The 118803-nt window shown below is 49.7% G+C and overlaps 2 protein-coding genes and 1 pseudogene across 4 annotated transcripts; 2 read left to right on the top strand and 1 right to left on the bottom strand.

The window, feature by feature from the left end:
- Window positions 1-2320: 2320 nt before the first annotated feature.
- On the top strand, window positions 2321-73828 carry DGCR2 (DiGeorge syndrome critical region gene 2; the record flags this gene model as incomplete). 2 transcript variants are annotated; one of them, XM_079718003.1, is made up of 10 exons in its annotated part: window positions 2321-2399; window positions 35596-35718; window positions 51802-51927; window positions 52644-52854; window positions 55050-55126; window positions 56474-56650; window positions 65489-65692; window positions 70958-71110; window positions 71820-72056; window positions 73311-73828. In XM_079718003.1, 10 exons carry the CDS (start codon window positions 2321-2323, stop codon window positions 73565-73567), a joined length of 1644 nt encoding a protein of 547 aa, XP_079574129.1. In that variant the 3' UTR covers window positions 73568-73828. The 2 variants fall into 2 exon arrangements, with proteins under 2 accessions (XP_079574129.1, XP_079574128.1); XM_079718002.1 differs by having other exon boundaries at window positions 52635-52854.
- Window positions 73829-77081: 3253 nt separating this feature from the next.
- LOC307062442 (carbonic anhydrase 15-like) lies at window positions 77082-80058 on the top strand (annotated as a pseudogene). The gene is made up of 8 exons: window positions 77082-77148; window positions 77404-77439; window positions 77933-78084; window positions 78729-78887; window positions 78988-79096; window positions 79401-79507; window positions 79592-79758; window positions 79846-80058. The product of its transcript is annotated as a carbonic anhydrase 15-like (transcript).
- Window positions 80059-81260: 1202 nt separating this feature from the next.
- Window positions 81261-81999, bottom strand: LOC307061724 (protein FAM246B-like; the record flags this gene model as incomplete). The annotated part of the gene is made up of 1 exon (XM_079716993.1): window positions 81261-81999. The coding sequence occupies exon 1, from the start codon at window positions 81915-81917 to the stop codon at window positions 81261-81263; it is 657 nt and encodes a 218-aa protein (XP_079573119.1). The 5' UTR covers window positions 81918-81999.
- Between the last annotated feature and the right edge of the window lie 36804 nt (window positions 82000-118803).

The following is a 118803-nucleotide window of genomic DNA, read 5'->3' as shown; positions in this document are numbered from 1 at the left end:
GACAGAAGGTCAGCGGAGCATGGCCTCATGCTCGGCTGGGACCCAAGGTAGGAGGGGGCTGTGGAGAGTGCATCGGTCAGCCCAAGCCTCCAAACCAGAGCCGGGCCTGCTGGTGGAGCAGCGGGTTGATTTCTGCAACCCGGGGTATCCCTGGAAATCCAGGGCAGGCAGTCCCATCACTCTGGGTCTCAGCAGGATACAGGAGACACACTCAAGTTAGGACTGTCTGAGGAGGGTTTAATAAGGGGATGATTTACCAACATGGAGCAGAGTGTAGAGAACCCTGAGTAGTAATGGACCGCTGGAAGAAGGGTGGTCACTGGGACCTGGGAAGAGGAGTACAGGGAGGGCCGCCTTGACAGAAGCAGTGATCTCAGGTGGAGGCCACAGGACCCCACGGGGTGGGGTGGGGGAAACGTCCCTGGCCTCTTCTCCCTCCCTGCAGCCCTGAAAGCCCTTGATAATGTCCACGCAGGCAGCCTGCTGGCTGCACAGCAAGGCTGAGAAGGGGGAGGTGGGTCAGGAGGGGCAAGGATCCTGGCCCAGTGGTCAATGCAGTTTAGGAAGCTGGGGCTCTGCCCGCTTGCTGCGTGGTCTGCTGGACTTTTCACTTTCCTGTGCTGCTCTCCTCATCCGAACCTTTGCTGGCTGGCTCTGTGGGGTACAACTGGCAAGGGTTTCTGCTCTTGGCTGTGAGTTCCCTCCCGGGGGTCTGACCATCCATAGCCCTGCTGGGCTCCCAGGGCAGAGCTGGGACTGGGGGGCAGAAGGTGGGCCTGGACTTCTCTCAGTGCAGCAGCTTCTCCCGGGAATGCTCCCTGAGGATGTGCTAACAGGGCAGCGTTGGACAGGGATCGCCGTTTCCACCAGCAGTGAGGCCCCTCTGCTGTGGGCCCTTGTTGTGTGCCACGCCCTGAGGGGACAGGAGTGGGCAGGTCTGGCCTAACCTTGGGGTCGACTTTGGCTATATCCGTCCAGAGGGAGTGGGTGCCTCTCTCAGATGACCCTGAATGTCCCAGGCTGGAATGCTGAGATGCTCGGGAGGACCATGCCCTGAAGGGGCTTGGGGTGACTGCTCCTGGAGAGTGATTTGGTGGGCTGGAGGTGGGCAGGGCTGGGCTGGGTGCCCACCAGCCTTGGCCCTCCCCCTTTTCTCTGCTCCCATCCCCACCCTTTTCCCCACCCTCTTCCCCACCCTGACACCCTGGGCAAGCCCTTGTGTGCGCGGCTGGTGGTCCCTCCTTTGGAGGGCTTGCTCCTCTCTCGTCGGGGACACCCCACCTACTGTGTACCCTCCCACGGTGACAGGTGCGCGGCCAGCGCTCGGAGCGCTGTCCCCGGCGGCTTCCCTCCGTGCAGACGGCCCTGCTGTGGCGGCAGCTGTGCTGCGTTCTCCTGTCCCCGCTGTGCGGGCAGGGCCCTTCCTCCAGAGGGGGGCTTTGCTCCGTCTCTAGGATCTGGGCTTCCCTGTCAGCTCTCCTTGTGTGACCCTCCTTGAGGCTACTCCCTCATCCGTTTGAAACGTTTCAGTTGTATGTGCCGATGAAGCCACACCTGCGTGTTCCTCACGAGGTGGAACCACCTCCGGAACCTCCTCAGGGTTAGGCTGGTCCCTCCAGTTTTCCTCATCCCTCTCCGCAGCGGTTCGGCCTTTAAAAGACGACTTTGGGGCGCACTCTTGGGCCACTGACCGGACCTGGGGCTGCAGGTGCGCGAGGTGTGAAGACGCTAGGTGTCCCAGGGCCCTCTTCACCCGGTGCCCGTCCCCACCCCGCCCACCGGCTCCCGTGCGCCCCGCCCCTCCCTTCAGGCCCCGCCCACGGACCGCCCCGGCCCCTCCACGCCCCGCCCCTTCCGTGTCTGTCATCTAGGCCCCGCCGCCCGGGCTCTGCGGGGCCCTTCGGAGGCCCCACCGCTGAGGCTCCGCCCACGAGCCTCTCCTCTCTGCTCAGCCAATGGCACCTTTGACTCCTCGTAGTTCCGCCCCCGAAGGGCCCACCCCTCAGCCACCGCCCCGCCCTTGGGCCCCGCCCCTTTCGGCCACTGCGCATGGGGAACACGCAGATCCCACCCCCATCCGGCGCTCATTGGCCGGCGCGGGCGGCGCGGACGGGGGCGGGGCGGTGCGGACCGAGCAAGACGGCCGCCATCTTGCGCGGGACCAGAGTCTCGGAGAGCGCGACTGCCCGCGGCCTCTTGACCCTTCTCCCGCAGCGTCCTCGCCTGGCCTGGCCCCGGCCCGGCCCGACCCTCGGCCCGGCCCGGCCCGGCCTCCCCGCGGGGTCGCGCGGCCGCCCCGGGGACGATGAACGGAGGATAAATGGTGCCCAAGGCAGACAGCGGTGCCTTCCTGCTGCTCTTCCTGCTGGTGCTCACGGTCACCGAGCCGCTGCGGCCAGGTGCGCAGTGGTGGGGGCGGGGGCGCGGGCGGGGCGGGGGGGCGGGGGCGCCGGGACCCCCACCTCGCCGGGCCCTCACTTCGCGCTCGGCGGTCGACGGAGCGGGAGCGATGGGGGTCAGGCCGGGGGCCGAGGGGGCGGCTCGGGGCACCTGGAAGCCGCTGGCTGGTCACGGTCGCTCGGCCCGGGAGCCGCTGAGCCGGGCACCGGGGGTGCTCCTGGTCTGTGACCCTCAGATGCTTTTGGAGCCCCCGGGGGCTTGCGTTTTCTGAAGGAAGCCTGTGGTGGGGAATCGGGATCGCGGCAGCAGAAAGTCCTGGACGATCCTTATCTCTGTTTCTGATGTACCTCCTCCTCCAGCGAGAAATCAAGACCCCAAATGCAGGGCCGATTTATCCGTCAGGCACAGGAGGCCGGGGACCCAAGGTGCTTTTGGTGGACTGTAAAAATGTTTTACAGTCAGCAGGAAAAAGCCCTAAACTTTCAGGTTGAAGGAAATACTGTAACCTGCTCATATAAATACATTAGTTTTTATACCGGTGCGGTTGAAAAGTGTGGTTCTTGATTTTTTTTTTTTTTTAATGGAGGAAGGGGCCCATGAAGGCAGAAGTGGCCAGGGCTCCTTGTGTGGGTGCTGTTAAGACCTGGGTGTGTACAGCAGGCAGGGGAGCATAGCGGTGTGCGGGCTCCCCAGTCAGGCTCCTGCCTGGGCACGCTGCACCTCTCGCTGCCTCTGCCATCTGTATGGAGTGCTCTGCCTCCTCCCCAGTGTCCACTTGGTAGCCAGGACCCTGGCCCACACTCAGCTGGCGTGTCCAGCGATGCTTCTCTGGACGGTGGGGTGACTGCTTGGGGGTGGCCTTGGTAGGAACGGAAGCCAGCACTTGTGGAGGATAGTGCTGTATGGGCTCTTGGGGACCAGAGCCAATGGATTTGTGGGCTCTTGTGATTACGTCCTTTAGAAAACATGTTTATACCTGTGGAGAAGTGAGAGTCATCCCGTCTGACTTCTGGGTCCCGATTTTGCGCATTATGTCAGTGGATTCTGAGGGGTGAAGCCACACGTCATACATGTCTTTCTCAGGGTGTCTCTGGTTCCGGGTCCAGCATCTCCTGCCTGGGTGGATGGATGTGACTGATGTCCCCAACTCCTTTTCCATCTGTCCACATATCCTGCCAGCTGGCCAGCAGCAATTCAGAAAGTGTCGTGGCGTGGCTCCCCACCTGCCCATCACTAGGGATGCTCAAATGAAGAGAATATACCCTCCTTGTAGGAGTGCTTTTCAGGTTTGGAAGCAGAGATGAGGTAGTGGCAGAGGTGGCTAACCGTGTGCCCCTGCAAAGCAGGGGTGTGCTTCAGGAGGCCTCACACTCAGGTCTGAGTTGGGGCAGGGGGTGGCTCTGGTTGAGGGAGCAAAGTTATCCTATTCATTCCATGACTCCCCACATCAGAACTTTGCAGCAGCCCCTGGTGGTGTCTTGAGTTGCCCTGCAAAACATGGGGGGCTCCAAATGGCTCCCTGCTTTTGGTTGGGCAGCAAGGTGGGTCTCACTCTGGGTCAGATGTTCTCCTTGGGTACCTGTATGTGCTGTGTCCTTCCAGGCAGGGGTCTGCTGGCTGGCGCCTGGGAGGGGGGCTTTTCTGGTCTTAGTCTGCATGCTTTTTCTCAGAGTCCTGGGTTAGACCCACACTGGGGTGTGAGGAGGGAACCAGGCAGACCTGCTTCCCAGGAGGCTTTCTGCCAGGTGGAGCATTTTTAGCTCCCCTGATGCAGGCTAGGGTGTGAGGCCTTTCACAGAGTGGGGCAACAGGAAAGTGCTGAACTTGACCTTCCGCCACAGTGTCTTTTTATTTTTATTTATTTTTATTTATTTGGCTGTGTTGGGTGTTTGTTGCTGTGCGCGGGCTTTCTCTAGTTGCGGTGAGCAAGGGCTAGTCTTCATTGTGGTGCATGGGCTTCTCATTGTGGTGCCTTCTCTTGTTGTGGAGCACAGGCTCTAGGCACGCGGGCTTCAGTAGTTGTGGCTCGTGGGCTCTAGAGTGCAGGCTCAGTAGTTGTGGCGCACGGGCTTAGTTGCTCCGCGGCATGTGGGATCTTCCTAGACCAGGGCTCGAACCTGTGTCCCCTGCATTGGCAGGCGGATTCTTAACCACTGCGCCACCAGGGAAGTCCCCACAATGTCTTTTAAATGCATGTTTGATCTTGGTTGATTGAGGATGCGTTATATGCCAGGGGCTCTCAGGTGGTCCCTGTGGGTTAGATATTGTTGCTACCTCCATTTTACAGATGGGGGAAATGAAACAGAACTCATGACACCAGGTGGCTGGGATGAGGTTTCAGTCCTAGAAGTCTGGTCTGTCCGCCATCATGCACCCTTGGCTCTCTCCCTTCCAGCTGTCTATGTCCTGCCCTGTCTGTCCTTAACCCCAGCTGTGGACCCCCAGGCCACCTCCGTTCCCCTGATCCACCCAGTGGTTCTCCAGGTGAGGGTGCAGAACTTTTTCCATCTGAATACTCTGATCTGAGGGGTAGAACCAGCCCTCCTCTCAGGTCCCTGCTGTGATCAGGCATCATGAATGACAGTGGTGTTTGTTGTATACTCTGGGGCTGTGGTGAGAAAAAGAGGGTGGGGACCTCTTCGAGGGGTGACAAACATGGAGGGGCATTTGGGGGCCACCAACTGCGATACCATCGCAGTGACCTTTCTCCATCTGCATCCCATTCTCAGGGAATGTAGCATCAAGTGCTGTTTCTAAAACCGTGTTTTTCTGGCTTCAGTTATGAAAGGAAATCCTGCCATGGTTTTGGCCACAGCTCCATCCAGGAGGACCCCACCATGTACTTGCTTTCACTGAGTGAGCTGAGGCTGCAGTTCTGGAAGAGCTTGTTTTCACCTGGTTGGCCTGATAGGGGAGCAGGACTGGACGCTGTCTTCCTTGTGCTTCTGGGAAGCTGGCTGGGAGAGGCCAGTGATGTGCATGAGGTCACACAGCAGAGGAGCAGCAGAGCTGGGGCACAGACAAGGGCGTGTGTGGGGGGCTGGCTCCTAGTTCAGGGTTCTGTCCCCTATGCCACTCGGGACCCCTCCTGCTGGCTGTGCCGAACTGACAAATCCTCAGTGAGCCGGCCAGCGCCTGCGGCCTCTGGAGCGGCACATGGGTTAGTGAACAGGAAGAGGGGGGATATTTCACAAGCAGATGTGGCCAAAGCTCACAGACGGAGCTGGAAAGTGGAGTCTGTTCAGGGCTTGCCAGGCGCCTCCCGAGTTTGGAGCCCCTGCTCAGCCCCAACCCACAGCACTGCCGAGCTTGTCCTGCTGACAGATGGGGCTTTGGACCTAACACTTGGATTCTTTTTACTTGGAAAGTAGCGTAATAGACTTTCCAATCTCACTAGCTAATGAATTGTTCTTTTTTTTTTTTATAAAGAAATATTTTGCTGGGGAATGGTTTCATACTTACAGAAGAGTTGCAGGGAGAAAATTAGTGCAAAGAGCCCTGCGCATCCTCTGCCCAGACCTCCCTGTTAGCATATTGCCTCATCTGCCTTACCCCCACTCTCCCCGCCCTGAGGGCATGTGTGTACGTGTGCACGTGTGTATATATGCAGGTGCACACGTGGTGGTTTTCTGAACCATTTGAGAGTAAGTGGAAGATGTCATGACCCTTCCCCCCCATCACTCTGGCCAGTGCTGAGAGCAGAGATGAGCAGTGATGCCTCCCTGCCTGCTGCCTGCTGTGTGCGGGCACCGTGTCGCCATGGCAAAGGGGAAAGGCAGCACTGCAGCCAAAGCTTGCTTGGCCCTGGAGCCTGAGTCAGGGGTAGAGTTTCAGTTGGTGGTTCTGGTCTCAGGAGTGAGGGGTGCGTGGCTGCTGCACTTTGGCACATGTGTGTGCACCTCTGTGGCTTCTCTGGCCCAGATTGCTGTCGCCGCAGCCCTCCCTGGTCCCTCTCAGGCCTGGCTTCCCCCCACCCATGAGCAGCAGCACTGACTGGGCTGCCCTGCACCGGTGGGGATCCCATAGCTCACGCTGTCCTCTGCCTCCCTGGCACTGGGCACAGGGCAACACCTGGTAGTTGACTCTGAGTGCAGTGTGTCAGTGACAGTGTTTAGGAGCTGGGAGATAGCAGGGGACCCACTAAACGTCTTTTCCTCCAGCTGCTGCTGGGCTGCTCCCTTGTCCCTGTGCTTGGTGTCTGGGTGCTGAGGAGTTGGTGAGCGGCCCCTTCCCCTTCCAGGCTGCGGAGCAGGCCAGTGTGATCCCGAGAGCCCAATTTTGGACCGTTAGTTTGTTTGCCAGTCAGAGTGATGGGTGGGCTTGCAGTGTGGTTATTGACCTCGGATGTTTCGTGAAAGAAGTCACATCTTGTCCTGCCGCTCCAAGCTTGGCCCTGTCGGCCTCTGCAGGGCAAGTCCAGGGGAGGGTGAATGGCCTGTGGGCCGTGGTCGGAGCGTGGTGACCCGGGGTCCCAGAGTGTTCTGGGGCTCCTGGGCATCCATCTGGGAGAGAGGAAAGCCAAGGTCTGGGGTTGCTTCCCTGGAGCACCAGGCGAGTCCGTGGTGGTGGTTTCAGAGCAAGGAGCCTAGTGCTGCACTGTCCGGGGTCTGGCCCCGCTCTGCTGCCCACTGTGTGCCTTCTCGTTGCCTCAGTTTCCTCATCTGTGACATGGACGTAATAACAGAGCGTATGTACTTCGTGGAGATATGAGAGTGAAAGTGGATTGGTATCAAGTTCTAAAAAGGGTAAAGATGTAAAGCAAATGCTCCATAGAAGCTGTGAGCATTATCCATGAATTGCATTCAGGGAGTGTAGGACCCCCTGAGAGCGTGGACGTGCCAGCACATGAGGACATATTTCTCAGGAGAGCCCCCTGACTCCGAGGCAGGGAGTGCAGTGGCTGTGACCAGTGCCTGATGCTTCGTGAGCTCTGAGTCCAGCTGCCGCCGGAGGTGGGGGTGGCTTACCCAGAGCCCCCCAGACAGTCACAGCACTTTGGACAGGGCCAGGATTGTTCACGCTGACATGGTTTGCTCTTTGTCACATGCATGCTGGGTCTCCCGGGCCTGGTCTGGCACAGAGTGGGCGCTCAGAAATCAGTTATTGAACAAATGCACAAATGGCTGTTTATATTTTGACATAAAGAGCAACGGCTCCCTTTGCCAGCGGGCTTCGCAGCTGCCCCGGTGGGGGTGGCGAGGACCAGGGACTCGGGGGGGCCTGCTGCAGAGCCAGCTGGCCCGGGCCTCACGCTGTTGGGGGGAGGATCGTTCCTGCAGGCGTGAGCTGCCCTGAGAGGTGAGGGCAGGTGAGGCTTCTCATCGCTGTGGGTCCTCAATGAAGAAGCTCACCAGCCGCCAGGGGCTGGGGGGCAGCCTGCCCCACCGATGGCCGTGCCCTCTGCCCAAGGACGTGGCCCGCCCTTCCCAGGCTGGCGCACTACACTGGCCTCGCTCGAGAGCCAGTGGGTGTGGGGGCCGCACACGCTCGCCTCTTGCCTTCTCTCCCTCCTCTCCACCTGGCGTGGCCGTCGCTCCAGTCACCGGGGCTGGCTCTTGTCCTTCATGCCCCTGCCCCTTCTGGTCCCTTGCTGTAGGCTGGCTTTTGGGCCCCTGGCAGCGAGCTGTCAGTCCAACCAGCTTGTCGTCTGTCTTTGTGTCCTCAGCTGTTGACAGCTCCTTGTCGGACAGGCGGGGGCTGAGAGCAGAGCCCTGTGTGGATGCTGTACTGCAAGGGCCTCCGGGTCTACCCTGAGCCCCTGCCCTGCTGGGAAGCCGCCTTCCTCCCTGGGGACCCTCCTTTGGAGTTGGTCGCTGTGGGGAGGATTGCCTGGGGCTCCCCGAGGCACTGGACAGGGGGCAGGAGCCACCGTGAGGGCGTCCCGGAGGGTCGGTCTGGAGACGTAAGGCTCCAGGACCCCCTGCGCACGTGCCACCGGGTCTACTGACGTGGAGGCCTTTTCATGTGTCACTGGCGACTTCCTAGGGTCCCTGGGTCGGTCAGTTACCCACAGAGCTTCATGGTCATATGAGATGGGACGGGAGGCCTGGAAGGGCCTGGAAAGGATGCGGCGGGCTCTGCAGCAGCCGTCTGGGGGTCTGTTGGCCACTTCCGGAAGGGAGACGTTCTTCAGATTCTCTCCTCCACCCCATCCGTGCGAAGGATGTGGGTCCAGACCAGTGTGTGAGCTGTGGGAAAGCCCAGCACAGTGGAAATATGATGGCGGGGTTTTTTTCACACTTATAAAAATTCATACATCGATTATTTTATGTAAATGGATTAATACTTTTTTTACAAGTTTTTTTTTACTTTTTCATTTGACAGTGTTTTGGAGGTCTTTGTGGGTAAGTCCATACAGCTTTACTTCATTCTTTTTTTTTTTTTTTTTTTTTAGACAAGCCTTTATAAGAACTTTCCTCAGTCTTGTTTTGCCCGCGGGGCCTTCTTCCAGGCAACCTCTTATCACAACTTTTCCTCAACCCGAAGCTGCAATTTAGAGAGCTGCATGGTTGGAGATGGTGGCAGGTGCTGAGGATCTGATATCGTGGGCTTGTCTCAACCTAAAACCATCAGCAGCAGCTCCAGGTCGACTCCTGGTTTTTACATGTGTTTATGCTATAACTCTAATTCGTGTGCTTATTTACCTAAATGACATAATTTCACCAAGGATAATTTAGACTCAGAGTGACCATTTAGAGGAACTTTGACATGAACAAAATTACTCATTTGTGAGGTGCCTTACTGGCAAAAGCGAAACCAAATCCTAAGATCCAATGATCTGCATGTTTTATTGGCATGAAGAAGCCTTAATTCCAAAAAGAATTAAGATTTCGAAGTATCTTCCTTCAGAGGAAGGCAGAGGGTTACCTCATTCTTTTTCCAAAACTTTTTTTTTTTTTTTTTTTTGTGGTATGCGGGCCTCTCACTGTTGTGGCCTCTCCCGTTGCGGAGCACAGGCTCCGGATGCGCAGGCTCAGCAGCCATGGCTCACGGGCCCAGCCGCTCCGCGGCATATGGGATCCTCCCAGACCGGGGCACGAACCCGTATCCCCTGCATCGGCAGGCGGACTCTCAACCACTGCGCCACCAGGGAGGCCCTCCAAAACTTTTTTAACTTTGAAAACATTTCATGCTTCTAGAAAAGTTGCAAAAATAGTACTGTGAACTCCAACTGTATACAGTTCACTTAAACTTACCGATTGTGACATCTGACTCGTCCCACATCTGCACGCTTTTTGTGTGTGTGTGCGCACATGCGCGCACGTCCAGAGATGAAATGTATCTGCACACACAGACATGACCCTTCATTTCTAAGTTCCTTTCCCCTATTTCCTGAGAACAAGCCATTCTCCCGGAAGCACGTTTAGGACTGCTAACACGGGGGTAGTACCATGAGCCATATCCCCACTTTGCCAGTTGTCCCATTCACCACACATTTTTTTCCCCCCCAATCCAGGATCCAGCCCGGAATCATCTGCTGCATTTAATTGTCATGTGCATTTAATCTTCTGAAATCTGGGACAGTTCCCTAGCTTTCTTTGTCTTTCGTGGTGTGGACTTTTTAAAAAGTACAGGCTGGCCATTTTTTGGAATATTCCTCCTTATGGGTTTATCAGATTGTTTCCTCGTGGTCAGATTCAGTTGCCGCCTCTTTGGCAGGAGTGATCCCCTGAGACATTGAGTCCCCTTCAGCGCATGCATCCTGGGCACAGCTGGCAGCTTGTCCCAGGAATGGCCTTGTTAACTGTGGCCATGTGGTGAGGTGGCTTTGACTGCATTTCTCGACTGGAAAGGTGGCTTTCTTTCCCCCTTTGTGGTCGGCAGGTACTCGTTAGGGAGACAGATCACCTGGCCCGGTGTGGGGTTTTTTTGTGGGTTGTTTTGGCTGCATTGGGTCTTCGTTGCTACGTGCGGGCTTTCTCTAGTTGCAGCGAGTGGGGGCTGCTCTTCATTGTGGTGTGTGGGCTTCTCATTGTGGTGGCTTCTCTTGTTGCAGGGCACAGCCTCTAGGCTCATGGGCTCAGTAGTTGTGGCTCATGGGCTTAGTTGCTCCGCGGCATGTGGGATATTCCCAGACCAGGGCTCGAACCCATGTCCCCTGCATCGGCAGGCTGATTCTTTTTTTTTTTTTTGGCAGGCTGATTCTTAACCATTGCACCACCAGGGAAGCCCTGGCCCAGTGGTTTTAAGCATCTATTGATGATTCTTGCCTGAATCAGTTATTGCTGTGATGATTGCTAAATGATGGTTTTCTCTTATTCCTCTTTCATTTAGTACTAGTCTACTGTAAAAAAGCTTGTTCTTCCTCTAACATCGGTGTGGACTCATGGATTCTTCTTCTTATTCAATGCGTGATAGTCATTATTGTCATTCATTTTGGTGATTATATTGCAGTTGTTTTGGGCAGTGGGAACCCCTTCAGGCTGGCTTCTGTATCCTTCTGACATGCCCCAAGCGCTGTTGAACATTCCTCATTACCAGGCTCATCTTGTATCTTTCCTGCCCCCAGCATTTTTCCACGGAGCACTGGTTCCTTTTAGTGGGAGATGGTATTCTTGGAGAAACCAAGATTTTGGTGCTAGGTGTGTTCATCGCCAAGAGGACCTTGCTGCTGCTAGACCTTTCGGTCCAGCTGGGGCGTGTGTCCCTCTCTGTAGTGTGGGCGTATGGGTGTGTCCGTGTGAGTCTCTTTGTTTATAAGTTCATACTGTATCTTTAGTTCCAACCCAGCATCCCAGGGTCTTGCTTCCTTTCCCTGAGTTCATATTGGTATCACCCTTTTTCTACAGTAGAACTGGGGCTTCCAACAACATCAGTAGATTTACTATTTCCTTATTCCCACAGTGCACAGAGAACCATCTCAGGAGTGCTATACCTGTTACCACTAACAACAGCAGACTGACTGAGTTAGAGTTTGGGAATTTTTTTTTCCCCCAGCTCTTTTTTTGTCTTTAGACGGATGGTATGTACTCAAAGTACTGGGTCCAAAAGCTATTTGGATTAATTCTCTTCTCTAATGTGTGTCTGTTAAACAGTTAGGTTCAAAACTGTATTTATTTGAAACCACATTTATTAAACAAATAATATTGAGAAAAGTATTTACTATAATCTCATTATTATACCAAGCTTCTATTTCATCACAGTAATTGGTAAGGAAACATTTCTTTTTCCAGTAGGTTGTAGTATTTGCCTGGGTAAATTAAAGTCTCATTTTAGGAGTAGATATTTATAGTTTTAACATGTCAGCTCTCATTAGTATATATTGCTATTTGCTTAAAATATTTTTTCCAGTTTTGCTTTTATGGTATGAAGAGAATTATGTATGTTGAGTAGACAACCAGTCAGTATCACTGGAGACAAAGGCCAAGTAAAATTTATTACAATTAAATTATTTAGATTTTAGCATTAATAAATGCTATTAATGAATGTTTTTTATTTGGTTACCTTAAAATCTTCTGATGGAGCATATTAGAAATTACTTTATGGAACTTCCCTGGTGGTCCAGTGGTTAAGAATCCGCCTTGCAATGCAGGGGACGCCGGTTCAGTCCCTGGTCAGGGAACTAAGATTCCACATGCCATGGGGCAACTAAGCCTGCACGCTACAGCTAGAGAGAAGCCCGCGCACTGCCTGCGCACCAAAACGAAGAGCCTGTGTACGGCAGCGAAAGGTCCTGCGTGCCGCAGCTGAGACCCAATGCAGCCAAAAATAAATAAATAAATAAATATTTTTTTAAAGAGAAGAAATTCCTTTGTAATACTAACTGCAATGTGGTGTCCTGGATTGGATCCTGGAATGGAAAAAGGACGTTAGTGGAACAAGTCTTTTTGCCTGTCTTTGAATTGGGTTGTTTGTTTTTAGGCTGTTGAGTTCTAGGAGTTTTCTATATATTCTGGTTACTAACCCCTAATCAGATGCATGATTTGCAAATGTTTTCTCTTATTTTGTAGGTTGCATTTTTAGTTTGTTGTTACTTTAAGTTTGATGTAGTCCCCTTTATCTACTTTTGCCTTTGTTGCCTGTGCTTTTGGTTTCATATCCAAGAAACCATTGCTAAATCCAATGTCATGAAGCTTTTCTCCTATGTTTTCTTCTAGGGGTTTTATAGTTTCAGGTCTTATATTTAAGTCTTTAATCATTGTGAGTTAATTTTTCTATATGGTATAAGGTAAGGGTACAGCTGCATTCTTTTGCATGTAGGTGTCCACTTTTCTCAGCACTATTTGTTGAAGAGACTATCCTTTCCACATTGTGTAACCTTGCTACTCCCTCAAAGATCATTTTACCATATATGTGAGGATTTGTTTCAGGGCTCTCTATTCTGTTCCATTGGCCTATACGTCATTGTTTATGCCAGTCACTGTTTTGTTTACTGTAGTTTTGTAATTTACTATGTTTTGAAATCAGGAATTGTGAGGCCTCCAGCTTTGTTTTTATTTCTTAAGATTGGTTTTGCTGTTCAGGGTCCTTTGAGTTTTCACATTAATTTTGGGATGAATTTTTATCTTTTGGCAAAAAAAAATCATTGGCATTTTGATAAGGATTGTATTGAATCTGTAGATTGGGTAGTATTGACCTCTTTTTTTTAGAAATTTATTTATTTTATTTATTTTTGGCTCTGTTGGGTCTTCGTTGCTGCACGCAGGCTTTCTCTAGTTGCAGCACGTGGGCTTCTCATTGCAGTGGCTTCTCTTGTTGTGGAGCATGGGCTCTAGGCGCGCAGGCTTCAGTAGTTGTGGCTCATGGGCTCTAGGGTGCAGGCTCAGTAGTTGTGGTGCACGGGCTTAGTTGCTCTGCGGCATGTGGGATCTTCCCGGACCAGGGATCAAACCTGTGTCCCCTGAATTGGCAGGCGGATTCTTAACCACTGCACCACCAGGGAAGTCCCAGTATTGACCTCTTAAGTCTTCCAGTCCATGAATATTGGATGTCTTTCTGTTTATTTCTGTCTTTTATTTTTTTTTTTGGCTGCACCACGTAGCATGTGGAATCTTACTTCCCCAACTAGGGATCGAACCCATGCCCCCTGCAGTGGAAGCATGGAGTCTTAACCACTGGACCACCAGGGAAGTCCGTATTTGTGTCTTCTTTATTATATATTTTTAAATAAATTTTATTTATTTATTTATTTATTTATTTTTGGATGCATTGGGTCTTCACTGCCACATGTGGCTTTCTCTAGTTGCATCGAGCGGGGGCTACTCTTTGTTGCGGTGCACGGGTCTCTCATCGCAGTGGCTTCTCTTGTTGCAGAGCACAGGCTCTAGGCACTCAGGCTTCAGTAGTTGTAGCACGTGAGCTCAGTAGTTGTGGCTCGCGGGCTTAGTTGCTCCGCAGTTTGTGGGATCTTCCTGGACCGTGGCTCGAACCTGTGTCCCCTGCATTGGCAGGCGGATTCTTAACCACTGCGCCACCAGAGAAGCCCCTTGTGTCTTTTTTTTTTTTTTTTTTTTTTTTTGGCGGTATGTGGGCCTCTCACTGCTGTGGTCTCCCGTTGCGGAACACAGGCTCTGGACGTGCAGGCTCAGCAGCCATGGCTCACGGGCCCAGCCGCTCCGCGGCATCTGGGATCCTCCCGGACCGGGGCACAAACCTATGTCCCCTACATTGGCAGGTGGACTCTCAACCACTGCACCACCAGGGAAGCCCTCTTGTGTCTTTTTTAATTTCAGCAATCTTTTGTAGTTTGTTTACTAGTGTACTAGTCTTTCACCTCTTTGGTTAAGTTTATTGCTGAATTTTTTTTTGATGCTATTGTAAATGGAGATGTTTTTCTTAATTTTTTTTTCAGGTTGTTCATTGTTAGTGTATAGAAGCACAACTAATTTTTATGTGTTGCAACTTTGCTTTGCAACTTTGCTGAATTTGTTTATTTTGTGATCAACTTTGCTGAATTTGTTTATTAGTTCTATGTGTGTGTGTGTGTGTGTGTGTGTGTGTGTGTGTGTGTGTGTGTGTGTGTAATCTTTAGACATGACCTACAAGATCACGTCAGCTGTGAAGAGAGATAATATTACTTCTTCCTTTCCAATTTGGATGCCTTTTATTTCTTTTTCTTGCCTAATTGCACTAGCTAAGGCTTCTAATACTCTATCAAATAAAACAAGATTTAACTTGATAAGAAACTGCCAGATGTTTTTTCAGAGTGCTTGTGCTATTTTTTTAATTTTATTTTTATTTATTTATTTTTGGCTGTGTTGGGTCTTCGTTGCTGCACGGGGGCTTTTTCTAGTTGCGGTGAGTGGGGGCTACTTTTCATTGCAGTGCGTGGGCTTCTTATTACAGTGGCTTCTCTTGTCGCGGAGCATGAGCTCTAGGTGCGCGGGCTTCAGTAGTTGTGGCACGCAGGCTCAGTAGTTGTGGCTTGTGGGCTCTAGAGCGCCGGCTCAGTAGTTGTGGCGCACGGGCTTAGTTGCTCCGTGGCATGTGGGATCTTCCTGGACCAGGGCTCAAACCTGTGTCGCCTGCACTGGCAGGGGGATTCTTTCTTTCTTTATCTTTCTTTCTTCCTTCCTTCCTTCTTTCCTTCCTTCCTTCATTCCTTCCTCTCCCTCTCCCTCTCCCTCCCACCCTCCCTCTCCCTTTCTTTCTTTTAACATCTTTATTGGAGTATAATTGCTTTGCAATGTTGTGTTAGTTTTTGCTGTATAACAGTGAATCAGCTATATGTATACATATATCCCCGTATCACCTCCCTCTTGCGTCTCCCTCCCACACTCCCTATCGCACCCCTCTAGGTGGACACAAAGCACCGAGCTGATCTCCCTGTGTTATGTAGCTGCTTCCCACTAGCTATCTGTTTTACATTTGGTAGTGTATATATGTCAGTGCTGCTCTCTTACTTCATCCCAGCTTACCCTCCCCCCCCACATCCTCAAGTCCATTCTCAATGTATGCGTCTTTATTCCTGTCCTGCCCCTAGGTTCATCAGTACCTTTTTTTTTTTTAGATTCCATATATGTGTGTTAGCGTACGGTATTTGTTTTTCTCTTTCTGACTTACTTCACTCTGTATGACAGACTGTAGCCATCCACCTCATTACAAATAACTCAGTTTTGTTTCTTCTTACGTCTGAGTAATATTCCATTGTATACATGTGTCATATTTTTTTATCCATTCATCTGTTGATGGACACCTAGGTTCCTTCCGTGTCCTGGCTATTGTAAATAGTGCTGCAATGAACACTGTGGTGCATGACTCTTTTTGAATTATGGTTTTCTCAGGGTATATGCCCAGTAGTGGGATTGCTGGATCATATGGTAGTTCTGTTTTTAGTTTTTTAAGGAACCTCCATACTGTTCTCCATAGTGGCTGTATCAATTTACATTCCCACCAACAGTTGGCAGGCAGATTCTTAACCACTGTGCCACCAGGGAAGTCCCATCAGGTGGTTCTTTTTTTTCCTCTTTTTGCGGTACACAGGCCTCTCACTGTTGTGGCCTCTCCCGTTGCGGAGCACAGGCTTCGGACGCACAGGCTCAGTGGCCATGGCTCACGGGCCCAGCTGCTCCATGGCATGTGGGATCTTCCCGGACCGGGGCACGAACCCGTGTCCCCTGCATCGGCAGGCGGACCCTCAACCACTGTGCCACCAGGGAAGCCCAGGTGGTTCTTTTTAATTGCATTTCCCTGTGAGTGATGATGTTGAGAACTTTTTCATGTCCTTTTTTTTTTTTTTAAATTTGGCCATGCCACACGGCGTGCGGGATCTTAGTTTCCCTGTCAAGAGTTGGATGCATGCTCCCTGCAGTGGAAGCACAGAGTCTTAACCTCTGGACCACCTGGGAAGTCCTTTTTCATGTCCTTTTTAACTGTTCATGTATCTTCTTTGGAGAAGTATTTCTTCAAATATTTTGCTCACTTGTATGAGGTTTTTTGCCTTTTCGTTATTTATGTTTATTGTTGAGTTGTAGAAGTTCTTTTTGTATTCCAGATATACAAAAGTTCTTAGATGTGTTGCAGATATTTTCTGTCAGTGACTTACCCATTCATTTGCTTAACTGTACTTTTAAAAACATATTTGTTTAGTACACTAAAATTCACTCTTTCTGTGTATCATTCTTTGAGCTTTGACAAATGTAACCAGCACCACACTCAGGATGCGGAACACACTTCTATCCCCCCGTAGTTCCCTTGTGCACCTTGTGGTCAGTGCCTCCTCTGCCTTGAGGTCCCACCTGGCAACCACTTGTCTTCTGGTAAAGTCCAGTTTATAATAATTTTTCTTCTTGGTGATGAATGTAAGCACTCTGCCTAACGCAGGTTCACAAAGATTTTCTTATATTTTCTCCTAGAAGTTTTATAGTGTTAGGTTTTATATTTAAGTCCTTGATCTGTTTGGGGTTAATATTAAGGTATGGGTTGAGGTTTGTTTTTCTGGGGTTTTTGTTTTTGTTGTTTTGTTTTTGAGCGGTAGAGCACTGGGATTTTTTATTTTTTGAAGTATAGTTGATTTACACTGTTGTGCTGGTTTCAGGTGTACTGCAAAGTGATTCAGATATATATATGTATATATATATTTAGAAATATGTTTATACATGTATTTATATTACATATATATTCTTTTTCAAGTTCTTTTCCATTGTAGGTTATTACAAGATACTGAATATAGTTTCCTATGCTATATATAGGTCCTTGTTGTTTACCTAGTTTATATATAGTAGTGTGTATCTGTTAATCCCAAACTCCTAATTTATCCCTCCTGCCCCCCACCCCTTTCCCCCTTGGTAACCATAATTTTGTTTTGTATGTCTGTGAGTTGAGCTTCATTTTTTGATATGTGGATTTCCAGTTGTTTCACTACCACTTACTGAGCTATTATTCTTTCTCCATTGAATTGTCTTTGTACCTTTGTCAAAAATCAATTGGCCACATTAGTGTGGGTGTATTTCTGGGCTCTGTGTTCTGTTCCACTGAACTAGGTATCTTTACTGAGCTTTTGATCAAAGAAATTGTGAATTTTGAAGAAGTCCAATTTATCAGTTTTTTCTTTTATGGTAATCTTTGCCTACTCCATGGTTGGGAAGATCTGCCTCCTTACTAGACTTTGAGCTCTGTGAGGGCAGAGACCTTGTACTTCTTCTTCTGTTCTCGCTTGCATCCAGCACAGTACCTGGCCCCCAGGAGGCACAAGGCTCTGTTGTTTGAAGGAGCTAATGGGTTCGTCTTAAGGATTTAAATGTAAAAATGTATTCAAGGCACTTTATACACTGCTTGGCACATGCAAAATGAACTTTCAAGAATCTGATTTTGCTATTGCTGTTGTTTCTCTTGAGGTGTACTGGCTATACTATACCATGGCTGTCATCAGAATATGTTTTGAGTATTGTATGAAATTGCTGATATATGTTACGTAAGATGTGAGATAGCTATCACTCCAGTTCTGCAAACCAGCAAAGCTTTCATCAGATTTCATGGTGAGATCAAAATGTTAACAGGCAAGGGCTTCCCTGGTGGCCTGGTGGTTGAGCGTCTGCCTGCCGATGCAGGGGACGTGGGTTCGTGCCCCGGTCTGGGAGGATCCCGCATACCGCGGAGCAGCCGGACCCGTGAGCCGTGGCCGCTGAGCCTGCGCGTCCGGAGCCTGTGCTCCGCAATGGGAGAGGCCACAACAGTGAGAGGCCTGTGTACTGCAAAAAAAAAAAAACAAAACTGTTAACAGGCAAGCAAAAACTAAGAGTTCGGCACCATCAAACCAGCTTTACAAAAAATGTTAAAGGGACTTCTCTAGTGGAAAATAAAAGACCACAACTAGAAATATGAAAATAATGAAAGGAAAAATCTAATTGATAATAGGAAATATACAGTAAAAGTAGTAAGTCAACCATGTATGAAGCCAGTAGGAAGGTTAAAAGACAAAAGTAGTAAAATCACCTATATCCATCATAAGTAAAGGGATACACAAAACAAAAAGATACAAAATATGATGTCAAACCAGTAAACTTTGTGCAGGGGTGGGCAGTAAAAATGAAGATTAGAGGGGCTTCCCTGGTGGCGCAGTGGTTGAGAGTCCGCCTGCCGATGCAGGGGACGCGGGTTCGTGCCCCGGTCCGGGAGAATCCCACATGCTGTGGAGCGGCTGGGCCCGTGAGCCATGGCCGCTGAGCCTGTGCGTCTGGAGCCTGTGCTCCCCAGCTGGAGAGGCTGCAACAGCGAGAGGCCCGCGTACCACAAAAAAAAAAAAAAAAAAAGATTAGAATGCATTTGAACTCAAGAGATCAGCAATTTACAATAATTGTATCTATCTATCTATGTATCTATCTATATCTATATATAAACCTCATGATAAACACAAACCAAAAACCTGTAATAAATACACAAAAAAAGAGAAAAGAATCCAAATATAACATGAAAGATTCATCAAATCACAAGGGAATAGAGCAAAAGAAGAAGAAAGGAACCAAAAAGGACTACAAAACAACTCAAAAACAGTCAACAAAATGGCAATTAAGTAGGTGCATATGAATAATTACTTTAAATATAAATGGACTAAATACTCCAATCAAAAGACAGAGAAGAGAGTAGCTGAGTGGATGCACAAAATAAGACCCCGTATATATGCTGCCTAAAGGTAACTCACCTCACATGTAAAGCCACACAGACTGAAAGTCAGGGGATAGAAGAAGGTATTTCATGCAAATAGAAATGAAAAAAAACTGGGGTAGCAATACTTACATCAGACAAAATACACTTTAAAACAAAGATTGTAAGAAGTGACAAAAAGGATATTACATAATCAAGGGATCAATCCAAGAATAAAATATAACAGTTGTAAATATACATGTACCCAGGGACTTCCCTGGCGGTCCGGTGGTTAACACTTCGCCTTCCAATGCAGGGGGTGCGGGTTCGATCCCTGGTCAAGGAGGTAAGATCCCACATGCCTCAGGGCCAAAAAACCGAAACATAAAACAGAAGCAATATTGTAACAAATTCAATAAAGACTTTAAAAATTCAGTCCACATTAAAAAAAAAAGTCTTAAACAATATATATATACATGCACCCAACATAGGAACAACCTAAGTACATAAAACAACATAATGGGTGACACTGATAGTAACACAATAATAGTAGGGAATTTTAACATCCCATTTTCATCAATGGACAGATCATCCAGAAGGAAAATCAGGAAGGAAACACTGGTCTTAAACAACATTAAACAACACATTAGACAGATGGACTTAATAGACCTATATAGAACATTCCATCTGAAAGCCGCAGAATACATATTCTTTTCAAGTGCACATGGAACATTCTCCAGCATAGACCATATGCTAGGCCACAAGACAAGTCTCAGTAAATTTAAGAAGACTGAAATCATATCAAGCATCTTTTTCTACCACAAAACTATGAGACTAGAAATCAACTACAAGAAAAAATACAAAAAACACAAACGTGGAGGTTAAACAATATACTGCTAAACAACCAATGGATCATTGAAGAAATAAAATTTTTAAATTCCTGGAGATAAATGAAAGCAAAAACACAGTGATCCAGGGACTTCCCTGGTGGTCCAGTGGTTAAGAATCCACCTTCCAATGCAGGGGACGTGGGTTCGATCCCTGGCTGGGGAACTAAGATCCCACATGCCGTGGGGCAACTAAGCCTGTGCACCACAACTAGAGAGCCTGCCTGCTGCAACTACAGAGGCCATGCGATCTGGAGCCCGCGCGCCACAACTGGAGAGAAGCCCACACACTGCAACAAAAGATCCTGTGTGCTGCAACTAAGACCTGATGCAGCCAAAGATAGATAGATAGATAGATAGATAAATAATAACACAATGATCCAAAATCTATAGGATACAGCAAAAGCAGTTCCGAACGTTTATAATGATATAAGCTACCTCAGGAAATAAGAAAATCTCAAACAACGTAAAGAAACTAGAAAAAGAAGAACAAAACCCAAAGTTAATAGAAAGAAAGAAAGATCAGAGCATAAATAAACAAAATATAGAGACTAAAAAACAATAGAAAATATCAATGAAACTAAGAGCTGTGTTTTTGAAAAGCTAAACAAAATTGATAAACCTTTAGCCAGACTCATCAGTAAGAAAGAGAGGGCCTAAATAAAATCCGAAATGAAAAAGGAGACATTACAATTGATACCACAGAAATACAAAGGATCATAAAAGACTACTATGAACAATTATATGCTAATAAAATGGACAACCTAGAAGAAATGGACAAATTCCTAGAAATGTAAAATCTCCCAAGACTGAACCAGGAAGAAATAGAAAATATGAACAGACCAATTACCAGTAATGAAATTGAGTCAGTAAGTAAAATAAACTCCCAACAAACAAAAGTCCAGGACCAGATGGCTTCACAGGTGAATTCTACCAGCCATTTAGAGAAGAGTTGATATCTTTCTCAAACTATTCAGAAAAATTACAGAGAGGAATGTTTCTGAACTTATTCTGTGAGGCCAGCATCACCCTGATACCAAAACCAGACAAAGATATCACAAAAAAAGAAAATTACATTCCAATATCATTGATGAACATAGATGCCAAAATCCTCAACAAAACATTAGCAAACCGATTTCAACAATACATTAAAATCCTGGACTTCCCTGGTGGCACAGTGGTTAAGAATCCACCTGCCCAATGCAGGGGACACGGATTCAATCCCTGGTCTGGGAAGCAACTAAGCCCATGTGCCACAACTACTGAGCGTGTGCTCTAGAGCCCATGAGCCACAACTACTGAAGCCTGCACGCCCTAGAGCCCGCATGCCACAACTACTGAGTCCACATTGCTGCAAATGCTGAAGCCTGCACGCCTAGAGCCCGTGCTCTGCAACAAGAGAAGCCACCACAGTGAGAAGCCCACACGCCACAACAAAGATTAGCCCCTGCTCACCACAACTAGAGAAAGCCTGTGCGCAGCAATGAAGACCCAACACAGCCAAAAATTTTAAAAAATAAACAAAAAAAAACAATACATTAAAATCCCCACGATCAAGTAGGATTTCTCCCAGTGATGCAAGGATGGTTCGCTATCCACAAATCAATCAATGTGATGCACCACATTAACAAATTAAAGAATAAAAATGTCATCTCAGTAGATGTGGAAAAACTTTTGACAAAATTCAGCATCTGTTTGTAATTTTAAAAAACTCTCAACAAAGTAGGTATAGAAGAGGCATACCTGAACATAATAAAGGCCATATATGACAAGTCCATAGCTAACATCATTCTCAACAGTGAAAAGCTGAAAGCATTTCCTATGAGATCAGGAACAAGACAGGATGCCCACTCTTGCCACTATTTATTCAGCAGAGTAATGGAAGTCCTAGGTACAGCAATCAGACAAGAAAAAGAAATTAAAAAAAAAAAAAGGACTAGGGACTTCCCTGGCAGTCTAGTGGTTAAGACTCTGTGCTCCCAGCGCAGGGGGCCCGGGTTCCATCCTTGGTCAGGGAACTTAGATCCCGCATGCCGCACGACGTGGCCGAAAAAGAAGAAGAAGGAAAAAGAAGAAATGAATCCAAATTGGAAAGGAAGAAGTAAAACTGTCACTGTTTGCAGATGACATGATACTACACATAGAAAATTCTAAGGACGCCACCAAAAAACTGCTGGAGCTCATCAATGAATTTTGTAAAGTTGCAGGGTACAAATTAATATACAGAAATCTGTGGCATTTTTATACACTAACACTGAACTGTCAGAGAAATTAAGAAAACAGTCCCATTTACAGTCACATAAAAAAGAAAAAACATTTAAAAATGGGCAGAGATGTGAATAGATGTATTTCCAAAGAAATCATACAGATGGCTAACAGGCACATGAAAAGATGCTCAACACCACTAATCATCAGTGAAATGCAATTCAAAACCACAATGAGATATCACCTCACAGCTGTTGGAATGGCTGTCATCAAAAAGACAGCAAATAACAAGTGTTGGCAAGGATGTGCAGAAAAGAGAACCTCCGTGCACTGTTGGTGGGAATGTAAATTGGTGCAGCCACTATGGAAAACAGTATGGAGAGTCCTCAAAAAGTTAAAAATAAAACCACCATATACAGTGCAGCAGTTCCACTCCTTGGTATTTATCCAAAGAAAATGAAAATACTAAGTAAAAGAGATATATGCACGCCTTTGTTTATTGCAGCATTGTATACAATAGCCAGGATATGAAAGCAACCTAAGTGTGCCCGTCAATTGATGAGTAGATAAAGAAGATGTGGTATATATATACAGTGGGATATTACTCAGCCATAAAAAGAGTAAAATCTCGCCATTTGTATCAACATGGATGTACCTAGAGGGTCTTATGCTAATTGAAATAAGTCAGAGAAAGACAAATACTGTATGATTTCACTTATATGTTGAATCTAAAAAAAAACAAAACAGGAACTTCCCTGGTGGTCCAGCGGTTAAGACCCTGCCCTCCCAATGCAAGGGGCCCGGGTTCGATCCGTGGTCAGAGAACTAGATCCCGCATGCTGCAATTAAAGATCCCGCGTGCCACAACCAAAGATCCTGCATGCTGCAACTAAAGATCCTGCATGCCACAACAAAGGTGCCACATGCTGCAACTAAGACCCAGCGCAGCCAAATGAATAAATAAAAATTTAAAAAGAGACAAAACAAACAAGTGTAACAAAACAGAGAGAGTTATAGATACAGAGAAGAAGCAGGTGGTTGCAGAGGGGAGGGGTGGGGGAAGGAAAGAAATAGGTGAGGGAGATTAAGAGGTACAAACTTACAGTTGCAATGTAATTGGTTCACAGGTATGAAATATACAACATAAGGAATATGGTCAATAATATTATAATAACTTTGCATGGTGACAGATGGTAGCGGGAGTTGTGATCATTTGAAGTGTATAGAAATATAGAATATGTTATATAGTGGAAACTAACATAGTGTTGTAGGTCAGTTATACTTCAAAAACAAAAAATAAACTCAGAGAAAAGAGATCAGATTTGTGGTTACCAGAGGCGGGGCTTGGGGAGGAGGGGGAATTGGATGAAGGCAGTCGAAAGGTACAAACTTCCAGTTATAAGATAAATAAGTGCTCAGGATGTAATGTACAACATGATAAATAGAATTAACACTGCTGCGTGTTATATAGGAAAGTCGTTAAGAGAATAAACCCTAAGAGTTCTCATCACAAGGAAAAAAATCTCTGCTTTAATTTTGTATCTATATGAGATGATTCATATTCACTAAACTTTTTGTGGTAATCATTTCACGATGTCTGTAAGTCAGATCATTACGGTGCACTCCTTAAACTTATACAGTGCTGTTTGTCATTATATCTCAATAAAACCGGGAGAAAGAAAGAAAAGTGAAAAATGTGTGGCATGAATGTTGGATGAAGCTGCTGGTGGATGTTCCGTCAGAGGCGAATGCTGTTACTCCAGTTCTGCCCACCCCTTTGCCCTGGTCTCCCTCCCAAGTATACCCCTCCCTCCCTCCCCTGCACCCAGCCCTCATAAAGTGTAGACTTGTTGCCGGTTGCTGTTCGTTCCTTGAGGTGCTGTTGGTTCAGTAGAAATGCGTGGCGATCCTGCCTCTCCTCTCTGGTCCCGTCCTTTGCCTGGGGTCTCCCCTCCTCTTCTAGGCTCACTCACTTGCAGCCAGGCCTTCTTTCCCTAACATCCACTGAGGAGACTCACAGGGCAGGGCAGGCAGAGCAGACCAGCCAGTGTCCTGGTTGGGCCGTGTCCGAGGAGAGAAGGTTGCAGGTGATGGTCACTTCACCTCCTGGATGTAGAACGTGCTTGTTATTTATGAGAAATCAACACTGAACTTCGGCCTTGTCACTTTGTGCTGGGGGGGGGGCAATGTCCAGCCTTGTGACTCCTCGGCTGATGGGCGGGAGTGGCTGCCGCTCCCCTGGGGCAGGCAGGTGCTGGGAAGCAGGGGGCGTCTTCTCTCCCTCAGGTGGACTGAGTGAAGGGGAGCCTGGCCCTGGCTCAGTGAAGGGTTTGAAGGTCACAGTGACTGGGGAGCCCCTGGTGGTAGGGAGGCACATCGAAGCATCAGCGGACGTATTTTGAAACCACCACAGGAGCCTTTTCATGTTCACAGTGCTTTGGTGCATCCCTGGCTCTGCAGGTCCCGTTGGCAGACAGGCAGCCCTGGTCCCCTGGGGCTTTGTGGGGCTGACCTCTACGGAGGCGCTGCGTTTCATGAGTCCTCTGACTTCTGTCTTAACAGAGAGAAAATGGGTCAGAATCAGAAAATTTGGACCCAACCCTCTGAAGGACGATGGGTTAGTCACACCCCACATCAGAGTGCGGAGCATCCTGGCGGGGCAGCTGTGATTCCTGCCTGGATTCTGCTTAGCTGTGCTGGCTTTGGGGCTGGGGATCTGGGTCCTATCCTGCTGTGCCAGCCCAACAGGGGACAGGGCAGGTGGGTCAACCCTTCTGCTGAGGGAGCCAGGTGGCCGAGGCGGGGATAGCATAAGCAGCGGGGTGTCTGGCCTGCTTTTATTTTATTTATTTATTTATTTTTTTGGTGTTTTTTTTTTTTTTTCCTGCGGTACGCGGGCCTCTCACTGTTGTGGCTTCTCCCGCTGCGGAGCACAGGCTCCGGACGCACAGGATCAGCGGCCATGGCTCACGGGCCCAGCCGCTCCACAGCATGTGGGATCTTCCTGGACCGGGGCACGAACCCGTGTCCCCTGCATCGGCGGGTGGACTCTCAACCACTGCGCCACCAGGGAAGCCCTGGCCTGCTTTTAAACCCCACTGGTAACACTTCAGTCTATAGTTTGCCCCGAGCCACGCACCTCCAGCTCCCTCTAGAACTCTGGGCCCTCGGGCTTGAGGGTCACAGGCAGCTGGTCTCTGAGCGCCTTGAGGCTTGAAGATCAGATGCCAGTGTCGCTCCTGCTGTGACCCTGGCGTCTGCCTGAGCCTAGGGACACCCAGGCCTTCTGTCCGTGGGGCCTTGACGGGGCGCCGCACCGTTCAGATCCCTGGGCCTGACCCCTTTCCCTGGGCAGGTCCCTCCGAGAGCATGTTCCTCCTCAGAGGGCCCCGGAGTCATTCCAGGGGACGGAGGACACACATGAAGCTGCGCAGCCGGCCACCTCCTTGGGGCCTCGTGTCCACCACCCGCAGGAGGAGATGGAGCCCAGCAAGGTGGAGTAGGGGTCTTGGCTGACAAGGGGCTTCACTGCAGTCCGGGAACTGAGGCCTGTGGTTTGTCTCGGGACAGGTCCCTGGGGCCTCTTTCAAAGCTCATCTCCCTGTATATCATGCCAGGAACCTGCTGGAGCCGTGAAGTGATAGCGACTGGGAACCACTGGGAACGGGCCAGGGGTGCTTCAGGGGGAGCCGTGGGAATAGCCGAGTCAGGGTTCCCAAGAACATGGGAAGAGGGGGTGCCAGAGGAAGGCTGGAGGCAGCCCTTTGCCTCCTGAAAAGGCAAGTGGCACTTGGAACCCGTCGGGAAGGTGGGAGTTGCTGATGTAATCACAGTTGGTTCTAGAACGGCCTCCCAGGCCCTGCTGCCATGGGTGTTCTGGGGCTACTCCTCCGTGGCTCCTCACAGCGTGACCGTGAAGCCACTTGGTCCCTTTGGTTCATGTGTCCCACTGGGCCCTGCCACACAGGGCTCCCTCCAGGGCACATGCCCCACCTTCCCTGATCGTGGCAGGGGTCCAGCCCACGGCCTTCCCTATGGTCACTAGGGGTTCAGACCCCTTATTCTCAGCCTCTGACCTCAGGACTCAGGTGAGCCCTCTGCAGGGGGCCCGCCTTGCAGGGCGACCCGCGGATCTGCATCTGACTTCTCTGCGTTGTCAGCACTTGTTAGCAGGGACCGACAGCCCTCATGCCCAGGCGCCATGCCTTCTAGCCCTGCACAGCACTGCCCAGCACCCACTGGGCCCCACCCTGAGCTCTTTCCGGGGAAGCATGTGCGAACCACGTTGGGGAGGCCGGGTGGCCTAGGGCTGGGCCTGCGGGTCGCTGGGAGCCTGGGCCGTGGTGGCTGGGGAGAGGGGGCCCAACCCGCTCCTGCACTTCTGGGCTGAGTTTTGATTTCCCAAGTGATGGGCTTCTGCTGTATGCCATCTTCCTCTATTTCTCTGTTTTAATAAATTTATATATTTATTTTTGGCTGCGTTGGGTCTTCGTTGCTGTGTGCAGGCTTTTTCTAGTTGCGGCAAGCGGGAGCTACTCTTCATTGTGGTGTGCGGGCCTCTCATTGCAGTGGCTTCTCTTGTTGCGGAGCACGGGCTCTAGGCGCTCGGGCTTCAGTAGTTGTGGCACTCAGGTTCTAGAGCGCAGGCTCAGTAGTTGTAGTGCACAGGCTTAGTCCGCGGCATGTGGGCATCTTCCCGGACCAGGGCTCGAACCCGTGTCCCCTGAATTGGTGGATTCTTTTTTTGTTGTTTGTTTTTGTTTTTGTTTTGCGGTACATGGGCCTCTCACTGTTGTGGCCTCTCCCGTTGCGGAGCACAGGCTCCGGACACGCAGGCTCAGCAGCCATGGCTCACGGGCCCAGCTGCTCCGCGGCATGTGGGATCTTCCCAGACCAGGGCACAAGCCTATGTCCCCTGCATCGGCAGGCAGACTCTCAACCACTGCACCACCAGGGAAGCCCGGCAGGTGGATTCTTAACCACTGGTGCCACCAGGGAAGTCCCCCTCTATTTCTTTCTTTCTTTCTTTCTTTCTTTTTTTTTTTTTTTTTTTGGCTGCGCCATATGGCATGTGAGATCTTAGTTCCCTGACCAGAGATTGAACCCGGGCCCAGGCAGTGAAAGCACAGAGTCCTAACCACTGGTCTGCCATGTAAGTCCCTTCCTCTATTTCTTTGTGGGTAAATGTTGAGAGGAAATCAGTTCTAGACAATTTAGGCCATGTACTAAATTTCACACAGAAACCTGAGACAGCTCACTTTACATAATTTAAGATGAGGCCTAAACTTGCTGACAAGGAAGAAATTGAATCTAGAGAAAGAATCTGTACTGCAGAGACATGACATTTCTACAGGGCACGAGTCCTCCAGGCCCCAGACATCGCGTGGTTAAAGCAGTAGCTCTGGGCTTCCCTGGTGGCGCAGTGGTTGAGAATCTGCCTGCCAATGCGAAGGACATGGGTTCGGGCCCTGGTCTGGGAAGATCCCACATGCTGCGGAGCAACTAAGCCCGTGCACCACAACTACTGAGCCCGCGCTCTAGAGCCCGCGAGCCACAACTACTGAGCCCGCACTCTAGAGCCCGCGAGCCACAACTACTGAGCCCATGCTCCTAGAGCCCATGCTCCACAAGAGAAGCCACCGCAATGAGAAGCCTGTGCACACAACGAAGAGTAGCCCCCATTCGCCGCAACTAGAGAAAAGCCTGTGCACAGCAACGGAGACCCAATGCAGCCAAAGATAAAAATAAATTAATTAATTAAAATTTTTTTAAAAAGCAGTAGCTCTCCCCGTGTGGCTGGGGTTTCTAGGACTCCAAGAGGTCAGATGGTTTTCATGACAGCACCAAGGGGTCCTCTGCCTCTCTCTCCCTCTCTCACAGGTGCAGAGTGCTGTTTCCGGAGGCTACCTGATGTGATGGCCAATGGGATATGTGCTTGGGATTCTCTCTCTTTTTATTTATTTATTTATCTATTTATTCTCTCTCCTTTCTTTTAAAGGGTTTTTAAAAATTGTGGTGAAATTCACATGACATCAGGTTTACCACTTTAACCACTTTAAGTGTACAGGTCAGTGTGAGTACATTGGCAGTGGTGTGCAGCCGTCACTGCCATTCATCTCCAGAACTCTTTCATCTTCCCAAACTGAAACCCATCAGACAAAAGCTCCCCACCACCAACCCCTGGCCCCTGGCAACTCTTCCACTTTCTGTCTCTGTGGATTTGACTGCTCCGGGGACTTCATGTACGTGGAGTCGTACAGTACTTGTCCTCCTGTGTCTGGCTTGTTTCACTGAGTATAATGTCCTCAAGTTTCATCCACATTTTAGCATGTGTCAGAATTTGCTTCCTTTTTATGACCCAATAATATTCCATTGTATGGACAGGCCACAGCTTGTTTATCCATCATCTGTTGCTGGACAACTGGGTTGTTCCTCCTCTTGGCTCTGGTGAGTCATGCTGCTGTGAGCATCAGAGGACAGGTGTCTGTGAGTCCTGGCGTTCAGTTCTCTTGGACACATACCTAGGAGTGGGATTGCTGGCTCCTATAGTAACTCTGTGTTTAAGCTTTTTTTTTTTTTTCTTATATTGGAGTATAGGTGATTTACAATGTAGTGTTAGTTTCAGGTGTAGAGCAAAGTGATTCAGTTATACATATATCCATTCTTTTTTCAGATTATTTTCACATATAGGTTATTACAGAGTACTGAGTAGAGTTCCTTGTGCTATACAGGAGATCCTGGTAGTGTGTATATGTTAATCCAGCCTCTTAATTTATCCTTCCCCCTGACCTTTCCCCTTTGGTAACCATAAGTTTGTTTTCTAAGTCTGTGAGTCTGTTTCTGTTTTGTAAATAAGTTCATTTGTATCATTTTTAGATTCCACATGTAAGTGATATCATATGGCATTTGTTTTTCTTTGTCTGACTTACTTCACTTAGTGTGATAATCTCTAGATCCATCCATGTTGCTGCAAATGGCATTATTTCATTCTTTTTTTATGGCTGAGTAATATTCCATTTTATATATGTACCACATCTTTATCCATTCATCTGTTGATGGACATTTAGGTTGCTTCCATGTCCTGGCTATTATAAATAGTGCTGCAGTGAACACTGGGGTGCATGTATCATTTCAAAGTATGGTTTCCTCCAGATATATGCCCAGGAATGGGATTGCCGGATCATATGGTAGCTCTATTTTTAGTTTTTGAGGAACCTCCGTACTGTTCTCCATAGTGACTGCACCAGTTTACCTCCCACCAATAGTGTGGGAGGGGTCCTTTTTCTCCACACCCTCTCCAGCAGTTATTATGTGTTTAAACCTTTTGAGTAAGTGCTTGGGAAGCTTGTGTTTACACAGTTTCTCAGCTTTAATTTCCAATACAGTAAATGTTGATAGATGTATCCCATATAAACAAAAGATGTTTGGTGTCCTCAGAATTTTTAAGAGTATAAAAAGGTTTTGAGGGCTTCCCTGGTGGTGCAGTGGTTGAGAGTCTGCCTGCCGATGCAGGGGACACGGGTTCGTGCCCCGGTCTGGGAAGATCCCACATGCCGTGGAGCAGCTAGGCCCGTGAGCCATGGCCACTGAGCCTGCGCATCCGGAGCCTGTGCTCCGCAACGGGAGAGGCCACAACAGTGAGGGGCCCGCGTACCGCAAAGAAAAAAAAAAAGGTTTTGAAATGAACAGATTTGAGAACTAGTGTGAAAGAAGTTCGTATTTTGGTGTTGTGGCCTTGCACGTACATGGTGAGGGCATGGATTATTTCAAAAAGCATCAACAATCCATTGGCTAGAATAGCCAGCCAGGAGGTAGTCATCACAAGAGGGGGCTGGGACAGGACCTTGGTGAACCCAGTAGTGGAAAGATGGGGAGACGATTTTTGAGCAGCTTTGTATGTGGCAGAAATTGTGCTGGATGCTTTACAAGGGGACCCGAGAGGATACTGAGGAAGAGAGGAAAGGGAATGTTGATTTACAGCTGGAGTAACACCAGTGAGACCCTCGGGAATCCCCAGCGGACACAGTAAGCAGCTGACTGTGTGTTGGTCCCCGCCTGGCATGCAAGGCAGGCTGTGCCACGTCCTGGCTCTCCCTGCTCCGTTGACCACACTAGCACAATCACCTGGAGGGTTGCCCAGCACAAAGTGGTGCTTAGCAAATATTTTTTGAATGAGCAATTCATATGTGTTAACCAGTGATTCACAGGTTGGATTGCTTTCTGAACAGCCCCTGCACTGTGCAGGTGAGTCAGGAAGGGAAAGAACCTTCCTGGGGATATCAGAACTGAGGACGCTTTGTTAGCGACTTAAAGAACAGAGTAGTTCAGTTCGGCAGACATTCAGTGGGCACCTCCCTGTGTTAGGTGCTGGGTATGGGTAGATTTATTTCGACACTTAACTCTAGAACAGAGTTTGGCAAGCTGTAGCTTGCAGCTGGCTGCTCCTTTTGGTCTTCTTTTGTCTTACACACTGCTGCATCTCAGTGGTTCACTCCTTTTTACTGCTGAGTAGTATTCCATGGTATGGCTCTGCTGCAGTTTGTTTATCCATTCAGTTGTTTGGGGCATTTGGGTTGTTTCCAGCTTTTGGCTATTGCAAATAATATTACTCTGAATATGTCTCTGTATGGTCATATACTTCTCTTGGATAAATCCCTAGGAGTGGAATGACTGTGTCATATGGTAGGTATATGTTCAGCCTTTTAGAAACTGTCAAACTGTTTTCCACAGTAGTTGTACCATTTTTACATTCCCACTAGCACTATAGGAGAGTTCTAGTTACCTCACATACTGTCAGCTCTTGGTATTGTCATTTTTCATTTTAGCAATTCTCTAATATATAATGGTATCTCATTAGGACTTTAATTTGCATTTCCTTAATGAGTAATGATGTTGAGCATCTTTTTATGTGTTTTTGCCATCTGTATCTTCTTTGGTTAATTGTGCATTCTTTTTTTTTTTTTTTTTTTTTTTTTTGGCCATGTCTCAAGGCTTGCGGGATCTTAGGTCTCCAACTAGGGATTGAACCTGGGGCCCTGGCAGCCTGGCAGTGAGCACCGAGTCCTAACTACTGGACCACCAGGGAATTCCCTAGTTAATTGTCCATTGAAATCTTTTGCCCATTTTAAAAATTGTGTGGGTTTTCTTTTTATTGAAATATGAGAGTTCTCTATATATTCTGGATACAAATCCTTTATCAGATGTGTGATTTACAGTTCTTCTCTCCCAGTATGTGACTTTTCTTTTTATTCTCTTAACAATGTCTTTTGAAAAGGAAAAGTTCTCTATTTTAATGAGGTCCAATTTATCAACTTTTTCTTTTATGGATTATACTTCTGGTGTAGGTATCTAAGAAATCTTTGCCTCATCCAAGGTCACAAAGATTTTCTCCTATGTTTTCTTCTAGAAGTTTTATAGTTTTACGTTTTACGTTTAGCTCTATGATTTATTCTGAGTTAATTTTTGGCACAAGGAATGGATCACAGTTTTTCTTTTCTTTTTTTAAATGGCTATCCAGTTGTTGTTTTCTCTGTTTTCTTGTGTCATCAATTTTCTCTCTGATCTTTTTTTTTTTTTTTTTTTTTTTGCGGTACGCTGGCCTCTCACTGTTGTGGCCTCTCCTATTGCGGAGCACAGGCTCCGGACGCGCAGGCTCAGCGGCCATGGCTCACAGGCCCAGCCGCTCTGCGGCATGTGGGATCTCCCCGGACCGGGGCACGAACCCGTGTCCCCTGCATCGGCAGGTGGACTCTCAACCACTGCGCCACCAGGGAAGCCCTCTCTGATCTTTTTTTACTTCTTGGCTGCTGCTTACTTTGGGTTCATTTGTTCTTCTGATTTCTTAAAGTGGCAGCTGAGATCATTGATTTGAGACCTTTCTTCTTTTCTGATATAGGAATTTTAAGCATTTTAAAAAACTTATTTGTTTGTTTGTTTGTTTACAGCTGTGTTGGGTCTTTGTTGCTGCACGCAGGCTTTCTCTAGTTGCCGCGAGCAGGGGCTACTCTTCATTGCGGTGCATGGGCTTCTCATTGCAGTGGCTTCTCGTTGTGGAGCATGGGCTCTAGGCGCTCGGGCTTCAGTAGTTGTGGCACACGGGCTTAGTTGCTCCTCGGCTTGTGGGATGTTCCCAGACCAGGGCTCGAACCCGTGTCCCCTGCATTGGCAGGTGGATTCTTAACCACTGCGCCACCAGGGAGATCCCCTGATATAGACGTTTAATGCAATACATTTGCCTCTGTGAACTGCTTTAGTTGCATTTCACAAATTTTCATTAAATTAAAATGCCTTCTAATCTCCCTTTTCATTTCCTCTTTGACTCAAAGGCTATTTAGAAGTATGTCAGTTGTTTTCCATATAGTTGGGGGATTTCCCAGACATCTTTCTGCTGTTGATTTTTAATTTAATTCCATTGTGATCAAACAACACACTTAAATTTGAACCTTTATGAATGCATTGAGATTTGTTTTATGGCTCATATATTTATCTGTTATGGTCAGTGTTTTGTACGCATGTGAAAAGAATGTGTATTCTGCTGTAGTTGGGCAGAGATTTCTGTGAATGTTGGTTGGGTCCAGCTGGTTGATAGTGTTGTTCAGGTTTTTGTATCCTTGCTGATTTTCTGTCTGCTTGTTCTATCAGTTATTGAGAGAAGGGATTGAAGTTGATTGTGAATTTGTCTATTAGCAATTACAGGAGTTTTTCCTTCATTTGAAGCTCTGCTGTAGATGCAGAGACATTTAACGTTATTATGTCCTTTATCACTATTAAATACCTTCTTCATTCCTCGTAATATTATTTGCCCTGAAGTCTCCTTTGTGTGGTATTAATACAGCCACCCCTGGGACTTCCCTGGTGGTGCAGTGGTTAAGAATCTGCCTGCCAATGCAGGGGACACGGGTTCAAGCCCTGGTCCGGGAAGATACCACATGCCGCGGAGCAGCTAAGCCCATGCACCACAACTACTGAGCCTGCGCTCTAGAGTTCACAAGCCACGACTACTGAGCCCGCATGCCACAACTACTGAAGCCCATGTGCCTAGAGCCCGTGCCCCGCAACAAGAGAAGCCACCGCATCGAGAAGCATGCCCACCACAACAAAGAGTAGTCCCCTCTCACCGCAACTAGAGAAAGCCCCCATGCAGCAACAAAGACCCAATGCAGCCAAAATATATATATATATATATATATATATATATATATATATATATATACAGCCACCTCTGCTTTCTTTTGATCCGTGTTAGCATGCCATATCTTTTTCCATTGTTTCATATTCACCTATTTGTGTCCTTATATAAAGTGGATTTCTTTTAGACACATGTAGTTTCATTGTGCTTTTTTACCTATGTAACAAATTCTGACTTTCAATTAGGGTGTTTAGATCACCCCATATGTTTATTGATCAGGCAAATTTAATTACAGTCTGCCATTTTGTCGTTTGTTTTCTATTTGTGCCAACTGTTGTTTCCTTTTCCCTTTGTTTATTCTTCGTTTGGGTTGAGTATGTTTTGTTCCTTTTGTCTTCCTCGTTGGCTTGTTTGCTGTAGCTCTTGTGTTAGTTTAGTGATATTCAACTTTAATTTATCGCATTCATGGGACAGACCGCTTTACCTGTAGTGTTAGAGCCTTTAAATGGTATGCTTCAGTTTCGCCCTTCCTGGCTTTTGTGCTGCTGTTGTCACAATTTTACTTTCCACTCAGGTTATAAGCCCCACGATGGAGTATGTGTGCATTTGCTTTAAATGCCTCCAGGTTGGCAGTCTTTTCTTTTTTCCTCTCAGAACTGAGAAGTGTTGTTCCACCATCTTCCAGCTTGTGTTGTTTCTAGTGAGAAATCTGCTGTCATCTTTACTTTGTTTTTCTGTGCATCATGTCTTTTTTATCTGCTTTTAAGACTTTTCTCCTTATTGCTGGTTTTAGGCAATTTGATTATGATGTGCCCTGGAGTATTTTTCTCTCTATTTCTTTTCTTTTTTTTTTTTTATTAGTTTCTGCTTTATAGCAAAGTGAATCAGTCATACATATACATCTGTTCCCACATCCCTTCCCTCATGCATCTCCCTCCCTCCCACCCTCTCTCTCTATTTCTTGTGTCCGCGGTTCGTCGAGCTACTTGGATCTGTGGGTTTATAGTTTTCATCAAATTGCGGAATTTTTCTGCCATTGTTTCTTCAAATATTTTTTCTGTTTCCCCTCCATGTACATGTGTGTGGGTGGCTTGAAGTGGTCCCAGAGCCACAATTCATTTTTTTCTAGCCTTCTTTTCTTTCTGTTTAGACTTTCTGTTGTCTTGCAGTGTGTTTCTATCTCTCACAGTAGGTTTCTTTCTTTGTGTCTTCCATATCTCTACTTAACATGTTTAATCTTTCCTCTAACTTCTTCAACATTTGCAATACAGTTATAATAATTCTTAATGTTTTATCTTTTCTGTCATTTCTGGATTGATTTTTTTTTCCTCCTCATTTTGGTCAATTTCTTGTTCACATGTCTGGTAATTTTTTTATTGGATGGCAGACTATGAATTTTTTTTTTTTTTTTTTTTTTTTGCGGTACGCGGGCCTCTCACTGTTATGGCCTCTCCCGTTGCGGAGCACAGGCTCTGGACGCGCAGGCTCAGTGGCCATGGCTCACGGGCCTAGCTGCTCCACAGCATGTGAGATCTTCCCGGATCGGGGCACGAACCAGTGTCCCCTGCATTGGCAGGCAGACTCTCAACCACTGCGCCACCAGGGAAGCCCAGACTATGAATTTTGACTTTCTGAGTTCTGCATATTTCTGCATATTCCTATAAATATTCTTGAGCTTTGTTTTAGGATGTGGCTTGGAAACAGTTTGGTCATTTCATCTCTTCGTTTCAATCTTGCTTAGTCAGGACTAGGGCAGCATTTAGCCTAGAGTTAATTTTTCCCACTAACCAGGCAAGACTCTTCTACATCTTGACCCAGTGCCCCACGAATTAGAAGTTGTTTCCAGTGTGGATCCTGAGGACAGGCGTTTTTGTGGCCCTGATGAGCTTCAGTTATTGTTATTGTTCCCTCTTACCCCAAGGATGGTCTCTCCCCAGCCGTGCCTGCTGACAGCACACCTGAGAGCCAGGGCAGGCGGGTGGCAGGAGCTGGCTGACCCCTGCCTCAGTCAGGCCCTTCGGTACTGAGTTACTCAGTGTTTTGTCTGGTCCCCTATTACAGTTGCTTCCAGAAACCACTGCCCATTGTACCTTCCTTAAAGCACAGGTCTTATCATGTCACTTACTGGCTAAATCACCTTTGCTCCATACAACATGCGACCTGAAGTTTGAAATACCTTCCTCCCACCTGTCCCCGTGGTCTCGGTTTGTGGCGGACTCCCCTATTCCTCCCTTCCTGCGCCATCCTGTGCACCTTGTGAAGCCTCGGGAGCCCCATGCCCCCATCTCATCCAGGCAGTGGCCTGGGGCCCTGGGTGGGGGCGGCCTCTCCCCCTGCATTCACCTAGTGTGCTGGCACCTCTGTCTGGTCAGTGTCTGTGTCGCCCCTGCCCCGTGTGCTCAGAGGTGCAGGTGGCACTGCATCCTCAACGGCCTCTTGCCTTTGGTCCCACAGAGCTGCGGTGCAACCCAGGCCAGTTTGCCTGTCGCAGTGGCACCATCCAGTGCATCCCCCTCCCCTGGCAGTGTGACGGCTTGGTGACCTGTGAGGATGAGAGTGATGAAGCCAACTGTCCAGGTGAGTGTCGGGCCGGGGGACGCGTGTAGTGACCGCCCTCCCCTTCTCCCTCTCTCTTTCTGTGTCTCTTTAAAAAATACATGCCCATTGCCGGCAGGTCCCAGTGTGGCCGGTTGCAGGGCCAGGGCCATGGGGGGCATGAGGGGACCCAAGAGGCCACGTTTGGGGGCACCGCGGCCCACAGCGAGCCCCTGGGTGGCAGCCCTGGTGACCGGCCGTGGCCCTCCTGCCATCCTGCCCACTTGGGCCCTGGAGACAGGGGTGGATGCCACACAAAGTCTGAGTTGCAGCTCCATTGCTCGGTTCTGCCCCTGTCCCCTCGATGAGGGTTGCCCCCAAGAGCAGCGTGTTCGCGGCAGCCCTGGCTCTCAGCTTGGTCCAGGGTGTGTGCGTGTGCCTGTGACACACACACATAACACACTCATCCGCTGAAGACCTGGGTGTCGGCTCGAGGTGTTGGATGGTATCTGCCTGTGAAGGTGACTGTTGAGAGGCGACCCCTCCCGGTTGTCCTGGATCCTGTTCTGGCTTGACTATCTCGTGCGTGTCTCTGGTTGAGGTGTCTGTCTTTCTGGTGACATTGGGGGTGGTGGCGGCCAGGCTGGGAGCCTCCAGGGCAGGCCCGTGTCTGGGAGCCCACCCAGTCATTGAATATCTTTGTGGGTGTGGGCAGGGGCTCAGCTGTGACCTTCCTGATGTGGTGAAGTTTAAGTAAATCCATGGGAAGTCCTAGCCGTGCTAGGTCTGGCTGCTTTTGAACTTGGACTGCAGGACTTCTTGAGTGACCACAAGAGATTACTTCATTGTCCAGCTAAAAGCCTGCTAAAATTATAACAAAAGAGAACAAAAGAGTACAAAAGATGTAAAACCACAGGGACCAAGAAAATGGGAAAAGATGACACAGTAGATCAGTAATTTCAGCAGTATTTTGGGGAGATAGAAAGCAGATGGTGTGCCTGATGGTCTGGGCCTTCAGGACAGTCCCTGCCTTTCAGGGGCTGGAGCTGTCTTACCCAGACCCCCTGCCAGCGGCTTCTGGTGTTGTTTAGCCCCTGAGATGCATTCCTGTGACGTTTGGAAGGTGGAAGGGAGGGGGCCCCTTCTTCCCCTGGCCACAGTGTGGGTGTGTGGGCTCGGATAGTGGGAGCGTGGCAAGGCTGCAGAGTGGCGGTGATCCCGGAAGCATTTTCTGCTCAGCGGTGGGTGGCAGACTGGCCTGCTCGCTCTCAGCTGCAGCACAGAGGGGGCATTGACGGTTAGAGGTGGCCCATTTGTGCACCTCCCAACCTTGTCAGTTGTTTGAAAGCACAAATTCCCTTTGTGTTGGAAATAGCTATGTGGTCCCTGCTCTCCTCAGTGAACCGTGTCTGATACAAATAGGAATGTAAAAGTTTTACTGGAGAAGAATTCACAGCTTTATTAAGACACATTAAAGAAGACTTGAATAAGTAGAGACAGGGTGTTCTTAGCAAGGAAGACTCAGTGTGGTAAAGCTGCCCGTTCTGCTTATATTGATCTGTGGATTCAGTGTTCTGGGAAATATGACAAGTCAATTCTAAAACCCGTGGAAGGATAAAGTCCTAATATCATTTGTCCACTTTGAAGAAGAGAAAGAAGCACGCACCAGCCTTGCCAGTGCTGAGGCTTCCTTCACAGTTGGCTCAGGGATTGGCTGGTGAGACAGAAGAGCTGCCAGAAATGGACCAGAGAAACTTGATTTGAGACAGAAGTGGATTACCCGTCACTAGACAAAGGATGGAGTCCGAAAGGAATGCCGTCAGATCCCTGATGAACAGTGTACGAAAGATCGGTTTCAGGTTAATTGAAGAAAAACTCCTGGAAGACCGTAGAGGAGAATACCTTTATGACCTTGATAGGGAAGGTTTTTTTAAGTCACAAAAAAATGTTAACTCTTAAATAGAAACGACCAGTTTTACCAGATTAAAATTAAGGTCTCCCCTTTATCAAAAAGCCCCAATTAAGAATGTGAACAGACAAGTACAGAGTGGGAAGCCTATAAAGGATTATAATCCAGCGTGTGTAGAGGACTCCTGCGGATGGACAAAAGACGGTCAGGCATGTCAGCAAACAAGAAAAACGAGCAAGAATGGTGGCTAAACACATAAAGAGATGTCCTACCTCATTAGTATTCAGAGGCGACAGTGAGCTCCCACTTTGCAGATACTTAGATTGGCGAAACTGAGGACGTCTGACAAACCTGGGTGTTGGAGGTCTTTGGGCTGCTGGCGAGAGGGGTGCACTGACACACCCACTTTGGAAAACAGGCATTAACCTGCAAAGCTGAACATCCTCATATTCTGTGATCCAGGATTGCCATTTGGGGGAAGCTCTGGAGAAATTTTTGCAGTGCTGTTCATACTAATGTACAGCTTGGAAACAACCCAAATGTGTGTTCACACGATGGAGTATTTGACCCAGCGACAGCAGGTGCCTGTTAGGTTCCTGTAGCAACACGGAAACTCTTGAAGCAGAATGTAGGTGACAGGGCAAGTTGCCCAAAAGTACACACAGCACAGTAAAGACAAGCATAACTGAGCACCATCTCATTTTCAGATACATCCGCGTGTGGTAAACCAAGAGGAAGAAAGGCTGAACAGCCCAGATACACAAAACCCGGGCTTCCGGTTCCTCGCTGGTGGGGAGACAGAGGGGTCAGCCTGGGAGAAGCAGACGTTGGGGTGCAGCCCTGTAGCAGATGACCGACTTAGCGGGGGCTGGGGGTTCATGACGTACTTTATTACTAGGCTTTACTGCGGCCTGCTTGGGGGACAGAACACCAGGAAATGAGCCAGTTTGCCCAGCAGGCCCTAAACGCCCAGGCTGGTGGGCATCTGGCTGGGGGTGGCTGGGCTTCCTCACTTCCTCACTTTCTCCACGGGGCTAGATGACTCTTCCATGGCAGACATGAAGCTTATTTTCCAGACTTTGGCCATCCAGTATGGTAGCCACGAGTCGCATGTGGCTTCTGAGGGCCTGAAATGTGGCCGTTTCCAACTAAGATGCATCACAACTGTAAAGTATACACTGAATGTCAAAGAGTTAGTACAAAAAAGTAAAACACCTCATTAATACTTTTTAATATTTATTACATGTTGAAATTATGGTACTTTGGATATATTGGGTTAAATACAATTATTAAAATTAATTTCGTCTCTTTTGAAATGTGGCTTGCATTATATTTCTGTTAGATAGCACTTGGACTTACAGTCTGCAGAATAGGAGGCACCAGGCCCAGCAGAGGGGAGCCATGGAGGTGGAAAACAGAGGAATTAAGAGAAATTCTCTATGGGGACAGATGAGACCCTTGACCATATCTTCTGCCCTGCTCCCCATGTGGTCTGTTTCCTCAGGCAGGGGGTTGTGGGAGTCTTTTCTGGAGAAATTGGCGCATCACGGGTGAGGTAGAAGCGGTATCAACAAGCTGGAGGGTTCCCACCTTGAACTCACCTGAACCCTACCAGCACCTAGCCCACGAGTGCCCATAGAGCCTCTGGCAAGCTGGACCACCTTCCTCTTAAACATGAAAGACAGCCAGTGCTCTCTAGACTCTGGAAGGAAGCAGTCACAGGATGCTCCCTGGACTCTGGCTAGAGCATCCTAGACCAAAAGGACCAGCACAGAGTGGCTGAGGTAGCTAACTCTGCTGTGTGTAAAACAGCGGTTAAATGTGGGGGCTCAGAACCAAGCTGCCTGGGCTGGTTCCCCGCCTCCGCCTCCTCTGGCTGTAGTCCTGTGGGCAAGATGCTTTTTGAACTTCATTGTCCTCACCTGTGAGATGGGGGATACTAGTACCTACCTTAGGGTTGCCAGAGGATTGATGTACACAAGGTATGCTTAGAGCAGAACACAGCACTCAGCAATCCCTCACTATATGTTAGCTCTTATTAATTCAGGGAGTAAAAGAAAACTTTAGCAATATATTCATCTTCTTCTTTTTTTTTTTTGGCTGCGCTGCATGGCATAACAATATATTCTGATGTCAGCAAAATGGCTGTCTCAGAAACTTCAGACGCCCATTCTGTCATGCATACATTCAAAAAGCAACTAGAGGATGGCTAAAATAACTTAATGGAAGCTCTGGAAAACAGTCAAAGTCTATAGCAACCATGGGAACACCCAATCAGGAAAAAGCCACATTCAAGTGGTAGGAAATATCATGGCATTTTTACTCACCCTTGGCCCACTTCCTCCCCCAGTGGCACAGCACAGTCTAAAAGAAGCAACAACCCAATTCCAAATTCCTTGCCTCCAACCAGTGGGAGCAGAGTGACCTTATTTGCAACATTCTGACCTGTCTGGGGGCTGCCTGAGGGACTGATGTCTGTTTTTTCTGACTTGGAGCTCAGATAGGGAAAAATTACATAGTTTGGATCTCAGCCTGAAAAAACTGTAGAAAGTGTCAAGCAATGCTCACAAAAACTGGATACAGACCTGCAGATGCCTGGGGCAAGGGACTGTGGGTGGAGGAATACAATAGTACGTCCAAGACCCTGAGAAGCAGGTGACTGGCTCTGGGAAATTAAGACATTTTAAAGCAGGCATATATACTTAAGAATCAAAAGAAGTTCACACACAGGACCAGACACAATGCAAGTGCAGAAAAGACCTAAGAAGACCTTAAGCATTCACCCTGAGCTGGTCTCAAGGCTTAGAACAAACCCTGCTAATTAATGAAGGTCTTCCCCAATACAGAACCAGTCTGCAAAGATTGGGAGAGGATTTATTCAAATGCCTAATTTTCAACAACAACAAAATAACAGACATACAAAGAAACAGGAGAACACAGCCCATTTGAAGGAAGAAAATTATGTGGCAGATACTATCCCTCAAGAAACAGTAGGCCTCAGACATACTAAACAAAGGCTTTAAAACTACCATCTTAAATGTGCTCAAAGAGGTGAAGGAAAACATGGACAAAAAACTAAACTGAATTGAAAACTTCACTAGAAAGGTTCAGCAGCAGGCTTCAACAGGCAGAAGAAAGACTAGGTGAGCTTGAAAACTGAACATTTGAAATTACTGAGTGTTTGGAACAGAGAGAACAAAGAAAGGTGAACAGAGCCTTGGGGACTTACAGGATCACCCAACAACAACCAACAGAATGCACATCTTTTTACTCAAATGTCCATTTAACATTCTCTAGGCTAGACCATATGTTAGGCCACAAAATAAGTCTGAACATATTTAAAAGATTGAAATCATATAAATCACAGTGGAATGAAACTATAATAGGTATCAACAGTAGAAGGAAAACTGGAACATTCACAAATACATGGAAATTCAACAATATACTCTTAAACAGTCATGAGTCAAGAAGAAATCACACAGGAAATTAGAAAATATCTTGAGATAAATGAAAATGAAAAGAACAAACCATAGACTTCCCTGGTGATGCAGTGGTTAAGAATCTGCCTGCCAATAAATAAATAAATAAATACATTTATTTTAAAGAAAAGAAAACAACAAACCAAAACTTAGGGGCTGCAGCAAAAACAGTACTAAGAAGGAAATATGTACCTGTAAATACTTAAATTAAGAAAGAGAGAGAGAGTGTCAGCTGGAGGGAGGGAGGAAGGGTTTCAAATCAACAATCTAACTTTACACCTTAAGAAAGTAGAAAAAGAAGAACAAACTAAACTCAGTGATAGCAGAAGGAAGAAAATAATAAAGATTAGAACAGAGGTAAACAGAATAGAAAAACAATGGAGAAAATCAACAAAACCAAAGGTCAACAAAATTGACAAACCTTTAGCTAGATTGACTAAAGAGAAAAGACTCAACTTCTTCATAAAAACACCGAATGGCTAATGACGCCACTGCTGTGGAAGGGCCCAGAGGCCCTGGGGGCCCTGGAATGGGGAGAAAAATAAAGTGAGTGAAGCCGGGAAAGAAAAAAGAGAGTAAAGACTCAAATAACTAAAATAAGAAATGAAAGTTGAGGGGACTTCCCTGGTGGTCCAGTGGTAAAGAATCTGCCTTCCAATGGGGACGTGGGTTCGATCCCTGGTTGGGGAACTAAGATCCCACATGCCGCAGGGCAGTTAGGCCCACACGCCACAACTACTGAGCTTGTGCGCCTCAACAAGAGAGCCCACCTGCTGCAAACTGCAGAGCCCACACACTCTGGAGCCCGTGCACCACAACTAGAGAGAGAAAACCCGCATGCCACAACTAGAGAGAAGCCCGCGTGGCAATGAAAGATCCCATATGCCTCAGCGAAGATCCCACGTGCTGCAGCTAAGACCTGACGCAGCCAAAAAAAAAAAGAAGAAATGAAAGTTGGGACATTACTATTAATTTTACAGAAACAAAAAGGATTATAAGAGAGTACTGTGGGGGACTTCCCTGGTGGTCCAGTGGTTAAGACTTTGTCTTCCAATACAGGGGGTGTGGGTTCAATCCCTGGTGGGGGACCTGGGACCCCACATGCCTCGTGGCCAAAAAACCAAAACGGAAGCAATATTGTAACAAATTCAGTAAAGATTTTTTTAAAAAATGGTTCACATCAAAAAAAAAATCTTTAAAGAAAAAAAAAGAGTACCGTGGAGAATTATATGCCAACAAATTAGAAACATAAATGACATGGACAAATTCGTAGAAACACATAACCTCCCAAAAGAAAACTGCAGACTAATATGCCATGAACATTGATGCAAAAATCCTGAACACAATACCAGCAAACAGAATTTAACAGTATATTAAGAGGCTTACACACCATGATCAAATGGATTTATTCTTGGAATGCAAGGGTGGTTCAAAAAACTAAAATCTGTGTAATATACCACACTAGTAGAATGTAGGAAAAAACACATGATCTTCTTGATGCAGGAAAAGCATTTGGCAAAATTAAACATTCTTTCATGGTGAAATACTCAACAAGCTAGGAATAGAAGGAAACTACCTAAACAAAATAAAGGAGGAGCTTAGTGGAGGAAGAGGGGCTGGGAGTCTGCCCTCCCCTCCTTAAATAAAGAACCATGACTTTCAGCTGAACTGGTATCCCCCATCCCAGAGACCCCCTGTTTTACTTTTTTAGTAAATCCCCCGTGTTCTGCTAGTGTGAAGGAGGGGCAGGTTTCCTGAGCACACCGTGCAGGGGTTGGGATCTGGGTGTGTGGACTGCCTTCTCCCTGATATTTTTTAAATTAATTAATTTATTTATTTTTGGCTGCCTTGGGTCTTCATTGCTTCGCACAGACTTTCTCTAGTTGTGGTGAGCGGCAGCTACTCTTTGTTGCGGTGCGCGGGCTTCTCATTGTCGTGGCTTCTCTTGTGGAGTATGGGCTCTAGGTGTGCGGGCTTCAGTAGTTGTGGCACACGGGGTCTAGAGTGCAAGCTCAGTAGTTGTGGCACATGGGCTAAGTTGCTTTGCGACATGTGGGATCTTCCCAGACCAGGGATCGAACCTGTGTCCCCTGCTTGGCAGGCGGACTCTCAACCACTGCGCCACCAGGGAAGTCCCTGCCTTCTCCCTGATTTAATACGAGAAATTTCATATCTCCAGAAAAGGCTTGAGAGTAGTGCAGTGAATAGTGCAGTGAACGCTCCTGTAGCCCTTACTTGCATTCATCAGCCATTAGCATTTTGCTACAGTTGCTTTCTCTATGTACATTTTTTCTGAACCCTTTGAGAGTGTATTACAGATATGACATTTACCCCTGAATATTCAGCATCTTCTGAGAATGAGAACAATCCACTCTGTAACCACAGTACAGTTTTCACATGCAAGAAACTTACTATAACACTATTATCTTATATATAGTCCATATTGAAATTTTTTTCAATAGTCACAAAACTGTCATTTACAGGTTTTTAAACTTTTAAGTCCAGGATTTAGTCAAAGGTTACATATTGTATTTTCTTGCCATCTTGCTCTGTCCTTTAGTCAAGAGGTGTCCCCAGCCTTTTTATTTATTTATTTATCATTTATTTATGTTTTATAAATTTATTCATTTATTTTTGGCTGCATTGGGTCTTCATTGCTGCGTGCAGGCTTTCTCTAGTTGAGGTGAGCAGGGGCTACTCTTCTGTTGTGGTGCGTGGCTTCTCACTGGGGTGGCTTCTCTTGTTGCGGAGCACGGGCTCTAGGCACGCGGGCGTCAGTAGTTGCAGCATGTGGGCAGCTGTGGCTTGCGGGCTCTAGAGCGCAGGCTCAGTAGTTGGGGCGCATGGGCTTAGTTGCTCCGTGGCATGTGAGATCTTCCCAGACCAGGGCTCGAACCCTTGTCCCCTTTATTGGCAGGAAGATTCTTAACCACTGCACCACCAGAGAAGTCCCCCAGCCTTTTTAAAAATTACTGATCTTACGTGACATTGACATATTTGAGGAGTCCACACCAGTGGGTTTGTAAAATGTCCTTTAAGCTTGTCTGTTTCCTCATGATTAGATTCAGGTGAGACTTTTTTCTTTTTTAATCAGGTAATGAAGTGTCAAATCAAGGGTCACATGAGGGGCTTCCCTGGTGGTGCAGTGGTTGGGGGTCCGCCTGCCGATGCAGGGGACACGGGTTCGTGCCCCGGTCCGGGAGGATCCTGCATGCCGCTGAGCGGCTGGGCCCGTGAGCCATGGCTGCTGGGCCGGCGCGTCTGGAGCCTGTGCTCCACAGCGGGAGAGGCCACAACAGTGAGGGGCCCGCGTACCGCAAAAAAAAAAGGGGGGGGGGTCACATGAGGTCATTTTGTCCCATTGTTGGTGATATTATGTTTGATCATTTTGTTAAGGTAATGTCTATCAGATTCCACTATTGTAATAGTTTTTCCCCCCTTTTGTAATGAAAAGTAATCTGTGAATAGGTAATGAATACATAATCTGTGAAGGGGTATTCTAGGTATTACCCAACTGTTTTAGTTTATACTGATGATTCTTGTCTGAATCGGTTATAATACTGGTAGTTTAAAATGGTGTTTTTGTTACTCTGCCATATGCACTACACTTTGCAAATGATATTATTTTATAAAGTGCTTTCCTGTTTTCTGGCACTTGAAGATGTTCCAGGCTCATCTTGTACTTTTCCTGCCCTAAACCTGGAATCAGCCATTTCTCTTAAGGAACCCTGCTACTTTCGGTGAGGAATGGTACTTAGAAACCAGTATCTGAGTGTTAGCTGGGCTCATCCTTGCTTCTAGGCACTTTCAGTGGATAGCGCAAGAAAACGTTTTTTTTAAAATCATGAGTTCGTATTTGCTGTACCTCCGATTCTAATCTAGATTTCCTCCTCTCCTCCCCCATCTCATATTTGTACTTCCCTTTCCCATAGTAAGAACCCTGGTTCCCAGCACCATCTGTATATGTACTCATTTGGCCAATTCTAAAGTACACATAGAAGAGTTTTGGAATTATTGCTCCTGTACCACGGCCAAGAACAAACCTACTAACTAAATTCTAGGTTTTCTTCTCAGTTCTTTATGATGTTAGACTGTGTTGCACTGAGGGGGTACAGTCATTGTCTAGTCAGAAGCCACCGGATTCGTTCCTGTTTTTCTTCTGTGTGATGTGTTAACGTCTGAATGTTTGCATTCAGTTTTAGGACTTTGCCTCCTCATCTTCATTTATTTTTTAATTGAGATATAAATCATGTACCATAAAATTCACCCCTTTAAAGGTACAATTTCATGGGTTTTAGTGTATCCACAAGATTAACTGATTTTTTTTTTTAGAATATGTAAAACCTTAGCAAGATTCAAAACTTGTAACTGTATAAAAACATACACTTAGAAGTTCTATTTCCCTTTAACTGTTTCCACTCATATCCAATAGGCCACTAGCTTGATTGGTTTCTGGCCTATCTTTTCTGAGTTTTGGGCATTTTTTTAATTACAAAAATAAGCAAATATGTGTATATTTTACTACTTGTTTCTTTTTCTTTACCCTTTCTTACATAAAAAAGTGTCTTACTATGTGTACTTTTTGCCCTGATTTTTTTTCTTTTTTAATTCAGTAGAATATCCTTAAAATAACTCTGTATTAATTCATAAAGTTTTTTTTTAATTCTTTCTTACTGCTATATTGCTCTCCATCTTAAGAATATACCGTATTTTATTTAGCCAGTCTCCTACGTGTGGGCCTTTAGGTTGTTCTCATTAGTTTGCTATTAAAAATAATGTCACATGGGCTTCCCTGGTGGCACAGTGGTTGAGAGTCTGCCTGCCGATGCAGGGGACACGGGTTCGTGCCCCGGTCCGGGAAGATCCCACATGCCGCGGAGCGGCTGGGCCCGTGAGCCATGGCCGCTGAGCCTACGCGTCCGGAGCCTGTGCTCCGCAACGGGAGAGGCCACAACAGTGAGAGGCCCACATACCGCAAAAAAAAAAAAAAAAAAAATAATGTCACAGTAAGTAACCTTGTGCATATGCGGGGTTATGGGGGGGCCTTTTTTGTTTTGGAGGGGGTTTTGGAGATGTATCATCAATGTAAATTCTTAAATGTCGGATTGCTGGGTCTAAGGGTCAATGTATATAGTTTGCAAATTCCTTACTTTGCCCAGCTGCTGGCCTAGGATTTAGCTTTCTAGGCTCAAATAAATTTGGAGTGACTTACTTCTAAAATAAGACAATTTTGAGACTGACAAATGCTAAACTGGATGGTATACTGGGACAGCGGGCATAACCAGGCATCTTAGGACATGTGGTCACCTTCTCTACACTATCACTTGTCCTTCTGTTTTCCAGTTTTTTTTTTTTAAATAAATTTATTTATTTATTTTTGGCTGTGTTGGGTCTTCATTGCTGCACACGGGCTTCCTCTAGTTGCGGGGAGCAGGGGCTACTCTTCGTTGTGGTGCGCGGGCTTCTCATTGCGGTGGCTTCTCTTGTTGTGGAGCACGGGCTCTAGAGTGCAGCCTCGGTGGTTGTGGCACACGGGCTTAGTTGCTCCGCGGCATGTGGGATCTTCTCAGACCAGGGCTCGAACCCGTGTCCCCTGCATTGGCAGGCAGATTCTTAACGACTGCGCCACCAGGGAAGTCCTGTTTTCCAGTTTTTAGAACTTTGTCATTCTCTTAACTCTTCTGTTTGTCCTTGTGACTGTGCCTTTTTAAAAATCCTGTTACTGGACTTCCCTGGCAGTCCAGTGCTTAAGACTCAGTGCTTCCACTGCAGGGGGCATGGGTTTGATCCCTGGTTGGGGAAGTTCTGCATGCCACGCAGGGGGGCAAAAAAAAAATAATAATAAAATAAAATCCCATTACTGTTGTTTTAATGGGTTTCAGACAATGAGTTATGTTTGTTCAATCTGATACCTTTAACCAGAAGCTTCAAAAATGTTATTAATCTGGGATTTTTATACCCAGAGAAATCAATGATACATGAGGCTAAAATAAAGACATTTTAGGGCTTCCCTGGTGGCGCAGTGGTTGAGAGTCCGCCTGCCGATGCAGGGGACACGGGTTCGTGCCCCGGTCCGGGAGGATCCCACATGCCGCGGAGCAGCTGGGCCCGTGAGCCATGACCGTTGAGCCTGCGCGTCCAGAGCCTGTGCTCCACAACGGGAGAGGCCACAACAGTGAGAGGCCTGCATACCGCCAAAAAAAAAAATAATAAAGAAATTTTAGATATGAATAGACTCATAAATGTTGCTATACCCTTTCTTAGAAAGATGTGATCTTGTAAAAGGAGAGGGTTAAGCAAGAAAGAAGATGACCTGGGGTCCAGGAAACAGGGTCCCAGTGCAGGAGGGTAGCAAAGTGGACCCGAGGATCACAGCCAGGCCCCAGCCCAGAGAGCAGCCCATTCAGCCTGGAGCTGGAAGGTAGGCAGGGATTCCAGGAAACAAAGTGGAGCCGGGTGGCTCTGACACAGTGTTTTGAGTGTTTTAAATTTTTACTGTTAGCCTTTGTTAATCTGCTCTAGTAGCTGAAAAAATCAGTGGTTGATATACAGAAAGCTAAGAAAATTTAAAAACCGATGCAAATATTAACTCCAGGAAAAAAGAAAGTTGTTAGAGGATCGAAATAACCTTAGCATGCTATTTGGTTCACAAGTGAAGAACACTTACATTATTACATTATTCTACTGACTTTAGTTTTGAAATTTATGCTACTCTGTTGGGAAGGTAAGAGTGTATGTGAGCTAAGCCTGTACCTGCCTGACCTTAAGTCAGTGGGTAACATTTAAAATTGATAACACTAGAAATAGCAAGGTAAACCTATTATTCGGAAATATAGACATACTATCAGAAGAAATAAGTAAAAATAAGTAATTCTTTTTAAACTACTAGAAGAAGTAAGAAAAAATAATTTTAAAACTATCTGAAGAATTTTCTGTGGGAGGCTGGGGGAGGGGAGGCAGGATTTCTATTTCATCCTGTGATGTACATACCTAAGAATGGAGAAGACCTTGAGTGAGGAGCCCCACTCAGGTCAGTCTGCTTCTGCCACAGCTCTCCTGGCAGCTGAGAGCCGTGGCCACAGGTGGAGTGTGCCTGGGACTGGTGGCTTCAGCTCCTGTCCCGGGCAGTAGCAGAAGGTAAAATGTCCCTTCTGTGAACTTGTGCCCTGAGACATTCATGGACCTAGGAGCCGCAGGAGGGAGGCAGATTTTGAACTTGAAACTTATAGGGCTGTGTTTTTGCAGTTAATCTCTGTGTACCGCATATACTGTCCACATGGGTATAAAATGGGAAGACAGAGTGCTCATGTTAGCGTGTCCCTGATGGAACAGAGACAGAGATGGTGGTCCCTGGGGCTCCCCCAAACCATCAACCTTTAGCTCAGTGAGATCCCCCTGAGCGACGTGACTGGCCCCAGCTGTGGGAAAAGAGAATCAATTTAAAGAATGTGTTCAGCGTAACGGATATGCTATTAGTAACTGTATTTCCTGGCTCTCTGGTTTTAGAAATCGTGCGTTGGTTAGCAAGTATTGGTTAACTTAGAGACATTTGATTTTTGACCATGATTCTAAACCTGTTTGGTGTGAAATAGGACAGTGACATGTGTCCCGACAGCTCAGAGCACTGAAGAGGTTCCAGTCTGTCCTGCCCTCTCCCTCATTCGGAGATGTTACAGGCTCATCTGGACAAGTTTTAAGTTTCTGGAAACACAAATTAGAATCACTCACATTTTGTCCTTTATTTGCACATCATCTTCTTTTCTGGCCACTTGCTGTTGGGAGCAGCAGGCAGGACACTGCCTGCCCTGACTCCTGACTCAGTTTCCCCGTTGGACTCGAGGCCTCCAGCTCTCGCTGCCCTGATCTCCGAGGGCACACGAGGGTCCTGAGCCAGGACACTTCTGCTCTGAAGCAGGTCTATCACGGCCTTGCCTGCCTCCGCATCTCAGACATTCCCTCTTCCTCGGATTTTCAGTAGCGTTTCAGCCGGGTCTCCTCCTCGCGCTCCCATTCTGAAGTCCGGGGAGGGACATCTGAAGAGAGAGGAGCACTCCTTCAGAAACGTCAGGGCTGGGCTCAGGTTGGGTTCCAGGCTTGGACTCATCCCCATCCCCACCACAGGGAGTGAGAGTGAGACCTTCCACTAAGGGGTCAGGGCCACCTGCTGCCGGGTACCTGGGACAGTGCCTAGAGCTGCTCTGGGGCGTCTGCACCCTGAAACCCGCACTCTGGAGCTGGCCGCACACCCTCCAGCTGGCTGCCGCGCTGTCTGTGGGGCTCAGAGGAAACTCCTTATTGTCAGAGGTGGTCCTAAGAGGGCTGTAAGGCTGCTGATCCAGTGAACTCTGCCTCCCCCAGCCACCCTCACCTCTTGCTTCTGGCCCCCAGGACACTCGGGGGGCCTGTGTCTGTTGGTGGGTTTCGGTGGCAGCATGTAATGGACGCTGAATAATGAGTGATGAGGGGATGGATGTGGGCGTTTGGATATGAAGGAAATTGGAGGAGAGAGGAAGGCTCAGAATTGCCGCCTGAACCACAGAGAAGCCTGCTCATCACAGAGCAGCGTCCTCCACCGCCACCAGGCTTTCTGGTTACTTTACTGTGCTGTTTCACCTGCCCCCACCACCCCCTCCCCGGGCTGCAGATGGCTTCACTGCCGGCCGCATCCTGGCCACCTGGTGTTCCGCATCCTGGCCACCTGGTGTTCGGTGCCCCCAGCAGAACCGGTTCTTTTCTTTCTCTCCCCTCTGCCCTAGATTCCTCGTCCCTCTGTGAGCAGTTTGACTGGTTGTATACCGGGTGCCCAGGTGCTGTGCTTGGTCTGGGGAAGAGGCCAAGACCAAGTGGAACCACAGGTCTTGCTCGTTTGAGCAGGCAGAAGGGAGGTGTGAAGTGCAGGCGTAGTGAAATATGCTTCAGCTATACCCAAGCTGGTCTTCAAGCTTGTCCCAGGCATGCCCGGTTTTGGCCTTTGCCCAGGCTGCGCCCTCTGCCGGGGAGCGCTCTGCTCCCCTCCCTCCTTATCCCTCAGCCCAGCGGGGATCTGCCCACTCCTCTGCTTGGCGTCCTGGAGGGACGGAGGCAGGGGCTTTGCAGTGTCTCCTGCGGGGAGTGGTGGTGCCCAGACGTGTGCAAGGGGCACCCCAGTCCCAGAGAGCTGAAGCCGCCCCACCCCAGGGCAGTGTTTGAAGAGGGCAGCTTCTCCTCTAGGTCTTTGCCTGGGGTCCAACTTATCTCAGGCACTGGGAACACGTTTTATGTGTTAGAGTGATTGGCAAGCTGATCCCATCACCTGCCTGGGAAGGGACTGTGGAAACTCCGAGGAAATACTCTACTGAGTAGTTAGTGGAAGGAGGGACAAAGCTGCTAGGGTCTCAGAGGACACACATGTGCTTCTTCTACAAAAATTAGAAAATGCAGGCAGCCCCAACTTGGAACCCTAGGAGTTGTGGTAATTAAAGAAATCGATTCACAGATGCTGAGCAGCCATTGAAAGTGATCTTCACTCACTTAAGAATATGGAAAGCTGTTTATAGTCTTCAGCTTGCAAAGCAAATCATAAAATAGTGCTTGATGTGATCCCAATAGTTTTAAGGATTTGTGTAGAAAGGAGAGATTGGAAGGGCAGCCACCTCTAGAATAGTACAGTTTATCTGTTTTGTCTTTTCAAACTTTTGTATTTCTCAAATATTTTACATTGAATATGTGTTATTTTATAGTGGGAAAAAAATAAAGATGATTTATTAAATAAAAACAGTGTCAGGGAATTCCCTGGCAGTCTCCTTTCACTGCCAGGGCCCGGTTCAATCCCTGGTGGGGAATTAAGGTCCTCTGCCCGCAGGTGGGGGAGGTGGAGACCGCCCATTGCCACGCCACGCCCCCACCACACCACGCCCATCGCCCCACCTTGGCACGCGCCACGCCCCTCCAGGGCCACGCCCCCCCAGCCTCCCGGCCTGAGGTTGTTGAGCCACCTGCAGGCAGGTGTCTGTGGTGTCTGCGAAGCCGTGCAGACCAAGTTCGTCGCCTGTGCTGACCCTGTACCGGTATCCTCCACCAGGTGCCCCCCAGCAGGCAGAGCGCAGAGGCCCCTTGGAAACATAGCCCCTGGCTCTCTCCTGCCTTGGGTAAATCTCCTCACTTCTCTGGGTCTCCTCTCTCAGACCTGCGAATTACTATTGGACCACCACACATAAAGCTAGCATTCTTCCTCACCCTGAGCTTTCTGGTCACGCTTTAACCATGCTCCAGGCCTGCTGCACACTTGGGCCTGTGCCAGGTGCCCTGACCCTGGCCTTGAGGCCGAGAGAGGGGCCAGCAGGCAGAGAGGGCCACACACAGCTAAGAGGGGAGGCTCCAGGCCAGTGGGGGAGCAGCCTGGGCTCTGCAGAGAACCCCCTGGGGCCGGGGATGCTGGAAGGTGTTAAGCAGGAGTGGCTGACCCTGTGATGTGCCCGCAGTAGCCTGTTAGAAAATGCAACCTGAGAGTCCCCATTTCGTAGTCATAATGAAAAATGAAGACTGCCCAGGCGTAATTTCAGCAAGAAGCTCATGTAACCCATTTGGCATGAACGGCATGTTTTAGAGTTGTAAAGAAAACCTGAATAGATAGAATCTGTGCTAACTCCTCCCTGCCCTCCCAACCCCCCCCCACCCCGCCATCTGACTGTACCGCGGTTCACTTTGGCGTCTGACCCCCATGAGCAGTGTTGACAGCCACTCTCTTTCTGCTTTCAGAAGTGATCGGGAAGGCACGTCCTTACCATGAGAAGGAGGCTGTGGATCCGAGGCCGGGGCGGGCTCGAGGTGGCGACCCCACGCACTTCCATGCCATGAACATGGCGCAACCTGTCCGCTTCAGCAGTAAGTTGCAGACCTGCCCTGTTCATGATCAAAGGCTTACCCCCAACGTGGTCCCTGGCTCTCCCATGCCACTTGGCTGTGCCGGGGTGTCCGCCTAAAATAGCCTTTCAGGCCCTCCTTTGATGGGTGAAGCTGCGCAATGACCTGCCCAAAGCCACCCAGCCCGAGTGAGGAAGCCATGACCTGAACCCAAGCTCTGGAACCAGGCTGCTTTTTTTTTTAAGAGATGGTTACCTTTTGGGGCTGAACTGTACCCACCCTTTTGTAGGTGGAGAAGCAGGCTCTCCCTCCGTTTAAAATTTTTTTAAAATAACTAGTTATTTAGTGAACTCTCTACGATATTAGGATTTTAAAAGAGCAGAATAAATTTGAGGAAAATTGAAAGGCAGAAAAACCACAGCTGAAACCCCCTCCTGAGTAGACATGCTTAGGTGTGGTGATGTAGTGGGAATGCTCACACTGCCAGCCTGAGGAGTTCTACTGGCTCGTCAGCCACTTTACTCAGCGAACTCAGCAGCTGGTCTTGACTGCCCAGCAGCTACAGCCTCATACAACTGGGAGGCTCATGGTCTTGGAGGCAGAGCTCCCCTGTTGAGCCTCAGCTTCCCCCTTCTTGGGTGATTTCTAAGCTGCTTAGATGCAGCATGTACAGTTGCATTTTGGAGTGAGGATGCTAACTTGGGGGACAACTCCCCGCCGTCCTTCATGTTTCCTAGGGAAGTGCCCGACAGGGTGGCACCACTACGAGGGCACGGCCAGCTGCTACCGAGTCTACCTGAGCGGGGAGAACTACTGGGATGCCGCGCAGACCTGCCAGCGCGTGAACGGGTCCCTCGCCACCTTCTCCACTGACCAGGAGCTGCACTTCGTCCTGACCCAGGAATGGGACCAGCCCGAGCGGAGCTTCGCGTGGCAGGACCAGCACAAGTGAGTCCGGGGTGGGGTCTGGGGCCTGTGGGGTGCCAAGGCCTGCCTAGCATGATGGCCTCCAGGACGTGGCCTCTGGCAGCCCGCAGCAGCTCCCCCCCCGGAAGCAAATGGAGATGGGAGTTTAGGGTAGGTGTTGCGATGGGGCAGGGTCTCTCAGAGGGGCAGGGATGGGCTGCCACCTTGTGTCACCTTGGGCCAGTCCTTTTCGTTGGTCCTCCTCTGTGGGTTCTGCTGCAACTGCAGGGGGTCTGGGCCTGTGTCAAATGGGGCTGCTCCACATGGGACTTCATAGGCCTGGCTTGCAGGCCGTGCAGGTAGGTGGGGCGATCCTTCTGAGAAAGTGGGCTCTGCCAGGCCTGTGCTCAGTGCCTTCCATGGGCCCACTCGTTCAGTCCCCCAAACACCACAGGGCCCAGGGTGGTGACCAGGGCACATATTAACTGGGGTGTGCCAGGTTCCAACCCAGGCAATCTGGCTCTGGAGCCTGGCCTAGACCCCCAGGCTCTACAGCATCAGGGAGCAAGTGTGGAAACTGGCCAACTGCCGGCCTCTCCCAGGCCCGGCATTCAGGGGGTTTTGTTCTGGGGTCAGATGTGTGCTGAGGACGCCTTCCACACTGCCGGGGCCAGCAGTGGATCACAGGGTCACCATACTGCCAGTGCTCCCTCCACACAATGGCAAAGGCTGCCACACTGCCATAGGAACGCAGTGACCGTGGCAGGTGGAGGCTCCACCGTTATGCCCTGTGAGCTTGGCAAATCACCAAAGTGAGAAAGATAACTCCCAGCTCACTGGGTGGTTGAATCCTTGGAAAAGGGAGAGGGGTGGGAATGTGCCCTCAGGATGGGCACATGCATGGTGGGGGCTGGAGGGGCAGAGTGGCACCCACGGCAGCCAGGGACCCACTGATGGACATCTCCAGAGCTGGGAGGCTGGGGTCGGGAGCACCTGCTGGGTGGGAGGCTCCAAGGGAGGCAGTGTATACTCATAGGGGTTGTCTTTTATTGAGGTGTAATTCACATGCCATAAAACTCACCCCTCAGAGCATACTACTCTTTGGTTTTAGTGTATTCACAGGTTTGTGTCCACCAAGAACTAGGTTGATTTTACTTAGAATGTAAAAGCTTTATTGGTTCAGCTAATAAGAAGAGTCTTGGCAGGAGTCACCCGAGATAAAAACTTTTTCTGACTAGTGAGTTTATTATTTACATTTTTTTTTTTTTTTTTTTTTTTGGCCTCTTACGTTGCGGAGCACAGGCTCCAGACGCGCAGGCTCAGCGGCCATGGCCCACGGGCCCAGCCGCTCCGCGGCATGTGGGATCTTCCCGGACCGGGGCACGAACCCGCGTCCCCTGCATCGGCAGGCAGACTCTCAACCACTGCGCCACCAGGGAAGCCCTATTATTTAGAATTTTAATGCATTTTATTAAAACTAAGTATCAAAATTTTCAAAAATCATTAATGCCTTTGAAGCTCAATATTTTAAAGGTCAGTGTAACTGTTAAAAATGCATACATTCAGGGACTTCCCTGGTGGCACAGTGGTTAAGAAGCCGCCTGCCAATGCAGGGGACACAGGTTCGAGCCCTGGTCTGGGAGGATCCCACATGCCGCGAAGCAGCTAAGCCCATGTTCCACAACTACTGAGCCTGTGCTCTAGAGTCTGTGAGCCACAACTACTGAGCCCACGTGCCACAGCTACTGAAGCCCTCGCACCTAGAGCCCGTGCTCTGCAACAAGAGAACCCACCACAACGAGAAGCCCGCGCACCGGAATGAAGAGTAGCCCCCGCTCTCTGCAACTAGAGAAAGCCTGCACACAGCAACGAAGACCCAGTGCAGCCAAAAATAAATAAATAAGTTTATTAAAAAAAAAAAAAACAGGGCCTCCCTGGTGGCGCAGTGGTTGAGAGTCCGCCTGCCGATGCAGGGGATACGGGTTCGTGTCCCGGTCTGGGAGGATCCCATATGCCGCGGAGCGGCTGGGCCCGTGAGCCATGGCTGCTGAGCCTGCGCATCCGGAGCCTGTGCTCCGCAACGGGAGAGGCCACAACAGTGAGAGGCCCGCATACCACAAAAAAAAAAAAAAAAAAAAAAAAAAAAAAAAAAACAAAAAACAAACAACATGCACACACTCACAGAGTGGTGCTTCCCCCTGTCCCACTGAGGTCTCCTGCAATCTGTCTTCCTACAGGTTGTGGGTCGGCTACCAGTATGTCATCACTGGCCGGAACCACTCCTTAGAAGGTCACTGGGAGGTGGCATTCAAAGGTAAGGCTTCCTGGTCCTTCAGAAGAGTTGTTGGGCTTGAACCTGGGGGGCGTCATCCTGACAAGGGTGACTATTGCCAGGCTCTCCACTCCAACCTTCTCCCACCCGGGTGCCTGGTGCGGGGCTGTGTGGAGGATTGGGCCCCAGACCCGGGGAGGCTGTGATGGCCCAGCCCCGGTCAGGCCCTTCCCCCAGGCCCAGGTGGGGCTTGACCTCCTCCAGAACCTGTGGTGGCTTCTCCCTTGTCCATTTCTAGACTGTCCACCCTCGTTTCAAAGTCCACAACTTTAATTGGTGCATAAAAATGAGCAGAGTGTGCAGCGGACATGAACTCAGGCCAGAGAGGGAGGGACAGGCTTCCTAGGACAGGGAAGGTCAGAGTTGGAGTCCAAAACATCCTGGAACCGTCAGGCAGGTGGAATTAAAATAGATCATGTATGTGAGTGTGAGCGTGCATGTGTGAGCGTATGTGTGTGTTGCTTTAACTACCGAGGTGACGTCAGGAGCCATGTGAGCAGCTGCGTTCCCACCCACCCGTGGTCGCCTCTCCTGTCCCATTGCCCGGGTGCTGGCAGGTTCCTCCACCTGCCACCCGAGCCACATGCCTTGCCCTGTCCCTCCTTGAGCCTCTGGCTTGAGCTTGGGGCGAGTTCCTTTTCCTAAACACATCCCAGTCCTGCTGTTGATGTGTCTCTGAGGACAAGTGAGGGCTGGTGAGCCCAGGGATCCCGGGCAGCTTGCTCTATCACCTCCCTGCGGAAAGTGAAGGGATGTCGCGCTTGGGCAGAGCTCACCTGTCTCCCAGCCTGGGGGACCTTGTGGCAGGTGGGTGGCCGTGTCTCCACACAGACAGGTCAGGGCCCCAAGCAGTGGCTTCCCCCCAAGCAGCACCCCCTCAGTCCTCAAAGGTCCTGCTGGAGCATCCCAGACCTGTACTCCTGGAGTGTGAGTGCCTGTTCCTATCTCCTGGTGGAGTAGTTGACTCGGAAATGGCCATTAGGTTTCCAGGCTCAGAGTCATAGCATGCCTGCGGAGGATCATTCTAGTAGGTTCTCACCTGCCCTAATCCCAGCTCTTGGGGTGAATCCCTAACCCCAGCGGAGGGTGCCAGCCTTTAGGACAGTGCGGACACTCCTGGGCACACTTGTGGTCCTGACAGTGTGGTCGAGGAGAGTCCACAGCTTCTCACTGGCTGAGTCCCTCTGGGGAGGAAGGGGTGTCTTTCTCCTTCCTGTGGGCACTGCCGTCCTTGCAGGGCCTCTGACGTTGCAGTAACGTTTCTAAGCGTGCCTGCCTCCCTGCTCCCCGGCCTGCTGCCATCATGCTGTGACGCTGTCTGTCCCGCAGGCTCCTCAGAGGTGCTTCTGCCCCCGGACCCCATCTTCACAGCGGCCACGTCAGAGGGTGACGGCGTGTTCTGTGCACAGCTGCAGTGCTTCCACTTCCCCACGCTCCGCCACCACGACCTGCACAGCTGGCATGCCGAGAGCTGCCACGACAAGTCCTCGTTTCTGTGTAAAAGAAGTAAGCGCACATCTGACGCTGGCGGGCCTCCCGTTTGGCCCTGTAGGCTGGGCCACAGTGTCATCCCTGAGCCCTCATCTCCCCCAAGGACAGAGGCCCTGCCCACCCCGTGTCATTAGGAGTCGGGATGACGGTGGTGACCAGAGGACCTGCCGCATCTTGTGGTGTCCTGGAGCCTCAGACTCTCTTAGTCACCTCCCCCTGCTCTCCGCGGGTCCTCCAGAGGCCCTCACTCGGCTTCTCTGTCAGCCCCGTCTGGGCCACTGCCCTCCAGCCTGTGGTGTCAGGTCTGTTCTGGGCCCTCTGCCAGCTCACTCGCCTACATTCCACATCGAGGTTCTTCCAGCCTCAGGGCCATGCCGTGATTGTGCAGCCCGAGGGCAGGGCTCCCTCATCTGTCCCCTCTGGGGACCATCCCTGCCTTCCCTGCTGATTTGTCATGAGTCAGGGTTTCACAGGGGCCAGAGCCTGGTTTTGGACTTGGCCATTGGTCAGTCCTTGCATGGGCACCATGTCATCACATTTATAGGAGCTTTGTGACAAGTCCTCCCAGCTGGTGGGCTCTTCTCCTGTCCTCGGCCATCGTGTTGCCTGTTCTGGGCCTTTTCCTCTTCTGTATAAATTTGGGGATCAGTTTTCTGAACTCCCTTATTAGTTGTCTATTAGAGAATAGACTTTCTGTTTAGACATTTTTGTGTTTTCTTTCAGATCTTTTTACTCTTTTTAAAACTTCTTTACTTTTTTTTCCTGGTGTTACTTTTCTTGCAGCTTCACTTAGAAGTGGTAGTAGTGAGCATTCTTATCTTCCCAACCCAAAAGGGATGGCTTTTAGTGTTCCAGCATTAAATGTAAGACTTTCTCTAGGACTTAGAAAACCAGATACCTTTATGAGACTAAGGAAGTACCCGTCTAGTCCTTGTTTGCTGGGAATTTTTACATTACAAAAATGTATTGATTTTTATATTAATGCTTTTTCTGCATTTATTGGGAGTGTGTGGTGTTTCTTCTTTACTGTTTTACATTACTGCTTTGTTTATATTATGTGATTTTATCATTTACTCTTTCACATTAATAGATTTTCTCATTTTAAACCATCCTCCTGCTTTTTGTATGTATATTGCCAGCTTTGGTTTGCTGATACTTTATTTAGGATTTTTGAAACTGCTTTAAGAAGTGAGCTTAGCCTGTTACTACCATTCCTTTTCCACGTGCTCCTTGAATAGTTTTTGGTATCACATTTATATTAGGTTTATGAAATGAGCTGGGAAGCATTCTCTTTTACCAGCCACTAGGTCAGTTTTTACAAGTTGGTGATAATCTTGTCCTTGTTTGATAGACCAACCTTATAGGAGCATCTGGGCCCAGGGGCTAGGGAACTTTCTAACTTGTTACTTAGATATCATTCCACACTTAGGGAAAAGTTACTAGAATGATACAAGAAACTTCCTGTCATGCGCGTTATACACAGAATCACCGGTTATTTATATTTTGCCACATTTGCTTTATCATTCTCTTTCTGCCTATTTTTCCTAAATCTTTTGAGAGTAAATTAGAGATACTGTGCCCTTGAGGCCTAAATACACAGTGCGTATTTCTAAGAACAACAGCATGTTCTTATATAACCACAGCACAATTATCCAAACAAGGACGTTTGATCTAGATGCAATACTGCACAATAAATACTACGCAACAAACACCGCACAACAATCTGCAATTTGTTACTCTGGTGTTATCAGTTGTTTCAATAATGTGCTTTACGGGTTTTCTTTTTCTTGGCCCAGGATCCAGTTCAGAATCATGCATTGCACTTAGTTGTGGTGTCTCTTTAATTTCCTTTTGGTCTTTCTGTTTGAGTAATTTCTATAGACCTGTCTTCGAGTTTACTAATTCTTTCCTTGGCTGTGTTGAGTCTACTTGTGAACCCACTGATGGCTTTCTTCATCTCTTTTTTTTTTTAACATTTCATTTCTAGCATTTCTGTTTGATTCTTATGGTTTCTCTCTCTCTGCTGAATTTCCCATCTTGTATGTTGTCAACTTTTCCACTAGAGGTTTTCACATATTAATCCTAGTTGTGTTAAATTTTCTGTGTGTTAGTTCCTTCTTCTGTGTCATATCCGAGTCTGGATTTGATGATCGTGTTGTCTCTGGAGTTTGGTATTTCCTTCTGGTTTGTCGTGTGCCTTGTCATATTTTGTTGAAAGTCTGCGCCTTGTGTAGGACAGTAGAGGGGAGTCCAGTCATTTTGGTGCCTGGAAATAGGCTGGCCTTTCTTCTGTGGACCTTGGGTGTAGTGGGTGGAGGGGTCTTTCTCAGCAGGGGTCGGGCTGGGCTGTGGCTACCTTTATGCATCTGGTTTGCTGCAGGGCTCTTCTTAGTGTCTGTTCCAGCCTCTGCTTTAGGTTTTCCCTTTGGGCCCCTCTTCAGGGCATCTGTCCTCAAGGCCTCCCAGTGACATGGGCTCCTCAAGTGCTTCCCCACCTCCAGCTGGGGTTGTGGATCCAGAAAGGGGCTTTTCAGCGGTGCCCTGATGGCTCCAGGTGTGCTCGGATTGGATGTGGTTGGTGTGGGAAGCTGGAGGTGGGCTGGCTAGAAGCCAGCCCATCCATAACCACTTACAACCACTAACATTTCTAAAGTTTTTTCATTTCAATAGTGTGGTATAAATTGAACCATATTGCTATGCATCCTTTTGGGATTGGCTCTCTGCCCAGCACAGTTCCAAGTTGTTACACGTGTGTCTTGTCAGTACTTTGTTCCTTTTTATTGCTGAGTAGCATTTAACCAGTCACTCACCTGTTGAAAGACAGCTGAGCCGATTCCAGTGTTTGACTGTTACAGTTAAAGCTGCCATAAACATGTGCACACAGGTTTTTCTGTGAATGTAAGTTTTTCCTTCTCTGGGATAAATGCACAGGATTGCAGTTGCTAGGTTGTATGTTAGTTGCATGTTTCATTGTTTATGAAACTAGCGAACTTTTTCAGAGTGTTTACATTCCCACCAGCCATGTAAGAGTGACCCAGTTTTCTCCACATCATGGCCAACACTTGTGATTTTCACTATTTTTAATTTTTAGCCATTCTGATAGGTATGTAGTACTATCTCTTGGTTTTAATTTGCATTTCCCTGAGGCTAATGATGTAAACCTTTCCGTGTGCTTATTTGTATATTTTCTTTGGTGAAATGTCTGTCCATGTCATTTGTCCATTTTCTAGTTGGATTGTTTGGGTTTTCTACTGTTGAGTTTTGAGAGTTCTTTATGTATTATAGGTTCTAGTTCTTTGGCAGATGAGTTTTTTACAGGTATTTTTCCTATTCTGTAGCTTGTCTTCATCCTCTTCACATGGGCTTTAACAGAACAAAGGTTTTTAGTTTTGCTGAAGTCCAGTTTAACAATTCTTCCTTCTATGGGTCACTCTTTTGGTGTCAAGTCTGAAAACTCTTTGCCTAGCCTTACATTCTGAAGAGTTTACCCTGTGTTGTGTTCTAAAAGTTTTATAGTTTGTATTTTACATTTGAGTCTGTGATCCATTTTTTTTTTTTTCTTTTTTCTTTTTTTTTTTTGCAGTATGCAGGCCTCTCACTGTTGTGGCCTCTCCCGTTGCGGAGCACAGGCTCCGGACGCACAGGCTCAGCGGCCATGGCTCACGGGCCCAGCCGCTCCGCGGCATGTGGGATCTTCCCAGACCGGGGCACGAACCCGTGTCCCCTGCATCAGCAGGCGGACTCTCAACCACTGCGCCACCAGGGAAGCCCCTGTGATCCATTTTGAGTTAATTTTTTAGTAAGGTGTGAGAATTAGGTCAAGCTTTATTTTTTTGCTGTGGATGTCCAGTTGCTCTGGCACTGTTTGTTGAAAAGCTGTCTTGCCTCCATTGCATTTTGTGCCGTTGTCAAAACTTAGTCAAGTATGTTTGTGTGGGTATATTTCTGGGTTCTCTATTCTGTTCCATTGAACCTTCTGCATTACCACACTGTCTTGATTGCTGTAGCTGTATAATCAGTGTTGAAATCAGGAAGTGGTTCCTCCTACCTTATTCTTCTAGGTCAGGATGGTTTTAGCTGTTCTAGAGCCTGTGCCTTTTCTATCTAAATTTTAGAATAAGCTTATCTGTCTATAAAAACCTTGCTGGGGGCTTCCCTGGTGGCGCAGTGGTTGAGAGTCCGCCTGCCAATGCAGGGGACACGGGTTCGTGACCCGGTCTGGGAGGATCCCACATGCCGCGGAGTGGCTGGGCCCGTGAGCCATGGCGGCTGAGCCTGCGCGTCCGGAGCCTGTGCTCCGCAATGGGAGAGGCCACAACAGTGAGAGGCCCGCATACCGCAAAAAAAAAAAAAACCTTGCTGGGATTTAGATAGGAAGTGCATTAAACCTATAGGTCAATCTGGGGAGATGTACATCTTTACAATGTTGAATATTCCAATGCACGAACATGGTATGTCTCTCCATTTACTTAGATATTCTTTTATTTCTTTCATGAGCATTATGTATTTTTCAGCAAACAGATCCTCTACATGTGTAAGTATATATCTAAGTAATTCATTTTCTTTGGAGCAGTTGTAAATGTATGTGTTTTAAATTTTGGCTTATATATGTTTATTGTTAGTGTAAAGAAATGTAATTGGTTTTTGTATGTTGATCTTGTATTCTGTGACCTTGCTGAAGTCACTTATTCTAGGAAGTTTTTTGGTAGATTGCTTGGGATTTTCTATATATACAGTCATGTTATCTGCAAATAGAGACAGTTTTATTTCTTCCTTCTAAATCTCTGTGTCTTTTACTTGCTTATCTTGCCTTACTGCAATACCTAAAACTCCCAGCACTGTGTTGAATAAGAATGATGAGAACAGGTATCCTGATCTTATGGGCTATGTATTCACTCCTTTTACCATTAAGTATCATATTAGCTATAGGTATTTTGGGCAGGTATTTTTTTATCAAGTTGAAGTTTCCCTTTATTCCTAACTTGCTAAGAGTTTTTATAAATATTAGATTTTGTCAAATGCTTTTTCTGCATCATTTTTTATGAACATATGGTATTTCTTCCTTAGCTTATCGAGATGGTGGAGTACGTTGATTTTTTAATTTTTTAATTTTTATAAATTTATTTTATTTTATTTATTTTTGGCTGTGTTGGGTCTTTGTTGCTTTGCGCGGGCTTTCTCTAGTTGCAGCAAGCAGGGGCTACTCTTCGTTGTGGTGTGCGGGTTTCTCATTGCGGTGGCTCCTCTTTGCAGTGGCTTCTCTTGTTGCGGAGCATGGGCTCTAGGCATGCGGGCTTCGGTAGTTGTGGCTCGCGGATTGTAGAGCACAGGCTCAGTAGTTGCGGCACACGGGCTTAGTTGCTCCACAGCATGTGGGATCTTCCCAGACCAGGGATCAAACCCGGTGTCCCCTACATTGGCAGGTGGATGGATTCTCAACCACTGCGCCACCAGGGAAGTCCCTGATTTTTTTAATATTAAACCAGATTTACATTTCTGGAATAAATCCCACTTGGCCATAGTGTATAACTCATTGAGTACAATGTTGAATTTGCTTTGCTAATATTTTACAGAGGATTTTTACATTTAAGTCCATGAGAAATATTGATCTGTAGTTTTCTTTTTTTGTACTGTCCAGTTTTGGTATCAGGGTAACACTGACCTCACAAAATGAGTTGAGAAATGTTCCACCCTCTTCTGTTTTCTGGAAAAGGTTATATAGAATTGGTGTTAATTTTTCAAGTATTTGGTAGACTTCTCCAGTAAAACCATTTGGGGAGAGCTTTTTAATTATGAATTCAATTTATTTAATGGTTATAGGACTATCAAGATTGTCTTATTTCCTCTTCAGTGAGTTTTTGATAGTTTGTGGTTTTCAAATAATTGAGCCATTTCTTCCCTAAGCTTTTGGATTCATGAGCATTGTGAAATAAAAAGTTACACAGGCTGTCCTTTTGACGTGTCTGCATCATTCTTTGAGCATTTCCAAGTTCATCTTTTACTCTCTGGAATCATCCTTGGAGGACCTGAGCACTAGTTAATGCTCATTGCTTTTATGCCCTTTCAATGGGCAGAGCTAAGACGTGTGTGTGTGTGTGTGTGCGCGCGTGCACATGCGAGTGCGTGTGTGTGTGTATACATGTGCAATTTTTAATACTGATTTAGTTCCTTTAATGGCTATAGGCGTATTCACATCTCCTAGTTTTCTTGAGTCAGTTTCGGTAAGTCATGTGTATCTAGGGCATTGCCCATGTAATCTAATCTAAATAATAGCTTATGATTTTTTTTGAAGCATTTGTATGTCTGTCATTGTGCTCTCCTTTTGTTTCCTGATATCATTTACGTACTCTTCCTTTTTTCTTGATCAGTCTCACTGGAGGTTTGCCTCTTTGATTCATCTTTATGAACTCCCAGCCACAGGGTTTTTATACATCTGGTAGCTCAGGCTTTTTGGTGCTCTTGCTCAGATCTTTTTTGGCTGCATGATACATCAATTTTTTGAAAGAGACATGTTATAATCTCTCACTATGGATGTTGATTCATCCATTTTTCCTTGATACTCTCTAATTTTAGCTTTATCTTTCTTGAGATCATGTTGTTAGGGACATAAGCCATTATAATTATTATATCTTCCTGGTGAGTTGAACCTTTCAATTATTAATTGAAGCTCTTTTTTACCCATAGTAGTTTTTGTTTGTTTTACTTAAAGTCTCCTTCTTTTCCAGTGGTAGCTGTAAAATGGTGTTCCCCTGACCCCTCCTCAGGCTTGATTAATTTGCTATAACAGCTCACAGAACTCAGGAAACCTGTCTACCCACTAGATTACTGATTTATTGTGATGAGAAGACACATAAGGCGAGGTCCCCAACGAAGGAGCTCTGTTCTTGGGGAGCTCGGTGCCCAGCACAGCGGCCCGCAGAACGGTCTGGTTCCGTGCCATGGAAGCTTTCCAAAAAGGGCCAAAAAGCTGTCCTTTTGGGTTTTTATGGAGGCTTCATTACATAGGCATGATTTATTAAATCGTTGGCCGTTGGTGATTGATTCAACCTCCACCCGCCCCTACCCACCCCTTCCCCAGAAATCAAGGGATGGGAACCAAAAGTTCCAACCCTCTGATCACAGGGTTGGTCCTCCTGGCAACCAGCTTCCAAAAGTCACTTCATCACAGAACAAAAGACTCCTGTATCACTCTCTGCACTTAGGAAATTCCAAGCATTTGTGAGCCAGGAACTGTGGGCGAAGACCAAATGTATATGAGAAGTGTATGTTGGTCATCTAAATGACCAAATATATGTTTCTTCTAAATCACACTGTCACATACTTCTGTGAAACTCCGTTCTCTTTACCTCTCTTTGCAGCATGAGTCCTGCATACATTAGATCTCTTAGCGTTAAAAACCCAACACTACACAGTTGTAATTGCTTTACCATCTGCAGCCATTTCCTTTGCGCAGTGCAGCTTTGCTTCCACACACCTCTTTCACTGTCACTGGCACATACATTCCAGGTATATTACCTTTCCATATGTTATGGGCCCAACACTACACTATACATATATTATTTTATGCAACTGCCTTTTAATTAAGTTGAGAGAATAAAAGAGGAAAAATACGCATTTATACTGTCTTATAATTACATAATTGCCTTTTCTAGTGCTTTTTGGTTTTTTGTATGGATTCAGATTACTCTCTGAGGGTCACCTGCTTTTTGCTGCAGAACTTCCTTTGGTGTTTCTTATCCTGGGAGTCAGAAAGCACAAGTTCTCTCAGGTTTTGTTTACCCGGGAAAGTCTTCATTTTTGAAAGACAGCTTTGCTGGATGGAGAACTCTTGGTTGACAGCTTTTCCTTTGAGCCCACCGCCTTCTGGCCTCTTGGCAGGAAATCTTACTGGGGTTCACAATAAGTATTGTGTCATTTTTTCTTGCTCTTTTTAAGATTTCCATCCTCTCTGACTTCCCGCTTTCTCCCTATGCCATGTCTGATGTGTTAGTTCTTTGTGTTTATCCTACTTGAAGTCCGTTGAGCTTCCTAGATGTGCAGGATTTTGCTTTGCGGTAAATGTGGACGTTTTTGTCCGTTGTGTCTCCAGATGGTTTTCCTGCATCTCCAAGGGCTCTGCTCATTTTCTTCATCCTTCCTCCCTCTGTTCGAGCAGGAACAGTTTTATGTAAGTTTCTTGCCCTGCACACTCCTGATCACGTGGGTTACACAGATTTGACTCCAGTCAAGTGTGGCACAGACCCGAGGTGTGGCGTCTTCTGCGAGTTTTCCTAGATGTCCCTACCCCACTGAGAGACCAGAACATCTCCTCCTCATGTCCCCGAGGAGAACCACGCCCCTGCCTCAGCCCTCATGCCCAGCATTGGGCGTGTCTCCTACCCGCTTCAGGTCCTGCGCCTTCACCCCCTCTTGTCTCAGACCAGCAGTTCTTCCTCCTCTGGTCCCAGTCGGCTTTGCGCGAATTCACTGTGTGTCTCAGGTCCAAGGGACCGTCTCCCAAGGCTCATTTGAGATACATTCTGATGCTAAAAGGGCTGGTACTTGTGACACCTGCATTTTATAATGGAGGGAATCTCACATGTAATGTGCTTAGGCACTTGAAAGCAAGCACTTCTCCCCGGGCTCTCTGTCCCTGCTGTCTGCTCGTGGCCAGGTATGCTGAGCAGCGTGTTGTCCTAACAGTGTGCCGGGTGGCCTCTCAGCCCCTCCCTGTGACCATGGGCAGACCCACCACCCTGGAAGGGGGTGCTCCAGGTCCATCTTGCCAACTCCTCTGTTGTCATGCAGAGGACTCCCCGGGTGGGGAGTCAGGGCTCCTCTGGCTGGTGACCCACATATCTCTTCCTGTTGCAGGTCAGACATGTGTCGACATCAAGGACAACGTTGTGGATGAAGGGTTCTACTTCACCCCCAAAGGGGACGATCCGTGCCTGAGCTGCACCTGTCACAGAGGGGAGCCCGAGATGTGCGTAGCTGCCCTCTGTGAGCGGCCCCAGGGCTGCCAGCAGTACCGCAAGGACCCTAAGGAGTGCTGCAAGTTCATGTGCCTGGACCCAGGTGAGATGGCGAGTTCGGCCTTGCGTGGGGCTGCGTGTTCACATGGCAGCTGTGACCAAGGGCTGCAGGCCTGTCTCCTCTCCTGGTAACACTCAGAACTGGCTTCCGTCGTGGTCCCCATTGGAGCTCTTCCTGCTTCTGAGTGTGGTGACGTGGAAGGTGATGACAGTTTCTGTTGCTTGCCATTATCAGTCTTTACTGTTAGAATCTTTAAGAAAAACATTAAATATTACCCACAGTTTTGACATAAAACTCCTCCCCACTCGGTGGTGACTCACAGTGGACGCCAGGGGCCATGTGGTCTCTGGGTGACCCTCCTCCTTCCACTTCTGATAAAAGAGCAGCGGGTGGGACTGTCCTTTCAGCCCTTAGCACAGCAACTCATGCAGCTGATTGTTCTCAATGCCAGAGCAGCTGGCATCTCCCTGTGAATTCACGACCTCAAGAGAAACATAAAACAGAAGCATGAATTTCAGTGTGAGCGACACGAGCTTGTGGGCCCCACAGCGGACGGCTTGGGCAGGGCCTATGGAGGGAAGCTGGAGCCACATGCGAGGGCCACACACCGAGAGCCGTCCTACTCCCCAGGGCCATCAGGGGAAGCCAGACAGCGTCAGGCTGGCTGAGGCTCGGCAGGCCGGGTGCTCTGGCGTGTATCCCAAACCCGTGTGGCTGGCTGTGGTGCATGCAGAGGCCATGTTTGCAAGGAGCCAGCAGGGGACACGGAGCTGGGGTGCGCTCAGGCCTCCCCGTCCCACAGGGTAGATGGTACCTGCTACTGAAGGGCACGTGCCTGCAGACGTCTGACAAGCCAGTTGGGTGCCTGCCAGGTCTCCTGTGCCCCAGCCATATCACTCCAGCCTCCAGCTTACTCACCTTCTACGGGAGTCAAATGCTGGCTTTCACAAGTCTCTTCACCTGGGTTCCTGGTTCCATTTCTCAGGAGTTGACTTCTGCTGCCTTGACTACTCTGTCCAGGCTCTGTAAGAATGACCAAATATATACAAGGGTGACTTATCTGTGGGCATGCATGGCCCGTGGAGCCCACCCATCTCTGAGGACTTCTCAGCAGACCACGGCCTTCAGGGCATCTGGGCAGGATCAGAGCTGCCACAGACCTCTTTCCAGTGCAGCCAGAACAGCCCAGTCAGGGCCTCACCCTGCCCCACACTGTGGCCTTGCTTCTGCAGCCTTCTGACTGCCTCCCAGGCCAAGCATCCTCTTCTGGGAACTGCCCACACTGCACCAAGGAAAGAAACACCAGGAAAATATCTCCTTCAACAAGGCTAGGATGTCTGCTCTCACCACCATGTTCGGGGTTGTATGGGAGGTCAAGGGCAATGTCAGAAAAGGCATCCAGACCAGAAGGGAAGAAATGAAATCATTTCTTGTTGTAGATGATGTGATTGTCTGCGTAGAAAATCCCAGAGGATCTACAAGAATGTTACTAGAATTAATAAATGTGTTTCGTTTAGCGAGGTCTCCAGATACAAGATCAATATGCAAAAATCCATTATGTTTATATATACTACCTGTAAAAATTTGGAAATTGAAAATTTTAAGAAAAGTACCATTTATAGTAGCACCAAAAACCATGAAATACTTAGGTATAAATCTTACAAAATATGCACACCGTCTGTATGCTACAAATCGTTAAGACACTGATAAAAGAAATCAAGGGCATAAATTAAAGGAAAGGTATACCACATTCATGGATCAGAAGACTCAATATCACTAAGAGGTTAATTCTCCCCCAATTATCTATAGATTCTGTACGGTACCTCCCAAAATTCCAGCAGAGTTTTTTTATAGACATTAACAAGTTGATTCTAAAATTTATGTGGAAAGGCAAAGGAATTAAAATAGCCAAACCAGTTTTTAAAAAGAACAAAGTTGGAGGATTCATGGCACCAGATATAAAACTTACTATATAGTCATAATAATCAGAACAGTGTGATTTTTTAGCAAAAGAATAGACACATAGATCAGTGGAACAGAATAGAGAGTCCAGAAATAGTCTACACTTATGTGGTCAACTGCTGTTTTAACAGAGGTACAAAGACAATTCAATGAAGAAAGGATAATCTTTCAACAAATGGAGCTGGAACAATTGGACATCCATAAGCAAAACAAAAAAATTAACCTTACACTACACTTCTTGCAAAACGGTCATTCACCTATGTAAAACTTTAAATTATAAAATTTCTAGAAGAAAACATATGTTCTTTTATTTTTAATTTTGGGGTATAGTTGATTTACAATGTTTTAGTTTCAGGTGTACAGCAAAGTGAATCAGTTAGACATACACGTATATCCACTCTTTTTTTAGATTCTTTTCCCATATAGTCCATTACAGAGTATTGAGTAGAGTTCCCTGTGCTACACAGTAGCGTCTTATTAGTTATCTATTTTATATATAGAGTAGTGTGTGTATGTCAATCCCAGTCTCCCAGTTTATCCCCCCCCAACATATGTTCTTTTAAAATTAAGTCTTTTAAAAGAAAACAGGAGAAAAATCTTTGTAACCTTGGGATACGCAACATTTTTAGATCAAAAGCATGGTCCACAAAAGAAACATTGATAAATTAGACTTCATCAAAATTGAAAACTTCTGCTCGTTGAAAGACCCTTAAAGAAATGAAAAGATAAACCACCAACAGAGAAACACAAATCGGACAAAGGTCTTGTATTCAGAGTATATAAAGAACTCTTAAAACTCAATAATAAGAGAATAAACCACCCTCTTAAAAAATGGGCAGAGGCTCTAAAATGACACTTGACCAGAGCAGATGCACGAAGTCAGCCAAGCACCTGAAAAGATGTTCAACGGTCATTCGGCTCATTCAGGAAACAAATCGACGCTGAGCAACGGCCTCTCCTTCGTCCTGCGCTGGTGCCCGGGCTTGGGGCCGAGAAGTGAGGTGCTGGCCATGCACCAGCCGGTAGCAGAGCACCCGCATCAGGGACCAGGCACCCGCCTCCGATTCCTGCTGAGCTTCGGCTCCACCTGCTTCCTCCGCAGAGACTGGATGCTGTCGTTGGCACCGAGCCCAGTGGGGCGCCAAGCTCCTCGTGGTGGCCTGGGGAGGCCTGGGCAGGCTCAGGCATCAGACCAAAGGTCAGGCCAGCGGCCTCCGGGGCCCCTTCCATTCAGCAGTGTCTGCTGCAGCATTATGTGTCTTCTGTCGGGGCCCAGGGCTGGCCAGGGGCCTGCAGCCTGCACCACAGCAGGCAGCCCCGCCTGGCACTGTCCGGACCCCATGGAGGGACCTGCCATGTTGAGGGCCCCCGGGGGCCCCTGGCTGGCCTCTGCCCCCTGGGACAGTACTCTTTTCTTCATGTCTGACTGCTGGTGCCTCTTCCTGGTGAGTACCGTGGATGACGGTCAGGGACCTTGGCCGTGTCCTTGGGCTTATTTTAGGACTGAGCAGGAATTAGTCATTGCAGAGGCCTGCTGCTTTAGGTACCCACCCCCCGGGGGGTCTCTGAGCTGGCCGCCAATTAACAGCAGCCCCCTGGGCTGACAGCCCTCCTCCCGGACGGGGATGAAATGTTCCCTTGAGACCGGCATCAGAACAGCAGCTAATTGGTGAGAGGATGTTTCCTTTCACGCATTTACTCCAGTGTTGTCAGCAGTAAATGCAGCTTTGGGGGAAGCTTTCTGGCCCCGTGGGAGGAGGGCCAGTGTGACCTGGCCATCCAGTTGGCACCTGTGTTGGCTGTGAAGTGTCTCCTCAGGGCTGGTGGTTGGGGACTTGCCCATGTGGCTGTTGCAGAAGTGGGAGTGAACACAGAGGCTCCCGTGGCTCAGGTCACTCCTGCCCCGTGAAACTCCCTGGCCTCCGCGCTGCATCTGGAGTCAGGTGTTCCCAGATCCCCCTGGTTCCAATTCTGTGACTCGGAAGTGGCAACCTCACGTAGGCGAGAGCCCTGGGAATGCCCGACACCGTTCTCTCCCTCTCTGCCTTGCACCAGCACCTCTCTTAGCAGCGCCCAACAAGCCTGGTGTGCGCCCGGCAGGGCAGGTCAGACCCTGAGCTAGTGGCCAGCAGGATGTTGAGTTGCATCCCCGGCCTCTGCCCACCAGGTGCCAGAAGTGCCTCCCCCGCCTGCTGTTGGGGACACCAAAGGTATCACCAGAAGCTGCCAGTGTCCCCGGGGGTGCAGAGTCACCCTGGTGAGGCCCCTGGACACATGCAGTCAGAGGCACGGGGCCCTTAGCAGAGCGTCCTGCAGCTGCGGCCTCCACAAGCAGAGGACTTGGGGACGCTTGGCTGGTGGGGCGGGGTTGGTGCTCACCATGGAGCTGCTGCCCAGGCCCTAGGCCCCCACCACTTTTGCCCCAAAACATCCGGGTGCAGGCCCGACTCTGACCCCTCGAGGAAGCTGCTGCGGGACCCTGGGCCTCCACCATGGAGCTGGCCCAGAGCAGGCCCTGCTCAGCCTTACTCGGGCGCGGGCGCTATGACCCGATGGGGAGAGGAGCGTGAGTTGGCGGGGGGGGCTCCCCTGTGAACGCTTCCTCCCTGGGTGCCCCCTCTCCATCCTGTGAGACCGTGAGTGCGCAGTCGAGTCCCTGGCGGTGGCCCCCAGGCTCCCCACCCACAGCGAGGGCGGGCAGGAGGGTGGGCGTGGGGAGGTCAGGAATCAGAACAGCCAATGCGTGTATGTTTAACTGAACCACTGTGCTGTACACCTGAAACTAACACAACATTGTTAATCAACTGTACTCCAATATAAAATAAAAAGGTAAAAAAAAAAGAATCAGAACAGACACTCACAGGGCTGAGGGTAGATAGGGGCTGTAAACAGGGACTCTGGGGTTCTGGGGAAGCTGCACCTGCATCCTCTCCTGATCACCTGTGGGGTCCAGATGACCCCAGCCTCCACATGTGAGCACTGCTGGGTGCAGGGGAGGGGCAGAGAGCTCTGGGCCCCCCGTAGGACTGAAGCCAAGCTCTGAACTCAGGCCACTGGCACAGCCCTGCTGACCTCAGCTCCCCTGCATCAGGGAGGACCTGGGTGCTGCGGCCGGATGTGCAGTCCTGCTCAGCACCCCGTCCAGCCCCGAGTGGCTTCCGGGGCTCAACCCCAGCGATGGGGGCGGGTGGGGAATGGGGTAGCGACAGAGCCTTCAGGAGGGGCTGAGGCCGGGCTGCGGCATCCCAGTGGCTGTGTGCGGGGCCTGGTACTGAGAGGGGTCAGGAGGTACACTGCCTGGGGTGCCAACCCCCCTCCTGAGAGCAGCTCTCCCCGTCCGCACAGACGGCAGCAGCCTGCTGGACTCCATGGCCAGCGGGATGCGTCTGATTGTGAGCTGTGTGTCCTCCTTCCTCATCCTGTCGCTGCTGCTCTTCATGGTCCATCGGCTGCGCCAGAGGCGCCGGGAGCGCATTGAGTCCCTGATTGGAGCAAACCGTGAGTGCCCAGCCCGGCCACCCACAGCGGCTCGGCGGTGGTCCCAGGGCAGGGAGGAGGAAGACAGGGCTGCCCGGCAGCTGTGCCCTGCCCGCTCCTGCTCCCACTCCCGGGCTGAGTCACACGAGTGTGGTGGGAGGGGCACCAGCCCTGGCCCCCCAGGGTGTGTGGGCACCTGCCGGGGCAGCCTGCTCGCTAAAAACCTTGGACACCCATGGCTGGTGGCAGCTTAGGGAGCATGGCCCACCCTCCTCAGCCCACGTTCTCTGCCGCAGCCTGTGCCTGCGTAGAGTTTCTGAGATTCCCCCTTGTCTCAGTGAGCAAGCCAGGAGGCTTCCCAGTCCCTGTGGGGAGGGGGGCTGAGGATCATGGTGACGAGGGACCACAGCTGCCGTGTTAGGGCTCCAGGGCCTCCGAAGGCACACGTGTCAGGTCTGAAGGCCCCGCATCACGGTGCGCCCTCCTGGAGATGGAGCTGCAGGGTGGGCAGCACGCCGAGGCCGTCGCGGGTCAGGCCCAGATGTGCTGAGAGCCTGGGTTCCGCGGGCCGGAGCTGGTGGGTGGGTGGGTGGGGCTCCCAGTGTAGATGGCAGGTAGCAGCCGGGCACAGTCATGTGACTGTTGGAGTGCGTGGTGCCCTGGGCCTGGACGTGGCAGGTCCAGCCCAGGAGTGACAGCTCCGTGCTTGTTTCTCTCTCCGACCGCCCAGTGCACCACTTCAACCTCGGCCGAAGGATCCCCGGCTTTGATTATGGCCCAGACGGGTTCGGCACAGGCCTCACACCGCTGCACCTCTCCGACGATGGGGAAGGCGGTACTTTCCATTTCCATGACCCTCCCCCTCCCTACACCGCGTACAAGTACCCAGACATCGACCAACCCGATGACCCGCCGCCACCCTACGAGGCCTCCATCAACCCGGACAGCATGTTCTACGACCCTGCAGGTGACCCTCAGGGCAAGGAAGCCATGGGTCACAACCAGCTGGCATGCGGGCCAAGGCCCTGTGGCCCCCCAACTTCTGCCCAGCCTTCTGCTTTTGCTTTGGTTTTCCCTTTAAGATGGTCCCACTGTCTGGGGTGGGCACACTCTTCCCAGGGTCGCAGATGGCCACTGGCAGTGGTCTTCCTGCCCCTGCCTCCCTCCCGGGAACTCCTGTTAGTGAGCAGCCCTCGGGGCTCCCTCAGCAGGGCCCTGTGGGGAGCGCGGTGCCCAAATGCTGGGCTGTCAGGCATGGTGCACGTGTGGTGAGCTGAGGAGACACCCCCTCGGCATGCCCTCCTGTCCAGCGGTCACTTGAGTCTGTTGTTCATCTGATACTGTGGAAAATCATTCCCCACAGACGAAGCAGAAAGAACGGCAGGTGTCCTGCCCATGGCCTGACCTGTCCCTGTCCCTGGTGTGCACGCAGGTGTCCCATCCCGATTCCCTGAACACGTGTAACACAGCAGGCTGGGCTTTGCAAGGCTGGCACTGCTGTGTTCTTGGTCTGTTCCCGTCAGTTAGTCCCGTCCTTTGTGGTCTGCACAGGCAGGAAAGCCTTGGATTTGACCTCTGTCCTTGGGACACTGATTGTCACAATATGCTGTCCAGGGGGCCAGGGTGGGTAGGACGAGGGATGCTTCTGGGAGAGCGAGTCTCAGATTCCTCCATAGACCAGGCTGCAGGGGAGCAAATGCTCCCCGGGGCAGGACGGCAGGACTGCTGGGCCGGGGATGTCGGCCAGGGGAACGGTGGTGCTGGGTCCCTGAGCCCCGAGCTTTCAGAGAGCATCTGCAGGAATAAGGAGGGGCTGCCACCAGGTCTCCCTCAGACCAGGATGTTCTGCAGACCCCCAGACAGTTGGCGGGGCTGCCTACTCTGGCCCATCTCCCGCACTTGCCCCCGTGTTCCAGCCCATGTCTAATGCATGTGAGCCCTGCCTGGACCCCCAGAGTCTGAGAGGGTTTCCCCCTCCCCTCCCTTTGATCTGCTGACTCAGTCAAAGCATGTCCCCTACGCACACATCATGCTTTGCTCACAGCTGTACCCCTGCTACAGCCCAACGCAGCCCACTGCATGGCGAAGGTGCGGGGTGAGCACGGTGGAGCCCCGTGGGGCAGGCTGTCCCCTGCCCGGCAGTGTTGGTGGGAGCAGGCAAGCAGGAAGAGCATACCCCGAGCCAGGACCACCCCCTGCTGACCCCCATCTCCTTCCGCAGATGATGACGCCTTTGAGCCAGCAGAGGCCGCCCAACCGACCACAGGGGATGGTGGTGGTGAGGGTGCAGCGCCCCGGCGCCTGGAGCAGCCCCCGCCCACCCCCAGGGCCTCTCTGGCCGACCTGGAAGACTCAGCCGACAGCAGCAGTGTCCTCCTCGTGCCCCCTGACCCTGCCCAGAGTGGCAGTGCCCTGGCCACAGAGGCGCTGCCGGGGGGCGGCCACCACAGCCGAAGTTCCCTCAATACTGTGGTGTAGAGGACGGCGGGTCCGTGGCCCAAATGGGCAGGGAGCACCTGTTTGCCATCAAGAAAAACGCTGATCCCCTTGGGAGACTTGAGGGGCCCCTGAGTGAGCCTGGACCCAGCTGCACAGCTGCACCCATGACGGCGGGCACACACACAGACACTGCACCAGCCCCCAGGGCGCCAGCACCTGCCCGAGGGTCCTTGGGGGCTTCAAACACACGCGTAGCTTTGGGTCACTGTATTTTTCTTTTTAAACGGCAGAAGGATGACAGAGTTCGTGAGACCACACATGTCAGGAGCAGGGAACAAAGGAGGCGCCATACGTTCTAGTGGGGCTGGACACTCCAGCTCTGATGGGCTTGCTTGCTGCCACTCGCCCTCCAGAGGAGCCCGGGCTGCTGCGCGCGCCTTGCCAGCCGCCGCTCAAGAAGGCGCGCCCAGGTGGCGGGTGTCTGAGGACTGTCAGTGCAGTCGGGGCAGATGGCCTTGGAGGTTGCCACAAGGGCTGCTCTGGGGGTGGTCCCCCAGGTCCAGTTGTGAACATCCAGCTGTGGGGGCTGGGGGCTGGCCTGGTGCCCGAGGTGCCCAAAGCCCTGAGGAGGGCAGCTGGGAAGGAGGCTGGACTCTGTACTGTCTTTCCAGCTGGGCTCCGTGAAACCCAGTTCCACACCAGGAGGCCTGGGTCCCACCCCAACCATTTTCTCCCCAGCATCGCGATACGTGGCCCGCCCTGGGCAGCTCTGGGGTCGGGCTGGGGCCTTTAGCCATGTATGAGTGTCCTGGCCCTGGATCCTCCACCAGGGCTGGCTCCTGGCTGCTACCCTCTGGAGCCCCCACTCCTGCTGAATTTGCCCCTGGGCCTGGCCTGCTCCCACCCCGCCTTGTTTGTGCCATAAGGGTTGTGTCTTTGGGGGGAGGGATGGCTGAAATTCACATCCTGGGCTGTCCATCTCCCAGAAGTCCACTTCCTGCCCACCACCGCCACCACTGGAGCCACGTGCCCGGTGGCCGCCTGCCACCTTCCTGTCCCCAGCAGCGAGGTGCTGGGTGTCCTACCCTGGGGGGCCTTTGACTGAGGGTCACTGTTGCCTGTTTCTGGGCAGTGGTCTTGTTTCCTGACACGGGGTTTTAGCATTTCTGAGGTTTGGAGGTTAAGCGGGTTTTGTGCGATTTTTAGCACATTCATATCTTTTCTACGTTGAATGTCTGGATCTTTTCTTTGTTGTGTGCATGTGTATCTGTGTGCGTATGTGTCTAAGTGTTTGCAGGTGGTGGCGGTACACGGGGACTCAGGCCTGGGGCCCCCCTTTCCAGGGCCAGCCATGGCGTGCTGGGCGGCCCCAAGGCGTGGCCCTCAGCTGAGAGCAGGGAGCCCTTCCCTGGCCCCTCGCGCCCTCCCAGACCAGCAGTGAGTGGGGGATGACTTGAAGTGGGTGCTCTGTGGTGACAGGCCTCGCTGGCACAGTCTATTTCTGGACACGTTCTCACAGTCTCCCGTTGGGGACCGTTTTGTTCTTCCCTGGGCAGCATGAGCTTCTCAAGTTGCCCACAGACTGGGACTCGGCCCACAGGAGCCAGAGTGCTGCAGGCGGCCCCACGCAGGCAGGCTGCGTGCCGAGCAGTCCTGCACTCCCGCTGCCAAGGACGGACTGGAGAGTGGCTGCACTGGCTGCTGAAGACAAAGCAGAAAGCGTGTCCTGCCTCCACTGTGTTCTGGGCACTGAGCAGCTGTCACAGGCCTTGTTGGTGCTAGGTGAGGGTCCTGAGCACTCCTGCTTTGGAGTGGGCTCCCCCGTGGAGCCCCAGAGGGGCCTGGCCCCAACAGCTCAGGGTCCCTCCCAGCCCCCATGTCTCTGGCCCAGGCCTCAGACCCGTGTGTACAGGGCAGGGCGGCTGGCACTAGATGTGTGGGACTGGGGACTCCTTGGGGACCGAAGGACTGCTGGGCCAGTTGGGTGTGTGGGAGTCACTAAGGGGTGGCCTGAAGCAGGCTGTGGGGGCCACAGAGTGGGGCCTGCTTCTGGACAGGCCAGGGCTCTGGGGTTGCTCAGCCCACGTGCAGCACTGTTTCAGGCCTTGCCTGCTGCCCGCAGTGTCCCCAGGAGCTAGTGCCCCAGGGGCTGAGCTCCACTGGGGGTGGGGGTGGGGGAGCAAGGGGAGAGGTGGGGTTGGCCTAGGCCAACCATCATGAGATCTGGTTGTGCTCCGTGGTCAGACGAATCCCAACCAGCCCTGGCTGAGAGTCTTGTGCTCCTGTGAGAGCTGCTGGCCTGCTTGGTGGGGGTGGGTGTCTATAGGCCATTGTCTCAAGGCCTGTTTATGTTTTCCTTTCACTAAGGGTTTTTAGTTTGGGTTTATTTTGGTTGGGTTGGCACTAATTCTTTTCTTAAGATGCTGTGAGAACCGTTTCATCCGAATGCCAAATAAATTTGTGTTCTGGAAGTAGTGTGGTCCGTCCTCGGTGCGGCCCCAGCTGGAGCAGGAGGTTCCAGCCTTGTTGGGGCCGAGGGACAGGTGCAGAGGTGGCTGCGTGGAGGAGTTGGGCCACCTCTGGAAGCAGGCGTGGGGTTCTGAGACACCTATCCCTTCCGTTCTCTGACCGTGGTCTTTTCAATAATTTCTCAGTTCCTGATGTGAGGAAAGAGGGCGCCCAGGGGACTTAGCTTCGGGTGGGTCTTCGCGCTGGGCGGGCAAGGGGTTGGTTTAGGAAAGGCACTGGTGCGGCCCCTGGGGGCTTGGGGAGGCGGCCCTCGGGCCTGAATGCCTGCGGGGCGGCGGGCGGTCCGGTCAGCACCGCGGACAGCGCCTGGCGGGGGAGTCGGGGCGCGGCACTCGCGCTTGGGAAGGCGCGCCCGCCGAGCGCATTCCGGTGCGTCGTCTTCCCTCCTGGCCACTCGCGGGGCGGGGAAATCGGAACCCCGCTTTCCAAGAGAGCGACTGGGGCTCGGGCCACAGCCTGGGGTCCGCTGGGCGCCGGGACCTCCGAAACTGCTGCGGAAGCCGGGGTCCCACCGGGGCGGGGCGGAGCGGAGGAAGCAGCGGCTTCCCAGACCCTTTGGTCCGCAGGGGTTCGCTGGTAGGAGAGAGGCTGTGGTCTTGGGGCGTCTTCCCCACCCCAGCCCCCCAAGTCAAGGCACTAGAATCCAAGGTGCCATCTCCCTCGAACTTCGTCCTTTCTGGTGGCCTTGCCGTGTCACTCCTGGTCTCCAGCCTCCATTTCCTCATCTGTAAATGGGCATAATAATAGCATCCCCCCACCCAGGAATAGTTGCGGGGTGGGGGGGTCCGTGAAAGCGTGCAGCTTGGGTCGACGCCTGCGTTTGTTGCTGGCAGCCGTCCCCGCCCCGGGATCAGAGCGAGTGCCTGGCGAGCTCCAACTGTCTCCCCACTGGAGGCGCCGCCCCTCCGACCCTCCCCGCGCCTGGAGCCCCCGGGACTCAGCCACGCCCCTAACACCCCGCTGGTAAATTCGCCGCCCTCACTGGCTTCCTCGGCCCGCGTCCTCCGCCACTTACTGCTGCATCATGCGGTCCCCGGGCTTGGCGCTCGCCTTCCTCGCCGTGCCGCTGGTGGTGCGCGCCGACTCGGAGGGTGAGCACAGGACCCTGCCTTTCTGCTCTGCCCTACCCTCCCCGGACGCTCCCTCTTCTCCGCTTTATGCCCTGCCCCTAGTGGGGGGGGGTGCGTCCTTTGGGGAGGAGAGGTTGGAATTGGGGCTACAGGAGAATAGAGTCTGCCTGGCATCCACTGGCCAAAGCCCTGTGCTCCCACCCTTGGACCCTGGCTGGGATGGCGCTCAGAGCCCAGATGGCCTGTGTCAGCCCAGTCCCCTCCCACCGTCTGCAGGTGCCTGGTGCTACGACTCACAGGACCCAAAGAGTGGTGAGGACAGAGTGTTGTGTGAGGCTGTGTGGCACTGGTCTGTGTCCTGTGTCCACTGCACTTCTGTGGTCTCTGCGGGTTTTCTGTCTGTAGTCCTGGGTCGCAACGATTGGGAGCCCCCTCTGTGTGTGTCCGGGTCTGTGGCTGCTGTGCTCTCCAGTCCTTCTGTGTGTGCCAAGCTGCTCACATCAGGCGGGACCCATAAGCGTGCCGTGTGGCCAGCCCACGTGTGAGCAGGTCGTGGAGGTCCCCAAAGTTGGCATGTGGCCAGGTGCCAGCAGACTTTTCCAGGCCCCTTCCCTGTGGAGCAGCTGCCTGCAGAGGCTGTACCTGTGATGGTGTTGCAAACATTATGGCCAGCCCAGGTTTGGGGGGTGGCAGTTGTGACCTGTCAGGTGGGGGCTCTTCCCTGGGTGTGTGTGGGGGGGAGGAGGGCCACCTTTGTGCACCCCCATGTCTCAGCCCCCCTAGAGACCTAGACTTGTTCCCCCAGGCCCCACCCACTGGAAGGAGATGGCCCCAGCCTGTGGGGGCCCAGGCCAGTCCCCCATAAACATCGCGGGACCCCACCCTTGGACCCTTCATCTTCCAAGGCTGACTCAGCACCTCCAGGCCCGTGGACCCTGGAGAATGATGGTCATACAGGTCAGCACCCTGGGTCAGGCCCCCCCTTCCACAGACAGGGACAGCAACCCCCTGCACAAGGATCAGGATCCCCACACAGGAGATGAGACACCCTACAGAGACCAGGGATCCCCCCACAAGGGTCAGGAACTCCTACAGATGGATTAAGAGCTTCTACATAAGGATGGGAATGCCCCCACAGGAATCAAAATCTCCATAAATGGCACAGGAAGCTCCACACACAGTGGTCAAGACATCCCCCAATGGAGGTCTGGAACCCCCACATAGAGGTGCCAGGAACCCCCTACCAGTAGCAGTCAGCCATTGTCCCCGAGGACCAGAAGTCAGGGCGTACCCAGAGGTCAGAACTCCTGGAGTCACCACAACCTCCAACAATCCCATAGCTGAGGTGGATCAGGACCCCCGCCACGGGAGGCTGCCTTCTCCCCTCCGTGCAGGGTCGGGGGTTTCCACTGCAGTCTGTGGAGCCCCACCTGGCCGGCCAGCAGAGGGGCCTGGACACCCAGGGTGTCATAGTTCCAAAGAGGCCCAGCCAGGGGGCAGACTGGCCTGAGGGGGTACCTTTGCTCGCACCTTGTGCCCTAATGGCACGAGAGCAGCTGAGTGGGGGAAAGAGAGGGTGTCATTTGTTCCCTCCCCCTCAGTGCTCCGCATGGACACTGGCCCGCAGAGCCTGCTGGAGATGCAGGACGCCAGGCTGCCACCACCATCCTACCGTGCCCTGCAGCTGCACTTCCACTGGCTGGTGCCCCGGGCGAGCAGGCTCAGAGCACAGCCTGGACGGGCAGCACCGCCCCATGGAGGTGGGCCTGGTCATGGGGAGGGTTGGCGGGAGTGCCCCATGGAGGCCAGGGCAGCCTGGTGGGAGTAGCTGGGTACCTCCCATGGTCTGTGTCTCCCCAGATGCACGTGGTCCATATGAACACCCGGTACCAGAGCATAGGGGTAGCCCGAGGTCACCCTGATGGTCTGGCAGTGCTGGCCGTGCTCTTGACAGCGAGGGAGGGGCCGTGTGCCTCCTGGCAGGGAGGGGGGCTGCTGTGTGACAGCCTGCTTTCAAGAAAGGGGGTCCATGGGGGTCTGCAGAGGGGACAGGTGGCCTGTGTAATCTTGGGTGGGCATTGGGGCCCCTAGAGGCTTTATAGGATGAACGGGTTCTGTGAGGGGGTGTGGCCAGTGAGAAGTCGTGGACCTGCAGGGTCAGTGGGGGTGGACCTGCAGGGTCAGTGGGGGTGGCCCTCCTCCCAGCAAACCCCCTTCACCTCTCTTCCCACTTAGTCTCCCCTATACCCCTCTCAGTGTTCCCCCCTTTTAAGACCCCCGCTCGAGCCCCTCTCACTTGGAGCCCCCTTCCCAGGATCAGGACTCTGACAACGCCAACTTTTCGGCCGTCTGTGGGGCCTGAAGAACATGTCTGCGCGCGGTGAGGGGCGCGGTTCCCCGCGGCGGGGGCGGGGCGGCCGGACACCGGGAGGTTGGTTCCGACCCGCCGCCGTCTCTCTCCCAGGGACCTCCGTGAACCTGGCGTCCACCTTCCCGCTGTCCTCGCTGCTGCTGGGCGCCTCTGGCCTCTCGCGCTTCTACCGCTACGCGGGGTCGCTGACCACGCAGTGCTGCGAGCCCGTGGTGCTCTGGACGGTCTTCGAGGACACGGTCCCCATCGGGCGCGCACAGGTACAGCCCGCGCCCCTCCCCCCGCCAGCCGCCCCGCCCCGCCCTCCCGTGCGCCGCGCCTTGACCGCCTCCGCCCCACACCCTCAGGTGGCCCAGTTCCGGATCGTGGCCCAGGCCGGGCCCCCCGGCTCCCGCCCCGCGCCGCTCACGGAGAACTTCCGGCCGCAGCAGCCTCTCGGAGTACGCAGGGTTGTAGCTTCCCCCAGCGCCTCGGTCCGCGCGGCAGCCCCCACCCCGGCCCGAGGGCACGGGGCTCTCCTGGGCTTGGGGCTCAGCCTGTGGCTCTGGCAGGGGCCCTAGGATGTAGACATGACCACCTTCCCGCAATAAACGACTCACAGAGTGACCTTGGCCTTCTGTGGCTGGGGGGAGGGGGGCAGCCTGGGCGCACCGCAGCTCCCACGGAGGCCTCCCGTGCCACCCTTCCCGACCCCACCACAGCCAGTCCCAGACCCCATCCAGAACCCCAGACCTCCCCAGATCCCTCTCGGGGAGTAGGCACCCCCACTCCCATCCTACATCTTATGCCTGAATCCCCCGATGAGACAGAAGGAGAAACTCCACCTGCTAAAGCCTAAGATTACTATTTTATTTTACAAACGAGCTGGCTGACCACCCCAGACACTGTGTGGTTTAGTGATGCCTCCAGCTGCCATTTCCCAGAGGCCAAGAGGTGAGAAGCTGCTGGATCCCAGCTCTGCAGCACAGAGTGTTGTGTCCTGGTGACAGGGACAGTGAGTGAAGGGCTGTCTGTACCAGGTGAGACCCGACCCAGGCGACACTCCGGGAAGATGGGCTGTGGAGTCTGATGTAGGTTGACACTGGAGAGACACTGCTGTCGGGTGACTGCCTGCGGTGAGGCTACTTAAGGTAAGTGGCCTTCGTGTCACTGTCAAAGCAAAGCTGAGAGTCCAGGGGGCACTGACCAGATGCGCTGTGTCCAGGCAACGCTGTCCAGTAGAGGGTGGGCCCGACTGTCAGGGGAGTGAAGCTGGCTAGAGTTAGGCTGCTGTCCAGGGCCCACGGTAGAATGTGCTCGTACATCCGAGTGACACTGTCCTGAGTAAACCTGTGTCCAGGTGACAGTGTCCCAGCAGCCCACGTGTCCCCGGTGTCTGTCACTTGGTGTGTGGGTCACACTCTCCATCCACCCCAGTGCATGAAGGCCCGACCTCCTCCCTGAGACCCTTCAGGAAAATACTCTTGCAACCACCTCCCCCAGACAGAGGAGACCTTGGGCTCTCCCGTTGCGCTCACTCTCGGAGGCTGACATACTCCTGGCCCGAACTTTACCCCGCCCGGACTCCGGCTCCAGCTGTGCGGAGCCGGCCGCACTCCCCAGCCCGTTCCGATACCAGAGCGCTAACCGGCGGCGTCAGAGGACCCTTCTCGCTCCAATCCCTGCTCCACGAGCCACCTGGCCGGTCCCAGGTAGCAAAGCCCCGCGGCCGGCGGCGGCGGCGGCGCGCCAGGCCCTCGCCCCGGGCTCCCTCTCCCTGCGCTTAATCCCCGCCGCCCTGCGGGGCCCCGGGCGGGGTCTTCTTGAGGTTCTTACGGGCCGGGGCCCGGCTCGCGCCGCCGTCGACCGGGCTGTCCGAGGCGTTGTCGGTGGGCCTCGCGCCCGCGGCCAGGGCGTTCACGGTGCCCAGCGCCCGCAGCAGGGCCGGGCCGCGGGGGCCGCGAGGCTCGCGGAGGGCGAGCGGCGGAGGCGGCAGCAGCGCGCGCAGGGCGTCCAGCTCGGCCCTCAACTCCGCGCGCAGCGCCTCCAGCCCCGCGCCCATCTCGGCGCGCACGGCCGCCAGGCCCTCCTGCAGCTGCCGCTCGCTCACCTCCAGGACGCCCGCCTGGTAGGTGGCCCCGCCGCGCGGCTCCCCGCACACGGAGCACACGGAGCCGCGGCTGCGCGCCTTCTCGGGCTCCCCGGCCCCCGCGCGCTCCACCAGCCGTGGCAGACGGGGCGCGTCGGCCCGCGCCGCCGCCTCAGCCCGGAACTGGCACCGCAGGCGCGCCAGGCGGCCTGAGGCGCGGGCTTCGTTGGGGCTCGGCCTGTGGGGCTGCGGCTCGGGGTCCGGCCAGCGGCACACCGCGCGCCTCAGCGCCTCGCTGGCACCGTACGCGCTGCGCGCCTGGGCCCACGGGCGCCGGGGCTCTGCCGCCATCCGCGCCGCCGCCGCCTCCAGAGCCCGGCCGGGCCAGAGCCCCAGCCCGTAGCCTAGCGACCAATGGGGCCCGGGAGACGCTTCGTGGAGAGGGCCTCCGGGACGGCTGTGGGAACGACCAAGTCCTCGGGGAATCTGGCCTGGGGCCCCGCGGAACCCCCGCAGGGCTGAAACCTAGGCGAATGGGGCCCCGGGGAACCGGGGGAACGACGCCAAAGACTTGAGTGTGCAGGACTTGTCCGCGGTGCTGCGCTGTCAGTGGGTCCCAACAAGGGGCTTGAACAGGCTTCTGGGCAGAGGTGATGGGGACGTGGAAGCGCCCAACCCCGAGTGGGGAACCGAGCTCACATACTCTGCTCAAAGCCACAGTCCCCATCACAGCCAGGGGAAGGCAGGTGTGGTCACGGCCTGAAGCCCTCCTCACTGGCTGGGGCCACCTCCTCCCATACCACAGTCCAGGCTGCTATCTCTCCACTGCTCCCCTACAGCCCACACACAACATGCACTTCTGCCCCTGAACTCAAGATCCCCATTGCTCTCTGCTGGGCCCCTGCCTTCAGGAGGCTGCTGGAGGTCCAGGCCATCCCTCGCTGCTGTCTGTGCACTGGCCCTGTCCTCTTCCTCCTCTAACCCAGTGACCATCTTCACCCGCTAAGCCTTTGCCTAGGCTGTTTGTCTGGCCTGGAATGTGCCCCCTGCTCTCCCCTCGCCTGGCTGTTCCCACTCATCCCACTTCTCCAGGGCAGCCTTCCTTGACCATCTCACCCCCTACCAGGGAACTCAGGCCCCTCCCCCACAGCACCCTCGCAATCATGATTAAATGGCTCTGTTCTCTGTCCACCTCCATCCACAGTAGGATCCCGAGTACGGGCCCAGTGGTGCTGAGCGGGCTGGATGTTGGATGAAGTCCGTGGGTGAATGAATCTGGGGCTGAGAGTCCCGGGTGGGGCCACCCCACCCCTGTCCAGCTGTGCACCTCCTTTGCCTGGCATTCAAGGCCCTCACGGCCATCCCTGCTGGCTTTCCTGTCCTTCCCACCTTACCACTGCACCCCATTCATTCTCACCCTGGTGCCTTGCCACATGCACTGCTGCCCGTGCCCATCAGAGGGCCATGGGCAGTATGCTGTGGGCCTCTCTGGAAGGCAGTATCCCCTGCCAACATGTTGTGCTCACGGCACCCGAGGGGCTAGTTAGGACTCTGGGTGCCCTGGGGCCTCCCCAGCAAATTGTGGGGAGGGAGGGCCTGGCGTGGATCCAGGCTGGGCTGGGAGGGGAGATGGCAAGACAGCCACTGGAGCCTGTGTCCCCAGGGCCCAGCGGGGCCTACCCTCTCTGCAGCTCTGTGCCCATGTGTGCGTGTGTGTGTGAGATTCGGGGTGCCGTCGACCCTGTTCTTGGGCAACCTTGGCCCCAGGCCACTGTGAAGAGGCCTGGATCCCCTCGGTTCATTCATTCATTGGAGCCTGTCGCTCTGGAAGGTGCAGGGAGGGGGGAGAATTTGGTGCTCTGTCAACCCCTCTGACCCTCCATTCTGCTGAGTCACCTGGCCCCTCAGGACCTCCAGCCTGTGGCTCTGCTGCTCCCTAGAGCCTTGTTAACCGTACCGGCCACCACTCTCTCCTCCTTAATTAAAGTACGACTGACACAAGAGCCCTGCATTCCTCTCCAGGCCTGCTGGAGCCAGGCTGTGTGACCCGAGGGCTCTGCCCTCTCTGAGCCTTACCTGTGAAACGCAGGAGACCCTCAGGTCCCCAGGAGGGGACAGCAGGGAGGCCGAGAGGGTGGGAGCAGGTGTGGGAGGGACTCCAGATTTGCCGACCAGCAGTTAGGGTTGTGAGAGCCAGGAGGGCCTAGAGTGGGCTGCCCAGGCAGCCTGGGCCTGGGGAAGACAGAGGCCGAAGGAGGTGGTGTGATAGGAGCAGAGACAGACTGGGAGGGGAGGCCCTGGGGACCCCATGGGTCCTGAGGGGAGTTGCAGATGTGTTGGTTGGGGCGAACAGGCAGGGGTGGTCAGCACGGCTCTGATCCCCAGAGGTCAAATTCAGTGAGGATCAGGAAGCAAGGTGTGGTGACCCTGGCCCCATGTTCATCAGTGGAGAGGCCAGGGTGCAGGTGAGGCCTGCGGCGCGGAGCCAGGTTGGAGTGCCCTGGCCGGAGATGGCTGGTCAGAGCCAAATGGCTGTTGTCCCTTCAGGGGACAGAACTGCTGGGTGGGGGGCTGCACACAGGCCTGCTTTCCAGGTCCTCCCGGAAGCTCCTCACAGCCCTGAAGCCAGCCTGCCAGGGGGCTCCCTGTATGGGGGTGCTGACAGGCCCAGCTCCTCCCCAGTCCCGTCCCTCTCTGTGTGCCAGGGGCCAGGCAAGCTGTGTCTGTGGGAAGCCACCGACCCCCCCGGGCTGTCCCCAGCCGGGCTCTGTGCCTTCAGGCCAGCCCTCCCACCAGGCAAGGTGGGCGAGTAGCTGCTCATTAACACAGGGAGGAGAGACCACCCTGGGCTCAGCCTCTGCCCAGAGAAGGGGGTGGTCACTCCCTGTGACTTCCCTGTGGTCACCCTTGCAATCTGTTGCAGTTAAACCCTGGCAGCCACCTAGGCGGGAGGTTTTCTTTCCCAGAGCCTGAGGGCAGTCGGGAGCCAAGTGGGCATTGCATGCTGGGGGAGCTCTGGTGGCCTTGGGGGGTGGGTAGGGAGCAGCCGTGTGACTGCAGCCTCACAGTCCTCAGGGGAGCATCTGGTAATGCAGGTCCCCAGGTCCCCAACCGCACGAGGTAGAGGGGGTGTGGGTGCTGAGGGCACAGAGGTCTTTGTCTTCTGCAGTTGAAGGCCCACCAGGTTCTTGGCAAAGCAAGGGATGTGGCGAGGCAGGTGGTGGTCCTGAAGCCGGCGGGATCTGAGGGCCTGTGTTGGGGCGGGGGCACACCAGGCAAGGGCCCAAGGGGGACAGGACCTCTGTGCAGGCCACCCACCGGGTGGGATGGGGGTTAGTTTTGGAGCTGGTCCTGGCAGGGGCGGTGTGGCCCAGGTCTCTCGGGTAGGGGCTGTGCTCTCCATCTGGCCAGACTGGCTGGGCCTTTGGAGGGTGAGCAAGCCATCTTGGCAGGGGCCTGGACCGCGGGCCCTGGGCTCTAGGGAAGGGAAGGCTATGGTGCCCTTAGGCCCTCAGAGTGCAGGCCACGTTGTGGGACCTCGGTGGACTAAGCTGGCAGGTCTGGCTCAAGCCATCACTCAGCACAGTTCTGGGCAGCTTCATCCTGCCTCACGGGCCACTGGTGGTCCCTGTGGCCTCGCCTGTCTCTCCCCACCCCACCCCCACCCGTCAGAGCCCAGGACGAGTCTCTGCTGGCCAGGAGATGGTGAGGGCGCAGAGGCGACAGAGGCGGGAGGGCGTTCAGTGGCCAGGGGAGGCCTGAGTCCTGAGGTCTCTCCTTTAAATACAGGGTCAGAGAGGGGAAGTGACTCACTCTGGATCCTAGTGCTAGAACGGGGCTTCCTGTGGGCGCTGGACTTGGGCACACCTTGCCCCTGAACACCCCCTGCCCACCAGGCCCTGGAACTGTGCCACGGCCTCCTGGTGGCTCTAGCTACCCAGGCGTTCCCTGGGAACTGTTCTGGGTCAGGTGGCTCTGTGGGGGGCAACTCATTACCCGGTATTGACCTTGCCTGACCTCAGTAATGAGTTCATTACCTGGTAATGGCTTTGTTTGCCTGGTCCTGGCGTCAGCAGCCTGGAGTAGCTCTGACCAGTCTGGGCTGGGCCCCTGGCCCCCCAACCTGCCCCAGGTGGGGCATCAGGCATACCAGCATCTGTGTGTGCCCCAAGGGCCCAGCCTTGGCTCTCAATGGGACAAGCTCCCCAACCTTGGGCAGCTGAGACCAGTCACCACTCTGTGCATCACCCTTCCACCCACAGATGGGGCGGAGTGGGGAGGGCCGCCTCGGATGGGCACACTGCCCATGCAGGGGTCCTCGGGGTCCCCCTTCTCTTACCAGCTGAGCCGGGGTCTCCATTCAGCTGGCCCCTGGGATGGACCTCGTCTCATCATTCCTGGTGAACGGGGCTGGGCCCCATCAGGAGCCCCTCCACCTCCCTGTGGCCAAAGGTCACCTCTCTGTCCTCATCTTTGATCTCTTAGCAGCACTGAAAGAGCTGGCTGTGCCCTTCCACTCACACCCTCCCGGCCACCCCAGACCCTGGCGCTTCTTGCTGCTGCACTGGCCCCCCAGACAGAGCCACCATACTCCCACCGGCCTCACCTCTCCAGTCCTTGGCTTTGGCCCTGACCCTCTCAGGCAAGGCTGTTAAACCTACATCTGGGGACTTCCCTGGTGGTGCAGTGGTTAAGAATCCGCCTGGCAACACAGGGAACACGGGTTTGATCCCTGGTCTGGGACGATCCCACATGCGGTGGAGCAGCTAAGCCCAGGTGCCACAGCTACTGAGCTCTAGAGCCTGTGAGCCACAACTACTGAGCCCATGTGCCACAACTACTGAAGCCCGCATGCCTAGAGCCTGTGCTCCGCAACGAGAAGCCACCGCAATGAGAAGCACACAGACCGCAACGAAGAGTAGCCCCCGCTCGCTGCAACTAGAGAAAGCTGGTTCAGCAATAAGGACCCAATGCAGCCATAAATAAATAAATAAATAAATGTTCCTGTGAGGGAGGAGCCAAGATGGCAGTGTGGGAAGATGCAGAGTTAGCGTCTCCCCACAACTAGGGCACCTGCCGGGCGCTGGTGGGGGACTCTGATCCCCAAGGAGATGGGAGGAACCCCAAAGTGAACCGGTAGGACGTAAGTGGAGGCCAGGCAAGATCAGCACCCCTGAGGCTGGAGAGATCAGGAGAGGCAGGCGGGAGGGGCCCTGAGGGAGGAGCAGGAGAGGAGCGGAGGGTGTTAACCCCACCCATTTGGGCATGGGGAGCCTGCTGAGCTCCCAGGCTGGTCCCCTGCCCTCCAAGCCCCCTCCAGGCTGCGTGGGTCCTTGGGGGCATAGGAGGGAGGCCAGGGAGATCAGGACAGGCAGGTGGGAGGGGCCCTGCAGGAGGAGCAGGAGAGGAGTGGAGGGTGATTGCCCCGCCCACTTGAGTCCAGGAAGCCTGCTGGGCTCCCAGGTGAGGTCCCCTGCTCTCTGAGACCTAGGTGGGGGGCACCCTGGGCCCCTTCTGTTCCTTGAGCCTAAGTCCCACCCCCCACAGCCCCCAGGGCCTTTTCCAGCCTTGTGAGTACTGAGCATTGGCCCTGCCCACCGCCCAAACCTCACCCTTGCTTAGGCCCCACTCTGCATATCCAAGGCCTTTTCTCCCCCACCCCCACTTTTTTTTTTTCCTTTCCCTCCTCCTCTTTTTTACTGTTGTGGTACTGATGTAACTTTCAGTTGTTGATTCATCTGTTTTTTAATTTTTACATTCTTTCTAACATATCTGTTAGTTTCCTAGTCTAATTTTATTTTTTACTTTGTTATTTTTCTTTTTTTTTTTGCCACCCCATGGGACTTGCAGGATCTTGATTCACGAGCCCAGGGTTGGGGGGATGTTTCTGCAGTGGGAGATCCGAGTCCAAACCACTGGACTAACAGAGAACCTCAGACCCCAGGGAATATTCATTTGAGTGAGGTCTCACGGGGTTCCTCATCTCAGCACCAAGACCCAGCTCTACCCAATAGCCTACAAACTCCAGTGTTGGAAGCCTCAGGCCAAACAACCAGTAAGACAGGAACACAATCCCACTCATTAAAAAAAAGAAAAAAATGAGATGGCAAAAAAATATGTCACAGATGAAGGAACAAGATAAAAACCTACAAGATCAAATAAATGAAGAGGAAATAGGCAATCTACCTGAAAAAGGATTCAGAGTAATGATAATAAAGATGATCCAGAATCTCAGAAATAGAATGGAAACCCAGACTGAGAATATACAAGAAACATTTACCAAAGATCTAGAAGTACTAAAGAACAAACAAACAGAGATGAACAACACAATAACTGAAATGAAAAATACACCAGACGGAATCAATAACAGAATAACAGAGGCAGAAGAACGAATAAGTGAACTGGAAGACAAAATGGTGGAAATAACTGCTGAGAAACAGAATAAAGAAAAAAGAATGAAAAGAATTGAAGACAATCTCAGAGACATCTGGGATGATACTAAATGTACCAACATTCGAATTATCAGGTTCCCAGAAGAAGAAGAGAAAAGAAAGGGTCTGAGAAAATACTTGAAGAGATTATAGTGGAAAATTTCCCTAACATGGGAAAGGAAATAGTCACCCAAATCCAGGAAGCACAGAGAGTCCCATAAAGGATAAATCCTAGGAAAAACACACCAGGACACATTAATCAAACTAACAAAAATTAAATTCAAAGAAAAAATACTAAAAGCAGCAAGGGAAAAACAAAAAATAACATACAAAGGAATCCCCATAAGGTTATCAGCTGATTTTTCAGTGGAAACTCTGCAGGCCAGAAGGGAGTGGCAGGATATACTTAAAGGGATGAAAGAGAAAAATCTACAACCAAGATTACTCTACCCAGCAAGGATCTCATTCAGATTCAATGGAGAAGTCAAAAGCTTTTCAGACAAACAAAAGCTAAGAGAATTCAGCACCACCAAACCAGCTTTACAACAAAATGCTAAAGGAACTTCTCTAAGCAGGAAACACAAGAGAAGAAGAAGACCCACAAAAACAAACCCAAAACAAGAAAGAAAATGGTAATAGGAACATACATATTGATAATAACCTTGAATGTAAATGGGTTAAATACCCCCAACCAAAAGACACAGACTGGCTGAATGGATTAAAAAACAAGACCCATATATATGCTGTCTACAAGAGACGCACTTCAGACCTAGGGACACATACAGACTGAAAGTGAAGGGATGGAAAAAGATATCACATGCAAATGGAAGTCAAAAGAAAGCTGGAGTAGCAATACTCGTATCAGATAAAATAGACTTTAAAATAAAGACTGTTAAAAGAGATAAGGAGGGGCTTCCCTGGTGGCACAGTGGTTGAGAGTCCACCTGCTGATGCAGGGGACGTGGGTTCGTGCCCCGGTCCGGGAGGATCCCACATGCCACGGAGTGGCTAGGCCCGTGAGCCATGGCCACTGAGCCTGCGTGTCCGGAGCCTGTGCTCTGCAATGGGAGAGGCCACAGCAGTGAGAAGCCCGTGTAACGCAAAAAAAAAAAAAAAAAAAAAAAAAAAGGGATAAGGAGGGACACTACATAATGATAAAAGGATCAATTCAAGAGGAAGATATAACAATTATAAATGTTTATGCACCCAACATAGGAGCCCAATACATAAGGCAAATGCTAACAGCCATGAAAGGAGAAATCAACAGTAACACAGTAACAGCAGGGGGCTTTAACACCCCACTTACACCAATGGACAGATCATCCAAACAGAAAATAAATAAGGAAACACAAGCTTTAAATGACACAATAGACCAGATAGACCTAATTGATATTTATAAAACATTCCACCCAAAAGTAGCAGAATACACTTTCCTCTCAATTGCACATGGAACATTCTCCAGGATAGATCATATTGGGTCACAAATCAAGCCTCGGAGAATTTAAGAAAATTGAAATCATATCAAGCATCTTTTCTGACCACAATGCTATGAGATTGGAAATCAATTACAGGAAAAAAACTGTAAAAAACACAAATACATGGAGGCTAAGCAGTGTGCTACTAAATAACCAAGAGATCACTGAAGAAATCAAAGAAGAAATTTTAAAAATACATAGAAACAAATGACAATGAAAACACAATGACCCAAAACCTGTGGGACAGAGCAAAAGCAGTTCTAAGAGGGAAGTTTATAACAATTCAATCTCACCTCACAAAACAAGAAAAATCACAGGGCTTCCCTGGTGGCGCAGTGGTTAAGAATTCGCCTGCCAATGCAGGGGACACAGGTTCAAGCCCTGGCCCGGGAAGATCCCACATGCCGCGGAGCAACTAACCCCATGCGCCACAACTACTGAGCCTGCGCTCTAGAGCCCTCAAGCCACAACTAGTGAAGCCCACGTGCCTAGAGCCTGTGCTCTGCAACAAGAGGAGCCACCACAGTGAGAAGCCCATGCACTGCACCAAAGAGTAGCCCCTGCTCACTGCAACTAGAGAAAAACGTGCACAGCAACAAAGAACCAAAGCAGCCAAAAATAAATTAATTAAATAAATTTTTTTGAAAAGAAGAAACATCTCAAATAAACAATCTAACCAGGCTTCCCTCGTGGTGCACTGGTTGGGAATCTGCCTGCCAATGCAGGGGACGGGTTCGAGCCCTGGTCTGGGAAGATTCCACATGCCGTGGAGCAACTAAGCCTGTGAGCCACAACTACTGAGCCTGCGCGTCTGGAGCCTGTGCTCCACAACGAGAGAGGCCGCGACAGTGAGAGGCCCGCACACTGCAATGAAGAGTGGCCCCCGCTCACCGCAATTGGAGAAAGCCCTCGCACAGAAACGAAGACCCAACACAGCCAAAAATAAATAAATAAATTTATTTTAAAAAAACCAATATAACCCTACACTTAAAACAACTAGAGAAAGAAGAACAAAGAAAACCCAAAGTCAGTAGAAGGAAAGAAATCATAAAGATCAGAGCAGAAATAAATGAAATAGAAATGAAGAAAACAAGAACAAAGAGCAATAAAAGTAAAAGCTGGTTCTTTGAGAAGATAAACAAAATTGATAAACCCTTATCTAGACTCATCAGGAAAAAAAGGGAGAGGACGCAAATCAGTCAAATTAGAGGGGGGACTTCCCTGGTGGCACAGTGGTTAAGAATCTGCCTGCCAATGCAGGGGACACAGGTTTGAGCCCTGGTCTGGGAAGATCCCACATGCCACGGAGCAACTAAGCCCATGCACCACAGCTACTGAGCCTGTGCTCTAGAGCCTGCGAGCCACAACTACTGAAGCCCGTGCACCTGGAGCCCATGCTCTGCAGCAAGAGAAGCCACCACAATGAGAAGCCTGTGCACCACAACAAAGAGTAGCCCCCGCTCACCACAACTAGGGAGAAAGCCCACATGCAGCAACCAAGACCCAGTGGAGCCAAAAATAAATAAATAAATAAAATAATAATAATAAATAAAATAAAATTAGAAATGAAAAAGGAGAAATCACAACAGACACTGCAGAAATACAAAGGATTATAAGAGACTACTACAAACAACTATATGCCAATAAAATGGACAGCCACAAAGAAATGGACAAATTCTTGGAAAGGTACAATTTTCCAAGACTGAACCAGGAAGAATTAGAAAATATAAACAGACCTATCACAAGTAATGAAATTGAAACCATAATTAAAAATCTTCCAAAAAACAAAAGTCCAGGACCAGATGGCTTCACAGGTGAATTCTATCAAACACTTAGAGAAGAGCTAACACCCATCCTTCTCAAACTCTTCCAAAAATTTGCAGAGGGAGAAGTACTCCCAAATTCATTCTATGAAGCCATCATCACCCTGATACCAAAACCAGAAAAAGATATCACAAAAAAGAAAATTATAGACCAATATCACTGATGAACATAGATGCAGAAATCCTGAACAAAATACTAGCAAACAGAATCCAACAGCACATTAAAAGGATCATACGCCATGATCAAGTGGGATTTATCCCAGGGATTGCAAGGATTCTTCAATATATGAAAATCAATCAATGTGATACACCACATTAACAAATTAAGGAATAAAAACCATATGATCATCTCAGTAGATGCAGAAAAAGCTTTTGACAAAATTCAACACTGATTTATGATAAAAACTCTCCAGAAAATGGGCAGAAAGGGACCCTACCTCAACATAATAAAGGCCATATATGACAAACCCACAGCAAGCATCATACTCAATGATGAAAAATTGAAAGCATTTCCACTAGGATCAGGAACCAGACAAGGATGTCCACTCTCACCACTCTTATTCAACATAGTTTTGGAAGTCCTAGCCACAGCAATCAGACAAGAAAAAGAAATAAAAGGAATACATATTGGAAAAGAAGAAGTCAATCTGTCACTATTTGCCAATGACATGATACTATACATAGAAAATCCTAAACATGCCACCAGAAAACTACTAGAACTAATCAATGAATTTGGTAAGGTTGCAGGATACAAAATTAATGCACCGAAATCTCTGGCATTCCTATACACCAACAACAAAAAATCAGAAAGAGAAATTAAGGAAACACTCCCATTTACCATTGCAACAAAAAGAATAAAATACCTAGGAATAAACCTAAGGAGGCGAAAGACTTGTACTCAGAAAACTATAAAACACTGATGAAAGAAATCAAAGATGACATAAACAGACAGAAAAATATACCATGTTCTTGGATTGGAAGAATCAATATTGTGAAAATGACTATACTACCCAAAGCAATGTACAGATTCAGTGCAATCCCTATCAAACTACCAATGGCATTCTTCACAGAATTAGAACAAAAAATCTTACAATTCGTATGGAAACACAAAAGACCCTGAATAGCCAAAGGTGTCTTGAGAAAGAAAAACGGAGTTGGTGGAATCAGGCTCCCTGACTTCAAACTATACCACAAAGCTACAGTAATCAAGTCAGTATGGTACTGGCACAAAAACAGAAATATAGATCAATGGTACAGGATAGAATGCCCAGAGATAAACCCACTCACATATGGGCACCTAATTTATGACAAAGAAGGTAAGAACATACAATGGAGAAAAAACAGCCTCTTCAATAAATGGTGCTGGGAAAACTGGACAGCTACATGTAAAAGAATGAAATTAGAACACTCTCTAACACCATACACAAAAATAAACTCCAAATGGATTAAAGACTTAAAGGTAAGACCAGACACTATAAAACTTTTAGAGGAAAACATAGGAAAAACAGCCTTTGACATAAACCACAGCAAGATCTTTTTTGACCCACCTCCTAGAGTAACAGAAATAAAAACAAAAATAAACAAATGGGACTTGCTTAATTAAACTTAAAAGCTTTTGCACAGCAAAGGAAACCATAAACAAGACAAAAAGACAACCCTCAGAATGGGAGAAAATATTTGCAAATGAAACAATGGACAAAGGATTAATCTCCAAAATACACAAACAGCTCATGGAGCTTAATATCAAAAACACAAACAATCCAGATAAAAAATGGCAGAAGACCTAAATAGACATTTCAGCAAGGAAGACATACAGATGGCCAAGAGGCACATGAAAAGATGCTCAACATCACTAATTATTAGAGAAATGCAAATCAAAACTACAATGAGATATCACCTCACACGGGTCAGAATGGCCATTATCAAAAAAGCTAGAAACATTAAATGCTGGAAAGGGTGTGGTGAAAAGGGAACCCTCCTACACTGTTGGTGGGAATGTAAATTGATACAACCACTATGGAAAACACTATGGAGCTTCCTTAAAAAACTAAAAATAGAACTACTATATGACCCAGCAATCCCATTGCAGGGTATATACCCTGAGAAAACCATAATTCAAAAAGAGACATGCACCACAATGTTCATTGCAGCACTATTTACAATGGCCAGGACATGGAACCAACCTAGATGTCCATCGACAGATGAATGGATAAAGAAGACGTGGCACATATATACAATGGAATATTTCTCAGCCATAAAAAGAAAGGAAATTGAGCTATTTGTAGTGGGGTAGGTGGACCTAGAGTCTGTCATACAGAGTGAAGTCAGAAAGAGGAAAACAAATACTGTATGCTAATGCATATATATGGAATCTAAAAAAAAAATGGTACTGATGAACCTAGTTGCAGGGCAGGAATAAAGAGGTAGACATAGAGAATGGACTTGATGACATGGGGTGGGAAAGCAAAGCTGGGGCGAAGTGAGAGTAGCATCGACTTTTATACACTACCAAGTGTAAAACAGTTGGCTGGTGGGAAGCAGCAGCATAGCACAGGGAGATTGGCTCCGTGCTTTGCGATGACCTAGAGGGGTGGGATAAGGAGGATGGGAGGGAGGCTCCAGAGGGAGGGGATATGGGGACATGTGTATGCATATGGCTGATTAGTTTTGTTATGCAACAGAAACTAACACGGTATTGTGAAGCAATTATACTCCAATAAAGATCTATTTAAAAAAATGTTCCTTTAAAAAAAAAAAAAACCTACGTCTGATCAGAACCCCCTCTGCCCTCACCCTCCAACCCAAGGGCTCCTCCCCACTCCCTGCAGAGCCTGGGCTCTGGGCCTGCCCCCAGGGACATGCCCCCTCCTGCCCACCATGCCAACAGCTTCCTGCCTCGGGGCCAGTGTGTGTCCTGCTCCTTGATCCTCAGGTCACAGATACCACCGCCACCACCACCCCGCCTTGCCTCCGGCCCCCAAGAAGGTGTAAAGGGGAAAACTCAGTGTGTTCCTTCCTGTGTAGGAAAAAACCCAATTGTTCCCAACTTGTCTTTCTTCCCTGTGTTTTCCCTTCCCTTACAGACAACACTTCACTTCTGACGCTTCTGGTCACCAAATGCGTGGAGGATTTTCCCCATGATAACAAGCAAGTTTCCGACCCCAGTAGGATGTCTGAGGATTCGACTGGATTCTGACACTGTCTACCCCAGGGTGGCATCACACCCCACAGGTTAAGGGCTCAGGCCCACAAGAACGTCCCCCCTGCCATGTCCCCAACCCCCTTCAGAAGCCTGGGTTTCTGACCGAATCAGAAGTTCCCACGACCCTCTCCTCAGGATCGATTAATTTCTCAATTTTGAAAAGCGAGGGTCTTAGTGTAAGGCCCCTGGATGCCACGGCCCCTCCTGCCCTGGACTGCACAGGGCACTCGCTCACTTCCTCGAGCTGGACAGCCGCTCAGTACCTGCCACCCTGGCCTTGGGTCCCCACCCAGCAAGGCCTGGGAGTGAGCAGCCACCCTTTCCAGCCCTGTGGAGTCCCCACCCTCGTCCTTGTTTCTGTGCCCGTAGCACCGGGGGCCTCACCATGGAGGTTCCCAGCCAAGCCCAGAACTCCGGGACCCTCAGGGTGGCCGCCTCTCTACCCATTATGGGGAGGCTGGGGAGTCTGCAGACCCCTCCCCCCAAACCCCACCCTCACTCCACCCCACCCCATCCCCCCTCTGTCAGAAGAAAGGGCCAGGGGCCGAGTGCAGGAGCTGGGCCTTCCTGAGGGCCCCTTCCCTCCAGTTCTGGGTGGTCCCGAGCAAAGGAAGCCATCTTCCCAGCAAAGAGAAATGGACCCACTCCCATCCCTGGGGATGGGGCAACTGGTAGGTCAAATGTCAGGACCCAGCAGGTGCCCGTGGGGCCCTGTCCATCTCACACAGAGGTCACTCACCCTCAATGTTTCACACTTACCCAACCTAAACTCTCCACACTCACCCACCAGGCGTGCGCACACACACACCACACACCTCACACACACACCACACACACCACACACCACACACATCACACCACACACATCACACACACACCACACACCTCACATACACACCACATCACACACACACAACACACATCACACACACATCCCAAGATGCAAGCGCTTTCCACAGCAATAGGGGGGAGGAGGCGGGGCCAGAGCGCAGGGTCGCTGGCCCCTTAACTACACTTCCCAGAAGACTGTGCTACACGCCGTCCGTGCTAGACGTCAGAGCGGCTCCGGCCCCGATGCCCTCTGGGAAATGCAGTCCACCCCTGCGCGGCGCAAAGGGTCTCGGGAGTTGTAGTGCCCGTCCGGTCTGCGCAGGCGCACGTCTCGCGACGGCTGCCAGTGTTTCTTTTGTGGCGGCCGCCGTCTTGTGTGAGGTGGGTCAGCTCGGCCGCGCGGCCGGCAGGCCGTCGGTTCGTCAGCCCGTCAACCCCAGGCCTGTGTGCCGCCTCCGCGACTCCCAGCGCCGGGCGGCAGAGCCCGAGGCCTGGCCGGCCCGCGCGGGCCCGGACAACGTCGGTGACGGGCTGGTGGGGCGAGCTATGGGGCGAGAGCACAGCCCGGGGCGCGGGGCGCCTGCAGAGCCCGCCTGACCCCGACCCGGGGCGCGGGCCGGCCCCGCGGGGCTGCGCGAGGCTTCTGAGCCCTGGGAGGTGGACCCGCCCCGTTCCCGCCCGGGGCGGCCGCCAAAGGAGGGTGCCATGGAGGCCCCGGAGCCCCGGGAGGCAGGTACGGTTGGCTCGTCAAGCCGTGGGCCTGTGGATTTGCACGGAGAGGGCGGGCTGGGTTCCCGGAAGCGCCCCGGATTCAGGCCTCCTCCTCTTCAACGTGGGCATCCCGGGGATGATGGGGACGGGAATGGCGGCGCTTTTCCTCCGTAACGGGAGTGACCCCACACACTGAGTAGCAGAATTAGCCCCGATGCCCTATCAGGTTGTGACGAAGTTGGGGCTCCCTTCCTGCCTCCCCTTCATTCTCCCCGTGCTGGGGGTGCCTGGTGGCTATGGACAGAGCAGCCTTCTTGACTCATTTCTCTTTTCCAGCTCCATCCTCTCAGGACCCTGCTCTTCCCCTCAAAGAGATTCCAGAAGATAAATTGGATCAGGGTCTCCTGGAAGGCAGGTCCGAGGTGAGTGGTTGTCTTTTCTTTTTTGAACATTTCGTTGTTTATGTGGAGGGTTGGCACCTACCTTCGGCCGCCCAGAATCTTTAGTCATCCAAGGACCCCCCCCCACCAACCTGGGGGCCTGCTCTCCAGTCCTCAGGAAGCTCTGCGCGTGGGAACAGGTCCAGGTGACGCCAGGGTGTGCCATCAACATGAGTGTACGTTCCAGCCTGATTCAGTCCAGCCACGCGTCTGTTGCCGAGGACTGTGCTGTGTGCCCAGCACTGTGCTGGGAGCTCTGATAAGTGGTTCTAGTGCCACCCAAGCAAGTAGGTGACAGCTCACATGAGATCACTTCACTCATCTCCACACTCAGGCCCATGGGATGTTTGTGGCAGTTGGTCCTTGTTTGGGAGAGTTTTCCGAGATGGAATTAGGTAGGAGGATGTGGAACAGCTGATGGAAGGGCTGCATTGCAGTGCTGGGGTCAGAGTGATGGTAGGGGGTGCGTCCCTCTGTGCTTTTCCTCTGTACCCAGCTCCTGACATGGGGCCTTCATGGAAAAACTTGGAGTTTTAGAGGATCTTTGGGCTCGACAGGGAATTGGTCGTGGGGCCACTTCTGCAGCTGGGAGAGGTGCAAATCCCTCCTTTTCCAGATTTTGGGTTTTGCTCCTCATTTTGTTCCACCACCTAAACCACCCCCACTCATCGTAGTGTTTAGAAAGGTGCACTTGATAAAGACAGTGTGAGGTGGTGAAAGGTCAGGAGGGTTGAGAATCCTTTGATTTTTTTAGGATTTGTCAATTCTGTTAACTTACCACTTGAAAAGTCGAAATGACTGTAAAACATGTATGGTGAGATTTGCCCAGCTTCTGTAATGTTAGAATGTTCTGTAGTTCTATAAGACACTTGGGAGACATGACAAGCACATGCAATACATGATCCTTGTTGGGTTATAGATCCAAAAATTCTATCAAAGGCGTTTAGAAACATTGAGAAAATTTGAAAATGTACTGTATCTTAGATCATGTTGTATGAATGTTTAATTTCGTGGGTGTGATGATGGCATTGTGATTGTGTCAGAGAACATCCTTAGGAGATACAGGCTGAAGAATGTAAGGTGAGATGTTCTGATGTCTGCAACTTACCTTGAAAAGGTTCAGGAAAATGTGGTGTCTGTGTGAGAGTGACCACCTCGGGAGGTACTCCCCTTCTTGTGCACAGATATTATTCCTGAAATACCAGTTTCTCAGGTCTTTGAGTAACTGGTCCTCTCTCTGAAGTAGTCTCCTCTCCCAGCAGTCTCATACTACGTCAAGGGTTCTGCTCTGCTGGGACATCCCCCGTGATCTGTTCTGACTCCTCTGCTAGTTTTATTTCCACATCTGCCTTTTTTTTTTAATAAATTGATTAATTTAATTAATTAATTAATTTATTTATTTTGGGCTGCATTGGGCCTTCGTTGCTGCGCGCGGGCTTTTCTCTGGTTGTGGCAAGTGGGGGCTACTCTTCGTTGCAGTGCGCGGGCTTCTCATTGCAGTGGCTTCTCTTGTTGTGGAGCACGGGCTCTAGGCGCACGGGCTTCAGTAGTTGTGGCACACGAGCTCAGTAGTTGTGGCTCGCAGGCTCTAGAGTTCAGGCTCAGTAGTTGTGGCACAGGGGCTTAGTTGCTCCGCGGCATGAGAGATCTTCCCAGACTAGTGCTCGAACCCGTGTCCCCTGCATTGGCAGGCAGATTCTTAACCAGTGCACCACCAGGGAAGCCCCTCCACATCTGCCTTTGATTCCCACACCCTTTTGCTTCCTGTCCTGCAAAATTAAGACACACCAGACATGGGCTTTTGCTGGTGGGTTGGGAATACCCCTCAGAAAGTCCTGTGCCAGGCTCAAATCCTTTCCTGCTCTTGCCTGTTGACACCTCCATACTGAAACCATGTAGCCTCTGACAGTACTTTCTCGCCAGCACCGCATTGTGATGTCTCTGGAACTTTGTTTCTGCCCATTTTCTCCTCCTTTCTGCCAGTGCCATCACCATTATGCTTCATCCCTGCATGCCTCAGTTATGGGCACGTTCTCAGCATGTGTCCTCACTCCCACCTCTCATCTCCCTGAAATCCAGTGGGTTTTTTGGATCAGGTTTATTGAGGTATAATTTATACACAATAAATTTCTCCAATTTTATATATAGGATTTGGTGAGTTTTGGCAAGTGTATACAGTTGTGTAACCAGCACCACAATCATGATATAGAACTTTTCCATCACCCAAAAAGTTCCTTCATGCCCCTTTGCAGTCCATCTTCTCCACCCGCCCCCTTGGCATCCAATATAATTCTGTCTTTTTAAGAATTTCATGTGGAATTATAAGATATGTAGTCTTTTGTCTCTGACTTATTTCAGTTAGCATTATGCTTTTGACTTCATTTCCTTGTTTGAATCAGTAGCTTGGTCCTATTGATTGTCTAGTGATATTCCATTTGTTTTAGGTTCCTAGGGCTGCCACAGCGAAATGCCACAGATTGTGTGGCTCAAGCAATAGAAATTTATTGTCTCAGGGCTTCCCTGGTGGCGCAGTGATTGAGAGTCCGCCTGCCGATGCAGGAAACACGGGTTTGTGCCCCAGTCTGGGAGGATCCCACGTGCTGCGGAGCAGCTGGGCCCGTGAGCCATGGCCGCGGGGCCTGTGAAAAAAAAAAAAAAGAACAAAAAAGAAATGTATTGTCTCATAGTTCTGGAGGCTGGAAGTCTAAGATCAAGGTGTTGGTAGGTTTCTTTTGAGCTTCTCTCCTTGGTTTGCAGATGGTGCTTCTCTGTGTCCTCACATTCTCCCCTCTGTACATATTATTTCCATTTCTTATAAGGACACTAGTTCTTCCATTTTAGGACCCATCCTAATGACTTCGTTTACCTTAATTACCTCTTTAAAGGCCTTTTCTTCAAATATAGTCACATTCTAAGGTATTGGAGCTTAGGGCTCCAACATATGAATTTGGAGGGACACAGTTCAGCACATAACATTGTTGTATATGTACTCCACAATTTGTTTATCCACTCACCAACTGATGGATATTTAGGTTGTTTCCTGGTTTAGGTTATTACAAATAAACCTGCTATAAATATTGGAGTACAAGTATAGATGTGTGTTTTAATTTCTCTTGAATAAATACCCAAGAGTGGAATGGCTGAGTCGTATAGTAAATATATGTTTAGTTATTGATTTTATTGGTCTTTGCAGAGTACCATCTTTTGGTTTCATTGATTTTCTCTATTGCTTTTCTGTGCTCTTTTTCATCAATTTCTGGTTCTTATTATTTCCTTTCTTTACTTTGGCTTTTTTTTGATTGTTTTGATGTGGACCATTTTTTTTAAAGCCTTTATTGAATTTGTTACAATAGTGCTTCTGTTTTATGTTTTTGGTTTTTTGGCCCCAAGGCATGTGGGATCTTAGCTCCCCGACCAGGGATCAAACCCACACCCCCTGCATTGGAAGGCGGAATCTTAACCACTGGACCACCAGGGAGGTACCTACTTTAGCTTCTTTTTTTTTTTTTGAAATGATTTTTTGCTTTTAATTCATTGCATAAAATGTAAAATGCTAATGTCCCAATTCAGGCAGGTAGATCTTACAACCATCAGGAGCTTCAACCGTGCTAACAGCTAAGTATGCATTTTTTTTCCAGTAGCATTGTTTAATCAAAATAATAAAATAAATATACAATCAAATCTACATGAGTAATTATGCAAATATCACCCCACCTACACCAGTGAATTCTTTTTTTTTCACAACACACACACACACACACACACTGTATTTTATTTTTACAAGAGATAAATAAACTGACACCAAGCATTGTAAATAGATGACCACAACAGAAGCAACAATGATTGCAATTTCCAAACATGAAATACACTCATACTATGTCATAATATTGACATTCAGTCCAGTAATCCTCCACTGTAACAGCTCCTTTACTTTACAGTGAAAATTGATTTGTATATTTTTTGCCTCTGAGTCCTTGTGGGATTTTTTTTTTTAATTCAAACAGAAAGTCACAAAAATTATAATCATCCTCATCAGTTCACTCAGTCCCATGTAATTAATTTTTTTTTCATCTTGATCTTTTGTTAGCACTTTTATGAATTCATCAGTTTTCCATTAGGGTTCTGAATATGCTTATTCATTCAGTTCAGCAGTATAGTCAGTTACCAGAAACCTGTACTTGTCAGAGTCTTTTCCATGAATTCCTTGAAGATGAAACCCTTTTATAGGAACATTTTTGCGAAAGCATCAGAGTACACCCAGAACTGTCTGTAAATGACAAAAGACTTAAAAATGACCACGGTTAAAGATTTGATGAAAGTTCATAATAATGCAATTGACAAGGAAATTTAGTTTCTGGGATATACATTTTATTTATTTATTTATTTATTTTTACATCTTTATTGGAATATAATTGCTTAACAATGGTGTGTTAGTTTCTGCTTTATAACAAAATTAATCAGTTATACATATACATATGTTCCCATATCCCCTTCCTCTTGCGTCTCCCTCCCACCCTCCCTATCCCACCCCTCCAGGCATTCACAAAGCACCGAGCTGATCTCCCTGTGCTATGCGGCTGCTTCCCACTAGCTATCTACCTTACGTTTGGTAGTGTATATATGTCCATGCCTCTCTTTCGCTTTGTCACAGCTTACCCTTCCCCCTCCCCGTATCCTCAAGTCCATTCTCTAGTAGGTCTGTGTCTTTACTCCTGTCTTTCCCCTATGTTCTTCATGGCATTTTTTTTCTTAAATTCCATATATATGTGTCAGCATACAGTATTTGTCTTTCTCTTTCTGACTTACTTCACTCTGTATGACAGACTCTAGATCCATCCACCTCAGTACAAATAACTCAATTTTGTTTCTTTTTATGGCTGAGTAATATTCCATTGTATATATGTGCCACATCTTCCTTATCCATTCATCCGATGATGGACACTTAGGTTGTTTCCCTCTCCGGGCTATTGTAAATAGGGCTGCTATGAACATTTTGGTACATGACTCTTTTTGAATTATGGTTTTCTCAGGGTATATGCCCAGTAGTGGGATTGCTGGGTCATATGGTAGTTCTATTTGTAGTTTTTTAAGGAACCTCCATACTGTTCTCCATAGTGGCTGTACCAATTCACATTCCCACCAGCAGTGCAAGAGTGTTCCCTTTTTTCCACACCCTCTCCAGCATTTATTGTTTCTAAATTTTTTGATGATGGCCATTCTGACTGGTGTGAGATGATATCTCATTGTAGTTTTGATTTGCATTTCTCTAATGATTAAAGATGTTGAGCATCCTTTCATGTGTTTGTTGGCAGTCTGTATATCTTCTGTGGAGAAATGTCTATTTAGGTCTTCTGCCCATTTTTGGATTGTGTTGTTTGTTTTTTTGTTATTGAGCTGCATGAGCTGCTTATAAATTTTGGAGATTAATCCTTTGTCAGTTGCTTCATTTGCAAATATTTTCTCCCATTCTAAGGGTTGTCTTTTGGTCTTGTTTATGGTTTCCTTTGCTGTGCAAAAGCTTTTAAGTTTCATTAGGTCCCATGTGTTTATTTTTGTCTTTATTTCCATTTCTCTAGGAGGTGGGTCCAAAAGGATCTTGCTGTGATTTATGTCATAGAGTGTTCTGCCTATGTTTTCCTCTAAGAGTTTGATAGTGTCTGGCCTTACATTTAGGTCTTTAATCCATTTTGAGCTTATTTTTGTGTATGGTGTTAGGGAGTGATCTAATCTCATACTTTTACATGTCCCTGTCCAGTTTTCCCAGCACCACTTATTGAAGAGACTGTCCTTTCTCCACTGTACATTCCTGCCTCCTTTATCAAAGATAAGGTGACCATATGTGCGTGGGTTTATCTCTGGGCTTTCTATCCTGTTCCATTGATCTATCTTTCTGTTTTTGTGCCAGTACCATACTGTCTTGATTACTATAGCTTTGTAGTATAGTCTGAAGTCAGGGAGCCTGATTCCTCCAGCTCTGTTTTTCGTTCTCAAGATTGCTTTGGCTATTCGGGGTCTTTTGTGTTTCCATACAAATTGTGAAATTTTTTGTTCTAGTTCTGTGAAAAATGCCAGTGGTAGTTTGATAGGGATTGCATTGAATCTGTAGATTGCTTTGGGTAGTAGAGTCATTTTCACAATGTTGATTCTTCCAATCCAAGAACATGGTATATCTCTCCATCTATTTGTATCATCTTTAATTTCTTTCATCAGTGTCTTATAATTTTCTGCATACAGGTCTTTTGTCTCCTTAGGTAGGTTTATTCCTAGATATTTTATTCTTTTTGTTGCAGTGGTAAATGGGAGTGTTTTCTTGATTTCACTTTCAGATTTTTCATCATTAGTATATAGGAATGCCAGAGATTTCTGTGCATTAATTTTGTATCCTGCTACTTTACCAAATTCATTGATTAGCTCTAGTAGTTTTCTGGTAGCATCTTTAGGATTCTCTATGTATAGTATCATGTCATCTGCAAACAGTGACAGCTTTACTTCTTCTTTTCCGATTTGGATTCCTTTTATTTCCTTTTCTTCTCTGATTGCTGTGGCTGAAACTTCCAAAACTATGTTGAATAAGAGTGGTGAGAGTGGGCAACCTTGTCTTTTTCCTGATCTTAGTGGAAATGGTTTCAGTTTTTCACCATTGAGGACGATGTTGGCTGTGGGTTTGTCATACATGGCCTTTATTATGTTGAGGAAAGTTCCCTCTATGCCTACTTTCTGCAGGGTTTTTATCATAAATGGGTGTTGAATTTTGTCAAAAGCTTTCTCTGCATCTATTGAGATGATCATATGGTTTTTCTCCTTCAATTTGTTAATATGGTGTATCACGTTGATTGATTTGTGTATATTGAAGAATCCTTGCATTCCTGGAATAAACCCCACTTGATCATGGTGTATGATCCTTTTAATGTGCTGTTGGATTCTGTTTGCTAGTATTTTGTTGAGGATTTTTGCATCTATGTTCATCAGTGATATTGGCCTGTAGTTTTCTTTCTTTGTGACATCCTTGTCTGGTTTTGGTATCAAGGTGATGGTGGCCTCATAGAATGAGTTTGGGAGTGTTCCTCCCTCTGCTATATTTTGGAAGAGTTTGAGAAGGATAGGTGTTAGCTCTTCTCTAAATGTTTGATGGAATTCGCCTGTGAAGCCATCTGGTCCTGGGTTTTTGTTTGTTGGAAGATTTTTGATCACAGTTTCAATTTCAGTGCTTGTGATTGGTCTGTTCATATTTTCTATTTCTTCCTGATTCAGTCTTGGCAGGTTGTGCATTTCTAAGAATTTGTCCATTTCTTCCAGGTTGTCCATTTTATTGGCATAGAGTTGCTTGTAGTAATCTCTCATGATCTTTTGTATTTCTGCAGTGTCAGTTGTTACTTCTCCTTTTTCATTTCTAATTCTATTGATTTGAGTCTTCTCCCTTTTTTTCTTGATGAGTCTGGCTAATGGTTTATCAATTTTGTTTATCTTTTCAAAGAACCAGCTTTTAGTTTTATTGATCTTTGCTGTCGTTTCCTTCATTTCTTTTTCATTTATTTCTGATCTGATTTTTATGATTTCTTTCCTTCTGCTAACTTTGGGGTGTTTTTGTTCTTCTTTCTCTAATTGCTTTAGGTGCAAGGTTAGGTTGTTTATTCGAGATGTTTCCTGTTTCTTAAGGTGGGATTGTATTGCTATAAACTTCCCTCTTACAACTGCTTTTGCTGCATCCCATAGGTTTTGGGTTGTCGTGTCTCCATTGTCATTTGTTGCTAGATATTTTTTAATTTCCTCTTTGATTTCTTCAGTGATCACTTCGTTATTAAGTAGTGTATTGTTTAGCCTCCATGTGTTTGTATTTTTTACAGATCTTTTCTTGTAATTGATATCTAGTCTCATAGCGTTGTGGTCGGAAAAGATACTTGATACAATTTCAATTTTCTTAAATTTACCAAGGCTTGATTTGTGACCCAAGATATGATCTATCCTGGAGAATGTTCCATGAGCACTTGAGAAAAATGTGTATTCTGTTATTTTTGGATGGAATGTCCTATAAATATCAATTAAGTCCATCTTGTTTAATGTATCATTTAAACCTTGTGTTTCCTTATTTATTTTCATTTTGGATGATCTGTCCATTGGTGAAAGTGGGGTGTTAAAGTCCCCTACTATGAATGTGTTACTGTCGATTTCCCCTTTTATGGCTGTTAGTATTTGCCTTATGTATTGAGGTGCTCCTATGTTGGGTGCATAAATATTTACAATTGTTATATCTTCTTCTTGGATCGATCCCTTGATCATTATGTAGTGTCCTTCTTTGTCTCTTCTAGTAGTCTTTATTTTAAAGTCTATTTTGTCTGATATGAGAATTGCTACTCCAGCTTTCTTTTGGTTTCTGTTTGCATGGAATATCTTTTTCCATCCCCTTACTTTCAGTCTGTATGTGTCTCTAGGTCTGAAGTGGGTCTCTTGTAGACAGCATATATATGGGTCTTGTTTTTGTATCCATTCAGCCAATCTGTGTCTTTTGGTGGGAGCATTTAGTCCATTTACATTTAAGGTAATTATCGATATGTATGTTCCTATTCCCATTTTCTTAATTGTTTTGGGTTCGTTATTGTAGGTCTTTTCCTTCTGTTGTGTTTCTTGCCTAGAGAAGTTCCTTTAGCATTTGTTGTAAAGCTTGTTTGGTGGTGCTGAACTCTCTCAGCTTTTGCTTGTCTGTAAACGTTTTAATTTCTCCATCAAATCTGAATGAGATCCTTGCTGGGTAGAGTAATCTTGGTTGCAGGTTTTTCTCCTTCATCACTTTAAATATGTCCTGCCAGTCCCTTCTGGCTTGCAGAGTTTCTGCTGAAAGATCAGCTGTTAACCTTATGGGGATTCCCTTGTGTGTTATTTGTTGTTTTTCCCTTGCTGCTTTTAATATGTTTTCTTTGTATTTAATTTTTGACAGTTTGATTAATATGTGTCTTGGCATATTTCTCCTTGGATTTATCCTGTATGGGACTCTCTGTGCCTCCTGGACTTGACTATTTCCTTTCCCATATTAGGGAAGTTTTTAACTATAATCTCTTCAAATATTTTCTCAGTCCCTTTCTTTTTCTCTTCTTCTGGAACCCCTATAATTCGAATGTTGGTGAGTTTAATGTTGTCCCAGAGGTCTCTGAGACTGTCCTCAGTTCTTTTCATTCTTTTTTCTTTCTTCTGCTCTGCAGTAGTTATTTCCACTATTTTATCTTCCACGTCACTTATCCGTTCTTCTGCCTCAGTTATTCTGCTATTGATCCCATCTAGAGTATTTTTCATTTCATTTATTGTGGTTTTAATCGTTGCTTGATTCATCTTTAGTTCTTCTAGGTCCTTGTTAACTGTTTCTTGCATTTTGTCTATTCTATTTCCAAGATTTTGGATCATCTTTACTATCATTATTCTGAATTCTTTTTCAGGTAGACTGCCTATTTCCTCTTCATTTGTTAGGTCTGGTGGGTTTTTATCTTGCTCCTTCTCCTGCTGTGTGTTTTTCTGTCTTCTCATTTTGCTTATCTTACTGTGTTTGGGGTCTCCTTTTTGCAGGCTGCAGGTTCGTAGTTCCCGTTGTTTTTGGTGTCTGTCCCCAGTGGCTAAGGTTGGTTCAGTGGGTTGTGTAGGCTTCCTGGTGGAGGGGACTGGTGCCTGTGTTCTGGTGGATGAGGCTGGATCTTGTCTTTCTGGTGGGCAGGTCCACGTCTGGTGGTGTGTTTTGGGGTGTCTGTGGACTTTTTATGATTTTAGGCAGCCTCTCTGCTAATGGGTGGCGTTGTGTTCCTGTCTTGCTAGTTGTTTGGCATAGGGTGTCGTCCAGCACTGTAGCTTGCTGGTCGTTGAGTGAAGCTGGATGCTGGTGTTGAGATGGAGATCTCTGGAAGATTTTCGCTGTTTGATATTATGTGGAGCTGGGAGGTCTCTTGTGGATCAGTGTCCTGAAGTTGGCTCTCCCACCTCAGAGGCACAGCACTGACTCCTGGCTCCTCAATTTGGGATGATTCGTTGTCTACTCATGTATTCCACAGGTGCAGGGTACATCAAGTTGATTGTGGAGCTTTAATCCGCTGCTTCTGAGGCTGCTGGGAGAGATTTCCCTTTCTCTTCTTTGTTCTCACAGCTTCCGGGTCTCCATGTAGGTCGCCGGAGGGCGTCTGTTCTTCGCTCAGACAGGACAGGGTTAAAGGAGCAGCCGCTTCGGGGACTCTGGCTCACTCAGGCCGCGGGGGAGGGAGGGGCACGGAGTGCGGGGCGCAGAGGCCGGCGTGACGCTGCACCAGCCCGAGGCACGCTGTGCGCCCTTCCAGGGAAGCCATCCCTGGATCCCGGGACCCCGGCAGTGACGGGCCGCACAGGCTCCCTGGAAGGGGGGCGTGGACAGTGACCTGCGCTCGCACACAGGCCTCGTGGCGGCGGCAGCAGCCCCAGCGTCCCACGCCAGTCTCTGGGGTCCGCGCTTTCAGCCGAGGCTCGCGCTCATCTCTGGAGCTCCTTTAAGCAGCGCTCTTAATCCCCTCTCCTCGCGCACCAGGAAACAAAGAGGGAAGAAAAAGTCTCTTGCCTCTTCGGCAGGTCCAGACTTTTTCCCGGACTCCCTCCTGGCTAACTGTGGTGCATTAGCCCCTTCAGGCTGTGTTCACGCTGCCAACCCCAGTCCTCTCCCTGCACTCCGACTGAAGCCCGAGTCTCAGCTCCCAGTGCCACCCGCCCCGGCGGGCGAGCAGACAAGCCTCTCAGGCTGGTGAGTGCCGGTTGGCACCGATCCTCTGTGCGGGAATCTCTCCGCTTTGCCCTACCCAGGTACGTGGGGAGTTTCTTGCCTTTTGGGAGGTCTGAGGTCTTCTGCCAGGGTACAGTAGGTGTTCTGTAGGAGTTGTTCCACGTGTAGCTGTATTTCTGGTGTATCTGTGGGGAGGAAGGTGATCTCCGCGTCTTACTCTTCCGCCATCTTCCCCGGAAGTTGGGATATACATTTTAAAGTAATAACTAGAATTATGACTTAACATTATACCAGAACATATAAGATTTTTAGAAATTTCATGTAATGTCTGAAACATTTATATTAACATATTTCCATACAAGTAACCAAAGAAAGTTTAGTATTAGTTGTTTTTTTTTGTTGTTTGTTTGTTTTCTTATACTGCAGGTTCTTATTAGTCATCAGTTTTATACACATCAGTGTATACTACTTTGTTTTCTTAAGGGTGAAACTGAGGTATTGATTTGACACCTATTCTCATTAGCATTCAGTGCTATAAATTTACCTCTAAGTCCTGCTTTAGCTATATTCCACAAATTTTCTGTTGTATTTCCCTTTTTTTCAGTTCAAAATAGTTTCTAAGTTTTTTGTAATTTCTTCTTCAACTATGTATTATTCAGGAGTGTGTTGTTTAATTCTAAATATGTGGAGAATTTTCTGGATATCTTTTTTTTTTTTTTTGCAGAGGGGCTGCTTTGGGTCTTCATTGCTGCGTGTGGGCTTTCTCTAGTTGTGGTGAGCGGGGGCTACTCTTCATTATGGGTGGGCTTCTCATTGTGGTGGTTTCTGTTGTTGCCGAGCACGGGCTCTAGGTGCATGGGCTTCAGTAGTTGTGGCTCGTGGGCTCTAGAGTGTAGGCTCAGTAGTTGTGGCACACAGGCTTAGTTGCTCCGCAGCATGTGGGATCTTCCTGGACCAGAGGTTGAACCCATGTCCCCTGCATTGGCAGGTGGATTCTTAACTACTGTGCCACCAGGAAGCCTGGGTCTTACTTTTTAAATTCAATGTGACAATCTCTAGTTTTTATTTGGGATATTTAGACTATTCACATTTAACATAATTATCGATATGGCTGGGTTTACATCTGCCATTATGCTATTTGTTTTCTACGTCTTGTATCTTTTTTTATGCTGTTTCACCCTTAACGCTTTCTTTTGAGGTAAACAAATACTGTTTTATGATACTTTTAATTCTTCTGATTTTATTAACTTATTTTCCTTTTAGTTACTTGATTGGATTCTGGACGGAGTGAATTTTACTTTGTTGAGTGTTGGGTTTAATTCCTTAAATGTTCTGTGATGCAGTGAAAGTACTTAGTGTCAGTTGGATCCTTCCAAGGCTTACTTTTAGGTTTTGTTAAGGTGGATCCAGAGAAGTCTTTAATCTCAGGCTAATTTTGCCCCACTGCTGAAGCAGCATCCTTCTGGGGACTTTACTCAGTGTCCCATAGAACAGGAGGTCATTCACTCTGGACGGTTGGAGCACAAACTGTTCCCAGCCCTGTTTGAGTTTTAATGATTGTCCTGCATACACCCCTTTCTGCTGTTTCTTTCCCTGGTTTGGGGTCATTTCTTCCCAGGCACACTCCTGTCAGTCCTCAGTCAATCTTGAGCACATCCAGAGTTCCAAGTCTGTGTGGCTCCCTCTGCTCTGGCACGTTGCCCTGAAAATTGTAGTTTCCTGGTCTCCCCAAACTCTGTCTCCTCAACTCTTTGGACCACAAGCTCTGTCTGGATTCCCACTCCCTGCACTGTGATCAGGGACTGCTTCCATGTGGGAAGGTGAGGCTGTTGTAGGGCTCACTTTGTTTGTTCTCAGGGGTCTCTGTTCTGATCTGTCCTTTGTCCAGTGTCTGGAAATGGACCATTGTTTCATACATCTTACCCAGTTTACTAGTTGTTTGAGGTAAGAGGGCAAGTCTGGTCCCTGTTACCCCTTTGTGCCTAGAAACAGAACTCGAAACTCAGTTTTTACCGGGTTGCTTTTTTTAACCAGGTCACTCCTTGGGCCCATGCTCAGAACCTGTTCACGCCCGTCCCCCTCCTGCCTTCCCCCCATGCTGCCTGCTGCAGAATGCAGACGCTGTTACCTTGGGGTAGATATCTATCTTCATACTCTGGCCACTGCGGCCTGCCCCCCCGCCTCCTCCCTGACTCCAGTTCACTTTACTGCTGAGGACCTGCTTGCCCCACCACTTCTGTGTCCCCCCCACCCCATGGTCTGCCCTTTTTTTTTTTTTTTAGTATTTATTTATTTATTTGGCTGTGCTGGGTCTTAGTTGCGACAAGCAGGATCTTCGTTGCCGCGTGCAGGGTCTTCAGTTGCAGCTCGTGGGATCTTTTTAGTTGTGGCATGAGGGATCTAGTTCCCTGACCAGAGATCGAACCCGGGCCCCCTGTATTGGGAGTGCAGAGTCTTAACCACTGGATCACCAGGGAAGTCCCAGCCTATCTTCTAATGCATCCCTGTCATGACTGTATGTGGCCTGGGCTGCTCTTTGTTCTCTTCTCATGGGACAGGCACTGGGTCTCCAACCTCTTGGCGTGCCCAGCTGGAGAGGTAAGAAGCCCTGGCCGGCAGAATACTGGGGTTCCAGAGGAGGAGTCGCATAAGGGAAGTCATTTGGGACTTTCAGGACACTTGGAACCAGAGTGACCGGGTCGGGGGGGTTACCCCGAGACCAGGGGCCAGTGTTCGGGGAAAGTGGGAGCAGGTTGCAAGGGGGTGGGCTGGGATGTGGCCCCAGGCACAAGGGAGCAGGGGTCTGGCGGGAAGGAGTGGGGGGCAAGCAGGAAGGACACAGAGCACTACAGGGTCCTTCCTTAGGGTGCAGTGAGGGCTTCCTGTCTGGGGTTGGGGCCTTTTGCAGTGGTGGGACTTGAATAGGGTTTTGGGCTCTTTGTATTATATTTCAAGCTCTGTAAGTTGGCCAGAACTTATGGCCTCAGCCTGTGCCCCCACTGCAGCACCTACACGTGGGCTGCCCAGTTAGCTGGGCCCTCCCAGGCCAGGCCGCGTGGCAATTCCTGGCTGAGTTGTGGTGTGTGCGTTGGGGCTGTAGGACGGATGGTGTCTACAGCCCTATCTTCTGCACTCAGGAGGTCACCCGAGGTTATCTCTGCTAGTGAGGTCCTCAGTCACCCAAAAACGCAAGTGGACTGACTCCCATCCTGGGTGAGAGAGAACATGTGTGTCATTCCAGGAGTTGGTGACTTTCAAGGACGTGGCCGTGGACTTCACCCAGGAGGAGTGGGGACAGCTGGACTCCCCTCAGAGGGCCCTGTACCGGGATGTGATGCTGGAGAACTACCAGAACCTTCTTGCCCTGGGTAAGATGGCTCCCAAGGTGAGGAGGCCGCAATCTGGGCATCCACCAGTCTGTATGTGTTCCTGAGTCTCCCTTGTGGTATCTGCCCCAGGCCCTTGTCGCACCAACTGGCATCTTTGCCTGGAAGTGTGGCTGGTCTCGGGGTGGGGCCCAGAGGAAAGGGAGGGGGTGGACAGGGCCCTGGAAGCCCAGCCTGCCCTAGATGGGGCATGTCAGTACCTGTGGGGTCCTCAGAGCACACACGTCAATATGGGTTCCATGTCTGAGGCCCCCTTCCTTGGAGCTGGCGCCACCTCTCCATGCCTCAGGCCGCTGGGGCCACTCCAGGGCCGCTGGGCCTGTGGGCCGTTCTGGAGAGCACAGCACCCAGAGCCACACCGCTTTCTCCCTTCGTGCAGGGCCTCCTGTCTGCAAGCCAGACGTGATCTCTCACCTGGAACGAGGTGAGGAGCCATGGTGGGCGCCTAGAGCTGTCCCTGGAGGGGCTGGTCCAGGTGAGCGGGATGCAGTGGGAGGATGTGGAGCCCCACCCCAGCGCCCCATGGGGCCCGCTTTCCTTCCGCGGTCCACTGCCCTGCTCCGTCTGCACCTGCTCAGTGCCCTTCCTGCTCCTCTGTCCTCCCCCGCCCCCCCAGCTCTTTTCAGAATCCCCTGGCTTCTCCAAGACTCTTTTCCCTCTTTCTTCTTCCTCTTCCCTGCTCGCCGGCCTGTCCCTGCTCGCTGGCCTGCCTGCCTTGCCCTGAGCACTCCCCTCCGCGCAGCCCTGAGCTTGCGCTCTCTCTCTCCCCCTGCTGGTCTCTACTCTCTTCTCCTGCACTTACGTGTGCTCCCGGCAGATCTCAGCCCTGAGCCCCAGCGCCGAACCTCCGCCTGCTCTCAGAAGGCAGTATCTCCATTTCTTACAGAACCAGAACGGGAGCCGGGGCCTGAGGTAGAGGAGCCGTGGTCTCAGCACCTGTGCGTTTACAAAGAAGAACCGTCATGGGAGCTGATCACAGGTGGGCTGGCGAGGTCCGGTCTCCACAGCCCTGGTCCTGGCGACAGGGGCACCCAGGGGCCCCCGGCAACTGCTCTGTCACAATGTAAGGCCACCAGGGACAGTCCCACAGAGGAGCACCGATGGGGCCATGTGGTGTCTGAGGAGACTCTTGGCCAGAGGTGCGCCCTCCTGGCCCAGCCCAGCCTTCCTGCAGAAGGAGCCTCTCCGGATGGCTGCGTGGGGAGCGTGCAGTCCAGCAGGGCCAGGCGTCAGAGCCCGGGTGCCGGGAGCGGCCCGTTCATGTGTGTTGAGTGCGGCAAGGCCTTCCAGCGGAGCGCGGCCCTGGCGCTGCATCAGCGGTGGCACGCACGAGAGAAGGCCTACAAGTGCAGCGAGTGCGGCAAGGCCTTCACCTGGAGCACCAACCTCCTGGAGCACCGACGCGTCCACACTGGCGAGAAGCCCTTCCTCTGCGGCCAGTGCGGCAAGGCCTTCAGCTGCCACTCGTCCCTGAACGTGCACCGGCGCGTCCACACAGGCGAGCGGCCCTACAAGTGCGGCGCCTGCGACAAGGCCTTCAGCTGCAGCTCGCTGCTCGGCATGCACCTGCGCGTCCACACCGGCGAGAGGCCCTACCGGTGCGGCGAGTGCGGCAAGGCCTTCAACCAGCGGACACATCTGACGCGGCACCGCCGGATCCACACCGGCGAGAAGCCCTACCGGTGCGGCGCATGCGGCCGGGCCTTCGCCTGCCACTCATCCCTGACGGTGCACGAGAAGCTCCACAGCGGGGACAAGCCCTTCCAGTGCGGCGACTGCCAGAAGGCCTTCAGCAGCCGCTCCCGCCTGACGCTGCACCAGCGTGCCCACACAGGCGAGAAGCCCTTCAAGTGCAGCCAGTGCAGCAAGGCCTTCAGCTGCCACTCGTACCTGGTGGTGCACCAGCGCGTCCACAGTGGCGAGAAGCCCTTCCGCTGCAACGAGTGTGGCAAGGCCTTCAGCTCCCACTCCTACCTGATTGTGCATCAGCGCGTCCACACCGGCGAGAAACCCTTCGACTGCAGCCGCTGCTGGAAGGCCTTCAGCTGCCACTCTTCGCTCATCGTGCACCAGCGCGTCCACACCGGGGAGAAACCCTATAAGTGCGGCCAGTGCGGCCGGGCCTTCAGCCAGAATCACTGTCTCATTAAACATCAAAAGACCCACTCTGCGGAGAAGCCCTTTAAGTGTCATGAGTGCGGCGAGGTGTTTGGCTGGAGCGGCCCCCTGGCGGAGCACCGCAGGCTCCATAGCAGGGAGAAGCCCTTCGCCGTCCAGTTCGACAAGCGCTTGCTGAGCACCTACTGCATGCCTGGCAGCCTACTGGGTTCGGGGGGCTCCAGCGGGAGCAGCGTGGGCCCTGTCGATGCCCTAGGCGTGGCTGAGCTCCTGGGCGTGGTCCCACCCTTGGCCGGCAGGAGTTCCCCATGGGCAGCAACCCCAGAAATTAACTCATGTGTGCGAGAGACACCCACCTGCCCACCCGGAAACACCCCTTAAGCCTGTCACCTCCTGGGAAGGGATCCACCATAGGAGAGGAGAATTGAGCGCGTTTGAGGATGTACCGTCATCCTGTTTTTTTTTTTTCGTCCTCTTTTCTTTGATGGGTTTGGAAGTCACTGAGGGGGGACAGATCTTCCCTGCATATGAAGAGGAGGTATGTCAGTCATGTGTCCTTGGACAGCCTCTTGGTGTGATTTCGATCTGGAATTTCCTTTGTAAACTCATGTTTAGAATGATAATTTTTTTTAAAAAACTGAATTATGAACAGTATTACTTCTAAGTGAACGTTATATTCCAGGAGAGGAGAATAAGCTCAGGTGGTGGGCATTTGGGAAAAAGCAAATTTCCTGGACTCGCTTCACTCACATAGCTCTGCTGCAGAGTCATGTTGTTAGTGACAGCGCAGCTGTCTTGGAACCTGGCCCAGCATCCGCATAGCCGGGTCCTAACATGCCAGCCTCATGCCTGGCCACCTCGTCCATGCTGGAAGCTGGGAGGACACAGGGGTGTGCCTCCAGGGTGCAGTGTTGGCACACAGGTATCTGGAAGCACACCTCCACCCCGGCTGGCAAGGCCACCTGCAGGGCCGCTCAGGTACCATGTAGCTCAGCCCTGTGAGAGGAGCTGGGCCCTGTGCTCCCCAGAGAAGGAAAAAGATGGTGTTCATCTGGGACTCGTGTCATTTCTGCTCAGTTGTAAGCAGATATAAGCTGCCTTCTCAGTGATGATACTTCACATTTGTATAAAGTGCTAGAGTTTATGAAATGCTTTTTAGTGTACTTTTTAAACTATGGAGGCAAAATAACCACATTTCAGAAAATATGGAATTAAGGGAAAAACACCCATAATTCTTAATAAAATTGCATTTCGCACTTTGGTACATTACCTTCTGCTTTTTGATATTGCATTTTTACATTAAACACGGTATATACAGTCCAACATTCTAATCTTTTTCCCCTGCTTACCTGCATAGCAGGACTTCTTTTTCCCGTGGAGCCTCACTGTCTTTGGAGCTGTCCTTCTGGATGGGAGCGTGTTGTTCTATTACCTGTTTTTTTGCTGGACGCAGAAGTTATTTCGAAGTTTTCACTGTTACAAGTCATTCTTCATATAGCATCTTTTTGCATTATCCTTCTTTAGCGTTGTCTTAGAGTAGATTTCTAGAAGTGAGAGTTTTGAGATAAAGGAAATGAACAGCTTAAGGCATCGTTTTAGTATATTTTTGGTTGTGTGATAACAAAGTAATACCGTCTCAGTGTGAGGAGAACCGACAGTAGTGGTCAGGCGCGTCCATGTCCCGGAGGCCGATGCTGCTCCGAGCTGGGTCCAGACGGGCTTGCTTCTGGGTGCCATGGCGATGATCCCAGGTGTCCGCCCCCATCGTTCCTCCATCATCCCTGGGGCTGGTCTCAGGCCCTTCCTCCATGACAAATAGGGAAAGTTCTATTGGACAACTGCATTGGCAAAAGATAGATAAAATCTCGGTTTGATTCATTATCATACTCATTTTTCTTATTTTAAAAGAAATTCAAATGCAAACATCTTGGGGGGCCCCAGACACCACACCTGCTGTCTGCCTGGCGGGGCTGTTAACGCCCTCAGCTGAGAGCAGCACCTTGCTCTTTGATAACCGGTGAGGTTGAAATGGAACGTGTTCTTATTATTGGTCTTTCTTCTTGAAAACTGTTTGAAGTGCCCTTTGGCCCCCTTCCATTGAAGTCTCGATGTTCTTTTATTTACATATAAACTTTGTTTTCTGATCATACACATAATACATGTATATTGAAGAAATTTGGGGAAAAAAATCAATTTTATAAGAATAAAAATGACCCTTAGAATCAGTTCACAGGTCATGACCTGGACATGGATTTCCTTCTGGTTTTTTTCTCTGCGTATATACACTTGTCTTTTTTTTTTTTTTTAACAAAAAAAGTGTAAAGGGCTTTATTATAGGAAAAATTATTTAAGTCAATAAAAAAATTTTTAAGGAATTGTACACGTTCTGATTCATTCCACTGCCAATCACCTTAGCTTCTCCAGTATTAGAGTAATTATCTTCAAAATAGCCCTTTCAAAAAAGAATTTTTGCTCAATCCATAGTTGTGAGAGTCCACAATTTTTTTTAGTTGGGCTTCTTTGATCTCCAATGGAACATTGACACACTTCAAAAATTCCCCTCTGGGCTTCCCTGGTGGCATAGTGGTTAAGAATCCGCCTGCCAATGCGGGGGACACGGGTTTGAGCCCTGGTCCGGGAAGATCCCTCATGCGGAGCAACTAAACCCATGCGCCACAACTACTGAGCCTGCGCTCCAAAGCCCTTGAGCCACACTCCTGAAGTCCGGCGCCTAGAGCCTGTGCTCTGCAGCAAGAGAAGCCACCGCGATGAGAAGCCCGCGCACTGCAATGAAGAGTAGCCCCTGCTCACCGCAACTAGAGAAAGCCCGCGCACAGCAACAAAAACCCAATGCAGCCAAAAATAAATATATAAAATGAATTTTAAAAAAAATTCCCCTCCTGTAGTCTTTGAGAGCCTGTTTCCTCAAGCAATTTACTGTACAACTATGTTTAGGGTCCGGAGATGGATTTGCCTGGTTCTGAACTTTAGACACCCTCTAAACATGCATTAAGTGCAAATCATATTCACTCCTAAGCTATCATAGCCTAGAACAGTTAGCATATGCCAATACCTAAGATTTTAAAAAGTTTGTTAAGTTTTTCACAGTTTATTAGCAGCTCTGTCTTGTAGTTCTCCACAGATCTAGTCCTGTGAGAAAGGAAACCACAGTTACTCTGTGAGGCGTTTCCAACCATGTAAGTCTACAGAAAAAGCCCTATCGATATAGACCTCAACTACACACGCTTTTTCTTTTTTTTTTTTTTTGGCTGCACTGAACAGCTTGCAGGGTCTTCGTTCCCTGACCAGGGATTGAACCTGAGCCGCGGCAGTGAAAGCACTGAGTCCTAACCACTGGACTGCCCAGGAATTCCCAATCACTTTTTATATTTGCCATTTTGATTTTTTTTTTTTTTTTTTTTTTTTTTTGGCAGTACGAGGGCCTCTCACCGCTGCGGCCTCTCCCGTTGCGGAGCACAGCCTCCGGACGCGCAGGCTCAGCGGCCCTGGCTCACAGGCCCAGCCACTCCGCGGCATGTGGGATCTTCCCACGCCGGGGCACGAACCCGCGTCCCCTGCATCGGCAGGCGGACTCTCAACCACTGCGCCACCAGGGAAGCCCAAAATTTTTTTAATCTATTCTTCCAGGTGACACAGGAATCATTTTCTCGGAACTCAGCCTCTTCATGCCCCTGCATATCTCATTGGGATTTTGATTAGAATTGACCAGTTTGTGAAGAATTAACATAGTTCTATATGATATTAGGTCTTCACATCAGAAAATGTGGTACATGACTGTCCATTTAAGTCTGCATCTAACCATCAGAAAAGGTTTATAGTTTTTTTCATATATGTTCATATATTTATTCTTGTTTTGTTTTGGTTTTTTTTTTTGCTATAGGCGGGCCTCTCACTGTTATGGCCTCTCCCGTTGTGGAGCACAGGCTCCGGATGCGCAGGCTCAGCGGCCATGGCTCACGGGCCCAGCTGCTCCGTGGCATGTGGGATCTTCCCAGACCGGGGCACGAACCTGTGTCCCCTGCATCGGCAGGCGGACTCTCAACCACTGTGCCACCAGGGAAGCCCCATATATTTATTCTTAAATTCAGTCTAATTTTGTGGGATTTGTAAATTGGCTCTGTGATAACATATATAGAACAACTCTTGACTGTAGGTATACTTTTGTCTATTTATTTTACACCAAGCAGCTTTACTGAGTCACTCTAGAAGGCCTCTAACAGTTTATTGGTTTATCCTGTTTTCTAGGTAAAGTCATTACTTGGAAATAAAAAGCTTGCCTCTCCTTTTCATATAGATAGCCTTTTATTTCATTTCTTCTTAAAACCCACATTGCCCAGCACTTCAGAGCGACACTGTGTTGGTGGCAGTGGTCACCTGTGGCAAACTTTGTTTGGGGTGTGGAGCAATACATGTCCACCTCAACACTTTGTCCTCTAAAACCATCACAGCTGTGGTGGTCACAGTTCTGACCAACAAAGTCTGCTACAGATTTTGGGGAAGTCTGCTTTCCTGATAGGAGATACTGCTCCTTCCTCCTCCTCTCTTCTTTCTGGAACTTGGATGCAATGCCTGGAGGTGTGGTAGCCATTTTGCAACCATGAGATAATTGAGGACAAAGACCCACATAGTGGAATGGAAAATAAAAGGATCCTAGGCCTTGAATGAAATTTGAGCAGCCACTTCAGCCATTGACATTCAACTTCCTGAGTTCTTGTTATGGACTTTAGCTGCTTTTCTCACATTTGTCCTTCCCCACAATTGTACTCCTCACTGATACAGCATCTGGTTCGTTTTGCTTGATGCACAGCAAACCAAAATGCTGAGATGCCCAGGTCTGTAGCCAAGCGAGGAGAACTAGCCTCAAATCTGTCTCCCCAAAGGCAAGGAGCAGGGGTACTTATAGGATGAAGAGTAAAGCAGCAGGGCAGTCTGAGTGGTGGGGAAAGGTGATTGGAAAAAGCTCTTATGACTGTTGTTTTGCACAGGTGTAACTAAGCTACAGGCCTCTGCATTTTCAAAAAGTCACTGAGGACTTCCCTGGTGGCACAGTGGTTGGGAATCCACCTGCCAATGCAGGGGACACAGGTTCGATCCCTGGTCCGGGAAGATCCCACATGCCGTGGAGGAGCTAAGGCCAGTCACCACAACTGCTGACCCTGCGCTCTAGAGCCCATGCACCACAACTGCTGAAGCCTGTGCATGGAGCCCATCCTCTGCAACAAGAGAAGCCACCACAATGAGAAGCATGCACAGCACAACGAAGAGAGGCCCCCGCTCGCCGCAACTAGAGAAAGCCCGCGCGCAATGAAGACCCAAAGCAGCCAAAAATAAATAAAGTAAAATAAACAAATTTAAGAAAAAAGAACTAAAGATTGTACCTCACCAAGTATATAACGTGTTAGCATAGAAGCAAAATGCATTAAAAAAAAACTTTTTTTTAAAGAAAGAAAGAAATGTCATTAAAAAAATGTCGCAAAGCAGACACTCACGCAGGCCCCCTTGGAGGGTGGCTGGTCTTATCTAGTCATAACCATCTCAGCTCAAACTAGACACTGCTGACTCCAAGCTCCTTGAAAACAACTTGGGCAAACACCTTAATGTTTAGGCTCCAGGCTACCTGGAGGGCACGCAGTCTTAAAATGGCTTTGATGAATGATGGCAGGTGGAATAGATTTGACTGATTATACACAGGTTCAGCCCACTGCCCATTTTTTATTGTTTCTCAACCTTGAGGAAGATGGACAATGGCCACTCTGGCCACTTCCTGCTGATACGGGGTGTAGACCTAAAAGGGGCTTGAGGAATGACACTGTTTAGCACTCATTTGAGAATATTCTCTTGTCTGGTTTCAAGTTAACATTTTGATCCCAGTAAACATATCACCCTCAGGCCAGCTGTTAAGGCATTCATAGACCCAAAATTGGTCATCAAAACCACAGACAGGGGAATTCCCTGGCATCCAGTGGTTAAGACTCAGTGCTTTCACTGCAGGGGGTGTGGGTCCGACCCCTGGTCAGGGAACTAAGATCCTGCATGACCTGCGGTGTGGCCAAAGAAAAAAATAACCACAAAGTGCACC

The sequence above is a fragment of the Hyperoodon ampullatus genome (assembly GCF_949752795.1).
Source record: "Hyperoodon ampullatus genome assembly, chromosome: 13".
Taxonomy (NCBI): domain Eukaryota; kingdom Metazoa; phylum Chordata; class Mammalia; order Artiodactyla; family Ziphiidae; genus Hyperoodon; species Hyperoodon ampullatus.
This window is presented reverse-complemented; position numbering and strand designations above follow the sequence as displayed.